General features: G+C 33.0%; 1 protein-coding gene across 3 annotated transcripts; it reads right to left on the bottom strand.

Annotated features, from left to right (window-relative positions):
- Positions 1–7,889: 7,889 nt before the first annotated feature.
- On the bottom strand, positions 7,890–117,482 carry LOC114327661 (CLIP domain-containing serine protease B10-like). Of its 3 annotated transcripts, XM_028276335.2 has the most exons (5): positions 117,150–117,482; positions 38,495–39,227; positions 18,219–18,406; positions 11,921–12,016; positions 7,890–8,286 (listed from the first exon to the last, which is right to left on the bottom strand). In XM_028276335.2, exons 1-5 carry the CDS (start codon positions 117,202–117,204, stop codon positions 7,982–7,984), a joined length of 1,377 nt encoding a protein of 458 aa, XP_028132136.2. In that variant the 5' UTR covers positions 117,205–117,482; the 3' UTR covers positions 7,890–7,981. The 3 variants fall into 3 exon arrangements, with proteins under 3 accessions (XP_028132136.2, XP_028132134.1, XP_028132135.1); XM_028276333.2 differs by lacking the exons at positions 7,890–8,286; positions 11,921–12,016; positions 18,219–18,406; positions 38,495–39,227 and adding exons at positions 75,656–80,381; positions 85,541–85,648 and having other exon boundaries at positions 117,150–117,291; XM_028276334.2 differs by lacking the exons at positions 7,890–8,286; positions 11,921–12,016; positions 18,219–18,406; positions 38,495–39,227; positions 117,150–117,482 and adding exons at positions 75,656–80,381; positions 85,541–85,648; positions 116,990–117,091.
- Positions 117,483–121,072: the final 3,590 nt, after the last annotated feature.

The raw sequence follows: 121,072 nt of genomic DNA, 5'->3' as shown, positions 1-121,072 counted from the left end.
GTAATCGAACATTAGAAAGATCAAGTTAATACTGTTTTATAAAAGGCAATCTATAATTTTAGGATTCAAATACCTACGTAATAATTATAGTATATCAAATAAACTTAAATTCATATGAATCCTAAAATTAATTGATTGGTTGACTTACCTGTTAAGGAGGGACAATCATAATTGTCCTATCTTACATTTCGAACATTTGTACTTATTGTACTTATGGTAGTGGTCTTTTCGGGCCGCTGATCACAGTTTAAAGAAGCAGAAGAAGAAAAAGAAGATTATTAAGCTTCTTGACAAGTGACGTCCGCGCATCACTGTTTTTTTTTTATTTTATTTTTATCGCACAAGACATGGGTGGGTTCAAAAGAATCAATGGGGGGGAGCGTACAAATGTTCGAAATGTAAGATAGGACAATTATGATTGTCCCTCCTTAACAGGTAAGTCAACCAATCAATTAATTGTCCTTCACATAACATTTCGAACATTTGTACTTATGGTAGGCTGTTGAAAGATTAAACAATATTGTGCGATAAATAAACAAAAGTACATTGCAATCCAAAAATGAATAGTACTTAGCAATTTTTTTTTTTAGAAACTTTACACAAAATATATACATATGTATACCTAACTAATATATGAGAGCAATTATTAATTAAGATTTATGTTTATATTTTAATTATATGAGATGTGTACTTTCAACCAGGTACAAATAAACATAATAAGAAAATTAATGTTCTTACTAATATTAGTAACCTACACATGTAATATAATTACAATTACATACAATTACATGGACTCACCAGACAATACGGTTTTGCAAAGAGTCCGTAATCTTTTGCTAGAGGTTTATTATAAAAAATATTGAATACTTGAGAATTTTCTGTCCATCTCGCCGTCTCTCTAATATCTTCTATAATCCAGTTCTAACTCCCGCTGAGGTAGATGCATGTCTGACACTATACACTTTAAAAATATTAGTGTCTATATTTTTAATTTAAAAAAAATGTTATATCTATCTACTCAACGCCTGGGTAGATGTTGCTTTATACGTCTCTTTTTTTTTTTGTTTTTAGTTATAAACAAATTGTCTTCCGATTGAGGACGAATGTTTTAGAAATCTCTAAACACTCTCAACTGTGTTTTTTGTTTTAAATAGGTTGATATTTGTTTATTTATTATTATTATTATTATTTTTTGGGGAAGTCTTTATCCTATGTTATATCAAAATGTCAATTTTATCTTGATCCATGAAAATATTCTGAATTTTTATTAGGTACAGGGTTTGCAACCTCTGAACTGAAGTGAGTGCAATCAACATTACAAGTTTGTAAGTAAGATCTTTCAGGGAAAGGCTTGTGAGACGAAATAATGTTTCTAAATAAAGTAATACTGGTAGAGGGTCCCAAGTTAATTAATATTTGGGCAATTAAGGTTTGAGGTTATATATACATTTGTAAAAAAATTTAAAAATGTTTTTATAATATTCTAGGATAACTTCTATCAACGCCAATGCAGCACTGTGAATGTTAATACGAGCTATAATTATAATCCGGTTCTACGATAGATTTGATAAAATTAAAATTTGATAATTCATAAGCAAAATGGTTATTATTTTATACTAAACCGTCACCATCTCTTAAAAACTGTATCATACAGATTTAGTGATTTGTTGTAATAGATGGGATGGAATCCTCAGGAATGCCTTTTCTTAAAAAGCTTGCCTGACAAGAATATGGAATCCCAAAGGATGTCCTGGATATAAAACCCCAAAAAAAAATTCTAGATTAAATTTTTATCAGGTCCATAATTATCTTTTTGGTTGTGTAAGGTATGGTGGTCAAAGGTTGTGTACCAAGGCTGAAAAACATAAAATTTAAATCCATGCCAATCTAGAGTTAAGGCATTGGCTTTCTCTGATCCGGGGTCAGGGTTCAAAATTACATACCTTGCACATTTTTTTTTTTTAGGATATGTGGCAAACTTATCGATTTCTGGAATAAGAAGCTGCTCAAAAATTATAGTAACACAATTATCACTTAAAGAATACCTACTCTGTTTCTATTTTTAAAGATCTTGATTCCGATTCAGGCAAAAGCATTTTTTTTTACTGTTACAGATGCAAAAATAGTTTTTAAATTCCTATTTTCACAGAATTATTAAACTTATCTGCAAATGTTGAGTACTGTACACTACCCATCTTGTTAATGCAAGACACAGCTGTTGCGTTATTTATTCCTAGCAAAATGTTACAATTCCTATATTCGTTGAAAACGGATTTCAAGCCACTATATGCTGCTAGTAACTGAAGTACATTTATATGTAGTTGTTGTTCATGACTCCAAAAAACCATGAGTTTTGTTATCAATGCAGCATACCCGCCATGCTAAAAGATATATGCATCGCAAAATATTTCAAGTACATAATTGGATTATTTTATATTTTGCTCACTAATTGGTATGTTATTTAACCACCAATTGTAATCATTTTTAAGTATTTAGGTATGGTCATTTTAGTGTTATAACTATTAGTTTAAGAAAGAGGCTACTTTTCTTTTGTATTTATTTATATATTGTTTTTTTTTTAGTATAATTTTCCATATTTAACTTCCATAAATGGACGAACTGTTACAAACTGACCGATTAAGGCTGCAAATGATCTTATTTTACATGTACTTTTATTTTTGATGTTCTGAATACTATTAGATTTTTTTTTGTCAGCAGGTGCAAAATATATCAGGTTCGAATCAAACGTAAAACCAAGAAAAGTTATATTTTGTGGGGGTGAAAGTATACTTTTCCTTTTTTTTTTATTTATAGTAAATCCCAAGCAGAAAAAACATAGAAAATGTTTAAACAATATTTTCTTTACATTTTAAATATGATTTTGAAATTGGTAAATGGTCCTCTAAAAAATTGACAAAAGTAAAGCCTCCTGTTATTAGATTATTTAGGGCTCGTTTTAAAGTTTTTGTAAATATAAAAGCCGAGATATTATTCAAACCAAACGGTAAACAGTTTAATTAATATAAAAAAGTTCTGTACTTAAATTTTATATATTTTTTAGAATTTTAATGAACAGGAATAGCAAAATAGACAACTTTTAAATCTATTTTTACCATAACCCTTGAAAATGAGCTTGAGGACTGACCTATTATAGTCTTCCAGCTTAAAATATGTGGCTGCTATAAAGCAATTCAATTGTTTTAAAATTCAAAACAAAATCTCTGATTTCCGTCTTTTTAGGCACAAAAAACTACGAAAAATAAATTGTCCTTTTGTATGTGAAGAAGGAGAAATAGTAATTTTTAATTACTTTTCAAGTAATTTTTTTTTTGTCATACGACCAGTTTGGGTCTATGAGAACTTTTGGTGCTCTCTCTTCAGAGGGCGTTGTTTTAAATAAAATATTAAAACCTTAGACCAAACTTAAAAATTTCTTATCTGAAGTAATCCCTTTCCATATTTTAATACAGTTAGCCATATTACCCTATTAATTTTTATTGACATTTATTATGACATCCTGGTTGTTCTCATTTGCTTTTGGTACTGCTGTCTGTTCGATTGTTTGCATCTCGATGCTAGTAGAGGGTGATTTGAGTACTGACTTTGTCCAATTCTTGGTCTGCTCAAGGTTGGATTGAAGTTTAAACGCTGCTGATTAAAGTTGCTAGATTCTGAAAGAACTCTTGATGGATGCTGAGTGGAAACAGCAGCTTGGCTTTGTGGTATAGTCTTTGGATAAACAGTGGTCTTTTGTGGCTTCGTAATGACTTCGAGATGACTTAATAAAGCTGATTTTGTATCTTTGTTTAATATTTTTGACAAAACCAAACAAAAAATTATTGTAAGTACACTTACTAACTTTGTAATATTAAGGTAGACGATAAAAATCAATGCAGAATGTGCAAAAAGTAGTTAAATATATTTTATTCTATTCTAAACTTCTGGGCTACTATAAGTAACTCTGCGAATTAGGAGTAGCTCAAAACAAAGATTTTATGGGCTACTAAAAAAAGTACCCTCTTCTAGTTTTATTGTTTGAGGACAAACCAAACAAACATTTAATGTAAGCAGTAAACTTACTACCCTCGTAATATGAAATCTAGGCAAAATGTGCACAAAGTAGTTGAATAAATACATTTTATTGTATTCTAAACTTCTGGGCTACATTAAAGTACCTCGGAGAAATAGAAGCAGATAAAATAATCATAAAGATTGTCTGGGCTGCTAAAAAGTACCCTCTGCTGTAATTTTATTGTTTGAAGACAAACCAAACAAAAAGCTTGGTGTAATTAAACTTGCTTGTAATCTTAAATCGAAGTAGAATTTACAAAAGTAGTGAAATAAATATAATTCTATTGTATTCCAAACTGCTGGGCTACTGTAAAAATACCTCTGACAAATAGAAGCAGATAAAATGATCATAAAGATTGTCTAGGCTACTAAAAAATACCTCTGCTCTAGTTTTATTGTTTGAACACAAAACCAAACAAATAATTTAGTGCAAGTAAACTTGCTTGTAACGTGAAATCGAAGTAAAATTTACAAAAGCAGTTAAACTAATATATTTTGTTCTATTCTAAACTTCTGGACTACTGTAGAGTACCTCTGAAAAATAGAGGCAGGTCAAATAATCATAAATATTTTTTGGGCTGCTTAAAAGTACCCCTCCTCTAATTTTATTGGTAAACCCTTTATTTTGTTCTATTTTAAACCTTTGGGCTATAATTTTATTTTTAAACCCCTAATAATGTAGTCTGTATTACTTTGGGCTACCTTAAGGTATCCTTATTGACACAAACACTATAAATTTTTGCATAATATCATGTCTGTCGGACATTTTGCTACAAAATAAACATTAATAGGAAAACCAGTGCAGTGTGGCAACATAGCGCCTGTTACATCTCTGTGTGTTTTGACAAATACTATTGACGTTTTGAGTATTTCGAATAGGGAAGAAGGCGAAATATAGTAACTATGACAACAGAGAAAATATATTGATAACAACAAAAAAAGGACCCCAAGTTTGAATTTGGTTAAAATTGTCATTTCGTAGATATTAAATATTTATAGTTCGATCTATTCACACATAATTTAATTTATCTAACATAAAATGATTCAAAAATATCTTATAAATAACTTGGTCTTTTGGGATAAAACCCAAAAATATCATATAAATACCTTAACTCTACCAGTTTCTGTTGCAAAGTTTCATATTTTCGCCTCTTTCGGGATACACAATTATTCTCTGATGACTTTTGTGGTATTTTAAACACTGTCTAATAATTTTTATAAAACTATTTGGAAAGCACTTGTGATCAGTACACGCACAGAAAAAAAAACAGTGATGCGCGGACGTCACTTGTCAAGAAGCTTAATAATCTTCTTTTTCTTCTTCCGCTTCTTTAAACTGTGATCAGCGGCCCGAAAAGACCACTACCATAAGTACAATAAGTACAAATGTTCGAAATGTTATGTGAAGGACAATTGTATATTGCCTTTCTAACACAGTTTTAATTTAATCTCTCTAATGTTCGATTACAAATTCTTTTTGATAAAATCGGCACCACCGCGCTAAAAACTCTCATAAGAAGTGCATTGCCTATATTCCTTATACTGTAAAGTCAAAGTGAGAAGGACTATAGTAACAGTCATTGCTGTTAATCTATTTTTAATATGTACGGCTAGTACTTTATACGCTATGTTGTTAAGTAGCGTTATGCCTCGATAGTTCTGACATTCTGCTTTACTTCCTTTTTTGTGTATAGGGCATAATATTGCATCTGCTCATTCAGCAAATATCACTTCTTCTTTTTATACATTTTAATCAAGTAGTTTCTGAATTGTCTGCTAGCTAGTACCCTCCATATTTAATCATTTCCACCATTATGTGATCACTTACTGAGCTCTTGCTCATCTTTAAATTCCCGAAAATATTTTGAATCTCGCTCATGATGGGTGGTTATTCTGCGAGTGGTTAATTTTGTGCGTTAGTTGGTGGCTCTATTAATTATTCGTTATCCTTTTCTCTTTCGTGTGTCCCATTCAAAAGACCGTCAAAATATTCTTTTTAGAGCTCTAATACTTACATTTCGCCTATAATTATTTCTCCATTTTTCTATTTTTATAATGCATAGTATTCGACTGGTAACCTCGTTTCCCATTTTTACCCTTTGTTACAGGTTCCTAGTGTCTTTATTTTTATAGTTTTCCTCTATATTTTTCAACTTTAGTTCGTAGTGCTTTCTATTTTTCCCTCTAAGTATTCTTTTAGTTCTATTCATCTGCTCCATATAATTTCTTATCGCGTATTCTGTATTTTGAGTTAACATCTTTAACCGCTGTTTGCCTCACTTTTCTAGTTCTTCTTCATATTATTTGTCGAACCATGTCTTTTTATTTCTCTTTGGCTTGACATTGGCCTTAGTATTGACACTGTCACTGTCTCGTTAATGGCATCTTTTATTGTCCGCCACATGCATTCTACGCTTCCGTCTTCTGCTGTGTTCCAGTTTTTCATTAATAATTTCTTGATGTAGTATTCGTTAATTTTCTATACGTAATCTTATTGGCTTGTTTTTATCATATTTTGTTTTTTTTTTGTTCCGGCGGATCGGTACCAATATTGTCTTACCCATATTCCTACCAGACAGTGGTCTGAATACATATCAGGTCCTCTGTATATGTCCTCAACTTTTTTATGCAGTTTCTTCATCTTTCTCAACTTTGGTTGAGATCAATTTGGTTGATGTATTCCCATCTGGCGATCTCCACGTTTCTTGGTAAATGTCCGTACCTATTTGCTCTTTATTATTAATTCTTCTTCTTAACGTGCCCTATCAAATCCTCTTGACGTTGGCGATTAACATGGCGAAACTGTCTCTGTCTCCAGCTGCTCCAAATCGTTGTCCTGCTTTCTTTATTCCTGTCCACTCCCTGATATTCTTCAACCTAGAGACCTGATTTCTACCAATTCCTCTGTGTCCTTCGATTTTACCCTTCATAATATGGTGAAGAATATTATATCGGTCTCCCCTTACTACGTGTCCAAAATAGGCCATCTTTCTATATTTTTGATGTCATCAAGCAGCTCTCGGGCAGCATTTCCTCTCTTAAGGACTGGCACATTTATCAGCGTAGGCGTCCATGGTATTTTCAGTGTACGTCTGTGCAGCCAGATTTCAAAGGCGTTCAAACGATTAATGGTGGATGTTTTTAATATCCATGCTTCGACACCATACAAGAGGACTGACCAAATGTAACATTTAATCATGCGCTTTCGAAGTTGAAGTTGCAAGTTATCATTGCAGAAGAATGACCTCATTTTTAAAAATGTCGTGAAGGCTATCTCGATTCTACATTATATCTCTTTATCTGGATCTAGGTATTCAGTAGTATGGCAACCAAGATATTTAAAACTAGGTACTCTTTGAATTATATGACCGTCAACATATTTATAACAGTGAATCTTGATGGGCCAAACGGCTAAATACCATGTATTTGGTTTTTGAACAGTTTATGTTTTGGCCAAACTCGCTTTCCACTGTGCCAGTGGCACTTAAAAGGCATTTTAATCCAATCCATTCATATCATTACTTAAAATAACTGTAACGTCTGCAGATATGATTGTACTTATCGGAATTCCATTAACTTTCACACCCAAATTCCAAATGATGCAGCGCTTCTATAAAAATATGCTATCTGAATATAAATTGAATAAAAGTGGGGACAGTGTACAACACTGTCTGACACCTCTTTGTATTTTACATATTTCTGTTAATTTTCCATTTATTCAAGCTGTCGCTGTTTGACGCCAGTATAATTTTTCTATAATTCGTACATCTTGACTATCAACTGCAATTATTATTAATGCTTAAATAAACTACGTGAAATTGTTATATAAAACCATAATTTAATAAATTATACTGTACAAGTGGGTTCCATAAAAAAGGAGATAAATATTTACATAATACAATTATTGCTCTTAATCCAGTTTACTCCTAATCCAGTCTAAATAAAATGGTAAATACGTATTAACAGATGGCGCGCTGCCACAATTAAACCTGCCAAATCCGTAAGAAATTATTCCAACTTGGTAGGTAACTAGTTCGAGGTTTTCCATTCGTTGCATTAACATTGGACCGCCAGAGTCACCCGAACATGTATCAACCCCATTACCAAGACCTACGCACATTTGCCCATCGTTTAAAGTTGTTACTCCTTTGTTGTTGCAGAGATTTTTATCCACCAATGGTAGAGTTGCTTTGAGTAACGTGGAACTATAATCACCTACAACAAATTAATATATTGTTATATTTCAAAATTAAGTTAAAAATACAATAATTTTTATATCAAAAACCACCGGACCATAAATTTTCAAGACCCTGTATATGGTAAATTTATAAATAAAATAATTTAACATTAACAGTGGCCTAACAAAATCCGTCGGGCCCCCCCGCAGAATTAATGCGACATGTATAGGAAAAACTTATATGTGTTATAGCCCAGTAAATGAACGTGAAATACGGCGATACCGTGTAATTTTCAATGTTGTCACCGAAGTAGTCCAGTCAATACTTTTCGAGTTATTTACGAGTGAAATCGTTCAACATTGTTAAACAGAAAATCACATTTTCAGGCGGTTTTTTTGCAAATAATTAAAAAGGTGAGTATTCGTAAGTAGCAAAAATGTAGCTTATACTCACGCAAATTTGTAAGTCATGAAAAATTGTTCTTATTCGTCAAATTCCAAATCGAATATTTCAACGTGAAATATCTAAAAAATGAAGTAATTTTCAGGGAAAACTCATTACAACTTTATTAAAGTGTTAGATTTTCGTATCACTAATACTCAAGGGCGCATCCAAGACCGATTTTCAGGGAGCGGGTCATGGACTTTTTTTATGATACATGATTCATAGCTTAGGTTACCTCACACTATATCTCGTTCAGCACAAAGCTAAAAACATTATTCTCGTAGCAAGCGGGATATGTGTTTGAAACTAAAAACATTTGAGCTGCAAATATTTAAATTTATATTATTTTAAATTCTCGAGGGGGGCTCTTTGGATCCGCCCTTGCTAATACTTTATTAAACAGTTATTTTGAAAAAAGAGCATTTTTCTAAAATAAAAAAACTTTTTTTATTATAAAACCATTTTTATTTCAAAAATAACAACTTCGAACCGATCCAACTTAGGGGGAGATTTTCACGTTTTTTTAGCAAAAAGGGGCCAACTTTATTTTGAGCGCAACTCGCTCTGTTTTGATACATACTAGAAGCTTGCTATAAAATGCTACAAAAAATAAAAATAAAGCTCTTTTTTAAACATTAACAAAAAGTTTCAATGAGTTTTCCCCGAAAAGTGCTTCGTTTGTTGGGTATTTCACGTTGAAATATTCGATTTGAAATTGAACGAATAAGAACAATTTTTCATGTGCTACAACTTTCCTTTTACTGTGTCGATAGACTTCATGAATAGGTACACCATTCTTTTTTTGTTTTTTATAAGCTACATTTTTACTAAAAATATTTCTTCGAATAATTTTTCGATAATAAATATTTAATTCGATAAAATACCTATTTTTTGAGTTCCTAAAACCGCCTGAATACGTGGTTTTTTGTTGAAAAATCAACATTTTCACAAGTCACTTGAAAAGTATTGACTTTGAAAAGAACTCTCTAGAACAAATGTTGGTTATAATTAGTCAATTTATCAATTTCCGGACTTATTTTAAACGTATAGTTTTCACCCCCGAGAAGGGGTGACATTCACCCCCAAAGTAAAAGCTACCAACGGCGCAACTTCAACTTTAAAGTGGAGGATAAGTAGAATCTAAATCCAATTTACCAATAAAATACGTAGTGACGCTGATAATTACACTCCAAATCGGTCATTTACTGGGCTATTAGTGTATTCGTGCACTGTTTATGACAACTTACATTTTTCATCTTTATTGGTATGGAATAAAATAGAAATAAAATAGATAGATACATTGTATCTATCTGATGGACAACTTCATTTTCAATACATACTGTATTGCTTAAAAAACGTTGCGTATATATGAGCAAAATAATATAACAATAACACATTTTTTCATATATTAGACGACAAGTTGGGGCCCCTGACATATTGGGGTCCCCCGCAAGCTTCATGCTGCGGGTGCCTATGTTACGCCCCTGAGCATTAAGAAGTGTTTTCGCAGAAGAGTGAAACTGTCGCAGAAGACAATGCCGTTTGTATTGTTTTCCTCCAAGGAAATGCGAATTTAAGCGAAAAACAATATTTATTTGTCAAAAAAATTTTTCTTTGTTTTTTCTTTTTCTTTGTTTTCTGTCAGTAGCAGAATGTGTTTTGAGTTAAATAAATTGCATACATTCTTCTTTTTGTTTCAATTAATTTAATTCAAAATATGTTTTTTGGACACCCTAGCATAATTAATTATGTCAGTGTTAATAGTGTTAATATTACTGAAAAGAGAATTGAATAACCTTTCAAATGAGGTAGCACACGACCCCTATTCCCTATTTAAAAATAAGGGGTGGGGGAAATGGAAGGACGGGGGTTGACAAATGACAAATGTATGTATCGTAAAAATGTGTCCCACTTAGATCAAAAATAGACCTGTTTCTTCATTTCCTTAAAATCTAATAAATACTGCCAAATATCGAGGTGGACAGTTTTCTTTAGCCCACTCTTATTATTAAAAAATATATGAACATGAAAGTCCGAGAGGACCTTCTTATTTTTGTGCCTATTTTTGTCGAATATTGGTAATCATTCTGGCCATAATTATTTTATTACCTGATGCTTTAAATAGATTAGTTATTGTTGTTGTGGAGAACCATTTCCTTAAGTTTTTTAACCATGATATTATTTTTCTCCAAATTCCTCGCTTTCCGACTAATTTGCCTTGAAGGATTATTTTTAGTAATCTGTATTTAGTGCAGTTTTTCATTATGTGCCCGAGATATTCTAACGTCTTGCTTTTAATCGTATAAGTACATAATTTCCATTTATTTCCTTATTCTTCCTAGTATGGTCTCATTAGTTATGTTGTCCGTCCATACCCTTAGGATTCGCCTGTACGGCTACACCTCGAAGGCTTCAAGTTTTTTCTCTATCGCTTCAGATGTGTCCAGGATTCAACTCCGTAATTTAATATTAAGAAGATGTAACATCGTAGGAGCCTTACTTTTTATCTCCAGATTAAGATTGTGGCTTTTTTTGGTCATGTTGTTGAATGAACTCATAGCCTTCTCTATTCTACATTTTACTTCTTGTGAGTGATCCCATTGATCGTTTACTATCTTTCCAATATATGTAAACTGCTTTACTCAGTCCACTGGTGTATTATTGATAAGCAGTTGGAAGTCTCTAATTTTATTTTTGCTGATGACCATACATTTAGTTTTTGATATGTTTACTTGTATTCTAAATCTTTCACCTACTTCATTTATTTTATTACTCTTCTCTTTTTACATTTACCTGAAATTTCTCTTACTTTCGTGTGCACGTTAAAATCATCGTATTTACTTTGTAGTATATAGATTTCTTGGCATTTCTTCTCCAGTTCTTTCTGTTTGACTTTCCTGATCTGTCTCTGTATGTCTCGTTGTAACGTTTTATATAATATAGAGTTGTCGTTCTTGTTTTTTCTTCTTTCTGCCAACAGCTGTAGAATCTCTGTCGTTATTCATATCTTATTTTTCGTTCCTCATAAAATTGTATTTATCGTCCATCGTTTTATTAAGAGATTCTATCTTCCCTTCTCTGCTTTCCGTTGTAATATCGGTTGCTTTGAATTTATTTTGAATTTTCTGAATTTTCTTGACAAGATAGGCAATAAGGAAAATATAATTATTTTTTTTAAGAAAAGGTTAACTTTAAACTTGTTTAAATTATTGTTTTAGTAAACTTACCGCCTGAAGCAACGAGTCCCCAACCAACTACTGTAACTAAGTCATTAATTTGGTAAAGGAAATCCTTCGATGGTAGACATATTGGTTTAATAAAGTCTGAAAATATAAGTAGAATTAGATAAAGAGATAAAGGCAGTTTTTGTTTTTATTTGATTCAGAGTTGGACCACCATCTCCATATAGCTATTTCAGCATCTATGCATCCTCAGTCAAGCTATGCAGTCACAACTCTGAACCAAATATCAACAATCCTGCCTATTTAAGGGAAAACATCGCGATGCAATGTTTCCACCTTTTGAGATGCAAAACAGCGACATCTCCCGTAATACGAGGAAGACGAAAAGCCCTAGATACAAAGTTTGCTACTTTTATACAATTAGAATAATTGAAAGAAAAATAAAAAACCAATATTTTAAATCCAAGACTTTTCGTTAAGAAACTGCTTTCTGACTGCGTCCTGTATTTCCGTCTTTTACAATATACATACAGTGGAACCTCGATTATCCGTCAGGGCACAGGACCAAGGGTATGACGGATAATCGAAAAGACGGTTAACAGAACATTAAAAAAATTCATAGTATTATGGTGACACACTGAATTATGGTGATATACAGATATCGACTAATTAATGCTTATAATTATTGTGCTGTGCGTTTTCATTTTCGGCTTGCGATTCAAAAAATAGAACTCTAAAAGCACGGTATCATTTATCCTTACCTATTTAAATTGCAATTTAATCCAGAGCCCTGGATAAGAACAAAAATTATTTACATAAAAAAATGCGGTGGTGGCATAACTGTACATGTATATTTCAACGAATTTCGTTTGGCATATCGCAATGCTCAAACAAAATGAATTGATGACTAAATTTTTACTTATGTATACAGTGGTACCTCGATATACGAGCGCCCCAATATAGGAGTGTTTTGAGATACAAGCCGCCGAGCGAGCGATGTTTTGCTTTGAGATGAGAGCAAAATTTGAGAAACGACGAACCGCTTTTTATTAAAATTCATGCCTCTTTTTGACTACCTACTTCTAACTTGAAGGAGGTGATAAAGGGTATAATGCCAGCTAAGGGCGTTACAATAATTTCCAAGCTCCGGACTTCTCTCCATGAAAAGATGGAGAAACTACTGATGGTATGGGTGACAGAGAAGCAGCTTCAAGGAGGAACCTTGACCCAAAGCATCATATGTGAGAAGGCACGAGCGATTTATGAAAGGGAGGAAGAAACAAACCTCTTTGGACAGTTTTTTTAAACGAGCTGCAGATGAAAATGAGCAAAGTGTGACGAAGAAAGCGAAGACCACTGACGAAAATTAAGCGCTTCCGTAAGCACCTCACTTTTTCTTTTGTTTTTACAGAATATGTATGTATTTTTTGTTACTTATAAATAAATGTTTCTTCTTGTAAAAACATTTTTCTTATTTAAAAACACTTAACAAAAACAACTAAGGTGGTTTTTTGGGAATGGAACGGATTAATGACATTTCGGGTAATTTCAATGGGGAAAATTGCTTTGACATACGAGCAATTTGACATACGAGCAAGGTTACGGAACGAATTACCCTCGTATGTCGAGGTACCACTGTACAATATAACTTATATATGGATCCTGACAGTTAACAGAGGTGACGGTTAATAGAGAGACGGATAATCGAGGTTCCACTGTATAAGCACAAGAGACGATGAATATAAGTAGAATTAATTTTTAAGGTGATGGATACGAACTTTCGGCTTCAATGCTATTTAAATTGAATTCATTTTTTTTTTCGAATCCTGAGAAAACTAACTAAAGTATTTTTGAAAACTTTAAACGCAGAATGAAAGACTACGTTATTACCAAGGACCGGATTAAATGCAATCTGCATTTTTTGCATATTTTTGCATTTTTTTGATATTATTAGAAAATGTTGCATTTTTTCAAACATTTTAAACATTTTGCATTTTTACTTGATAAATTCAGAAAAGTTGCATTAATTCGATATTTTAAATCTTAAAGGTTCACTTTCACTTCCAATTAAAAAACTGTCAGTCCTAAATTCAATAACTGTGTATAATCCATTTCTTAAAAAAAAATGTTTAAATTAGGTAATATTCTTATTCTAATATCTGTATTGAGTTCTAAGCCGACTAATCCCTAATATAACTTGGTCGGTAGGACAACAATTAGTTGACATAGGTTGTAAAAACCTGTTTGCTCTTTGTAGGGGGATAAGCAGGTACAGAAATTTAGATTTTAATATTTGTTTATAAAAGCTGGAGTTCATTTCGTGTTTTGATTCGCAGTGCGTTGTTGCGTATTATTTTTGACATATAGTTTAAATTGAGTAACGAATAATTTTTTCGCCAAATGCCGAAAGTGACAAGTATTAAACATTTGTGGATAAAAACTAACTATTGTGTTTAAATGTTATTATTCCAACATCATATAAGTATAAATTGAGGAATATTAATGTTGCATTTTAATATTGCATTTTTCATAAAGGCTCTTGCATATTTTTCACAAATCAATTGCATTAAAATGCGCATTTTTTACATTTTTTTGGTGCATTTTTTCCGGTCCTTGGTTATTACCGACAACTTCTATAATATTTATTTTAATAGGTTACAGGATTTAAAAACAGAGAAAATTTAGTGAGATTTTTAATTGCAAATGTCTCATTCAGAAAAACTTTTTATTCATTCTAAGGGACTTTCGGCCCTCGGTAATAAACTAATCTTTCATTGCGCGTTTAAATTTTTGACAAATGCTCATTAGTTTTCGCAGGATTTGAAAAAGATGATTTCATTTAAAATACATTGGAAATTTTGACAGGCGTCAAAATTTTGCATTTTGTTCTTTTCCCCTTAACTATACACGAGTACTTAAAAAATAGAACCCGTAATTCAAACAAAGCTTTTCATAACCTTATTTCAAGTATTAGGTAGCGATATTGTTTTCACCCAATTAAAAAAAATGTAAAAACGTTGAATTATCCACGTCCGTCTGTCCGTTTGTCAGTAAACACAACTCCGTCCGTCATTATGCTAGGTAGAATGACAGAAGAGGTGTCGAATGAAAGATAAATAGATAGACATTTATTGTTTTTAAAAACTACAGTTTCATAACAATGAGTTTAGTAAGTATACGTTATAATAATGAAGTGTCGAGTGTAATGTAAGGCGTCGAATGAAAGCTTATAACCCAACGATGAATCTAAAGGTGAGAAATTTGACATATTCCGGTTTTAGAAATGCTACCAGAAGTACCGTTTTAAAGTCACCAGAATAGTACAAGCGACACATTATTCGACGCGCTTGACAAATACATAAACAAATATACTTCCAGTTTCATGACTGTCTGTCCGTCTATCCGCGAATATAAATCCTGCGTTATTAATACAGACAGAATGACAGTTGAGATGATGAATGACAGTTTATTACCAAAGGATGGTAGCAAACATGAGAAATTTGACCTCGGGTTTCCGATTTAACAGTTACAACCAGAAGTACCGTTTTAAAGTCATCGAAATAGTATAAGCGATATACTAATCGACGTAGGAATAGGACAGTACCTAAGTGTTGATTCGCTCGGTAAAATATTTGCACCTAGGCTCTTACTACTGCCTACTGCCTTTAAATTTTTCTGTTCCACTTTTTTTAAGACTTTACCGGTTTACTTTACTAGTAAACCGACTATGTACGTATTATTTTCTCTTCTAATCTATGTACAATTTTTGAGTGATTCCGTCTGGCCTGAATGCCTTCTTTACTTTTCTTCTTTCATTGCTTTTATAGTTATCCGCTTACTAAACTGCTTTTCTGCCAATCTCTTCGTTTAATTACAATTATTTTTTTCCAAGCTTTTATCGTCTTTTTCGTAAACCAAAATTTTATTATTTTCGTCTCGGGCCAATTATCTTAATGAAAACCTTTGCTCTATAAATGGGTTATTTTTTATATATTTTTTTCATCCTCCCTGGTGAACGGCCGTAGCTCAGTGGCAAGAGATTGGCTTCATAAGCCAGAGCGGAGCAGGTAGTCCTGGTACAATTGGTTCATTTTTCTGTAGGTGTGTATGTACGAAAAGTTCATAGACCTCATACGATGCACCCTTGTACATAGGGGTTAATTAACACCTTTCTCAAAAACGCACCCCTTTAACCCTCGTAAGGCGGTGCTTAGATTCTTACGTAAACAACAGTGCGGGGTGCATGTGCACCCCATCAGTATTTCCATTTTTTTTATATGTAAACGTCGGGATAATTGATTTAAAACATAATTAGGACTTGTTTATTATCCTATAAAATATAATTTTACAAAAAACTACTCATTTCTTCTTTAAAAAAAATTATTATCGTTGCAAGACAAACACATGAAATTTTTCACAGAGTGAGCAACACAAAGTTTTTACACAATACAGTTAAGCTGGGACTTTCGGTCTTTTTTCTCTAACATAAGTAACACCGACCTGGTCGCTTAATTCGGTTAGCTCCAGGTGGAACATCAGAAACGTCCAATTCAGGATATGAAATTTTCATCAGATTTGTACCTTACAGTCATTCATTTTTCCAAAAAAGCACTTAAACGCTAAGAGTTTTAAACGGTGTAATGGGTGGAATGCGTTTAGAATTGAATTTAATGCGAATAAAAAAATGGACAAAAATCAAAAAAAATTATTAAAAAAGATAGGTGAGAAAAATGAGGTCTGGGGTGCATTTTCACCCCGCAGCGCCTTACTAGGGTTAAATGGTAACACTCCGCGGTTTTTCATATTTAGAGGTCCATTGACCATACGAAACAATAAAACACCTTGAACGTTATAGTTCCTTTCTAAAGTACAGTTAATACATAATATACCCTTGCAAACATCATTCACGACGTCGCACATTCCCGATTAAACAAATGTTAAAGATGTCCTCTGGTCAGTGACTGATCTACAGGGAGGGAAAATGAGGAATTTTTTACCCTAACAAGGTCCAAAATTAAAGAAAAAGGATTGATCAAACATAAACATATATTAGCTCACATGGAACCTAAACCACAGAAAAAAAAATTCAACCCAATAATCACGCTAGTTAGGAAAATTAAGGGAACTTAATGCCTATAAGTTATTATTTATGTTTCCCCTATTATTATAACTATATGTTTATTATTTATGTAAAAGCAAATTTTCCGTCCCAAGGCAAATTTCTAGATCCGTCACTGCCTCTTGCACGAAAAAAATCTTTAATTCCAGTCCTCAATTCGGAAATGGCCGACGGTGACCCCTTCAGCATTCCCCATATGTACGCATCTGGTGGCGTTAGTTCTGGTGAGTGGCAGCTCCAAAAATGATCGTACAGTATTCTAAGAGTCTCCTGGCAGTGTGACAGGTTTTCCTGTCCTGCTAAAACTATTGTTGATTTTAAGCTTTGACCATTTTCGTGACTTTTTCCGTATGGTCGAAAATAGTACTCCATTATAAAATTTTTTTCTGCAAAACTTAGAACCATCCTGAAGTATCTAACATTAACATGATATTGACAAACGTTATAACAACGTTCAGAAACCACTCAATACGATTCGGCACATGACACATACAAATTTGAGGCATACGAATTTCAGTACAGTTTATTTTGCCGCATACCGTACATAGTCAACAGCCTTAGCCTCTGTATTTGAAATTGTTTAGAATTTTAGTATTATTAATTTGTTGTTACACGTTTAAAAATTTATAGACCTGGATCCCGCGTACCAAAAAAGTTGATTAATAATAAGGAGAAAATTTGTTAATAGCTTAACGATGTCTAGTCGGACAAACTTTGATGTACAGGAACACTGGAACATGGGAAGTTTTAATTGTGGAACAGGTTAAAAATTTGGAACGTCATACTATGAAAACATCCCATGTATTTTGTCGGACAGAACTTCCATTTGATTTATTGCCCTCTCATTATACTCTCATGCAAAAATGAGAAGGCTATTTATCACCAACATAATTCCTGTCATTTGACATGTTCTACGTGTTGGACTTATTAAATTGCCCAGTTGGTGATAAATACCAGTCTGATTTTTGCATTAGAGTTTAATGAAAAGGTAACAACAAAGTTGGAAGTTCTGTCCGACAAAATACATGGGACGTTTTCGTAGTCTGATGTTCCAAATTTTTATCCTGTTCCACAATTATAACTTCCCCTGTTCCAGTGTTCCCATACATTAAAGTTTTGTCTGACTCTACACCGTTAAACTATTAACAAATTTTCAGATTGCCATTTATTCAATTCTTTTGGTACGGGGATCCAGGCCTATTATTGAATAAAATTATTATTTACCTGTAAATACAACGACTCTATCAAGTTCAATTAAAGCTATATCATTTACTGCAGTGCGATTGCTGAATTCTTCATGCAGAATAAATTTGGTTGGTGTGTACACCCTCGGTGGATCAGCACATATTCGATTAGATGTTAAACAATCTAAATTTGTTCTAGTGTTGTGTTCTCCTAAAATAATTCGGAGCCTAAAAATAAAAAGAACATAAAGAAATACATATACAGGTTGGGAAAGTATCTGACGTTGGTATGCCAAAGGCGGATAAAGGACCGATTTTCGGGAAGTGGGATACCGGGGATCTGCAGCAAAATTTCTAAAACTTAGGGTTAAAATGGTGAGTTTTAACGTACATACTTTTCACGCGCATTTAAGTGCCATAAAAGCATTCAAAACTTATCGTTATTAAAGTATTTTTATTTATCTAGCACCGAAAAATCAGCATTTTTTTAAATACTTGGGGGGGTGTCATGACTCCCATGGCCCCTCTCTGGATCTGCCCTTGTGGTATGCGCCATCAATGGGTACAACAGAGCGACGTATTTAATACGTATTTAACACAGTATAGAAGATATAGGAAGGTTGGGCCACCAAACCAATTCGTTTCATAAGTATGTCTATGTCAGAACAGCGTTGCCAAAGTAGAAAATTAACAAAATAAATTAACAAAGTAAAAAAAATAATAATAGTTGCCAGAAGCCAGGAAATATATATTTTATTTGTGGATCTTATAAAAGCATATGACACGATCCCTGTGAGAAAGCTGTGACAGTCTCCTGAACGATCTTCCTTAAATAACACGATCATCGCCGCAGTCAAACAATTATACAATAAAGCAACATCAAAAATCAAACTAAACAACACTTTATCAGAAGAATTTCCAGTAAAAATGGATTACGACAAGGATGCTGCTTCTCCGCAATACTATTTAAGATCTATTTAAACGAAACACTAAAAAACTGGAGACGATTTTGATTAGGAATGGGAATTCAACTTGACGATGATACAACGTTGTATACCTACTCATTTCGCGGATGACCAACTCGTAGTAGCCGCGGATAAAGAAGATTCAAAATTCACGACGAGACTGTTATTTCAAACATATGAAGAGTGGGGCCTTTCTGGAAATAGATACAAACCGCAATACTTATGCATCGGGATTGAACTAGAAGATCTAATAGTTAACGAACAAGAAACAATCAAGAACTGTGAGAAATATCTATATTTGGAAACAAAAATCAACAAGAGTAGGAGCACCGAAAAAGATATAGAGCAAAAGATCGTGAAAGGAAAAAGGGTGATTAGCGGAGTCAGGCAAATATGCAAGAGTGCATATGCATATGCGTTTGCATATTTTTGTATTTTCTTTTAAATTTTGCATATACTAGTATATTTAAAAATAAAGTGCATATAATAGATTTTTTCAAAGTAACTTTATTTGTTGATTTGTGGTTCAAATACCTTCGCACCTGATATTTACAAAATATGTAATATTATTCTTATCTTAATCCTTTAACAGTTTCTAAAGAGGTACCTGAAAATAGAAAGTAAAAATTCCCAGGAATTAGCCTATTGGGGCTTCTTATTGGCCTTTTTTTTAACTTAGGTAAGGAAAATGTCAATGTACCTTATATATTGAACTTAGCAGTTACTTTTGGAGTGTACAGAATGATAAAAAGTTTTATCCAGTGTAGTTAAAATGTATAAAGAAGCGAATGTGTCTGCATAGATGAAGACATATCCAGAATAAATCATTGATATGAGAAAGTATTTTGCTCAGCATGCAGTAAAATTGTAAGTAAATAAAATTATACATAACAAGTAAACCTAAGTACTTTAAATTATATTAAAATAACCAGAAAACCAAAAAATATACATTTTTGGTTGTTAACTTATTTTATTACACATTTAAATGCTTTAAATAACCCTGGCTTTAAAAATTACTTAGTTTTGTTTAGGAATTTTTTTGCAGATACCATGCGAAAAAAAATTCCAAATAGTTCAGTACTGAAAAACTATTTTACACACCGGCAAAAAAAGAAATTAGAATCGTGGGAGAAAAAGCAAGATTCGATATCTAGGTGCTTACGATCAACTAATCGGAAATCAAGGGAGCAAGAGATATTTAACCATGATTTGTGCGAAGCATTGTTAAGCTCAAATATACATTTGTCCAAATTATCGAATGAAAATTTGCGTATGTTTTTTGGAAAATACTGAAAATGGAATATTCCAAGTGAAAGAAGCTTAAGAAGGAATAAACGAGGTCGACTCAGTATATTCTGCGGTACTGAGTAAAATAAAATAGATATAGGAGATAATTATTTTTATGTATGTGTGGATGAAACAATAGATTCTTCTAGACGTTACATCGCACATTTATTAATCAGATCTCTTAAAAATGAGCAAGCTTGTAAATTTAATTGCTTCGAAGCAGTTGGATAAAACCAACGCATTAACAGTTGCAACGTTTTTGTAAGACAGTTTAGAAAATTTTTTTCTTCCCTTAACAATTGTTCCCAACGATAAATGTTTGATTTTTCTTTCAGGTGCCGGACCTTACATGGTTAAAATAGGAAACAATTTGAAAATTTTTTATCCACGTTTCCACGAAGAAATTAGAAATAAATTTTCTCTTGTTAATAATTTAATCTCAAATATGAAAAAAATATTTCTTGGCACCTATAAAAACAAGAACTCAGTTATATAAAAAATATTTGTATTTAAACGGATTATAATTGCACATTTTGTTTAAATAAATGCATCTATATGCATATTTGACACAACTAAATATGCATATACATTAGGGTGGAACGAAAAATTCGAAGTCATTATTTTTTATGGGGCTAGTGCGAAAAAGTTGTGTTTTGATGTATAATAAAACTGTATGAAATCTTTTTTGTATTGGACCCTATCTTCAGATTCCATATTAAATTTAAATTTTTGGGAATAACAAAAAAAACAAATTTAAAAATTTTTTTTTGTCAGTTCTTTGAATCTAAATAATTATTTTATGATACAATATACATTTTAAGATTGGTAGTCTGATTTTGTGTTAAGAACGGCATATTTCTAGACTGCAACCTTGAACGAATAAAGCCATCCCTTGATTCTGGTCCACAAACAGCAGCTGATACTTCAGTTACTAACTTAATAGTTCTTTCCACGGATTTTGTATGACAAGGGCAGTTTAAGATCTCTATGTTGTTGTAATTCCCAGAATCAATCATAGCCCTTACATCTTCATTGAAAATATGTTTTAGCAAAGGAGGAGCCGTAACTTTAAATCCAGAAACAGAAATTATAATCTGCAGCACTAAAATTTAATGTTGGTATTTTCAATCTCCGGATCTTTTTTCTTTCTGACTTTCTCTAGCTTTCGGCACTCTGCGTAGTCCTAGCTCCTGTATATGTTTTCGTTCATCTTTCATCATACCGAGTAATACATTTTCCGAATGGGCAAAATAAGCATTCCTTTGGATAACGGCATTGACAATTTTTCTTTGGTTAACGGGTAGAAATCGTGGATACAGTTTTATATAAAACCAATCTGGTGCATACACTTTTTGGATGAAACTTACTAACATAATTAATTGGGGGCTGGGACATTCAGTTCCAACATACAATCAAAGCAACCGATTATCAACTGTCAGCCACCTTGCGTGTGATATTTTCCCAGGTTTTTTAAGGCTCAAATCATTAGGACATTTTTCCGCAGCAACTGCTTGAATGATTTGGTACAAGTATTTCTGATCGGTACTAAGGTCTGGTGTTTCTAATAATATTGCTAGGTTGTTTTCTATTGCGACAAAATCGACAACAGCCTTCTCTTCACAGCGTTCCAGAAGTTTCCCTATTGGGCCTGAAAAACCAAGTGGTCCACTGGTGTGTCTATCTAACTGTTGAATTAAATGACGTAGAGGTAGCTCATTGCAATGAAAAAAGCATACTAGCCATTGAAGTGAAGTGCCGCAGTATTTGTGACGTAGATGGTTGGACTGTAACTGTTGACAAAAGGAGCAATGAATTCTTCTTCATGATCATCTGCATCAGAAGAATTTGAGTCAGACAAGCTGCTACTTATGGAAGGGTTAGAGGAATCTACGGTACATGCTTTAAGAACAATTTCGTCAGTATTATATTTTTGAGAACTTGCCTTTGCCTTCATGGTTCTTTCCACTTTCTTCCTTATTGCTGCAGATGCTGCAATATCCACTGGTCCAATTGCCATTTTTCGACAGGACCGTTTATCTTGAAGAAAAATTCGCTCATTTTGTGGTACTTTCTTGATTTTATCACAAGTACACACACACAGTTCCAGTCATGTTGCACTTGCAAGCCGCGATATTCAATAACTTTTTACACTCCTTTGGAAACTGGCAAATCTTTTCTATTTATGAATCAGATGCTTGCTGAGTTGTTGTGTACCTATCGCTTAAGATTTTGATACTCTGTATAAATATTTTTAATCATATCTTGAATGCACTTATGCGATGATGTTGGAATAGAAGCTTTTATTCATAGTTGTTCTACTTTCGTTGCAACGGCTTTTAAGACGTCGCGCGTCGGCGATAGATGGATCTTTATTATTATTTGTCAACTTAAGTTCATTACGAATAAAGAGAAAGCACTTTAGAAAGTCACACTTAGTTGGTAAAACACGATCATTGAAATTTGATCAGAGCCATATTTATTTTTTCGACAAAAATATTTTTTTTGTTTTTTCATTTTTCAAATACAATATGGAACCTCAAGATATTTTTTATTTCACAAGAATTTTTCTTTTCTTTTATATTTTTTTGACCTTTTTCGTTCCACCCTAATATACATGCTTATTTGACATAAATAAATGCATATGCGTGCATATTTGATAGAAATATTATGCATAATATGCGCATATATCTTAATTTTCAGCCTGCATATTTGCCTGACTTTGGTGATTAGATGCCTAAACCCGATGCTATGGTCAAAAGAACTATCTAATCAAAGAAAACATCTCATCTTTCACTCCATCTTTAAAAGTATAGTGCTCTATGGATGCGAAGCATGGCAAGTTAGTTAATCCCTGAAACGACGTCTATTTGCATTGGAAATGGACTTCTGGAGAAGATCGGCTAGAAAATCAAGGCTTGAAAGAGTACAAAATGACCAAAAAATACAATGGGAGTCAAGTCAACCATCATAGACGAAATTCAAAGACGACAACTGATCTGGTATGGTCATGTAGAAAGAATGGACGACGAGCGACTGCCAAAACAAATTGTAAAATGGACGCCAAGAGAAAGAAGAAAGAGAGAAAGGCCGAAACAATCCTGGCTACGCGGCATTCAGAAGGAAATGTCGGAAAGGAATCTTCATCCTGGCGAATGGAACGACTGATGAAGCTGGAAACTGGGAAGCGGAAGGCGAAGAACGATACAAATAACCGGGATAATAAAATAAAAAGAATAATAAATATATTTAATTTTTTATCAACGAATAGAATAAAAAACATATTATGTAAAAGAAAAAAGCTTAAGTAAAAAAATTAAGTCACCCATTAAGTCACCCATTTTAATGTGAAAACATTAAAAAGTATTCATATCTGTATGTCCCAGAGACTTTGTAAACAACGTGAGGTCCGTCACTAGACCAAATAGAAAGACAAATCGTGTGTCAACTGAAAGTCAGTAATATCCAATGATAGTATTAAATGTCAGTCAAGGTAAGTAGTTAATAGTAAAGATAATAAAGGTAAAAATTGACCTCGGACTTGTGGTTACCGAGTTGTAACGGGAAGTACTATTTTAAAGATGCCGACATAGTACCTACGAGTTTTATGACGGATGTTCTTAAACTAAAGATGATTTCATGTAATCGAACGAACTATCTTCCAATAAAGTCGTCACACGAACGCAACTTATAAACATTGGCAATATCATTTTTGGGTCATCTACTTTAAAATGGATCTATATGTCTGAATTGCCAAGAAGAATGAGTCGGATAAAATTAAATTATTAGACGAATGTTTTGTATCTTGATATCGATTTTCCGAAATGGAAGTCGAAACGACAAATAAATTTAATTTCAAATTTGAATTGTGCTTTATTTCCAAATAAAATAGTAAATTGATGAAGATGTCACAGGAAAAGAGCTTCATAACAATGTTGAAAAGATTAACAAACAAAGTTGAATTTTGAACTAATCAAGCAGGATTTAGGCCAGAATGCTTCTATAGAGACTACATCAATACCGTTATGGTAATAATAGAACAGCCGATTGAATGGAACACTCTACTATACACGGTTTTTGTCAACATTGGGCGTGCCTTTTACCCCTTTCTTGGCAAACCGATATAAAAACGTGAAAACTGTGTTTTCTTTCTATTAATGCCCTTCTAGAATTCTTTAAAAATTCATCAAAAAAAATATTTCCCCATTAATTTATTCCTAAGTACCAAGTTTGAATTTGTTACAAATTTGTTACATTGTCAAGAATACCATACCCCTTATTATCATTGATGGTCCATGCATTTTCTAAGGTTTGAACCGATTTCTCTGAAAAAAGTTGAAATTTCATTTATTTGAGTTCATGGGAGTGCTCTCGTGTCACAACACCCCCCTCCTCATATCAAATTTTAGGAAAATAATTTTTTTTTTAAATAAAAAAGTTTGTAATTTTATATAATTATGGTATTATGGTATTCTACATAAATAAAATTCTTTTAATTTAGGTAACTCCTTATTTGTGGTGATACTATGCGTAAAAACACTTTCCTTTGCCATTCAGACTAAGTCGTCTACCCCTTCACATTTTGTGCACTAAAAAGAAGAAGTGCCTGACTTACAAAAAATAAAAACAATTTTGTCTACCCTTCTTTTAAATAAAATTGCATAAAAATATCGCAGTGATAAAAAAAATCAAAAATTTACATTGAGAAAAAAATATAACCGTAACTTGGCAATATGTCAACTAAGTCTTATATAAATGTAAACATCGTAAAATCCAAAGGATGGATTTAATTCCTATGGATGTGGCTTTAGGGCAACATATGACTCCCATACGTGGTAAGTGGGTTACTAGGTAATAATTATTTATTATTAATAATTAATTATTGCCTAGTAACTGCATGCATTTTCATGCATGCATTTATTATGCATGCATGAAATTGAATGAATGCATTTATCATAAACATGAATGCATTTATCATGCATGCATTATTTATTATTAATAATTAATTATTACCTAGTAACCCATTTACCACGTGTAGGAGTCATGTGTTGCCCTAAAGCCACATCCATAGGAATTATATCAATCCTTTGGATTTTACGATGTTTACATTTATATTAGACTTTTAGTCTATTTTTAAAAGGTTTTAACCTTTGTATTTTTGGGTGGCTTACAATGTTCTTGTAACACTGATGATGCTCTTTTTAGAGCAAAACCGTTTTGTTCGATGTTTGTAGCCCTATAGGGCTTTTTAAACTAATATACCTTTTACCAGGACCAAAATTTTTTATTAAATTTTAATTGTAATTAATGGTATACAGCCAGCTACAGGAAATTCTTCCTTGTGGATAAGGTATTAAAAATAATAAAAAATTACTTTTACATTAAATTTTTTCTTTAATATATATATATATATATATATATATATATATTTATATATATATATATATATTGATGTGATCTTGATTATTGATATGAGATAATATTCTTATATGTCACTTAATTTAATCAATGTATTAATATTAATCTAATTAATTAACCAGATCACATATCAATATGTTTTCAATCTCAGGGCGAATTATAAATTAATTACTTACTTTCGTGGCTTCTAAATATTTCTTAATGGTTCCTAATCGGGATAGAAAAGAAAAGAGTAAAAAAAATACACATATGGGTTACAATTATAATCAAAATATTTTTTATTTTATTTAAAAGGCAATCAATGCTTAATATTTGCTATTTCTTATTATTCTTAAACATAACATTTACAAATGGGAATCTTATTTCCTTTTGGTTTTCAATTGAAAGTTTTTATTAACATTTAACTATTAGGAGTTATTAGGAACAACTCTATTTAAGTTTGATGAAGCTTTTCTGATATTATTGATTATGTTATTCAATTTTTTTATGTGGAATTTAATACGAAAACCCATACATTCATGTCCAAACAAATGAGACTGACCTTTTCCTGGTGAACTGAAAATGTCCTCACACAAGACCCTTTCCTGCTATCCTTGGCTGCGATCAAACCTCGTCCTGGCTTCCAGTGATGTTCTCCTTTGAAAAACTAGCTCGAATAGCTCTCGTTCCTGCTTTTGTCGTGATGCTGTGTTCTACCTTTTTCGAAACTGCTATCAGCTACCGGGACACTCTGGGCTCAAGGAGGTTCTTTTACTCTCGACCTGGCCTACTTCTCGTTCCACGATAAATACTCCACACTCACGGAACTACACCGGCTTTCTCACTCCTCGAACACTACCGTCTACTACTCGACTTCACTCCTCGACAGCTCAAAACATTCTGATCTCACTTTGTCATTCATTCACCTACTTTCTAAATATCCCTTCCAGATTCACAAATCAATCTTCCACCACCAACTCTCATTCACAGTATTCCCCAAAACCAATTTTTAATCTTTCTAAATATGCTTAATGGATTTCAAAAGAAAATATTTAATTCCCATTCTAACTTACTTTCTATTATTTACAAATTTTAATGACCTATTCTCTCTTTCAAATGAGTCTTATTCAGCATAGGCTAATGATCGAAACCTTCCGCGAAAAACGATAATGAACTATCATCTATTTCACTGAGTTTTATTTAGCATAGGCTAATGATCGACCTTCCGAGAAGAACGATAATGGTACGCGTCATTCACTTTGTTTATCTAAGCACATTGTTCCGAGTTTCGTACGCTTATTCTAATCACTTCTTAAAATTAAATATAACAATTTGTTGTATACAGGTTGTTCTAAATTTATATGCCCGTGGTTGAGAAAATTGAAAATATTTTATATTAAAGTGAATTTTGTTTATAATTATCAAATTTTAATTTTTATATCAAATAGAAATATAACAAATCCCCGCCTTGTATTCGATAAAATTTATCTGCATTTTTAAATAAATTTTCTCGTGGCAAAACCAACTCCCTGTATATTTCCTTACTTTAATCTATGTCTTATACCCTAACTTACTATCTACTTCATGTAATTCTGTCTTTTATTCGTGATATTTGTATACATCGTGAATATTATAAATTCCTCGGATCTTTTCCGAGTTCCTGTGCCTCAACTCATAACTATTTATTCCATTTTCATTATTCACGATGTACGGGCCTTCGAAAACAGGCATCAACTTTGCGCAAATGCCCCCAGGAAGATTTGATACTCGTAATGCCCTCACGAGTACTTTTTCACCCTTTTGGAAAGTCATTGGTCTTCTTTTTCTATTTTGTTCCTGTCTTTGGATATATTTTTCGTTGCTTCGCCGTAATCTTCTCTGTACGGTTTCAATCACCTGTTGATATTCTTTTGGCTCTTGGTCTTCCCATGGCCTTATCGGCAATACACCCTTCATGATGTATTCTGGGGTCTCTTTTGTTACTGTGCTCGGAATTGTATTTAGATACCTTTCTATTTCCGCCATTTTCCTGTCCCAGTGGCGATGTTGACCATCTGTTGCAATGCGAAGAAATTTCGTCACTTCCTGTATGAATCGTTCCGAAGGATTACTCTGTGGATGCCTGATGCTGACAAAATTTGTCTCTATTCCTCGTTCTCGAAGTTGTCCCTTGAAACGATCATTTCGGAAATACGTTGCATTGTCCAGTAGGATCTTTTTTGGTGTTCCTACTATGGCTATAAAATTGTCGATTTTTCTTAATATTTCCTCCCCCTTTGTGGTGCGGCAACTATATAATTTTACGTATTTTGAAAACACATCCACCATTACCAGAATATGTTTGTTCCTTTTAGTGGTCATAATTAGATCGCTTAACATATCTATTGCTACAATGTCTAGTTTGTTTCGGGCTTCAATATTTTTGGCAACATTTTCGTTTTTGAAATTCCGACTCTTATATTTTTGACATACATCGCACTTCTGGGTAATTTCCTTTGCAATGCGTTAATCCTGTCGGCTGATGTAATTTTCCCTAAAAACGAGCCAAACTTTTCTGCTACCGATATGCCCATTGTCCTCATGTAATTTCTTTATTATCTTTTCGGCCAATGTCTGTGTCACTAAATATAGTTCCTTTCCGTCTATTCTCTTAAAATATATGTCATTTTCTACTTCCGCTCTTCTTTTCTCTCTTTTCTCTAGGTCTTCTTGGTTTGTCCTTATCTCATTTAACGAATATATCCCTTCTTCTTGTATTAATCTATTTAGTCCCACCTGTAGAGTAATTGTTTCCTTTTTTCCCGTGTCCTCATCCCGTGTTAGAGCGTCGGCTATTATGTTGTCTTTTCCTTTTATATATCGGAACTCAAAATCATACTCCTGTAATAATAGAATACCTCTATGTATTCTATTATTTACTAATCTATTCTTCATGATATGTACTAAAGCTGCATGGTCTGTTTCGATTGTGAATTTTGCTCCCAATAAGTAAAACCTCAATTTGTTTACGCAATATAGTACACTGGCAAACTCCAATTCTGTAACACTATATTTTCTCTCATGTGTTTTAGTCACTCGCGATATAAAACATATCGGCACTTCTTGGTCGTTTTGTATTTGAGACAGAACTCCTGCAAATTTTTGTATGGACGCATCAGTTCGGAGTATAAAAGGTAAATTGTAAGTGGGGTGGTATATTTTCGTTCCTTTTGCGAATTCTCGTTTTAATGTTTCGAAAGCTTCCTCCTGTTCTTCTTTCCAATTCCATTTTATTCCTTTTTTAAGCAACTTTATCAGAGGGATTTCCTTTTGGCTCAAATCGGGAATCAGTTTTTTAAAATAATTAATCGTGCCAAGAAAACCTCTCAATGTTTTCAAATTCGTTGGTCTTGGGTATTCATCTATGAGCTTGACTCTGTCTTCGGATAATCTTACTGTTTTGGTGTCCAATTGAAAACCCAAATAAATGACTTCTTTTTGAAAAAATTGACATTTTTCAATGTTTAATTTCAATCCCGCTGTGTCCAATTCTTCCAGAATTATTTCTATGTGTTTCAGATGACTCTGAGTATCTTGTGAAAAAATTAATAAATCATCGATATAATGAACTATGAAATCTTCGTGGCGATTCAAAATGGTATGTAGAGCTCGGACGAGTGCAGCACAAGCACTCTGCAATCCAAACGGCACTACCTTAAACCGGTAGACAATACCATCAATAGAAAAAGCGGTGTAGTTTCTACACTTTTCAGCTAACGGTATCAACCAAAAACTGTGTTTTAAGTCAATTTTCGAAAATATGTGTGACCCGGTGATTCTTCCAAAAATGGCCTCGATGTTTATAGGTGATTCATATTGTGATACAGTGTGCTGGTTGATATTCCTGGCATCTAAACATAATCTCAATTCTCCACTGCTTTTCTTTACTATCACAATCGGGTTAACATACGGTGAATCACATCTTTCGATGATTTGATCTTCCAACATTTTATTTATTTCTTCTTTCACCTCTTGTCGATACTTGTATGGAATCGGGTAAGTCTTTGATCGAAAATTTCCCAAGTTTTTCACCTCAAATGAATGTTCGTATTTTTTAGCCACTCTGTTTTCCTCATTGATCAAATTTTCGTAGTTTCTTAACATCAACCGCAATTCTTTTTCTTTCCCTTCTCCACATATCAATTTTCTGTCTTTTTTCTCAGATTCTTCACACATGTTTACCGTGCATTCTGCATCCTCGTTTGCATATACCTCCTCTTCAAATACCACTGTTTCAATCATATTCTTTTCACTTTCATTTTTTAGCTTTATTTCTTCTTCTCCTGAGCCCGTCTCTTCTTTTGAGGAATCCCAGGTTTCCTTTGTTTCTGATACTCTCAAATTTTCTTCTTCTGGGCTCAACTCTTCTTTTGAGGAGCCACAGGTTTCATTTTCTTTTATCTTTTTCTGACCTTTTCTCCTTTTTCTTCTTTGTCCTTGCTTCGCTGCCAAATTCATTTCCACTGTTTGTTCTTTACCTGATTCGTCCGTATTTTGTTTCTCATGTTCCTTGTCCTGTTCTTTTTCTTTTTCTTCTGTTAGTTTCATCGTATTATTTTTAAAATCTATCACTACATGTTTTTCTGCCAATTCGTCCACTCCTACTATCATGTCATGTGACATGTTTGGCATTATTACACATTGTAGTGCATACATATTCTTGCCCAGTCGTACCATTACTCGTATGCCTTCATTTATAGTTGCCAATGTCCGTTTGTTTGCGCCCACTAAATTTACCCTAGGTATTTTATAAATTAAATTTGTTAAGTTAACTTCTTCTATTAGTTTTCTGTTGACCAATGTTATTTCAGATCCAGTGTCTATCATAATTTTAATTGGTTTCTCGTTGATAAATCCATCCACAAATTTTAAATTAACTCCATTTTTCTTTTCGTTGTTTCCTGCCAATTTAATAAACTCCTTGGGGTGACAAAAGATTCCTGTTTGATTTTTGGTTTTTAGTGAGCGCCGTCGTGAAAAGACGCCGGTTGCTCATCGTTGTTTATATTTTCGTCATAATGTCTCTCTCCGTCATATTCATCTGTCTGGGTATTATTTACTTCTCTTCTATTTTCTCTTGGTCTGTCGGATCTGTTTCGGTTTTCTCGATATCCCTGTTCATTTTGTCTACCATTATTTCTGTTTTCTTGATTTGAGCGTGTGGTGTTTCTATTCTGGTATTCTCGATTTCTGTCCTCATTCCATTGCCTATTTCTTTGTTCATAATTTCCTCTTCCGTTGTCTCTATTCTCGTTTTCCCTTCTGGGATTAAAATCTCGTCTTGTATAGTCCCTCCTATTTTGATTTCTATCTCTGTAATCTTGTGTTTCTCGGGGCCTGTAATCTTCTCGCGACCTTCTTGATTTTCTTTCTCTTAGACGTGATTCTCTTATTTGTAGGAATTGGCATAAACTATCTATGTCTTTGTAATTTTGCAATGTGATATGGTCTTCCAGCGTTTCCTCGAAATGTCTTGCAATCAGTTCGACTAATTGTTCCGATGAGTAATTATATTGTAAATGTTTTGCATTATTGTAAATTTGCAAAGCATATGTCCTTTCTGATACACCCATCCTATCATTGTATTTCCCATTTTGCAATTCCTTGTTAATTTCCAATTGTTGGACCTTTCCCCAGAAATAATTCAAAAATTTTTGTTCAAATTGTTGCCAATTGCCGAATTCTTCTTCTTTACTATCGAACCATAGGCTTGCTTCATATTTGAGATGGTTTCTGATAGTTTCTTTTGCTGTTTCGAAGTTTCCGATGTGCTGTATTTTCTTTTTCAGGCTATTTATGAACGGAACTGGGTGTAATCTTCTTACATCCCCGCCAAACCTTATCTTCACGTCATCTGTGCTATGTATAACCATTTCTCTTCTTTCTCCGACATTCTGTTGCGTCCTGTTTTCGGTGACTTGTTTTTCTATTTCTGTGATTCTTTTTTCCACTTCTTCTCTGTCTACTTGAATAGCATTTTCCAACTTGTTTTCCAAACTTTCCATTTCTTTTTTCTGGCAATTCGTTATCTCCTTTATTTTATTTTGAATTTTCATTTCTTGTTCTTTCATCTCGTTTTTCATTGTTGTCAAACATCCTTTTACTTCCTTTTCATACTTTCCTATGCGTTCCTCCATTTTCTTGTTGTTCTCTTCTATTGCTTGTTTCATTTTTTGTTGTGTTTCATCCATTTTTTGATCCAATTTTTGTTGTGTTTCATCCATTTTCTGTTGTGTTTCATCCATTTTTTGATCCAATTTTTGTTGTGTTTCATCCATTTTTTGTTGTGTTTTATCCATTTTCTTTGATGTTTCTTCCTGATTTTTATCCATTGTCCTTTTTGCTTCATCCATTGCTTGTTTTGTTTCTCTTTGATTGTCATCCAGTTTTTGTGACTGGAGTTGCATCAGTTGTAATAGTTTATCTATTCCTGATAATTCTTGCTGTTCTGATGCCATGATTGTCGTGTCTAAAATATCTTCTTGGTCTGAATGTTCTTTTTGTTTTTTGTTGTCCTTGCTTTGGCTTCTTGTCACAGACATTTGTTTTCAAGAAGTATTATCCCCGCCAAATATGAAATTTTACTAGTATGTTACCAAGACGACTTTTTTTTACCCAAATATTATAAATTGTCAATAAATATATCAAATGTAAATATCGTAAAAATAAAATATTAAATCAGTTATGTAAAATTTGTACCTAAAGAGATCTAAAATTTTATGTTATCAAATGTAAGTATCTCACTTTTTACCACAGGCATATAAATTTTCAAATACCGGATTTACTCTTTCTATCCTTCAAATTTGCCACTAGAAATACTTTACAATGCTTTCCACGTTGGACGACAGTTGATGTGATCTTGATTATTGATATGAGATAATATTCTTATATGTCACTTAATTTAATCAATGTATTAATATTAATCTAATTAATTAACCAGATCACATATCAATATGTTTTCAATCTCAGGGCGAATTATAAATTAATTACTTACTTTCGTGGCTTCTAAATATTTCTTAATGGTTCCTAATCGGGATAGAAAAGAAAAGAGTAAAAAAAATACACATATGGGTTACAATTATAATCAAAATATTTTTTATTTTATTTAAAAGGCAATCAATGCTTAATATTTGCTATTTCTTATTATTCTTAAACATAACATTTACAAATGGGAATCTTATTTCCTTTTGGTTTTCAATTGAAAGTTTTTATTAACATTTAACTATTAGGAGTTATTAGGAACAACTCTATTTAAGTTTGATGAAGCTTTTCTGATATTATTGATTATGTTATTCAATTTTTTTATGTGGAATTTAATACGAAAACCCATACATTCATGTCCAAACAAATGAGACTGACCTTTTCCTGGTGAACTGAAAATGTCCTCACACAAGACCCTTTCCTGCTATCCTTGGCTGCGATCAAACCTCGTCCTGGCTTCCAGTGATGTTCTCCTTTGAAAAACTAGCTCGAATAGCTCTCGTTCCTGCTTTTGTCGTGATGCTGTGTTCTACCTTTTTCGAAACTGCTATCAGCTACCGGGACACTCTGGGCTCAAGGAGGTTCTTTTACTCTCGACCTGGCCTACTTCTCGTTCCACGATAAATACTCCACACTCACGGAACTACACCGGCTTTCTCACTCCTCGAACACTACCGTCTACTACTCGACTTCACTTCTCGACAGCTCAAAACATTCTGATCTCACTTTGTCATTCATTCACCTACTTTCTAAATATCCCTTCCAGATTCACAAATCAATCTTCCAACACCAACTCTCATTCACAGTATTCCCCAAAACCAATTTTTAATCTTTCTAAATATGCTTAATGGATTTCAAAAGAAAATATGTAATTCCCATTCTAACTTACTTTCTATTATTTACAAATTTTAATGACCTATTCTCTCTTTCAAATGAGTCTTATTCAGCATAGGCTAATGATCGAAACCTTCCGCGAAAAACGATAATGAACTATCATCTATTTCACTGAGTTTTATTTAGCATAGGCTAATGATCGACCTTCCGAGAAGAACGATAATGGTACGCGTCATTCACTTTGTTTATCTAAGCACATTGTTCCGAGTTTCGTACGCTTATTCTAATCACTTCTTAAAATTAAATATAACAATTTGTTGTATACAGGTTGTTCTAAATTTATATGCCCGTGGTTGAGAAAATTGAAAATATTTTATATTAAAGTGAATTTTGTTTATAATTATCAAATTTTAATTTTTATATCAAATAGAAATATAACAATATATATAATCGGTTTATAACGTTCTACGACGTCTTCCGATTCCCAATCGCCATTGCTCTCGATCGTAGCACATGTCTTCGTTCAAGCCTCTTTCTCCGATTTCCCTATGGATTCCTTCTATCCAGCTTTTCCTAGGTCTTCCTCTCTTCCGCCGTCCTTTTGGTGCCCATCGTAGCACTTGCTTGGGTAATCTGTCTTCTTCCATACGTTGTACGTGGCCAAACCATCTTAGTTGCTTTGTTTTTATATCGTCCATTATTGTATGCTTTACATCCATTATCTCCAATATTCTTGTATTTCTGATTTTTTGTATTCTTGATATACCAGCAGATCTTCTCCAGAAGTCCATTTCAGTTGTTCTGAGCATATTTTCGGATTTTTCTTTAAGTGGCCAAACTTCGCTGCTGTATGTTATAATGCTCTTAACAATGCGGTTATAGATGTTACGTTTATTTTCTTTGGAGATACTTTGGTCCCATAGGATTTTGTTCAATAATGCGATAGCTTTCCTTCCTTGTGTGCACCTTTCTTGGATATTCTTGTCCAACGTTCCATCTTGTGTAATTGTAAGACCCAAGTATTTATATTCCTGACAGTGATTAATAGTTATTTCATTTTCCAACGCTAGATCCTGCTGTATACCTCCAACGCACATATATTCCGTTTTCTTGGTATTCACTTCTAAACCCCAGTTCCGGTACTCTTCTATGATTTTTCGGGTCATATATTCAATATCGTGATAATCCTGGGCCATAAGAATCTGATCATCCGCAAAACATAGAGTGTATAGCATGTTATCATCATTTAGCGGTATACCCATATTCTTACATTTCCTTTTCCAGGATTTCAAAACTTGCTCTAAATATATTTTAAATAGTGTCGGCGATAGACAGCAGCCCTGTTTAAGACCCTTATTCACTTCAAATCCTGACGAGATTTCCTTGCCTAGCTTAACTTTTGCTATATTATGTTGGTATAGATTTTTTACAGCTTTAATGAGGTTCAGACTGATGTTAGTTTTTTCGAGGGCTTCCCAAAGTTTACTTTGTGGTACAGTATCGTATGCTTTTTTTAAGTCTATGTACACTAAATGCAGTTCTTGATTGTAGGCTATTTGTTTGTCTATTAACTGTGTTACACAATATAGGTGGTCAGTGGTGGATCTGCCAGCGCGGATTTTCTTTAATAATGTCAATAAAATCGACAAAGTAAAATATTTTATTTTCATTTTAATAATGAGTTAAATCCTTTTCTATTTTTTATGGTCAATTAGAGAGTTAACGAGGGTAGGTAACTAAATTTATTAATTAAAGATTAATAGAACTTCATCTCACATCATCTAGAGACATAACAGTGATAATGGGTGATTTCAATGCAAAAATTGGCGAAGGAAAATGCTACCTTAATGCTGGCCCATATGGTCCTATGGAAACGACAGAGGGGATCGCCTAATAGAATTTTGCCAGGAGCATAATGTTATAGCCGCAAATACATTATTTAAATTACCTAAGCGACGCCTTTATACATGGAAATTGCCAGCTGACAAAGACAACAAAATCGTCAGAAATCAAATTGACTACATCCTAATAAAGCACATATATCGAAACCCAATTCAGGAAGTAAAGGAATATTCAGGAGCGGACGTATCTTCTGATCACAGTCTTTTTATTGCTAGGTTTCAACTTCAACTAAAAAATACGCAAAAAGCCGCAACAACAATAAACTTAACATACAGAAACTAAAGTTAGAAGAAACAAAAGAAAATCTGAAACACTAAATCAACACAAATGTAGACGGAAACCCAGGAAATAATAATTATTGCAACGTAGCAACGTTGCAATTATTGCAACGTAGAACAGCAGTGGCAATTCTTTAAAGCCTCTATATTAGAGCCAAGTAAGAAAGTACTTACAACAACCAAATGTAAGGAATAAGAATAGATGACGGAGGAAATTCTATAGTTGATGAATGAAAGAAGAAAAAACAATACCATCAATAAGACCCGCTATAAACATCTTCAAAACCAAATAAGAAGAAAAATTAGGAAGGCTAAAGAAACCTATTTCTCTGAAAAATATAAAGAAATAGAATAACTGCAAAACAGATATGACAACTTCAACCTAATTAAAAAAGTCAAAGAACTAGCCGGAATAGAAAATAGAGGAACCTCAAATATATTGCTCGACAAAAACGGAAATATTATAATGGAGACAGAATGAAAACTACGACGATGGAAAGAGTACATTGAGAAACTATTTCATGACCAGAGAAAAGCTAGTACATCCGTAGATAGCCAAACCGGAGATGTGGGCCCAGAGATAATCAAATCAGAGGTTAGTCAGACAATAGACTCTATGAAAACTAATAAATCTGCTGGACCAGATGAATTACCTAGCGAGCTGATAAAGTTGGTCAACGAGAAAAACCTGGACATAATAGTAAAACTGTTCAACGCTACCTATACTACGGGAATCAACCCTAGAGAAATGTTGACATCAGCATTTGTGTGTTTGCCAAAGAAAGTGAATTCCAAAGAATGCAGTGACTACCGAACCATAAGCTTAATTTCACATACCTTGAAAATTCTGCTGAAAATTATAGACGCCACAATACACTCTAAACTGGAGCTGAATATTAGTGACACTCAATATGGGTTCCGCAATGCCATGGGTACAAGAGAGGCATTATTCTCCTTCAACGTGCTGACACAGAGATGTTTGGATGTTAACCGTCCTTTTTACGTCTGTTTTATAGACTACAATAAAGCGTTTGATAAAGTAAAACATGATCGACTCATGGAAATTCTGAAAACTAAAAACCTAGATGAAAGAGATTTAAGACTTATAACACACCTCTATTACGATCAGCGAGCAATAGTAAGAATTGAAAAAGAAACATATGAAGAAATGGAAATAAAGAGAGGAATCCGGGAAGGCTGCATACTATCACCTCTATTATTAAATAATAACGCTTATTAAAATTATTTAACGCTTACTCTCAAGAGGTAAGGCGAGAAACTCTGGAAGATGAAACAGTCGGCATAAGAGTAAATGGAGTCTTAGTTAACAACATCAGATATGCAGATGACACAGTAATAATAGCCGATAGTTTACAAGACCTGCAAAAACTCATGAGTAAAATAGTAAGGTGTAGTAGGGAGTACGGACTCTCTCTCAATATCAAAAAGACGAAGCTTATGAAAATTAGTAAAAACAACCATAATACTACGAAATCTTGATAGTAGAGGGCCAGCAGATCGAAAAAGTAAAACAGTACACTTACTTAGGAACACTTATAACAGAAAATAATGACTAAACTGCAGAAATAAAAGTCAGAATCGAAAAAGCACGTTCTAATTTTATGAAAATGAAAAAGGTCCTATGTAGCAAATATTTAACATTACCTTTTAAAGTACGCCTAACAAAATGTTACGTATACAGTGTACTACACTATGGAGTGGAGTCATGGACGTTAAATGTAGAGACAATGAGACGACTTAACGCCTTTGAAATGTGGACCTATAGAAGTATTATGAGGGTTTCCTGGGTAGATAGAGTTACGAACAACGAAGTACTGAGAAGAATAGGTAAAGAGAAGGAAGTTGAACTTACAATTAAAGAAAGAAAACTACAGTATCTCGGACATGTGATGCGGGGCGAGAAGTATGGCATGTTGCTACTCATAATGCAAGGAAAAATAGATGGCAGAAGAAGCATCGGAAGAAGACGAATTTCATGGCTGAAAAACCTGCGACAATGGTTTGGATGCAGCTCAAAACAACTATTTAGAGCTACTGCCTCAAAAATTAAAATAGCTATGATGATTGCGAACCTCCGTAGCGGAGATGGCACCTGAAGAAAAAGAAGAATTTCATTTTTATTTATTTTATTTAAAAATATTTTCTTCGTCCTACTTTCTAGATGCAAAGTGGCAACCAATTCTTCATTATGTTCATACATTTTTAATCTCTAACTAGAAAACTAAAACTCTAACCAAAGAAAAAGGAAAAGAGGTCGCCCAGCGCAAACTTGGAGTAGCTCAATCATGAACGCGATAAGAGGTCAAGGAACGTCTTGAAATGAGGTAAAGACCTTAGAGCAAAATATAACTCGCATATGGCGCATTTTTACTGAAGCTTTATGCTTCTCTTAGCAGTTCAAGAACCTTGTATATCTATACGAGTATTATATCTGTTGGCCCAAAAGAACCGATATCAGGCACTGAAATACCGTTGTATGGTATACGTAAAAAATAATTTGTTGGTTAAATTATGTATTTTATGGCTCATATACGAGTATATAGCTTATACTATCAGGATAATAAAAACTAAATTTATAAACTATATAAAAGTAAATTGTATTTTGCATAACTTACAATCGTAGCTCCCTTGGTATGAGTGTGCCATTGTCTACACAGTGTCCAGCCGTTAGAACATATCTTGGCGAAATTAGAGTACCCCCACATCCATTAACAATTCGATTTCTGCCCCTGTACTGCAGCAACGCCATCCACGGGTACTCTCCTAATTCTGCAGGGGATCCTCCAACGATCTTTAGACTTCTTAAAGTTCCAGTGTTTCTTCCACATGCCATGGGTTTGTTATTTCGTGAGACTGGTCCGTGGTTATCAGGATAGTCTGAAGGCTGTAAAATATATACATCGTCGTTTGGTGTGACACCAGACCAAGAAGGCTGGGCAGGATAAGAACGTGGACGATATGGGTTATGGTTGTAAGATCCAGGAGGACTCCAATTATTGCTTGGTTTTCTTCCGAAAGATCGACTGACCCCACCCCATGACAGTCTCTCAGAGTTGCTGTATTTGGGATAAAAGCTATTTTGATAATTATTATATACATTATTGTCTTCAATAAATGCCCTCCTCTTTATTCTTCGACTATTTTTAAAATAGTTTTTATTGGTGGGCTCATTCAATGTTTGAAAATTAAAAGTATGGTATTCTTTTGATCTATCAATTCTCATACTAAACCAGCTGGGACAGCATACAACAATTTTATTTTGTTTATGACATCTGTGTTTAGTATAATCGTTGATGTTTGGAAACAACTGGACTAAATTTTTGCAGCCCGTTGTTGTCAGTTTTGATCCTAAAATAAATAGAAAGCTTTAGATTATTTAAAAATATTTTGAAAAAAAAAATTAGTAGAAAAATAGATTACATCATTTATTAATACTGTATATTAGGTACATATTATGTGCACTTTTGACTTTTGTAGACGTCAAATACAGTCATCTAAAAAACAGCTCCTGAAAATTACTATTTAAATAGCGAAATAATATATTTTGGGCTTGTAAAACTCGATCTATTACATCCTTAATAGTTTTTTATTGCCAGTGACCAAGAAAAACCTAGAAGTTAATTGTATTTGAATCTATTTTACCCCATTTGGGGTTTCCGTTTGGAGACGTCAATTAGAAGCGACAAAGTGTTCAATTATTAAAAACTTTAAAATTTAATATGGACTGTGCAGGGAGACCTCCAGATAAACCTCCAGATATTAACAGGATGGATCAAGATGATAATATAGAGAAAAGTGACATCAATATAAATAACACATGGGACGGTAAATCAAAAAATAAAGGAGAAACTGTAAGTAATAAATCTGATAATTCTACAGACAATATAAGAGAACATTTCCTATATCAGAGCAGTGACGTAGGACCTTTCCATGCATATATAGAAAATAATACTCCGAACTTTAAAGGTCAGCTTAATGCTATCAAAATTGGCGACATTATACTCTCTAATTTTTCGAATTTAGATAACAAAATTACTAGTATTGATTCAATAGGCAAGAATAGAATTAGAACTAATTTAAAGATTACCAATCAGCCAATTTTTTAATCAATCAAAAAGCTTGCTCATTGTTTACAAACAACAATTTAGATGTTTACGTTCCGAAGTTTATACTCCATAGACAGGGTATAATTAGGGACATAGATATAGAATTTTCAGAAGAATATATCAAAAATAAAATTAAACAATATGATATGCACTGTAAGTTCGAAGTAGTTTCGGTTAGAAGAATAAATAGAAAGGTAGAAAAACATATTGAAGATAAAACAATAATAGACAAAGTTCCAACAAAATCATGTATTGTTAATTTTAAAGCACAAACTCTTCCTAAATATATCACAATTAATAAAGTGATCAAAGACGTTGAACCCTATGTTCAAAAAGTTCTATTATGTTTCTCTTGTCTCCGTTTTGGACACCTTGGATTTAATTGTAAAGCACGTCCCAGGTGCAACAAATGTCATGATTTCCATAATACAAAAGATTGTACAGTAAATGAATATACTCCAACTTGTTTCAGCTGTCAAGGTAATCATTTGACTACACACCTAAGTTCATGTCCTGAATTTTCTAGACAGAAACAAATTAAGAATACGATGTCATCAATAAATCTAAATTTCTTTGATGCATGTAAACAAATTCCGAAAGTTTCATATGCCAATATTGCTGCCAGAAATAGCAGTTCTTAACCAATTCTAATCAGAATGAGCAATCTTATCAAGTAATTCAAAATCAATCAGCTTCATCATCAAAGAAATTCTCCTCACAAATGTTCTTCAGCAGTAATAACCCAGAAAAAATAAATTTTAAGCGACACCGGCCAAGTTCTCCCAATCCTTTGGAATCAGCTAGAAAAGAAATACTTTCTCAAGAAAATATTCCTAGACAAAAAGGTGGTATTTATAATACGTCTAAATATACAGAACATACAAATACAACAAACTTGCAAACACAAGGAGTACCATCACAATTAAATAATGTAATTTTAGAATTGGTTCTTAATATAATTAGTTCATTAAAACTCACTGAAAATTTAGACAAATCAAAAACAGAGATTACACAACATATTAATAAATACTTAAGTACGGCAGCGATATCACAAGAAGACTTACTATTTCAAACATCGTGTCAGACACAACTAAACCTTTAAACTTTTTACAATGGAACTGTCGCTCAGCAGTTTCTAATAAACCAAATTTAGAAGCCTTACTTATTCAAAAAAATGTATATGTGGCCATGTTATCAGAAACATGGTTTAAACCAGAAAAATTTTATAACTTCTCAGGATATAATTGTTTTAGATCTGATCACCCTGATGGGTACGGAGGCACAGCAATTTTAATTAAAAATAAAATAATTACAGAAGAGACAAATTTATTGGATAATTATAATTTTACTTATAATTGCATAGCTGTTAAACTTTCGTGTATCAAGAAACCTATACATATAATATCCGCATATAAAGAACCAGGTATTAGAGTAACGGTTGAAGAATGGGTCAATTTTTTTCAACACATTTCTTCTCCATTCATCATTGGTGGAGACTTCAACGCTCACAACATGGCATGGGGTTGCGAAAATAATGATACTCACGGTAAAGTTTTATTAGAGGCGATAGAACAGTGTAATCTATTATATTTAAATGATGGTTCTCCAACTCTTGCACTAACTTCCAGCCCATCAGCAATCGATATAACAATATGTACCCAGGACATTGTATCTAAATTAACTTGGTCTGTTATTCAAGATCCACATGGTTCTGATCATCTACCCTTGATCATCGCCTTGGAAAACTCGGAACAAGCAATACAACCTGGTGACAATACACACAAAAGATGAATTTGCATAAAGCAGATTGGAATTTGTATTCATCGAACTTTTATTCGGGAAAACAACCACAAACTTATGAAGAATTAGTTGCCGAAATAAACCGATGCGCAACCATTTTAATTCCAAAATCATACAACAATAACAAATATCCTACAAACAAGCTACCAAAACCATGGTGGGATAATAACTGCGAATCAGCTGCAAATAACCGCAAAACAGCATATAGACGTTATAAAGCAAATCCTAATCTTCACAATCTAATTGAATACAAAAAATTAGATGCCTTAGCAAAGAAAACTTTTAAAATTAGAAAAAAACAAACTTGGATAAATTACTACGAAAGCTTAAACTCCAACACTCCAATCAGCGACGTCTGGAAGAAAGTAAATCGCTACAAAAACCGAAAGCAGTCCAATCAACTTCCGATAAACACCGAAGCTGCATGGATAGAAGATTTCCATTTCAAGATTTCACCTCCTTGGGTTCCAAGTCAAATAAATGATAATAAGAAGCAAGTTTTCAATCCTAATAGCAAATAATTAATATTGAAAAATATCAAAAATTACTAAAAGATTTTTAAATTGAAAACTTACTGGTACATCCCCATGTATACGCCTCCAAGACTTCTACAATTTGCAAGTCATATGGATGCTGCAGTAAAGACGATAGGGAAGGAATTCTAAACCTTGCAATTCAAATCCCCCGTCTGCAGCCGGCTAGGAACTGAACGATGCACCATAGTTACTCTACTGAGTAATAAGAAAATAAAATAAAAATGTGTGTACCATTTTTATATATTCGGCTGCAATACGAAGGAAAAACAATCTTACTTTTTAATTAGAATAAGGAGTGCAGCCAGTCCCTTTAACTGCAGTTTTCTGCTCTTATTGGAGCGTCATCAGAAGGAACGTAGGCACTGTTCTCCTTAATCCAATCAAATCGCATCGAAATGTTTTCCCAAATATTGCAGCCAAAATGATGGTAATGGGTGGCTAGCGCTATCTGGCCGTAAAAATACGAAGCAAGTTTTCAATCCTAATAGCAAATAATTAATATTGAAAAATATCAAAAATTACTAAAAGATTTTTAAATTGAAAACTTACTGGTACATCCCCATGTATACGCCTCCAAGACTTCTACAATTTGCAAGTCATATGGATGCTGCAGTAAAGACGATAGGGAAGGAATTCTAAACCTTGCAATTCAAATCCCCCGTCTGCAGCCGGCTAGGCACTGAAAGATGCACCATAGTTACTCTACTGAGTAATAAGAAAATAAAATAAAAATGTGTGTACCATTTTTATATATTCGGCTGCAATACGAAGGAAAAACAATCTTACTTTTTAATTAGAATAAGGAGTGCAGCCAGTCCCTTTAACTGCAGTTTTCTGCTCTTATTGGAGCGTCATCAGAAGGAACGTAGGCACTGTTCTCCTTAATCCAATCAAATCGCATCGAAATGTTTTCCCAAATATTGCAGCCAAAATGATGGTAATGGGTGGCTAGCGCCATCTGGCCGTAAAAATACGAAGCAAGTCATTTTGGCTGCAATATTTGGGAAAACATTTCGATGCGATTTGATTGGATTAAGGAGAACAGTGCCTACGTTCCTTCTGATGACGCTCCAATAAGAGCAGAAAACTGCAGTTAAAGGGACTGGCTGCACTCCTTATTCTAATTAAAAAGTAAGATTGTTTTTCCTTCGTATTGCAGCCGAATATATAAAAATGGTACACACATTTTTATTTTATTTTCTTATTACTCAGTAGAGTAACTATGGTGCATCTTTCAGTTCCTAGCCGGCTGCAGACGGGGGATTTGAATTGCAAGGTTTAGAATTCCTTCCCTATCGTCTTTACTGCAGCATCCATATGACTTGCAAATTGTAGAAGTCTTGGAGGCGTATACATGGGGATGTACCAGTAAGTTTTCAATTTAAAAATCTTTTAGTAATTTTTGATATTTTTCAATATTAATTATTTGCTATTAGGATTGAAAACTTGCTTCGTATTTTTACGGCCAGATGGCGCTAGCCACCCATTACCATCATTTTGGCTGCAATATTTGGGAAAACATTTCGATGCGATTTGATTGGATTAAGGAGAACAGTGCCTACGTTCCTTCTGATGACGCTCCAATAAGAGCAGAAAACTGCAGTTAAAGGGACTGGCTGCACTCCTTATTCTAATTAAAAAGTAAGATTGTTTTTCCTTCGTATTGCAGCCGAATATATAAAAATGGTACACACATTTTTATTTTATTTTCTTATTACTCAGTAGAGTAACTATGGTGCATCTTTCAGTTCCTAGCCGGCTGCAGACGGGGGATTTGAATTGCAAGGTTTAGAATTCCTTCCCTATCGTCTTTACTGCAGCATCCATATGACTTGCAAATTGTAGAAGTCTTGGAGGCGTATACATGGGGATGTACCAGTAAGTTTTCAATTTAAAAATCTTTTAGTAATTTTTGATATTTTTCAATATTAATTATTTGCTATAAGGATTGAAAACTTGCTTCGTATTTTTACGGCCAGATGGCGCTAGCCACCCATTACCATCATTTTGGCTGCAATATTTGGGAAAACATTTCGATGCGATTTGATTGGATTAAGGAGAACAGTGCCTACGTTCCTTCTGATGACGCTCCAATAAGAGCAGAAAACTGCAGTTAAAGGGACTGGCTGCACTCCTTATTCTAATTAAAAAGTAAGATTGTTTTTCCTTCGTATTGCAGCCGAATATATAAAAATGGTACACACATTTTTATTTTATTTTCTTTTTACTCAGTAGAGTAACTATGGTGCATCTTTCAGTTCCTAGCCGGCTGCAGACGGGGGATTTGAATTGCAAGGTTTAGAATTCCTTCCCTATCGTCTTTACTGCAGCATCCATATGACTTGCAAATTGTAGAAGTCTTGGAGGCGTATACATGGGGATGTACCAGTAAGTTTTCAATTTAAAAATCTTTTAGTAATTTTTGATATTTTTCAATATTAATTATTTGCTATTAGGATTGAAAACTTGCTTCGTATTTTTACGGCCAGATGGCGCTAGCCACCCATTACCATCATTTTGGCTGCAATAGTTGGGAAAACATTTCGATGCGATTTGATTGGATTAAGGAGAACAGTGCCTACGTTCCTTCTGATGACGCTCCAATAAGAGCAGAAAACTGCAGTTAAAGGGACTGGCTGCACTCCTTATTCTAATTAAAAAGTAAGATTGTTTTTCCTTCGTATTGCAGCCGAATATATAAAAATGGTACACACATTTTTATTTCAAATAAATGAAGCTACAGTTACCGTACCCAGAGAAAACTTCAATCTAGAGAAACCATTTGAATTATGGGAATTAAATCATGGACTCAAGCAAAATAATAGTTCATCTCCAGGGATGGACTGTATATCATATTCTATGCTATATTTTCTACCTACAGAATACAAACTATCATTACTACAAATTTTTAACACTATATGGCAAAACAAAAATTTAATTCCCAAAGCATGGAAGGACTATATTGTATTAACTATAAAAAAAACAGGAAAGCCAGATAACAAAGTTGAATCTTACAGACCTATATCTTTAAGTTCCTGTATACTAAAAACTCTAGAGAGATTAATCAAAAATCGGCTTGAATACTGGCTTGAGTCCGAAGATATCCTTCCCAAATCTCAGTACGGCTTTCGAAAATCCAGATCTACACAAGATGCTCTCACTTCCCTAGTCTCTTCTTTACAGGTCAATTTTACAAATCAGGCGTCGACAGCTGCAGCATTTATAGATGTAACTTCAGCGTTTGATAACATCAATTTAGACATTCTTTATAAAAAATTAGTAGATCTTGGAATGCCAGTTAAAATTTCAAATTTCATTGTATCCTTGTACAAGAATAGATGGACTTACTTAAAAATAAACGAGAACCTTTTACCACCAAGGTTAACGAGTATAGGTATACCACAGGGTAGTATTTTAAGTCCACTTCTTTTTTCATTGTACAATATAGATTTAGAACACATAGTACCTCCATACTCTAATATTTTACAATTTGCAGATGACGTTGTGTTGTACACCTCCCATTCTTCTCTAGACATTTGTAGACGTCAACTTGAATTTACATTAGATTGTGTAAAAAATGATTACCATTCTCTAGGTTTATCCATATCAACGACAAAGACCGAAATTTGTTTTTTCTCCAAAAAACGCCAAATTCCTCAAGGCACCTTCAAATTAGGTAGAATAGAATTTCCGATAAAAAATTGTGTTAAATATCTTGGGACGTATTTGGATCGTAAATTGTTATGGAAGGATCAAATTTATTATATTATAAAGAAATCAGAAAATTCTATGAATATCCTTAGAGCTTTTTGTAGAACCGGTTGGGGAGCTGACCCGAATATTGCATTGCTATTCTATCGCTCAATGATTCGACCAATTTTCGACTATAGTTGTCATTTATATGGGTCTGCGTCAACAGGATATCTTAATAAAGTTGAAATCCAAAGGAATAATTGTTTGAGACTCTGTCTCGGTTACTTAAAATCTACTCCTATTACTATTATTGAGATTGAAGCTAAGGAACCACCACTTACTCTACGTAGACAGTTTTGTACAGATAAGTTTGTAGCTAGAGCTATTTCAAAATACGTCAGCTACTTAAGGACTATTCGTAACTTGAATATATTAGATTTAAGCCACAAATATTGGTGTACTAAAAAACCCCCATATACGTTGAAAGCTATAGGAAATTGACAATGTATGAGCACCAAATATACAAAAATAAAATACCTCCAATTTACACTAAACCTCTTGAAACTCTCTTTTCCAAGATAATACAAACAAATTACATGGATTCAAACCTTCCAGGCAGTATTATCAACAAAATAATTAAAGACAAGTGGCCTATGTTTCAATATATTTTTACTGACGGCTCCAAAATTCAAAATAGAACCGGAAGTGCAATATATCACTGGAATTCTGAATACAAAGAATCATGCCGATTGCCTAATGAAGCTTCAATATATACTGCCGAATTATCAGCTTTATTACTTGCGCTAAAATATATAGCCTCTGTTGGTATGGACAATTATATCATTTTCACCGATTGTAGAAGTATTGTGGACAAACTCACTTCTATCCAATCGACAAAAAGTCTAAACCACATTGAGATAGAAATTAAGAGTCTATATTATGATATTACTTCCTCGGGCAGTTCAATTATTATTTGTTGGGTTAAAGGACATTCTGGAATATTTGGAAATGAAGAAGTCGACAAATTAGCTAAATCTGCAGCTTTAACCAAACGAAACATAAACAACATACTTCTACCAGTAACCGATATAGATAATATCAGTATTGCAAACAAAATTGGCAACGTGTATATAACCAAAGTACAACGGGAATAAATTTTAGAAATTGCCAACCACTAATTCCCAATGAGAGATGGTTTAAACAAGAATCAAATAGGCTATTTATAAAAACAATAAACAGAATGAGGTCAAATCACGCACTAACCCCACCATACAAATACAGCATAGGTATCAGTGATAAACCATATTGCGCCTGTGGTGGAATGGGAGATCTACAGCACCTAATATGTGTGGACAGTACAGACAAAATATTAAAGTGATGTATGAAAAGTTAATTGATCTAAATTGTCCTTTACCTGTCAATTTAAACGAAATTCTTTTTCCAAAAAATAAGCAGACGTTAAAATGTCTTTACGAATATGTAACGTCCTGTAAATTTAAATTTTAAATAGGCTTAGATAATAAAATTAAAAATTGTAAAAATATCACACAAAATTTAAAAATGTATTCATTAATATATTATAACACCCTGTAAATTTGGATAATAAGTAGGCTTAGATATTAACTTAAAATTGTTATTGTAATACCATACAAAAAAAACAAATAGTCTGACTAATTGGCTACGTCAAAGCCTTTAATAAATAAAAAAAAAGGTACATATGTGTGTCAGGAACTCCTTTACAGAAGTTATAATAGGGGGAAAATATCAAATGCTGTCTGCGCAAATTCTGGACTTATGACAGATCCGTTGTCCAAATTGATGTTTATCCTGGCCTTAGAATATGTCATACGAACCAGACATGGCTGTTCGAGGAGTAAAAAGCCTACTTGCTTTTACCGACGACGTAGATGCAGTAGCACAATCAACATGAGTTGCTCGGACTTTGAAGAAGCTGCATTATGGGTCTAAAAATAAATCAAGACAAAACAAAATACATGGTCGTTTCAAAACAAGAACGACAGCGAATAAAGAAAAATAGTACTATAAACGATCATAAGTTCAAAGTATTTGAAGAATCTAAAGATCTAGGAGCAACAATCACCAAGGACAACTGACAAAATAGAACGAGAAGTTGAAACGCAACTAATGGCAGGAGACTGGTATTATTTATCATTCATACTTAGTGCGACCAACTAGCCCGAAAAATCCGGGACATGGCCCGAATTACGAAGTCGTGTCCCGGCGTCCCGGACCAGACTTCCGGGCCATCCGAATTTTCAATGTTTTGGCAAAATTCTATTTTGAAATTTTGAATATTCTTCTAAGAATTCATATCAAACTGAATTGGTAGCACGAAAAAAAGTCGACAATTTCGAGAGTGTAATATTAAGATCAATGCTCGGGGTGAGGCTTATACACTCACCGGCAGAGAAAACGTGCACCCCAAAAAATGGGTCATTTTTAATGTCTTGTATTTCCTAAACCTGATGTCCGATTTAAGTAATTTTTTTATATGTTATAGCCTTATTCTTTATCAATATCACTGTAATAATATTTTTGCTAGACAGGTACATTGCCATTGTGTACAGGGTGTACGAATCAAACTGTGTTTTTTTCTCAAATTTTGGAACACCCTGTGGAATTTTCTAGCTTTTATAAAATACTGAAATTATAACCAAACTATAGCCTCAGGTTTTCTTAACATTCTGTTTATTGATTCATTCGCTTATGTTTGATAATAAAAAAGTTAAGCACTTTAACATCTACCCCTGTTTTTCGTTAATAAAGGGTGTTTTTAAATAAGTACGGCAAACTTTAAGGGGTAATTTTCTATGATAAAATAATGACAGTTTGCGTTATAAACGTATGCCCGCAAATGCTTCGTTTCCGAGATAGGGGGTGTTGAAATTTTTCTTACAAACTGACGATTTATTTATTTCTCTAAAACGGTTTATGATATGCAAATTAAATTTGGTAGATTTTAAGAGGTAGTTATTGTGCATTTTTGGGCATACAACTAAGAATTTTATATTCAGCATTGGCGTGCATACGGGTATAAATATTTTAGATATATATATATTAACAATTTCAACACCCCCTATCTCAGAAACGAAATATTTGCGGGCATAAGTTTATAAAGCAAACTGTCATTATTTTATCATGCAGAATTACCCCTTAAAGCTTGCCGTACTTATTGAAAAACACCCTGTATTGACAAAAAACAGGGGTAGTTGTTAAAGTGCCTAACTTTTTTTATTATTCAACATAAGCGAATGAATAAAAAAGCAGAATGTTAAGAAAATCTGTGGCTATAGTTGGGTTTTAATTTTAGTATTTTATAAAAGCTAGAACATTCCACAGGGTGTTCCAAAATTTGAGAAAAAAACACAGTTTGATTCGTACACCCTGTATACAATGACAATGTACCTGTCTAGCAACAATATTATTACAGCGATATTGATAAAAAATAAGGCTATAACATATTAAAAAAATTACTTAAATCGAACATCAGGTTTAGGAAATACAAGACATTAAAAATGACCCATTTTTGGGGTGCCCGTTTTCTCTGCCGGTGCCGGATTAGAAACAAAACCAAAGTAAAAGACGCAGGAGACCATGCTGCCAAATTAAAATAGAACTTCGCAGGAAACAATGCCCGACTGAAGGATAAAAGATGGAATCATGAAATACAACAATGGAGACCGTGGTTAGGAAGAAGAAGCAAAATAAGGCCACAAATGAGATGGGCTGATGACAAAGAACTTTGGAGGACACAACTGGAAACACGTGGCGCAAAATAAACAACACTGGATTGAATTGGAGGAGGCCTATGTCCAAAGTTCGATTTCTGAAGACTGAAGAAGAAGAAGAATATTAATACCACATCCAAAACTCTGCATATCGTGGTATTTGGTATTATAGTTCTACAGAAACTCAAACTGTGAACTTTTTTTCGTTTCTGTATTTTAATTATCGTCATTATCATTACAACCAATTATTGTGGCTTAACCCCATTAAAAATATCATTGTCAACATAAAAATGTTTAATAAATAAAATGATGATATTCTGAAAGTTCTATATTAAAAAAATGTCCCGATTTCTATTGAAAAGTCCCGGATTTCAGGTATTTTTTTCAGCCGTGTCCCGAATTTGACTAAATAGGAGTTGGTCACACTATTCATCCTCCATCTAATCAAGTCAGTGCTTCTCTCAGCAGGTGCAAAAATCTAGATATGTAACCACCAGCATTCACGTATGGAAGCGAAACATGGACTCTAAGAAAAAGAGTAGTAAATAAATTTCTGATGTGGAAACATAAAATATTTCGAGTAATATATGCCCTTCTTTCTTCTTCTTTTGCCCTTTAATTCGTTCAATTCTGAACATAGGCTTCCCCCAGTTTCCTCAATTCGCTTCTGTTTAGTGCTTTCTGTTTTCAGTGCGTTCCTCCTATCTTTTTAATGTCGTCTCCCCATCTCATCTGGGGTCGTCCTCTTGCTCTCTTTCCTGTCCATGGTCTCTACTGTTGTATCGTGCTATTCCACCTATTGTCCGTTTGCCTAGCGTTATGACTTCTTGCCTGCGCCTTTGACTTTTGTTCTCTTTCTGACCCAGTTGTTTTGCTTTTTGCCTGTCAATTTTACTCCTAACATTGCTCTCTCCATGGCTCTTTGTGTCTTCATTATTTTATCCATATTTGCCTTGGTCAAGGTCCATGTTTGGCATGCGTATGTGAGAATTGGGAGTATGCACTGGTCAAACACTCTTGTTTTTAAGTATTGTTGTATTTTTTTATTCTTTAGGACCCATTTTAATTTTCTTTTCCAAATCCTGCCCAAGCTAATCTTACCCTTCTTTTTACTTCCGCTGTTTGGTTTCCTTATTTATTTTTATCATCTGTCCCAAATATATAGGGTGAGGCAGATAACTGGCCTATTAGAAATATCTCGAGAACTACAGGCAACAGAATCATGAAAATTGGAATAAAGGGGTTTTGAAAGATGATCTATTAAATGAAAATATTTTCATATCTTTGCAGCTTCCGGTTATACCGGAAGTTGCTTATAACTTAGTTTTTTTAAATGGGACACCCTGTATATTTTTACATTCTTGGATTCTCTTCGATGTCTTCTTTCTTAAAATATAAGGTTTTGTAATATTATACAGGGTATTTTAACAGATAATTACGTTTTTTTATTAATTTCCTAGCAACATTCACACCCTGTAGAATTGTAGTAGTTTGACATCTAAAACTCTACTTACGTTCAAATGATTTTTAATATACTATACTATTGTTAAGAATCATTAGTATAGCTAAATTTTTAATTTTAGTGTACAGGGTTGGTCGAAACTCGGAATGAGTATTTTCTGAGTTTTCTTAAATGGAACACCCTGTATTTTTGTATTGTAGTGAAATGATATTTTATAGTACTTTTTTATATCTTAAACATTCCCTATACCTAACTGCTTTAATTTGTGAGTTATTGGTGATTCAAACTAAACATTAATTGCAACAAAAAATACGTAAAATTTTATTAGGTTGGCCGTGAAAATACTCAATCCCAAATAATTTTTCAGAAATAAATACATATTAATCCAGACTGGTCCTTAAAATTACCAATAATGGTTTAGCTATCGAAATACCTACTTAGTTAAGATTGTTGGTGCGATTAACAATTAAGCACAAATTAAAGCAGTTAGGTATATACTAGGGAATGCTTAAGAAATAAAAAAGTACCATAAAATATCATTTCATTACAATACTGAAATACTGGGTGTTCCATTTAAGAAAACTCAGAAAATACTCATTCCGGGTTTCGACCAACCCTGTATACTAAAATTAAAAATTTAGCTATACTAATGATTCTTGACAATAGTAGAGTATCTTAAAAATCATTTGAACGTAAGTAGAGTTTTAGATGTCAAACTACTACAATTCGACAGGGTGTGAATGTTCCTACGAAATTAATAAAAAAACGTAATTATCTTTTAAAATACCCTATATAATATTACAAAACCTTATATTTTAAGAAAGAAGACATCGAAGAGAATCCAAAAATGTAAAAATATACAGGATGTCCCATTAAAAAAAACGAAGTTATAAGCAACTTCCGGTATAACTGGAAGTTGCAAAGAGATGAAAATATTTTCATTTAATACATCATCCCTCAAAACCCCCTTATTCCAATTTTCATGATTCTGTTGCCTTTAGTTCTCGAGATATTTCTAATAGGCCAGTTATCTGCCTCACCCTGTATATAATCATTAACCGCTTCTATTGTGGTGTAGTTTAGTATTACGTTTCTATTGTCTTGTGTGTTTGTCATTGTTTTTGTTTTGGCAAAATTCATTTTTAGACCTATTTGTTCGGATTCATTTGCTAGTTCGGTTAGCATGGTTTGTAGTTCTTCAAAACTTGATGCTATGACTACTACATCGTCTGCATATCTTAGGTGGTTTAGTTTCTCTCCGTTTATGTTTATTCCCATGTTTGTCCATTCCATTGTTTTGAAAACATCTTCCAGTGCTAATGTAAATAGTTTAGGAGAAATAACCTCCCTGTCTCACTCCTCTGTTAATTGGTATGGGTTTTGTGGTTTCTTCCAATTGTACTGTCATTGTTGCTTTCTTATACAGGGTGTAACAAAAATACAGGTCACAAATTAAATCACATATTCTGGGACCCAAAATAGTTCGATTGAACCTAATTTACCTTAGTACAAATATGCACACAAAAAAAGTTAAAGCCTTTTGAAGTTACACGATAAAAATCGATTTTTTCCGATATATCGAAAACTATTAGAGATTTTTTAATGAAAATGGGCAAGTCGCATTCTTATGGCAGGAACATTTTAAGAATAAATTAGAAATAAATTTGTGCACCCCATAAAAATTTTATGGGGGTTTTGTTCCCTTAAACCCCCCAAACTTTATTGTACGTTCCAATTAAATTATTATTGTGGTACCCTTAGTTAAACACAATGTTTTAAAACTTTTTTGCTTCTTTATATTTTTTCGATAAACCAGTTTTAATCGAGATGCGGCTTCTTTTTTAATATGTTTACATAACAATTTTGTGGGGGTTCTGTGCTTTTAAACCCCCCAAATGTTTGTGTACGTTCCAATTAAACTATTATTGGGGTACCATTAGTTAAACAGGATGTGTTTTAAACTTTTTTGGCTCTTAGTATTTTTCCGATGAGGCACCTTTTATCGAGATGTGGCTTCTTTTCTAATATGGTTCAAAATATACCTCAAACTGTAATTTATAAAAAAAAAATCATATTATTACGAGATTTCTACATTCGTACTAAACCATATACAAATATGTGGTGGATTTGACAAATATTCAAAATATCTTGATAAAAACTAACTTTTCCAAAAAGTACTGAGGGGCAAAAAAGTTTTAAAAATATTGTGTTTAACTAAGGGTACCACAATAATAATTTAATTGGAACGTACAAAAAAGTTTGGGGGGTTTAAGGAGACAAAACCCCCATAAAATTTTTATGGTGTTCACAAATGTAACTATAATTTATTTTTAATAAGTTCCTGCCATAAGAATGCCAGTCCATTTTCATTAAAAAATCTCTAATAGTTTTCGATATATCGGAAAAAATCGATTTTTATCGTGTAACTTCAAAGGGCTGTAACTTTTTTTATGTGCATATTTGTACTAAGGTAAGTTAGGTTCAATCGAACTATTTTTGGTCCCAGAATATGTGATTTAATTTATGACCTGTATTTTTGTTACACCCTGTATATATTATGTATTAGCATTCTGTATCTGGAATCTATTCTACAGTTGTTTATAGCTTTTTCTATTGCCCACATTTCCACGCTGTCAAATGCTTTTTCGTAGTCAACGAACGCTAAGTGCAGATCTATATGGTATTCGTTAGCTTTTTCTATTAGTGTCCTAATTGTTAGAAGATGGTCAGTGGTGCTATATCCCTTTCGGAATCCTGCCTGCTCTACTGGTTGATACGAGTCAAATTTGTGTGTTAGTCTGTTGTTGACAATCCTCGTGAATAGTTTATACGTTTGCGACAGCAGTGAGATGGGTCTGTAATTTTTTATGTCCTTTCTGTCGCCTTTCTTAAAGAGCAGGATTGTTCGACTTTCGTTCCATTCGTCGGGTATTTCTCCTTTATGTAGACACTGATTAAAAAGATTTCTTAATGTTTGTAAGATTTCTTCTTTCCATAATTGATGGATTCGACCGTTACTTGATGGAAGTTCATTTTATCTCACAATAAAACACTGAAAACTTTTGTTTTCTATACTTCCACAAAATTTATTATTTACAACTATGTGACTATAGCTGTTTCGGCAGAGTGCCTTTCTCAAGTGATATAATTTACAATGTGTTTGCCTTTTTAAGTCTCTAACTGAAGAGGTTGAGGAGTGGGAAGCTGTTTGTCTTGAGTTTGTCATTCAGAATTATATCTGTATTTTTCAGTTTATTAATTTCCATAGATTCTAAAAAAGATAGCTTAAGGCCTTTATTTTGGATATGCAGAATTTGAAACTCTTCACTGAAAGCATGATTATGATCTAGAAGGTGAAGTGCGTATGTAGAAGTGTCTGTTTTTCTATTGTTCAAAGCCGTTTTGTGTTCTGCTATCCGTTTGTCAAAAGTTCTGCCAGTTTGACCGATGTACGTTTTCGGACAGTCACCACAAGTTAGTTTGTACACACCACCCTGTAGTTGCTTTCTGTTTCGGCTTTTATTGTTCTTAATATATTTGCTTAAGTTGTTGTTAGCTCTGAAAGCTGGTATTATTCCTTTCTTTTTTTTGTATCTGGCTATTTTTGTTGTTATCTTTCCAGTATATGTGAGAGAGCAGAAGGTACTGGGTTCTTTCTGTGGTGGTGGATACACTAATTTCAGGGCTTTCTTATGGAGTTTTTGATTTGAAAAAAAATCGAATAATGACGATTTTCAAGGTTCAAGAACATAAGTAAAAAATGTAATTTTTTTAAATTCTAAAGCTCCTAAATGCAAGCCAAACTCTTCTTCTAATAGCTTGCCATACGATTTTTTGCCTCCTTTTATTGTATAACATTGCTTTTTAATTTTTAATGACGTGCATATGAGAGGACGGGCGATCGGGCTGCATTAACATCTAAAAAACAATGTTTTAAAATGAAACAATCTCAAATTACTTATCGGCTACTGACAAAATTTAAAAATGTATTCATTAATATATTATAACACCCTGTAAATTTGGATAATAAGTAGGCTTAGATATTAACTTAAAATTGTTATTGTAATACCATACAAAAAAAACAAATAGTCTGACTAATTGGCTACGTCAAAGCCTTTAATAAATAAAAAAAAAGGTACATATGTGTGTCAGGAACTCCTTTACAGAAGTTATAATAGGGGGAAAATATCAAATGCTGTCTGCGCAAATTCTGGACTTATGACAGATCCGTTGTCCAAATTGATGTTTATCCTGGCCTTAGAATATGTCATACGAACCAGACATGGCTGTTCGAGGAGTAAAAAGCCTACTTGCTTTTACCGACGACGTAGATGCAGTAGCACAATCAACATGAGTTGCTCGGACTTTGAAGAAGCTGCATTATGGGTCTAAAAATAAATCAAGACAAAACAAAATACATGGTCGTTTCAAAACAAGAACGACAGCGAATAAAGAAAAATAGTACTATAAACGATCATAAGTTCAAAGTATTTGAAGAATCTAAAGATCTAGGAGCAACAATCACCAAGGACAACTGACAAAATAGAACGAGAAGTTGAAACGCAACTAATGGCAGGAGACTGGTATTATTTATCATTCATACTTAGTGCGACCAACTAGCCCGAAAAATCCGGGACATGGCCCGAATTACGAAGTCGTGTCCCGGCGTCCCGGACCAGACTTCCGGGCCATCCGAATTTTCAATGTTTTGGCAAAATTCTATTTTGAAATTTTGAATATTCTTCTAAGAATTCATATCAAACTGAATTGGTAGCACGAAAAAAAGTCGACAATTTCGAGAGTGTAATATTAAGATCAATGCTCGGGGTGAGGCTTATACACTCACCGGCAGAGAAAACGTGCACCCCAAAAAATGGGTCATTTTTAATGTCTTGTATTTCCTAAACCTGATGTCCGATTTAAGTAATTTTTTTATATGTTATAGCCTTATTCTTTATCAATATCACTGTAATAATATTTTTGCTAGACAGGTACATTGCCATTGTGTACAGGGTGTACGAATCAAACTGTGTTTTTTTCTCAAATTTTGGAACACCCTGTGGAATTTTCTAGCTTTTATAAAATACTGAAATTATAACCAAACTATAGCCTCAGGTTTTCTTAACATTCTGTTTATTGATTCATTCGCTTATGTTTGATAATAAAAAAGTTAAGCACTTTAACATCTACCCCTGTTTTTCGTTAATAAAGGGTGTTTTTAAATAAGTACGGCAAACTTTAAGGGGTAATTTTCTATGATAAAATAATGACAGTTTGCGTTATAAACGTATGCCCGCAAATGCTTCGTTTCCGAGATAGGGGGTGTTGAAATTTTTCTTACAAACTGACGATTTATTTATTTCTCTAAAACGGTTTATGATATGCAAATTAAATTTGGTAGATTTTAAGAGGTAGTTATTGTGCATTTTTGGGCATACAACTAAGAATTTTATATTCAGCATTGGCGTGCATACGGGTATAAATATTTTAGATATATATATATTAACAATTTCAACACCCCCTATCTCAGAAACGAAATATTTGCGGGCATAAGTTTATAAAGCAAACTGTCATTATTTTATCATGCAGAATTACCCCTTAAAGCTTGCCGTACTTATTGAAAAACACCCTGTATTGACAAAAAACAGGGGTAGTTGTTAAAGTGCCTAACTTTTTTTATTATTCAACATAAGCGAATGAATAAAAAAGCAGAATGTTAAGAAAATCTGTGGCTATAGTTGGGTTTTAATTTTAGTATTTTATAAAAGCTAGAACATTCCACAGGGTGTTCCAAAATTTGAGAAAAAAACACAGTTTGATTCGTACACCCTGTATACAATGACAATGTACCTGTCTAGCAACAATATTATTACAGCGATATTGATAAAAAATAAGGCTATAACATATTAAAAAAATTACTTAAATCGAACATCAGGTTTAGGAAATACAAGACATTAAAAATGACCCATTTTTGGGGTGCCCGTTTTCTCTGCCGGTGCCGGATTAGAAACAAAACCAAAGTAAAAGACGCAGGAGACCATGCTGCCAAATTAAAATAGAACTTCGCAGGAAACAATGCCCGACTGAAGGATAAAAGATGGAATCATGAAATACAACAATGGAGACCGTGGTTAGGAAGAAGAAGCAAAATAAGGCCACAAATGAGATGGGCTGATGACAAAGAACTTTGGAGGACACAACTGGAAACACGTGGCGCAAAATAAACAACACTGGATTGAATTGGAGGAGGCCTATGTCCAAAGTTCGATTTCTGAAGACTGAAGAAGAAGAAGAATATTAATACCACATCCAAAACTCTGCATATCCTGGTATTTGGTATTATAGTTCTACAGAAACTCAAACTGTGAACTTTTTTTCGTTTCTGTATTTTAATTATCGTCATTATCATTACAACCAATTATTGTGGCTTAACCCCATTAAAAATATCATTGTCAACATAAAAATGTTTAATAAATAAAATGATGATATTCTGAAAGTTCTATATTAAAAAAATGTCCCGATTTCTATTGAAAAGTCCCGGATTTCAGGTATTTTTTTCAGCCGTGTCCCGAATTTGACTAAATAGGAGTTGGTCACACTATTCATCCTCCATCTAATCAAGTCAGTGCTTCTCTCAGCAGGTGCAAAAATCTAGATATGTAACCACCAGCATTCACGTATGGAAGCGAAACATGGACTCTAAGAAAAAGAGTAGTAAATAAATTTCTGATGTGGAAACAAAATATTTCGAGTAATATATGCCCTTCTTTCTTCTTCTTTTGCCCTTTAATTCGTTCAATTCTGAACATAGGCTTCCCCCAGTTTCCTCAATTCGCTTCTGTTTAGTGCTTTCTGTTTTCAGTGCGTTCCTCCTATCTTTTTAATGTCGTCTCCCCATCTCATCTGGGGTCGTCCTCTTGCTCTCTTTCCTGTCCATGGTCTCTACTGTTGTATCGTGCTATTCCACCTATTGTCCGTTTGCCTAGCGTTATGACTTCTTGCCTGCGCCTTTGACTTTTGTTCTCTTTCTGACCCAGTTGTTTTGCTTTTTGCCTGTCAATTTTACTCCTAACATTGCTCTCTCCATGGCTCTTTGTGTCTTCATTATTTTATCCATATTTGCCTTGGTCAAGGTCCATGTTTGGCATGCGTATGTGAGAATTGGGAGTATGCACTGGTCAAACACTCTTGTTTTTAAGTATTGTTGTATTTTTTTATTCTTTAGGACCCATTTTAATTTTCTTTTCCAAATCCTGCCCAAGCTAATCTTACCCTTCTTTTTACTTCCGCTGTTTGGTTTCCTTATTTATTTTTATCATCTGTCCCAAATATATAGGGTGAGGCAGATAACTGGCCTATTAGAAATATCTCGAGAACTACAGGCAACAGAATCATGAAAATTGGAATAAAGGGGTTTTGAAAGATGATCTATTAAATGAAAATATTTTCATATCTTTGCAGCTTCCGGTTATACCGGAAGTTGCTTATAACTTAGTTTTTTTAAATGGGACACCCTGTATATTTTTACATTCTTGGATTCTCTTCGATGTCTTCTTTCTTAAAATATAAGGTTTTGTAATATTATACAGGGTATTTTAACAGATAATTACGTTTTTTTATTAATTTCCTAGCAACATTCACACCCTGTAGAATTGTAGTAGTTTGACATCTAAAACTCTACTTACGTTCAAATGATTTTTAATATACTATACTATTGTTAAGAATCATTAGTATAGCTAAATTTTTAATTTTAGTGTACAGGGTTGGTCGAAACTCGGAATGAGTATTTTCTGAGTTTTCTTAAATGGAACACCCTGTATTTTTGTATTGTAGTGAAATGATATTTTATAGTACTTTTTTATATCTTAAACATTCCCTATACCTAACTGCTTTAATTTGTGAGTTATTGGTGATTCAAACTAAACATTAATTGCAACAAAAAATACGTAAAATTTTATTAGGTTGGCCGTGAAAATACTCAATCCCAAATAATTTTTCAGAAATAAATACATATTAATCCAGACTGGTCCTTAAAATTACCAATAATGGTTTAGCTATCGAAATACCTACTTAGTTAAGATTGTTGGTGCGATTAACAATTAAGCACAAATTAAAGCAGTTAGGTATATACTAGGGAATGCTTAAGAAATAAAAAAGTACCATAAAATATCATTTCATTACAATACTGAAATACTGGGTGTTCCATTTAAGAAAACTCAGAAAATACTCATTCCGGGTTTCGACCAACCCTGTATACTAAAATTAAAAATTTAGCTATACTAATGATTCTTGACAATAGTAGAGTATCTTAAAAATCATTTGAACGTAAGTAGAGTTTTAGATGTCAAACTACTACAATTCGACAGGGTGTGAATGTTCCTACGAAATTAATAAAAAAACGTAATTATCTTTTAAAATACCCTATATAATATTACAAAACCTTATATTTTAAGAAAGAAGACATCGAAGAGAATCCAAAAATGTAAAAATATACAGGATGTCCCATTAAAAAAAACGAAGTTATAAGCAACTTCCGGTATAACTGGAAGTTGCAAAGAGATGAAAATATTTTCATTTAATACATCATCCCTCAAAACCCCCTTATTCCAATTTTCATGATTCTGTTGCCTTTAGTTCTCGAGATATTTCTAATAGGCCAGTTATCTGCCTCACCCTGTATATAATCATTAACCGCTTCTATTGTGGTGTAGTTTAGTATTACGTTTCTATTGTCTTGTGTGTTTGTCATTGTTTTTGTTTTGGCAAAATTCATTTTTAGACCTATTTGTTCGGATTCATTTGCTAGTTCGGTTAGCATGGTTTGTAGTTCTTCAAAACTTGATGCTATGACTACTACATCGTCTGCATATCTTAGGTGGTTTAGTTTCTCTCCGTTTATGTTTATTCCCATGTTTGTCCATTCCATTGTTTTGAAAACATCTTCCAGTGCTAATGTAAATAGTTTAGGAGAAATAACCTCCCTGTCTCACTCCTCTGTTAATTGGTATGGGTTTTGTGGTTTCTTCCAATTGTACTGTCATTGTTGCTTTCTTATACAGGGTGTAACAAAAATACAGGTCACAAATTAAATCACATATTCTGGGACCCAAAATAGTTCGATTGAACCTAATTTACCTTAGTACAAATATGCACACAAAAAAAGATAAAGCCTTTTGAAGTTACACGATAAAAATCGATTTTTTCCGATATATCGAAAACTATTAGAGATTTTTTAATGAAAATGGGCAAGTCGCATTCTTATGGCAGGAACATTTTAAGAATAAATTAGAAATAAATTTGTGCACCCCATAAAAATTTTATGGGGGTTTTGTTCCCTTAAACCCCCCAAACTTTATTGTACGTTCCAATTAAATTATTATTGTGGTACCCTTAGTTAAACACAATGTTTTAAAACTTTTTTGCTTCTTTATATTTTTTCGATAAACCAGTTTTAATCGAGATGCGGCTTCTTTTTTAATATGTTTACATAACAATTTTGTGGGGGTTCTGTGCTTTTAAACCCCCCAAATGTTTGTGTACGTTCCAATTAAACTATTATTGGGGTACCATTAGTTAAACAGGATGTGTTTTAAACTTTTTTGGCTCTTAGTATTTTTCCGATGAGGCACCTTTTATCGAGATGTGGCTTCTTTTCTAATATGGTTCAAAATATACCTCAAACTGTAATTTATAAAAAAAAAATCATATTATTACGAGATTTCTACATTCGTACTAAACCATATACAAATATGTGGTGGATTTGACAAATATTCAAAATATCTTGATAAAAACTAACTTTTCCAAAAAGTACTGAGGGGCAAAAAAGTTTTAAAAATATTGTGTTTAACTAAGGGTACCACAATAATAATTTAATTGGAACGTACAAAAAAGTTTGGGGGGTTTAAGGAGACAAAACCCCCATAAAATTTTTATGGTGTTCACAAATGTAACTATAATTTATTTTTAATAAGTTCCTGCCATAAGAATGCCAGTCCATTTTCATTAAAAAATCTCTAATAGTTTTCGATATATCGGAAAAAATCGATTTTTATCGTGTAACTTCAAAGGGCTGTAACTTTTTTTATGTGCATATTTGTACTAAGGTAAGTTAGGTTCAATCGAACTATTTTTGGTCCCAGAATATGTGATTTAATTTATGACCTGTATTTTTGTTACACCCTGTATATATTATGTATTAGCATTCTGTATCTGGAATCTATTCTACAGTTGTTTATAGCTTTTTCTATTGCCCACATTTCCACGCTGTCAAATGCTTTTTCGTAGTCAACGAACGCTAAGTGCAGATCTATATGGTATTCGTTAGCTTTTTCTATTAGTGTCCTAATTGTTAGAAGATGGTCAGTGGTGCTATATCCCTTTCGGAATCCTGCCTGCTCTACTGGTTGATACGAGTCAAATTTGTGTGTTAGTCTGTTGTTGACAATCCTCGTGAATAGTTTATACGTTTGCGACAGCAGTGAGATGGGTCTGTAATTTTTTATGTCCTTTCTGTCGCCTTTCTTAAAGAGCAGGATTGTTCGACTTTCGTTCCATTCGTCGGGTATTTCTCCTTTATGTAGACACTGATTAAAAAGATTTCTTAATGTTTGTAAGATTTCTTCTTTCCATAATTGATGGATTCGACCGTTACTTGATGGAAGTTCATTTTATCTCACAATAAAACACTGAAAACTTTTGTTTTCTATACTTCCACAAAATTTATTATTTACAACTATGTGACTATAGCTGTTTCGGCAGAGTGCCTTTCTCAAGTGATATAATTTACAATGTGTTTGCCTTTTTAAGTCTCTAACTGAAGAGGTTGAGGAGTGGGAAGCTGTTTGTCTTGAGTTTGTCATTCAGAATTATATCTGTATTTTTCAGTTTATTAATTTCCATAGATTCTAAAAAAGATAGCTTAAGGCCTTTATTTTGGATATGCAGAATTTGAAACTCTTCACTGAAAGCATGATTATGATCTAGAAGGTGAAGTGCGTATGTAGAAGTGTCTGTTTTTCTATTGTTCAAAGCCGTTTTGTGTTCTGCTATCCGTTTGTCAAAAGTTCTGCCAGTTTGACCGATGTACGTTTTCGGACAGTCACCACAAGTTAGTTTGTACACACCACCCTGTAGTTGCTTTCTGTTTCGGCTTTTATTGTTCTTAATATATTTGCTTAAGTTGTTGTTAGCTCTGAAAGCTGGTATTATTCCTTTCTTTTTTTTGTATCTGGCTATTTTTGTTGTTATCTTTCCAGTATATGTGAGAGAGCAGAAGGTACTGGGTTCTTTCTGTGGTGGTGGATACACTAATTTCAGGGCTTTCTTATGGAGTTTTTGATTTGAAAAAAAATCGAATAATGACGATTTTCAAGGTTCAAGAACATAAGTAAAAAATGTAATTTTTTTAAATTCTAAAGCTCCTAAATGCAAGCCAAACTCTTCTTCTAATAGCTTGCCATACGATTTTTTGCCTCCTTTTATTGTATAACATTGCTTTTTAATTTTTAATGACGTGCATATGAGAGGACGGGCGATCGGGCTGCATTAACATCTAAAAAACAATGTTTTAAAATGAAACAATCTCAAATTACTTATCGGCTACTGACAAAATATAAGCCTAGAGCTTGAGTTTGGGTACTTTGCAGTTTCAAAAATAAAATTGTTAATTTTTGTGTTCTTGGACCTTGAATATCGTCATTATTCGATTTTTTTCAGTTTTAAATTGCTTACAACTCGGAAACTATTAATTTTGGGGAAAAATTACAAAAGATCTTTTTTGTTCCCAATGATCCAAACAACTTAAAATAGTGTTTACCCGGGCCAAAAAATTTTTATTTGATTTTTATAATTTGTTTAAATTTTTTTTTAATAAATGTAGCAAAATTTCGAACATATGGCATTCAGGTATATGAATATAACATGAAAAATAATCTATATTTTTTAAGGACTTCAACAAAACATATACAGGGTGGTTCATTTGAAATAAGAAAGTTCATTATATTTCCAGAAAAACGGAAAATATGACAACAATTTAATTAGCACTATAATATCGGCCACATCAGAAAACCCCTACCTACCAAAATCTATAAAAATCGTGGAAGCCGTTTTCGAGATAATTGAGTGTTTCCATACATAAAACTCACTCTGTATCGTCGCCTCAAAGCAACAGTAGGATATTATGTATGACATAATCCTACTGTTGCACGAGTGCACCGATCAACCAGTTAAGTGATATTGGACCGATGCGATGTGTAATATGTATATGTTACGGTTAACGTCCGAAATCAGGTTAATCTCAATATTACCCAGTTAATATCGAGATCCACCGGTCTAGTTGGTTAATGTCCGAAGATAAACGATCTTCAGCCTTCAATCGGACATTAACCGGTTAATATCGATATTAACACATGTGTCTTGTTAAAGTCCATATTGTTTTGTTGCGTAATCAAGTGGCATTCGTACAAGAAGTATATTTATTTCAAAGTGAAAATTTAAGTATTCAATATGTCCAATGAATTTAAAGACCGGTTTTACAAGAATCTTGATAAAATTGTTTCCAGAAAAAGGGATGACAACAGTGCTTATTTATCTCGTGAAAAATGTGATTTAATTTGTAATCAAGTGAAAGAAGCAAAACAACAAACAACAAGCTAAGAAAACAGCGTTGTCATATCGACCTTTGGCCAAATACGATGTAGTGAACGAGGGAAATTATTTCAAACTATATTGTTCTTTTGCAAGAAGGTAAGGATAAATTTTTATGTTACGTCAAATAAGAGGAACTATTTGATATTCTTTATGAAGCACATTTAAGTATTGGCCATGGAGGAAGAACAAGAATGTTAAATTTTTTAAATGATAAATAAAAAATATAACACAAGAAGTAGTAACACTTTTTTTTTAATTTTGCATACCCTGTCAGCGAAAACTCAGTTCAAAAAGAAAAGGCTTTGTTGTAAAACCTATGATATTTTCTGAAATGAATAGTCGGTGTCAAGTTGATTTGATCGACATACAATCCGAAGCTGATGGACCATTTCGTTTCATCTTTGTATATCAGGACCACCTTACAAAATTCATGCAATTAAGATCTTTAACTTCAAATAAGGCAGATGAAGTACCTACACATTTGGTAGAAATTTTCTGCATTTTTGGAGCACCTTCAATACTCCAATCTGATAATGGCCGTGAGTTCGTTAACACAATAATGTATTACAAAATCGGGACAGAAAAGGGCACATTACCACAGTTATTTACAATAAATCAGTTCAGTATATGTCCGGCTCCCCTTACTGCTACCGAAAAAGTTTTAGTTGTTGAAAAATCTCTTTGTGAGATTGCAGCGACTTCATGTCTATGTGGTGGTCATGGATACAAAAGATGCTCGTGCAAAACCAAATGTGGTTCAAAGAAGTGCTACTGTAAGGCAGCTAATATTTTATGCAACTTAGTGTCACGGAAGTTTGTCATGTTTAAATAAATAGCAGGTATTTTTTTATACAATTGGCAACGTTGTATTATTTTCTAACACATTATTCAACATTAACCAAGCAGAATAGTTAAACTCGACTCGACATTAACCTGTTAATGTCGATATATCTGAATTTCGTACGACATTAACATTACATTTCGGTTAAAGTCAAGATTAACCGGTTAATGTCGAGATTAACCATTTTCGAAGTTTAACCGTAACATATATACGCATATACGGTGCACTCGTGCAACAGTAGGATATGGGTTTCGGGGATTCTCTACATTTTATAGACAAAGTAGATCAAATCAAGGTTTTTTATAGGTTATATAAATATAATAACTTTTGATCGACTCGACAAACAAATAAAAAACATTACTAATGCGATGGCTCTAGATATGTTTAGGAAAAATAAATGTACTGTGAAGGTATGTTAAGGTACTGTTAAGGTATGGTAATTAAATGAAATGACGTAAATTCGATTATTTGAATTGGAGGCCCGTTTTCTTTATCACTTACTAGTATGTAAAGTATGTTATTTATAAAAAGAAAATATTGGTCAGCTATTCTTATCTTAACGAACCACATTATTAGCCAAATTTTTAACAAGGTTAGTAGATGTTGCAAAATTGTGGTCACGAAAGTAAACCGCGTCAAATGATTAACAGCTACCTACTTATCTAAATACGAACAGTAAAACATTTTTGTTTTCTTCTTTTGTAAATTTTATATTTTTCCCCTCCATTGAGACTTGAGACACACAGCATTTCAAAATCAGGGCTACAATAAAATTATGTTAATTATTAAGGAAAACAGATAAATAGGTGGGAGGCAACCTAAATATGTATTTCTGACAAGTTGGTCGTCATAAGTACGATGCAGCCAAGGTAGAAATGGAGCAAATTAAATGTCACATCTTTCTTATAGTGATCTTTTTCCAAGTTAACTTGCTTCTTTTCTAACTTGGCTGAACCGTACTAATGACGACTAACTACTTAGAAAAATGGATTTATGGTTGCCTTCCAACTTTTTGCCTGTTTCCCTTTGCATCATGTTTACATTCACTTTGCAAGCGCTCGCATAATTGACATCCTTTTTTATGTTTAAAAGATTTTGGTGTTCCCTTCCTCAGGAAGCTGCAGATTAGATTTACGTATCATAATTACAGAATAATTGCCCTTATTACTCATGCAAGCAAAATCCTCCTCATATAATCAATAAACGGCTAAATACCTTTTTTTTTTGGAAGGTGGGAATCTTCTTAAGACCGTCTGGGAAAGTGTCCCAGGTGTGTCGGATTCGGCCCGCCCTATCTATATCACGAGCCGCCTACCGACTAAACCGACCTCCTCTTTCTCCAGCCGGCGGGTCTGGAACCGATCTTAGCGAGCATATCTGACCCGCCGTCGACCTTACTCATAGCTCCCCTCTGGCAATATTAGCTCTTAGCGTGCATTTCACGGATTGGTTGGCCGCCCGGCCGTCCCCCCGCCCACGCCCCGCACCAGACAGGCCGGTAAAGCGACCGTCTAGCTCAACCCGTGCGCTGGTAGGTGGACAAGGGTGCCCCCAACCCAGGATGGAACTAACCACATAATGTCAGTTGGCAGTTACGAGCAACTCCAGTCATTCATACTTTCATCTATGCACGCTTTCTCATTTACCCATTCATCCTTTCTTACATCATTTAACTCCAAATATTCCTTACTTTCATCTATACACACTTACTTGTCCACCCAATCATTCTGACATTTAGATGGGGCAGTCTTTATAGGTCGGATGTAGAAGGTTCTTCCCCACTGACTGTCCCACAATGATATAAAACATGCTATAACATACAAGGAAAGAACTAGAGTAAAAGGAGATGAAAATAACTTGGCTAAATAACTTTAAGCATATTGTCTAACAAAACATTTCAACAGAGGCGGCTCTAGCCCATGTAGCGCCCGTGTGCAGTCGATGCTTTGGCGCCCTTTGGTAGACGCGTAGTCAAAATAAATTGTCGAATAGGTACCTACCTAGTACTAGTACTTAGGGTATTAGGTACGCTTATAATGTAAACAAAAATCCAGATGCAAATAGTGCAATATTAAATGATGTCGGGAGCCAATACGTTTTCACGGTGTCAGAACAACCTGCCAAATCTAATCATACCCAACACATAAAATGTTGAACTCCGTATTTTCAGTATTACTAAAAAAACCAACAACAAATTGTTAATATGGATAATTTTTGAGAAGCTCTGACTCAGCTGAAAGTCGCAATAATTGTGATAGTAATAAAAGAAAATCTTTCTTTTAAATAATTTTAATCAAAATAAAAGCCACTTTACTTTATATTTAAGGATCAGCTCAAGGTTCAGTTAAGTATTGGGTGCGTTCGGACGACCACAGCGGCTGGACAGCGGCTGTGTAAGCGGTATGGTTCAGACGACACCGCTGGAAGTCAGCCGCTGCGAAATTTACTAAACTTTCCCTATCAGCGTTGGATACAACCACTCAGCCGATTTGTGCTGACAGTCAGCCGCTGTGGTCGTCCGAATGCACCCATTCTTACACGCATCTTAAATCATGCTATTCGCACTAAACACGACGCTCACATTCCGTCCTGCTCTTTCGACCGCGGTGATTTTCCAGGAGAATAGTTTGATCGTGACTTCACCTGAGTGGAGCGAAGCGGCAGGGTAGTATGAATTAGTAACGGTCAGTCAAAATCACATAATATGGTACAATTTTAAATATGTAACCTAAGGCCGTCCGCACATGGGGCGACGCTCGAACTACTCGACTCGATTCCAGTCACGTAGGTCTCTCCCCGACAGTAAAGTTCCTTCGTTGTGGCATTGAGCTCCGTACACGACTCGTCCATTGCGATCGGTAGCGCACTAAAAAGTTCGAGTGAGACGCCCGTTTTCAGTCATATAGGTAGTTTATTTTATTTGTTTCCTTCTTCTCCTTGTTGTTTTTTGCGCTGAATGAAATTTTACTTTTATTTAAAGATCGGTGCATGTTATGTTCGTTGATTGTAGTACTACTAACTTTGTGGAAATACAGTGGAACTTGGTTATAGCTTCATTGAAGGGTCCAGTAAAAAAATGACGCTATATTAGAGTGATGTTATAAAAGAGGTAGAAAAAAATGAAATTTTAACCAGGCAAAATTTTATTACAGCATTATTTGCACTGTTTTATTACAGCAGAAAATTTGACTCTTTATGATGGCACTGACAAATAATAAGAAATCATAAACTGCCAAGCTCACATAACTATACACAAAGTGATAATGGGCCTTTCTCACATTCTTGGAAGGAGCAATGTCGCAAAGCTGGAAACGCATTGCACTTTTTTCTTCATAAAATGGAAAAACAACAACCTACTGTAAAATTTTATGACGCTATAGACGACGGTTACTTTATTTTTACCGCTAAAACCGGGTTTTTAATAATGTTATCGAATAGTTTTTGGCCGGACCTATTAAAAATTGACGTTACAACCGAGGTGACTTAACTACCGAGGCCTTAATATCCAAGTTCCACTGTATATTGTTTGTAATATAAAATTCTGAAAACACTAAAATTCTGTTTCTAGGTGTTTAATATAAAATTCGTTGGGGAAGTAGAAAAATGTCCTCAGTATAATGCTCATTGTATTCAAATTATACTAAAAATGTAACAATACCGTACTTTTCATAGATCGAAATAGTCGTTTAATTTAATTCACTAGAAAATTTAAATAGACCTTACCATTTACCGATTCTTCAAAGAAAAAAGGACCTATAACGTAATTGCCTATGATTCCATCCCAAAAATTTAAGGACGACCATCTCGTTTGACTATGTGTCTGAGCACAGTATGGATTGGTTGTGGAATAATAATGAAAACTGTGTTTGTTTATACTACCATTTTTGTGGAATGTTGCCTCGTCTCAAAAAAAAAAGAAGAAACTCAAAAAGATCTCTCTGTATAACTATTTGTTTTTGTGACCATCGACAAAATTGTACTCTTCTTTCGAAATCATCCCCAACAAGTTCCTAATGTAATTGTATATGATATGGGTGCATGTTGTTTTTCTTGAGTATGTTTTGGATAGATCCATAACTTATATCTTGCTCTCTTGTAATATGGTGAATACTTGTATGAGGATTTTCTGCAACAGGCAGTAAAATATTTAATTCATTTTCATCCGTAATAATGATTTTTGTTTTTTTCTTTGCTTCATAACCAGAACCAGTACGATTAAACCTGTCTAATAAGTTGTCAAATGCTCTCTTATTTGGTTGTTGGCGCTATGGACACCGTTCCTTATAAATTCTTATGTCAACTAATGAGATTTTGAAACACTCTCCTAAAATCCATATCATATCTGTCATTTCTTCACGACTAAAATTCATTGTTAGGTAACAATTATAACAATATGGCAGACAATTGTAATCAATAACAAAAATAAAAACGTACAGAAAATTAAAATCTTACATCTGACAGTTCTTGTGTCAATTACTTCAAAGCCACCTTAAACAAGAACTTGCAGCAATTTATAGTTCCCATTTCTTCGCGGAAAATAAATATCATTTTGTTAGTAAATATAAGATTGTCGTTATTGTGTAGAATTTACCATAAACTTGGAGAAAAAATGAAATGCACTATAATTTTAATCATCATTAACAAACTCATTGGAGGTTTCTAATATTAAGGGTAAATAATTTACTGTAATCAACGTATCTATGAGTTATCAACAATAAAACTAAAATATCTCGAAAACTAATAACTTTAGGTATAGGGCATATTTAAAATATATGCAAGTATAATGAAAGAACGTTTCGATGGTGATATAAAATACAGGGTGTTCCATTTAAAAATATGAAGAAAATCTTTTATTTGAATATTGACTTACCCTGTATACAATTTGTGTAGTGATAAAAAAATTGTACTTTGTTGCAAAACTACTTTAATATTGACAGTCAACAGCGGTAAAAAAATAATTTTATATTACACTGTTAGAATCATACAGGGCGATCAAATCAGTATGATTTTTTGATAAAAGTGCTCATAACTTTGAAACACTCAGTATAACCCTAGACAAGTGTTATATCTTTAGAATCAGAAAAATGTAGAGAAATCAGATTTTGAATAAAATACAGGGTGTTCCATTTAAAAAAACAACTTTGGTTTGGCACCGTGTTATGGAGGACCCTGTATATTTCTAAGTAATTTTAAAATGTGTACACTGAAGCTGTCTATAACTTTTATTAACAACTTTTTTTCATATATTTTATAATAACAGATATATTGGACTTTGTCACAGAAGTTGATCACCCTGTATTCTATTCTATTCTATTCTATTCTCGACACACACAAGAGAACGAAGCATAAGTGCAATTGATTCATATCTTAAAAACAATTTAAAAAAATATTTAAAGAACTCTATTGCATTCAGCTTCGCCCTTGATCAATCGACAAAAAATATTATGTACAGATGTTCTGCAGTTATTGGCAGTGTTCATACGTTTTGTTTCTGACTTCGTTGTTAAAGAAGAATTAGTAGATCTAGTGGCCCTTCAAGAGTCAACCCGTAGTGTTGATATTAAAAATGCATTAGATTCCATAATGAAACGTTTTATGTGCTTCTAAAGAAACTTGCAAGCATTGCAACTGATGGATCTCTGGCAATGCTGGGTGAAAAAGTCGGTCTTGTTGGGCTTTTAAGAGATGATTTTTAAATTCCACAATTAATACCGATTCACTGAATCATCATCATCATTCTCTTTGCCTTATCCCTATGAGGAGTCGGCTTCCCTAATTGCATTTCTCCACACAATTTTATCCTGGGTCATATCAATATTAATCCCCTTTACCAACATGTCCTGCCTAATCGTCTCCCCCACGTCTTCTTTGGTCTTCCTCTCCTGCTCCTTCCAGGAATCTGCACTTCAGCTACTTTTCGTATTGGATGATTAACGTCTCGACGTTGAACATGACCAAACCATTTCAACCTATGCTCTCTCATTTTGACATCAATTGGTGCCACACCTAGACTTCCCCTAATATACTCATTTTTAATTTTATCCTTTCTTGTCACTCCACTTATCCATCTAAGCATTCTCATCTCCGCCACATGCATTCGTTGTTCCTCTTTATTTTACACTGCCCAACATTCAGTTCCGTACATCATAGCCGGTCTTATGGATGTTTTATAGAATTTTCCTTTCAGCTTCATTGGAACTTTTCTTTCACACAACACACCACCCGTTTCCTTCCACTTCATCCATCCAGCCCTAATTCTACTGCATGCATCTCCATCTATTTCTCCATTACTCTGTAATACCGGTCCCAGGTACTTAAAACTATTGCTTTATACAATCAGTTCACCATCCAAAGATACCATTTTATTTGTAGTAACTCCATCTTTAAATGAACATTCCAAATACTCTGTCTTTGTCCTACTAAGTTTTAAACCATTTTCCTCCAGAGCTCGTGTACACTGTTCCAGTTTTTGTTCTAAGTCTCTTTCACTATTTCCTACTAACACGACATCATCAGCATACATTAAGCACCATGGAATGTCAGTGGCGACGCTTGACTTTTTCTAAAGTGTTACCAAAACCAGATGCAAAAAATCTTTAATTTTTACCTTTAAACATTTTAAAAAATGAACATCTGGCTAAATGTATTAGGTCTGGATCCCGCGTATGAAAAAAAGTTGATTAAGAGCAAGCTGAAAACTTGTTAATAGATTAAAGGTGTCTAGTCGAACAAATTTTGATACATGGGAACACTGGAACAGGGGAAGTTTTAATTGTGGAACAGGTTAAAAATTTGAAACGGGCAGACCACGAAAACGGCACATGTATTTTGTCCGACAAAACAGATTTAAACTCTCCGAACAGAGGTTAAACTGTCATGCAAAAATCAGACTGCTCTTTATCACCAAATGGGCGTTTTAATGAGTGGAACATGTAGAATATGTCAAACGACAGGAATTATGACAGGTGATAAATAGCAGTCTGATTTTTGCATGAGAGTTTAATCTCCGTTCGGAGAGTTAAGTCTGTTCTGTCGGACCAAATAAATGTGCCGTTTTCGTGGTCTGACCGTTCCAAATTTTTAACCTGTTCCACAATTAAAGCTGCCCCTGTTACAGTGTTCCCATATATCAATGTTTATCCGACTAGATACCATTAAGCTATTAACAAATTTCATCTCACAATAAAACACTGAAAAACGTTTGTTTTTCTATACTTCCACAAAATTTATTACAACTATGTTATTACTACAGCTGTTTCGGCAAAGTGCCTAGTAGTAACATAGTTGTAATAAATTTTGTGGAAGTATAGAAAAACAAACGTTTTTCAGTGTTTTAGTGTGAGATAAAATGAACTTCCATCAAGTAACGGTCGAATCCATCAATTAACAAATTTTCAGCTTGCTATTAATCAACTTTTTTTCCATAAGCGGGATCCAGACTTATATACAGCTTCAATAATATCATTTTATATATCACTTGAAACTATCGAAAAAACAGTTAATGTTCCTAGATGTTATCAAAATGTTCGATCTTTTTTGTCAATTAAAGTTAACATTTCCCTGTAATAGCCTCGATTGTCAGAATCGTCACCCTCAAAATGACCACGAAACGCTAATTCTTGTTTGACCAAAAAACATACGGTATCTATTATAACTGTGCTAAGGATATACCTATCTATTTTTTTAACAATCTCATTATGTTTAGCAATATTTGCTTTAAAAGCTTGGTTAAGAGAACTCTCGATTCTTGTTTTGCCAAACTGAATCAAATTAAGTATGTAACGGAGAAATTTCATGTCTCCTCTTTAAAACTCTAAAACTATTTGAATCGTGAACCTGGTCCACCCATTTTTCTGTAGAAACCAGAAGACATGGCCAACAATACAGTCTATTTTTCTTGCAACCACATAACCAAGAATTTTCACTGTACCAACTAAATTTAAAATTCTACTTTTTGTGATTCCTTTTTTAAATTGTTTAAAATACGTCTTTCATTTTCAATAATCTCATTTTTTTCTTCAAAATTATACAAGGAGAAATACTTTTCAAGTAGTTGATTGATTACGCAGGGACACTCATCCATGGTTAACTGCACACACACTTTTTATAGGTACTGTAACCAAATTTAAATCTGGTAACAGGGCTACTGATATACACAGCTCGCTTACGCCGCGCGCCGTCGCTCCTTCAAAATTTTCAGGCACTAGCCGGTCCCGAGCAGCAGCGAGGATATAGCCATTGCATTGTAACCACAAATGAGACTGGTAACAGAGTATAACAAAGTGCAACTGAGTCAAATAAACTCGCCAATATTTTCGTGTGTCTACAAGTAGTTGGCTATTTACTGAATTAGGTAGGTACTATTAACACAGAATATAATAATATATTTCTATTGGCAAAAATATTGGTAAAATGGAATTATTCATCGTCATAAAATATTAATTTGCAAGATTTTTAACTGTTACCAATTGTAACAGTGGTTACATTGACGCTTCGCCAGTGTGGAATGTTACCCTGTAGTTTCGCTGTTATCTGGTCCAAAACTAATGAGAATAAATACGAACTAAGCACCAAGCCTTGGTGCAGTCCTACTTTCACATGAAATTTATCAGTCTCTCCCACACCTGTCTTAACACTAGTCGTTACTCCCTCATACATATCCCTCACAATCTTCACATATGCACCAGGGACTCCTTTCTTATTGAGTTCCCACCACAGAATCTCTCGAGGAACTGTATCATATGCTTTCTCAAGATCAATGAATACCATATGAGCGTTTGTTTCTTTACTCCTGTATTTTTCCATCAACTGCCTTATAATGAAAATTGCGTTTCCATCAACTGCCTTATAATGAAAATTGCATCAAGTTGTTGATCTGCCCTGCATAAAGCCACACTGATTCTCAGATATGTCGTTCTCTTCACGTATGTGTCTATCAATTACTCTTTCACATATTTTTAAGGTGTGGCTAAGCAGTTTTATAGCCCTGTAGTTTGTACACTGCTGTATATATCCCTTGTTTTTGTAGACAGGTACTAGTATACTGCTTCTCCATTCGTCTGGCATTTGTCCAACTTCCATAATTCTATTAAATAAACCTGCTAGCCACCTTGTTTCTGTCTCTCCCAATGCTTTCCATACTTCCCCAGGAATATCATTTGGTCCTACCGCTTTTCCTTTCTTTATTTTTTGAAGCGCTTGAGCCACTTCCTCGTTTGTAATTTTGGCGACTATTGCTGCTACTGTCTCCGTTTGCTCCACAGGCTGTCTGTCAAATTCTTCATTTAATAAGCTGTCAAAGTACAAAATACCGATTCACTGAATAATTCACCGAAAACACCTTGATACAAAAAATTTAAGATATCATTAATACCATTGGGAAGTTTTTCATCCTTCCATTGATTCCTCAAGGAAATTTTTGAATTGATTTTTGCATTGGTCCGATGCATTGGTGAATGTAATTTATAATGTGTAATACTGTGTTCATAATATTAGGATATAATCCTATTGTCGATTTTTGCATTAGTGCGAATGTAATTTATAATGTGTAACACTGTGTTCATAACATTAGGATATTATCCTAATGTTATCCATCACCATATACTAATTCCATTACATCGCCAACTTTTCTCAGTCAAGATATCCACCATTCATCCATTCCTCTTTACATATTCATCTTCATTTACACTTCGATTCCAAAACACATTTTCGATAAGTTATACCTATGACTTATTACACTCATTTAAACCTCATTCACAGTCTAATTTTCTGTAACAGACCAACTCACCAATATCAACTTACGTCCCTTCTTTCATCACTACTTCTTTTTCCTTTCTTACACACTAATAACCTTATATCCTTCCTGTCCCATCATTGCAAGTTTTTAATCTCCAGATACTTTGATGTCGGGTCTCTGGATTTCTCGGTCTCCTCATTACTACTTTTCTTATTTACATTCACATCTAGTAATACATATTTTTTCAGCCAAAGTAAATATATATATCATCTTTTACTTATTTTGTTGGATCCTTATATTAATAAATTACACCAAATATTAAGCTCATAACATTAGCTTAACTAATATCTTAAAAAAGTATAACTGTATTTACAAGTTATAATTTTCAATACTATGTAATGATAATTGCCTACCCTAAAGAAAGTATTAATTCATTTGTGTTTGATTCTATAATTTTTAACTTTTATGCATCATTATTGTTCAGGGTAGATTAATTTTAAACCCAACAAATTTTTTCACTACTATTATTATTTTAAATATTAACATAAAATTTAAATTCTTTTGGCTGAAGTAACTACACAAATTATTACACTCTGTTAAGGTACGGTGTCAATCTAGTGCTGACATACTTCAGAGGGCCATTTGGGTCAGTTGTCACCTAAACTCTGCCATGTACTTCCTACCATGTAGGTTCTACCTACAATTTCCCAACCAATATGGTTGATGTCATGTGGTGCCAGGGGTTTATCTGGAAATATTTTTAACATCCTATAAAATCGGATAATATAATGTAACCCCAATTGTTTAATATCAATTAAAGGGTTTTTACCCGTTCATTTTGGTGGCTTAAAGCATGTAAACCTGTAAGTATAACAAGTATCTATTCACTTTTTTACCTTTGTCAAAATTTAACCTCACGTTTATTTTACTTATAGAGTTATACTTATTTTAGATGATAACACTGATGATGGAATATTGATTCCGAAAACGTTTTATTGTGATACAGCCATTTTTAGGTATTTTAAATATACTTTTACAAGATAAGGTTTTTATTTTTTTATTTCTTTTCGTTGGTTAGATAAGAGTGTTGTTCCACATCACGCTATTGAGTGCCTCCGTGGCTTGTTTTCCCCGAGCCTAAATTAAAACTAATTAATTATTATTAAAAGAAGGAATAACAAGGTTAACAAAAATGAGTAATAATGCAGATTTTAAACTTTATTATAATATTGATTAGCATACAAGTTTAAAAATATTTTCATCTTAAACTTTAATTTATTTTTCATTTTGATCCTCACAGCTTTGTTTTTACATTTTTCTATCCTCTATAGCATACACCTGTATTTAATTGGTTCGATCCGAGTCGTGCTGGAGTGGCTTTAAATACAAAAGGAGTTCCAGAATTGCTTTGGATAAAAGCATTTTGATAGCAGTTGGCAAATATTTGGGAGAAGACATTAACTGAAAAATTTAGATATTGTCCGCCAATAATACCATAAGGTAATAGTACTGCGATGTCTACTTGAAAACCATTTTGTGTTGTTATAGTGTTCGTTTGAATATTAACTTCGGAGAACCCAGTTGCTGGTGGATAAATCACGAACACACGACCATTATTACAGTTACACTTTCCACTGCTGTCAACCTGTTGTAAAATGAAATTTGACCACGTTTGGGCTCCTGGATAACTGGCTGTTGAACAAAGACAAATTCCCGGTTTCATAATAGCATTGTCCGTCTGAACTTCAGGCCTAGAATATGGGCAAGAACAACAACCGTATTCGATATTAAAATATGGATCTGTAATTGGATAAAAATTATAGTATATCCAAGATTTTACTAAATTCGACATTTTCGTAGGACAAACACAGAAATAGGAAACGCCAGGATACTGTATTGGAGCCGGTATTGGAAAACCAGGATTATTTTCGTTTGGTGGTTTCTCATTATTATTGATATATGGACAAAAGCAGAAAGTAGACCCCGATTGCTCATGTTTTTTCTTTGATTTTATGTCGATAAGGAAACAGGACCATTCAATTTGTCCTGTTAGCGAAAAATAGGGAGCCATACAGATACATTTATTTTTTCCGATAGGTTTTGGTGGATAATGTTTTTCATCCTCAGGTTCGGGAGGATCTTGAACAGGTGGTTGACAAAAACAATATCCAGATTTTCCATTTTTTCCATATGGGTTAGAAGATGGGTTGGATATTTCATATAACCAATTTATCTCATTATTATTATTTAATTGTACAGATAAGCAAAGACAGTAGTTAGGCCCAATTTGTTCACCCGGTGGTTTTTGTGGTTTTTTTGATGGTCTCGTTGGAGGTTTTGTTGGTTTAGTTGGTTTTGTCCGCTTAGTTGTTGGTCTTTTCGTTTGAGTAGGCCATGTTTGCGGTTTTGTCTCTATAGACCACGGCGGTGGTGGCTGGGTAGGCCGAGTTGTTGTTGGCCAAGTCCATTTTGGTGTTGGCCAAGTCCATGTTGGTGTTGTCAAATTCCAAGTCCACTTTGGTAATGTCGGCCATGTTATTGTTGGGAAGGTATACCGTGTTGGTAGTGTGAACCCTCCTGGTGGTGGTGTAAAAGTGTTCTCTCCAGGTATTGGTACGACAGTTATATTTATATACTGATCAGGAAACTTTGGTAGTAGATATCCAGTAACCTCATTATTGGCTACTGAACAAGAGCAGCCACCATTAATATTGTTTCTCTTGAACTCAATGTAAAACTTATTTTTGAATCTACCATAAAAATCTACTAATGGGCAGAGACATATATCGTAAGGTATTTTAATTGTCTCTTCATTAGGCGGTTCTTGCACAGGACATGAACAGAAGTTGTTGTTGGGTTCCGTACTTGTAATAGGAAATAGAATATAATAAAGACCTATGGTTTCATGCAGTGCACTGGATGGGCAAAGACAGATTCCAGGGTAGAATATTTTGTCCATATCGTAGATTGGAGGATATACTATTACTCCAGTAATTGAACCTTGAGCATTAATTTCAAATGTCGGACTGTGTGGACATAAGCAAAATGTTGATTCAGTAGTGGTGAAAACGATGTTAGAGTCTTGATTTAAAATTTGATAATTCCAAATATTTTGATTATCTCGCTCAAAACACAAACAGAATCCAGGTCTAATGTATTCGGGTGGAGTAGATATGATTATGTTTTGTGATATTTGGTAAGATGGACAGAAACAAAATTCTTGTCCGTTATAATTCTCGATTAGGAATTTACTTTGTTTACTAAAGAACCAGTTTTCAATCTTAGCGTTTATTATATCTGTAATAGAAAACAAGCAAATACACGTTCCAGGTTCTATCAGGTGTTTTTCTTGAGAGGGTATCCAATGTGGTATGACCTTAGTAATATCACCTTCGTTATTTTTGGGAAATGGTAATATAGTAATAGTATGGCTGGTGTCAGGTATCATGGAACAGGGACAATTTGCTGCTTGTTCATTGTTTATTAAATAAAAAATGGCTTTTCTGTTATTATCTGTGCATAAGCAAATATAACTTTGGCGTTTAGGTTTTATTGGAGCTACGGGAACTTCTATTTTAGGACAGAAGCACCTGTTGTCACCAATTGTTTGATCAAAAAGTATTGGCCATAGGGAGTAGTGAATTCCTTGATTGTTTGCGACTATAGGACACAAGCACACTCCAGGCTGACGAACATATCTTTGGTCGGTAGTTATGATTATTTGCGTTTCATACAGTGTTATACCAGAAATCATTTGCTCTGAAAAAATATATGGGTTACAAGCAGGTGGGCACATACAAAAATCAAAGCCTTTATTATTTCCAGCTGCGTGAACAAGAACGTATAGCCAGATATTTAAACTCTTTTCTTTTTTAAAACATAAACAGGTACCAGGATTAATAACTTCATTAATGTTTATTGGTACTGGTATAGTACCAGATGCGTCTCCAGGAGGACAAAAACAAAATCCTTTTTTATTTTCAATATTGGGCGAAAGTACATGTTTTAAATTAATGAACCATTTTACTGAGTTGAATGATAGAACAGGAGACAAACAAACGCAAATTCCTGGTTCTAGATGATTAAGTTGTTTCTGATCTGTTTCTTCTTCAACCTCTATCGGTTTTAGGTCATTTTCATTAGGAATTATTGGATAATACTGCCCATCTACGCAATATTCGCTTAGTTCAACATTTTCTATCAGTTGCAAAAGGGGCCACACTTCATTTATATTTATGCTTGGTGTATTTTCTGTGCATAAAATAATGTGAGATGGACGAATATTAGGGGGTACGAATATGTCTGCATTAGAATATGGACAAGAACAAACTGTATCTCCATGAAGGGGTCGCAAAAAGTAGTTAAAAATTTTAGCATTATGAGGAAATTTAGAATTTGGATTTGGGCAAAGGCAATAGCCGGTCTGCTCTACGTTATAACCAGAAACAATAATTTGATATGGTGGATATATTATAAATCCTGGATATGGATATAAATCTTGCTGAATAGCGACTTCTCCTCCTGTATTCAGACAAAATCCTAATTTTGCTTCTTTGGGTAATTTTCCAGTATCACGATTTAAGAGGAAATAATACCACACTGGTGGTGAACCCCTTTTTTCTTTGCAATATAAACATATATTAAATTCAGAGCTTATAATTCCTGATTGTGTTTCGATCTGAACCACCTGTTCGTCTATGTCTCCATCTAAATTTGGAGTTGTATTCCCTTGATAAGGGCAGAAGCAAAAACCTGGTTGTTGATTATTAAGATATTGGGCTAAGGAATGTGATAATAAAAAGTACGCCCAACTTTGCTGACCTGCTGGTATAGTACCTAATATGGGAGATAAACAAATACATTGACCAGGAGGTATCATATTGATTGAAAATCCTTTGTTTTCTATTATCTGACTGATAGTTATCGTTATCAAGTAAACACTGCTTTTAATGGAAATTGGAAAATTAAATTTGATATATGGTTGACTGAAAATATCTGGATATTTGTTACTAATCGATATATTAAACCTATTAGCTATTCCATTAATTAGATAATAGTAATAATTGCCGTTTATCCAGGAAAAATAAGTGTATGATTCTTTGGGCCAAGCAAAATACGGATATTTTTCACACATCTGTATGACATTTCCGTAGTTATTGTATACCCAATCAATGTAGGTAGTTAAACTACTTTGCATAGAATCAAACCAACTAGCATTATAAAATTTGCCTGGTTCATACTGCCAATAAGGGTATTGGTTGGGCCAAGAAATAGATGGAAAGCTGTTATTGAAGGTTATTTGTATGTCATTCCAGAAAGAAGAAGTATTAAAAGTAATAAGGTCATTGAGTGTCCAAAAGCTAGCATTTACTAAAGGATAATAGATATTATTTCCCGGAAACGGGACAGTAAAGTTGTAACCACCAATTATAGTAGGTTGTGAAATCGTATAGTTATAGTATTGCCCAGGATAAATGTATTGCTCCCCGGGATAAATTATTTGTCCATTAATTGATCCACCATTAATAATTGGTCCAAATGATCCCCCATTAATAATTTGGCCGATTGCTCCACCGTTTAAAATTTGTCCGTTCAGTGATCCACCGTCAAAAATTTGTCCGCCGTTAATAATTTGCCCGCCATCAAAAATTTGCCCGCCATCAAAAATTTGCCCGCCGTTAATAATTTGTCCGCCGTTAATAATTTGTCCGCCGTCAATAATTTGTCCACCGTTAATAATTATGGTGTTAGCACCACCCCCTATCATTGAGTTGCATGAGTCGCATTCTAAGCTTTCGAAAGAAATCAGATTTTGTCGTTTTCGTATAGGAGTATCGGTAGTATCATCGGCTGGGTCTTCTGATCCTTTCTTTAGATGTCGATCCGAAGAGGATTCTTCTTTCGCAGGAGTTTTTGACTTTGGCCGCCATGCTGTTATTTAATAAAATAATTATAATTAGCTATCTATGTTTTTTTATTAAAGATACAATCCCCAATTTTAGTTACTTAGAAACACAATAAAATTAATAAAGGAAAAATGTGCAGAGAAAAGAGAAAAGTGGAAATATTAAGTGAAGATAATACAGGGTGTTTCATTGGGAAATTACCATACCAAAACTGTAGAAATAGGACATTTTGGCGGTCTCAAAAATACCATACTTAATGGGTTTTACTTCATTAATAACAATGATACTGGGTGTTTTATCTATTTTGCCATTCTCTTATTTGGTTCATAACTTTTTGACCACACTGTATATTTATTTTATATTAGGCACGCAAATATTCTTTAAGATGTACAATCAATTGATTTATTTACAATTGTAAAAAATTCAGGTCCCTGTTATAAAGTATTGGAAAAATATTCCGACCCAAAAGAACACCCTGTACATTAATTTTTTTTAAATGGATTTTGCATTTAAAAAGAGCATGAAAAACTAAATTTGGTGGTATACTTTGAATTATCGGGAAAATGATTTTTCTGGTAAAATTTTGAATTTGAATTCTGAAATTATGTGAATTGCTCTAAGCTCTAAGTAAAAAAAAATTGAAGTACCACTTACAACTTGTTAACCACAGTGTATATTCTTGGTGTCCAATTAATTAATTTATTTACAATTATAAAAAATCCAGGTCCGGATTAAAAAATATTGTAAAAATATTCCGACCCAAAAAAACATCCTGTACATTAAAATATTTTAAAATGGATTTTGCACTTGAGAAGACGATGAAAAACTAAATTTAGTGGTATACTTTGAATCTTTGGCAAAATGATTTTTTTAGTAAAATTTTGCATCTGAATTCTGTGATTAGGGAATATGCGAGAGCTCTAAGTAGAAAAAAATTAAAATGCAACTTAATTTTAATTAACACCATTATTTAATCTAAATTGAAAAAATGCTAACATTTCAGTGTTTTTTTTATTATTTGTAACTTCGACACCGTAAGGTACAAGAGGACGGCTTAAGTAAGTTGTAACAAATAGTATATAGCGAATATTCATCTTTAAATAATGAATAAATAATAAAGAGTCAATAAAAAATACATTACTTTAATCAACAAAATATCTAAAAATTAAAACAAATCAGCGAAAATTTGCATGGTAATAACTATTCAAAACGAAAGTACTTATACAAAATTACCATAATCAAAAATAATTGTTATCTAATTAAATAATGGTATTAATTAAAATTAAATCATATTTTAATTTTTTTTTACTTCGAGCTTAGCAATTCATAAAAAATATAATTTCAGAATTCAAACCTAAAATTTTACCAGAAAAATCATTTTGCCGAAAATTCAAAGCACTCCACTAAATTTAGTTTTTCATCCTCCTTGCAAATTCAAAATCCATTTTAAAAAATTGAATGTACAGGGTGTTTTTTTGGGTCGGAATAATTTCCAATATTTTTTAATCCGGTCCTGGATTTTTTATAATTATAAATAAATTAATTGATTGGACGCTTTAAATAATATTCGCGTGTTAAATATAAAATAAATATACAGTGTCGTTAACAAGTTATAAGTCGTATTTAAATTTTTTGTACTTCAAGCTCTCGCAATTTACTTCAGAATTCAAATTCAAAATTTTACCAGAAAGATCATTTTTCCGAAAATTTAAAGTATACCACTAAATTTAGTTTTTTATCCTCTTTTCAAATGCAAAATCCATTTAAAAAAGTGTAATGTACAGGGTGTTGTTTTTGGGTTGGAATATTTTTCCAATATTTTTTAAATGCGGATCTGGACTTTTTACAATTGTAAATAAATCAGTTGATTGTACACCTTAAAAAATATTTGCGTGCCAAATATAAAATCAACATACAGTGTGGTAAAAAAGTTATGAACCAAATAAGAAAATGGCAAAATAGATAAAACACCCAGTATCTTTGTTTTTAATGAAGTAAGACCCATTAAGTATGATATTTTTGAGGCTGCCTAAGTGTCTTTTTTCTATAATTAACGTATGTTACTTTCCCAATGAAACACCCTGTATCAACATTTAATTATCTAAATGTAGGTTTTACTTTTAATAAAATTAAAAATAATATCTATAATAAAGTGAGATGCAACTATTAAAATCTCCCTCGCATTCTTTGCTCTGGCAATTCGTTGGTTTGTAAATTTTAGAAGCCACGAAGGTGTTGCCAGAAGATTGATCCCGATAGTTTTATTTTTGATATTATTTTTAATTTTAATAAATGTAAAACTTACATTTGTTTTTAGCAGATGTCGCTACGACATCCCCACCATCAGAATTGTTTCGTTGTAGATCGAGGCTGGCCGCCCGAAGTTTGATTGTTCAGAGAGAATCAAATATGCGCTCTCTGAGGAAATCCTAAGAGCCACTTTTTAGTGGCACATGAGTCAACAGTGGCGTATCAAGCTTTCCACTTATGGACGGAATAAATAAATTGAAAAGTACCCCCCTAACTCCCAAAATTCAATTTTCTTCACCTTTTTAAAGTTATATGTGACTAAATAATAAGTTATAGCGTAATTTTAACCCTCCACTCCCTACCCCCTTTCCCCCCAATAAAAAACTTCATTTTTCGTTTTTTTTTAGGGGGGATGAAATCAACTTTAAAATTTTAAGACATTCATATTATGCATAGTTGAGGCTTTTACAAAACATATATATTTTTATAGATCCGTAGGTTGAGTGTACATAACCTCAAAAAAATAAAAAAAAAACATTTAATCTTTTTTTTTGGAGGTTGCTAGGGGCTTAATCTTTTCTCTATTTTGTATACTTTATCAAACACTAGGTTTTTAATTTTTTTCAGATTTTTCTGTTTCCAAAATCCAAAAAAAATGTTTTTTAGGGGATTTTGGGGATTTTCTTTAGTTTATAGGCTTCAAAATAAATCAAGTCAATGTTTTTTATAGGTTATATGTGAATTAAAGTAACTGAGTCCTTTAGAATAACTAAAAATGGTAGAAACACATTCAACCCCCCAAAAACCCCATAAAAAACAGTTTTTTTGGAATTTTGAAGGTGGCGAACCATACAGAAAAATCTCAAAAAAAATTAAAAACATAGCTTTTCATAAAATACATAATATAGAAAAAAATTAGACCTCCAGTGACCTTGAAAAAAAATTATACGCATTTCAAAAAAAAAATATTTTTGATGTTATGTATACTTAACCTACGGATCTATAAAAATAGATATGTTTTGTAAAAGCCTCAACTATGCCTATGAATTTTTTGACTTTTTAAAATTGATTGCATCACACCCAAAAAAAAACGAAAAGTTAAGTTTTTGATGGTGGGGAAAGGAAGAAGGGGTGGTGGGTTTAAATTACACTGAGTCTTATTGTTTAATCACATCGAACTTAAAAAAATAAAAAAAAATAATTGTGGGAGTGAGGGAGGTTACTTTTTAATTTATTTATCCCGTCCATAATATGTGGAAAGTTTGATGGGCCACTGTCGACGCATATGCCACTAAAAAGTGACGGCACAGTGTTCATAATAAAATGTGTTTTATTTTAGGTTCTACTGTTTAAGTTATAGGGTCTTATCGTGCCTAAAATGATTAGCAAGTTTCATCTATAGCGGCTCTTAGTCTAGAAGGAAACCGGTCAGAGTGCTTTTAGCGCTCTCTGAACTAACCAAAATTAAGACGCTCTTGTTTTTGTTTTACAACGAAATAATTATTTATCTGAAGTAAAGAAACACAGACGTACTCACTCATTTAATTTACTTCGACGACCGGTTTCGATTTCTACAATATACAGTATACAATATACAATCAGACATTGTTCTAACTCTGGCTTTCTTTAATTGTAGCATTTAATCACTTGTAACGCTGACCTGAAGATGGTCTGTATATTGAACAGATCGAAACCGGTCGTCGAAGTAAATTAAATGATTGTGAGTACGTCTGTATTTTTTTACTTCATTTAAAATGAACTCACATATGGAACCCATTCAACATTTTAATTATTTATCTACTTAAATGAAAAGTATGTACAGTGATTATGTAAAGGTTGAAGTAATTTTTTCGCGAATGGGCGATTTTGGAAATAAATCCCGAAACACGACGGTTTTTATTTTTAAATTATCTTTTTTTTTGGCATATATATCATACTAGTTACGTCACCTGGGCGTGATGATAAAAGCGATGATTTTTTTTTAATGAGAATAGGGGTCGTCTGCTAGCTAATAAGAAAGGTTATTCAATTATCTTTATTAATATAAACATTAGTATAGTAAGTTATTCATACAGGCTGGTCAAAAAAATAATTTTTAATTAAATTAATTGACACAAAAAGAAGAATATATGCAAGTTTTTCAATTCGTAACACATTTTACTGCTGCCAAAAAACCGGAACAAATGTTTATATAATATAGAAAAAAAATCAAATAAAAAAATAAATATTCAACCTGCCATCCACCTTCCCCTTGGCAGTTTCAACATTTAATTTAAGCAAAAAGCAATGCTTATTAATTTGTCACATATTTTTTTTGCTGATGGTAGTAAAATGTATTGTGAATTAGACAAATTACATCAATTCTTCTTTTTGTGTCAATCAACTTAATTAAATTTATTTTGATACAGTGCTTAAATAATTATCTTAAAGTTGATATTAATGAATAGAGAATTGAATTACCTTTCAACAAACGACCCTAGTCTCATTTTAAGAAAATCATCAATTACGTAATCACACCCAGATGGATGACGTCACTAGTAGAATATATGCCTTAAACTCATAATTTAAAAATAAAAGACGACCTGTTTTGGGTATTTACAAAATCGCCCATTCACGATAAAATGAATTTACTCCAACCTTCACGTGCTCACACTATACGAATTGTTGTAAATTATTGATTGTCGCTGATGACCAAGTATTTAATATATTTTTAACACCAAAGGATAATATTATATAACAGAAGAATAAGAAAAAAGAGTATAACTAAAAACAATGAAGTAGGGAAGGAGCACAGAATAGAAAATTAAAAACAAAATAGCATGAGAAATTTCAAATGCATGTGCTTGTGATAAAAACTATGTTTAAAAGTGCAATACATTGATTTTTAAATGTGCAAAAACATAAACTCTATAAAGGTACATTTTCAATATTTACTTGTAGATTGTTTATTTTCTTTACTTCTTCTAACTCTATTTAGACTGCTTTGTTCACAGTTGCCTTCTAACCCACATTCTGTCTCGGTTGCACAAGTCGTTGTTAAACCTAAAAGGGTTCATACATTTGAAAAACGCGGTGTGCAAGTACTTGGAGGGGATACGAGAAATGATCGTGCGCGAATAGCGGAGAAATCTTTAACTATCTTAAATAATTCATATTGTCAATTGAAATTGTCAAATTGACGTATATTTCATACCTACTGTTATTGATGAAGAAAAATAATATGTTGCTCACAATATTGATTTGATATGCCATTATTATATAAAAGTATATTTAATTAATTGTATTTTGCTTGCACTACTGCATTTTAATAACTAATTTAATTTACTACATACAATTGTTTACCTTTTAATAACATAACCTAAATCTTACATTTTCTTCTTATAATTTTTTTAGGCTACGGTCTTGACAATTATTCAGCAACCAGGAACAATATGATTGGCCAATATAATTAAAAGTGCTAAAAATGTTGCTGAGCTATGAAACCAAGTGTCGCTTTTCCGAACTTGCACGATCCCAATATAGCTTTTCATCGATTGTCTTTTGTTTCCAGCTTCTGTCATGTGTCACATAATATTAATATATCTACGTCATACGTCTTTTGTTTGTGTCAAGGTATATACCAATAACGTATGGCGTAGATATATTAATATTATGTGACACATGACAGAAGCTCGAAACAAATGATTGTGAATAAAAATCCCTATACTCCAGACTACTTAGGTTGAGATTATCTAATCTTATAAAAGCCTAGAACGACAAGTCGTGCAGTTTGTCCGTAACGATTTGCGATGTTAAGCCACAATGACTCTCGGATAAATTTATTATTTATTTTTATTATTTATATTTTAAACTAATTAAGAATTTAATATTTAGTTTGATTTTAACGTTCTGGAAGTAAACAACGTATGCTTTGTTGATACATTAGCAGGTGACGTTATAAGCAATAGTATATTGTACAACAAGTGAGAAAAAAGTCATATTTCTCACGAGCGCAGAAGTTTGTTGGGTCCGCAAATCAAGCGAGGGAGAAATATGTCATTGTCTCATGTGTTGTACACTGCAATTTTTCTATGGATGCGGTTTTATCAAAAGTTCTAACTTTAAAATTAAATATTTTTATTTGCTTTTAGGTATACTATATGCATAAATCGAAATAAAATACATAATGTATATTATACATGTAGGTATTTAATATTTTTAAAATCTATATACGTTATTTATTTAAAATTATAATTAACAGTTATTTTTAAACAGTTTTGAAAGGTAACTCCTGGTAAGTTTTCTTCAACACATTTTGTTTGACAAGATTAATAATTGGACGGCCTTAGTGCAAAAGGTAACAAGTCATTTTTCGGATTTTTTTATCATGTGATATTCATTGTTTTACCAATGTCTAGCTCCGTGCAAAAAGAAACAAGTCCACTACCACTAAAAGGCTACATTTTTTACGTGTAGAATGTAACAAGTTAAATATGAAAAATTTAATTTGTGCAAAAGGAAATAAGTGGACTTTTTACATTCAGGGCAGAATTTGAATTTATCACTGCCTGGTTGACTTGTTTACAATCAGTAAAAGTACATAAAATCATTTTATAATAAATTTAGTATTTTTGTGCCTTAAAGTTGCTGAAAAAAAGAAATAGTGCCTGAGTAAGGCTGTGTCAATGGTAACAAGTAAGGAAAATATTGTGCTTTTTGTAACAAGTCGAAAAATTTAATCAAATAAAAGTCCAACTATAAAATTTTTTAAAGTTCAATAAAAACCATTATTTTGTATAGTTTTTTAAAAAAATTTAAAAATTTATTCGAAAGAAACCCAGAACCGTTTTCTTTCCTTTCCTCAATACCAGTAAATTTGACTTGTTACCTTTTGCACTGAGGCCGTCCAATTGTGTTTGTATAATTGATGGATTCGACCGTTACTTGATGGAAGTTCATTTTATCTAACAATAAAACACTGAAAACGTTTGTTTTCTATACTTCCACAAAATTTATTACAACTATGTGACTACAGCTGTTTCGGCAGGGTGCCTTTCTCAAGTGATTTAGATTACTATGGGTTCGCCTTTTTAAATTCTTTAACTGAAGAGGTTGAGGAGTGGGGAGCTCTTTGTCTCGAGTTGTTCATTCAGAATTATATCTGTATTTTTCAATTCATTAATTTCCATATATTTTAATAAAGATAGCTTAAGGCCTTTATTTTGAATATGCAGAATTTGACTTTTCATTAAAAGAATGATTATGATCGAAGGTGAAGTGCGTATGTAGAAGTGTCTGTTTTTCTATTGTTGAAAGCCCTTTTGTATTCTACTATCCGTTTGTCAAAGCTTCTGCCAATTTGACCGATGTACATCGTAAGATCATACATTAATTCACTTCATAGTAATATTGAGTTTACAATAGAAACAGAACATAATAAGTCCATAAACATAGATATAACAATTACCAGACTACACAACAAACATGAGTTCTCCGTACATCATAAACCTACCCGTACTGACACAACTATACACAATTCATCATCCCATCCTACACAACACAAATAAGCAGCCTACCGTAGCGTGACATATAGACTGGCAGTAATTCCCATGTCAAAAAATAACTTCCAGATAGAACTACACATCACTAAACAAATAGCAGTAAACAATGGCTATAACCAACAAACAATTAACAAAATTTTAAACCAACAACTCCATAAGAAAGCCCTGAAATTAGTCTATCCACCACCACAGAAAGAACCCAGTACCTTCTGCTCTATCACATATAACCGGCAAGATAACAACAAAAATAGCCAAATACATAACAAAAGGAATAACACTAGCTTCCAGAACTAACAACAACTTAAGCAAATATATTAAGAACAATAAGAGCCGAAAGAGAAAACAACTACAGAGTGGTGTTTACAAAATAACTTGTGGTGACTCTCCGAAAACTTACATGCATCGGTCAAACCGGCAGAACCTTTGACAAACGGATGGCAGAACACAAAAGGACTTTCAACAATAGAGAAACAGACACTTCTACATACGCACTTCACCTTCTAGATCATAATCATTCTTTTAATGAACAGTTTAAAATTCTGCATATTCAGAATAAAGGCCTTAAGGTTTCTTTATTAGAGTCTATGGAGAGTAATAAATTAAAAAATACAGATATAATTCTGAATTACCAACTCGAGACAAACAGCTCCCCACTCCTCAACCTCTTCAGTTAAAGACTTTAAAAAGGCAAACCCATAGTAACTTAAATCACTTGAGAAAGGCACCCTGCCGAAACAGCTGTAGTCACATAGTTGTAATAAATTTTGTGGAAGTATAGAAACCAAGCGTTTTCAGTGTTTTATTGTTAGATAATTGTATTTGTATTGTGCATGTTACCATGAAAATGGCGATCATATTAGAAAACCATAGGAGAACCCGTGGTAAAAAATATTTCTCACTGCAATGGCCGACTTCTCTCACTGGGTGAGAAATGTTCGTTTTGAATATACAGTGCGGTGGAATAAGTGTTGCCCCCCCTGTTAACTTGTTTATTTTAAGAATATAAGCAAAACTCCCGGACAGGTCGATTTTTAAACTAACTATAGTATATTATAGCATCAATGTTTCGAGCTTTACGCGGTCCCTCTTCAGGTGACAGCCATAACTTTGATTTTTTTAAATGGGAAAGTACATCATGTGACACCTCATTTAAAAGCTCTTAAAATACTGATTTCAAAAATGTATAATACTTTAATTCAGTTTGAGAGCGTAGGCGCAAAATTTCGGTTGAATTATTTCTAAATGCAATAATTTTTTTCGAATCCTGAAAAAACTAATAAATATTTTTGAAAAATTTAAACGCAGAATGAAATATTACAGTATTCTCTATGGTCCAAAATCCCTGAGAACTCCCATAATGTTTATTTTAATAAGTCACAGTGGTGAAAAATGAGAAAATTTAGTGTGATTTTTAATTTCAAATATATCATTCAAAAGAAACTTTTTGTTTTTTCTAAGGGACTGTCAGCCATCGGTAATAATCTAATCTTTCTTTCTGCGTTAAAATCTTTCAAAAATATTTATTAGTTTTCTCAGAATTCGAAAAAAATTAATGGGTTTAAAAAGAGTTCGACCGAAATTTTGCGCCTACGATCTTAAAAAGGATTAAAGTATTATACATTTTTGAAATCAGTATTTCAAAAGCGATTAAATGAGGTGTCACATGATGTAGTTTACCATTTAAAAAAATCAAAGTTATGCCTGTCACCTGAAGAGGTATCGCGTAGTTCGAAACATTGATGCTATAATATACTATGGTTAGTTTAAAAATCGACCTTTCCGAGCGTTTTGCTTATATTCTTAAAATAAACAAGTTAACAGGGGGGGGGGGCAACACTTATTCCACCGCACTGTATGTAAGTAGTGAGGGAAGTTGCGCATTGTATAATATCCATAGGAAAAATATATTTTTTCTATTTTTGCTCCTTTATATTAAATAAATATTTTTATTTAAACCGTATTTTCCATGTAGATGATCTAGATTTAACTGATAAAGTTAAATATTATACAAATCTAAGAATATTCGGGGTTACACTGTATACTTTTTAGTACGAATAAATCTGTATGCCAGAGGTAAAGGGCACTATATCCATTTTTGTCAATATTGGAATCATTCTTCAGTTATAATGAACTTTTAATTCTCCACACTGAGGTATAAAGCACTATGTCCTACGTTATAAAATAACAAAGATAAGCACTTTATACAAAGTAGCATGTCACATTTTGTTTAGAGGCAGACGGCACCACGTGGACATAACACCTTATACCCCTGTCTACATCCCTGTATCCCTGTCGTTAAATGTAAACAAATATTAAGTTTTACACTTTACCCTGTAATGTTTGTCATGAAGGAGAAACAAATTAAAGTTTAACATTGTATAATGCATTTTTAGTAAACATCTAGTACCATGACCCAAAAGATCTTGAAGAAGTAAACAGCACTATGTCCACTATATTGTGTTTTTATTTATTTTTTATTAAAAATAAATCAAGTTTGGTATCACAATATGTATTTTAAATAATAAAATTTTGCAACTTAATAATCTAAAGAATAAATTAGACAAGGGAGTACGGTCCTGACAGTAACAATATACATCACGTTGTAAACCGCTGCGAAATTTATCAGTTTTTAAATGATAAAAACACAATTTAAAATTATTTTGTTAGTTCCTCCACATTGTTATAGTGGAAACACCATGTAAACCTCGCAAACCTGACGTGAGTACCAAAAACCACATCATATTATATTTATATTAATAATAATATAACCTAAAAAATATCCAAGAAATATAAATAGGACCACTTTTGGGCCAAGATCCACACCGGTTTTTGAACCGGCGACAGGGCCGGCCTTGCAACGTCTCCAAAATTAATCAAACATGACTTCGAATAACACCATGAACACTACCCAAACTTCATCTCACATCTCATATTCTACTGTTGTTAACACGTTTAAACAACCAACAAAAAACGAAGCCATAGTTCTTTCTAGTATTGAAGGAACCAAAGTTCAAGAGTACATCATAGCCGTCGGTTCAATAGTTGGTCCACGTAACGTATCTTTCGCTTCCAGAATAGCCAACAATATAATATGTATATATCTTTCCTCTAAAAATATGGTTGATTCATTGCTGCACTCCCACAAATACGTCAATATAAAAGAAACTCGAGTAGAAATAAGAAGACTTATCACTCCAGCTCAAAGACTGAGAATATCAAACGCTGGTCCTTCTGTTCCAACCACGTTAATTGAACAAGAACTACGTAAAATGGGTATAAACACCGTCTCTAAAATGACTTTTCTTAGCGAATATAGCCATGTCTTGAGTTTTAGAAGGCAAACATTTATCACACCTTAAGAAAATATGTCCATTCCCGATTCTTTCATGATCTCTCATGATAATACCACTTACAGACTATACCTTTCTATAGAAGGCTTCAACTGTTCAAAATGCAAGACTATTGGTCACCAGGAAACAGAATGTCCTGACAACGCCAATACAATCACTTCTAATGCTACCACTTCTAATGCAACCAATCTTGACTCAACCAATTCTAATCCACCCACTTCTAATACAACAAATCCTGACCCAACAAATTCTAATCCAACCTCTTCTAAAGTTCTTCAAGAAACCTCCCAAAACACACAATATATAACAAATCTACCTTATAACCAAACAGAACAAAAACTTTCTGACAAAGCCTTAATATCAACCTCTAACGATCACCCAGCATCTTCCCAAAACATATTAGATCAGATCTCAGACGTATAGGTCTCTAATAACCAATTAGGATCTACCATAGAAACTGACGATATGTCAAGACCTACAAATAATACAAATGAAACAAACACTCTAAAAATCCCAACATCATCAACTTCCAACAAGATCAGCAACCTTACTCCATTAGAAATAACACAACCTAAAATTATTCCAAACGTCACAAAACATCTAAAAAGGCTCATCTCATCGTCTCCAGAAATCAACGAAAATACCACACAGTCCGATTCTCATATCTTCACTTCTCCAGTAACAAGAAAATCAAAGAAAAAAACAAAAACGTCTAAAAGAAATTCTCGAGATGAACTTTTACTTTCCCTAGAGACAATTAAAGATAAAATCGCAAACAGATCACCACCATTTGTCCTTAACTTCGACGAAATATGTGACTTTCTCGAAAACACATTAAACGCAAAACATCCCGAAATAACCTCAAAAAACTATTCGAACGAAACAGCCGAATTAATTCAGATCCTTAATTTTGTTCACGCCTATACCCACAATTCAAAATTAAAAAATAATATAACTCGATTAAGAAAGAAACTAAGCCCCAATAATTTTTCTTCCACAGAAGAGACCGATGAAACACATTCTCAGGCAGAACTCGAAAATGCCTAACCCCTATATATTACAGTGGAATATCAATGGGTTCTATACCCATTTAGAACGATTAAAACTTCTAATAAATGAAAGATGCCGTAAGATCTTATGTCTTCAAGAAACTCATTTTAAGTAATCCAATATTAATCTTCAAAACTACCAATGTTTTCCAAAAAACAGAATAGCACAACAGGCAAGTGGCGGAGTAGCGATCTTAGAGAAATAAAGGTACTTTACCCTTGACCGAAATTCATATTTTTTGACATACCTCGTATAATATTCAGAAAATTTGGTATCTGATGATTGAATCTTAGGTTTTGGGGCATGCAGAACTTTTTATAAAGAATAACTTTTTTTCGTAAAATTAATAATAAAAAAGTTTCCCATATGTTTCCAACTCAAGTAGACACGCTGTATATTTATAGTTTTATAGGTCTAACCAAGTTTACAGGTTTGCTTCAATTTTTTTGCGCAGACAAATTCCTAAAAAGTCACAAAAGACTTTAATTTTGAAATTATATTGAAATTTTTAAGAACTATTTATAGAAATATAATTTTACGTTTAGTATAAAAATTACGTCGACAAAATGATGACAAAACAGTTTTTGATTTTGTCAATATTCATTAAATTAAACTGACCACTTATATTTTCCCCCATTTTAACTGCGTATAACTTCCAAACGGCTCAAGATAGAAATATGCTGTTTTCGCTAAAATGTTTTATTTTAGTAAAAGTTTTGTTTGAATTGAACTCTTTATATCGCTTTCAATTACGAAAAAAATGGCGGATTTTTTAAAAAAACGTTGTTGACTTTTTTTTAATGGAACACCCATTATGTTTTTTTTTTAAATGGATAGAACGGTTATTCAACTATCCAGCGATATAAAGTTTTTTAAAATCGGTTGTCAAATAGCTGAGTAATTAATTTTGAAAATCAGAGATGCAACGTGGAAATCACATAACTAAATAACAACATTGATTAAAATAACTAGCCAATTGGTATTCTGTTATGTGATTTTCATATTGCATCTCATTTTAAATAGTTATTTTCCTAACTAGTGCGGAAAGTGATACTTTCACGCACGAGACTGCCGTTGACCCGAAGTTCGGGCAAGCAGTCGAGTGCGGGGAAGACACTTTCCGCATGAGTTAGGAACAATATTTTTTCTAGGGCCGTACGTTTGGAAAAAAGGCACAAAAAATAGAGTTATATCAATTTTTATTTAGAAGTGAAAATACACAAATTAATTATTTGACAAGGTTGTCAAAACCAAACTTTCATTATAATGGGTTACCACGACGACGATATTGGTTTCCATGACGACGATTCAAAATCATTGTTTTTTCTACTGATCTTACTTTTAAGTATTATGTCAAAATAATTTTATTTCATCGCATTATCAGTAGTAATTGCACAAGAGCTCTGAAATTATTGAATTTTTCCCGAGTGACATTTTGACAGTTTTAATTTCACGAGCCGAAGGCGAGTGAAATTATGTCAAAGTGTCACGAGAGCAAAAATTCTATATTAATTTCAGAGGTCGAGTGCAATTTGTTGCGATTATTTCATGAATAAAACTGTTCAAAACCAAAATTTTATTGTAATTTATTTATGTAAGTACCATTAAACACACAGTTTTTATAAATATTTGACGATTGAAAGTCATCACTTTTATAATTTTTAAAACATTAATTGTCATTAATGTCACTGAATGTATTTTTTGGTAGCAACGAAGGGCATCTGACGTAATGTACTTAACGACGGGAGATTATCAAAAATTATCGATTTAATTCAGATTTCTGTAGCTTTCTATTGGTCAGAATCTCCTATGAATGAAATAATCGGGCTAGTTTAATTAAAACAAGAACACAATGAGATAAATTTGAAATAAATTAGCAAATAATATCTAAATATTAGTTTATTGCATGTATAATAATATATTATAATGCCATATTACAAGGTATTTTACTTTGCCGCATGCCGTGCGGGAAAATGTACTTTAACGCACGCCGTGTGGGAAAGTGCAACTTTTGGAAACGAAATGCGTGCGTGAAACTGGCTCTTTTAGCACGGCCGTAGAAAAAATTAATTACTCAGTCATTTGACAACCGATTTTAAAAAAATTTATATCGCTGGATAGGTGAATGACCTATTTATGGTGAATGACCGTTCTTTCAATTTACAAAAAAATATACTGGGTATTTCATTAAAAAAAATCAGCAACGTTTTTTTTTTTCAAAAATCTACCATTTTATTTTAAAAGCGATATAAAAAATTCAATCCATTCAAACAAAACTATGACTAAAATAAAATATTTTAGCGAAAACCGCATATTTCTATCTTGAGCCTCTTAGGAAGTTATAGGAAGTTAAAATTTGGGAAAATATATGTGGACACCCGGTATATATACCGTTTTAATTATTTCAAAATATTTTATTATATTTGTACTTTTGTTCTGTTTTAAATAAAATGTAGCAATAAAAATGATATTCCAAGTAGTGATATTTAAAAAAAAAATACAATTAAAAATGTTGTATTTAGGCAACGTTGGGACTAACGGGTTAAAGTTGCGTACTGGTTGCTTAAAATTTTAAACGATAATGTACGACTAAAATTATCAATCACAGTAATTTTATCATAGCATACATATCCTCCTTTGATTAATGTTAATCAAAAGAGAAACCACAGATTAAATTCCATTTATTAGTCTGATCTATATTTAACTCTATCATTTTTCTAAGAAGGTATTACGGATTTGAAACAAAATAGAAATTACTTATTGTTTTATCTTAGATAAATTATTAGGTTATGCTTCCTGCATTACCTATTAACAAGTATATTTTTTATCGGGAATGAAATGGTTTTGATGTTTTATAATACGGATATAAAATTATTATTTTTACACATAATTTATGTACACGATTGTATAGAGTGATTAGTTTATAGTCAATACTACAACATAAATCACTGACAATGCAATTTTTTTGAAAACTTTTATCTAGAGTTTTAATATTTTTTTTGAAAATTAAAATTATTTATATCGCTAACTATACCCTTTTTACCTCAAAAAATGCTTACGTCAGTCAATATTTCTTCTTGTAGAGTGAGAAGATATGTATCATTACTTGTCAGAGATCTTTTTCTTTGTTTTTGTTTACGTTACAAATAATACCTAGGTAATAATAACACCCTGGTTGATACGAATGGCAAAATAATATATGGCATCAAAGGCAAACTTAACAGATGGAGAGAATATGTTCAACAATTGTTTGAGGAGGACAGGACACAACAAGATAGCATGAACGATTGCGAGGAACATGATATAAGTCCAAATATAAATAAGACTGAAATAGTACATGCAATAAGTCTGGCAACATCCAATAAAACTGCGGGGCCTGACGCAATTCCAACTGAAATTATTAAATTAATATCTGAAGATCAGATCAATCTATTAGTAGATTTATATAATACTATATAATATTATAAGGGTATTATTCCGAGAGATTGTCTCAAATCAACATGTATTACATATATTTTATTAACAAATTAAATAAAAATACCCCAATATCAAAAATTTGGAGTTTTATAAAAAAAATATCGAACAAAAACTCAACTTTTAAAAAACATTCTCTATCTGAAGAACTAATAAACCAAATTTTTGATATTGTAGCACCTAGTTTTGTGCCAAATATGCTTGAAGGTCCGAACGAGAAAATTGGCAGCCACTACATGGATGCACCTTTTGATATAACAGAACTTGAAGCTTCAATTAAGACCTCTAGATGTACTGCTCCGGGTAATGATTATGTTACATATGACATTATTAAAAATCTTCCCCAACTTGCTAAAAATTTTATACTAAATATATACAATATACAATGATTGGTGGGTGAATTCAAACTATGTTGAGCATCTCAAACAAATTACCATTTGTTTAATTTTAAAACCTACTAAAGATAGAAATATGCCTTCCTCTTATCGCCCTATATCTTTAATGTCATGTATAACTAAAACGTTCGAAAGAATGATAAAAACAAGACTGGAGTGGTACATCGAGTATAACAATATCTTACCTAATACTCAATACGGTTTTAGAAGGGGATATGGTACTTTGGATGCAGTAACTCATTTAGTAAATGACATCCAGATTGCCTTTTCTGGCAACAAGTATCTAGCTTGTTTATTCCTAGATATAAAAGGGGCTTACGACTCTGTAAATATAAATATACTTAAACAGAAAATGGTTAAGATTGGTCTTAGCGAAACGACTGCTCTAAATATATTGCAACTATATTTTTCTAGACATGTCTATATTAGAGACCATAGAAATGTGTTACATGGGCCAAGGGTTGTTTATCATGGGTTGCCACAGGGATCCGTACTTAGTCCTTTACTCTTTAATATATATTCTACCAATATTCATTCACTATTTCATAATTCCGTAAATTGCATACAATATGCAAATGGTATCTGTATATACACCATCCAAAATAGTTATGAAGCATGCACTGAGGCTCTTGATAATATTATGCATAAGGTAAGTACATGGACAGAAGAAACTGGTATGACCCTTTCAACAGAAAAATGCTCTATTATGTTTTTTACCAGGCATAGACTACGTGCACCAGAGAGATTAACTCTGTGTGGGCGTACCTTGTCGGTAGTTAAAGAGTTTAAGTATTTAGGTATCATTGTTGACACCAAGTTACTATGGTCGAGTCACATACGTCACTTAATAAACAAATGTGAGAAAGGCTATAATTTGCTTAGGTGTGTAACAAATCGAAGTTGGGGCGCAGCTACTGGTATAGTTTTTTTGTTTTATAGAGCCTATGTGCGGTCTATCATTGACTATGGATGTTGTTTATACGGATCTGCTTGTAACACCAATCTAAACAAAATAAACGGAATTCAATATAAATGTCTTAGAACTTGCATAGGTGGAATGATATCATCACCGGTGAAAGCAATACTGGCAGAATGTAATGAATTGCCTTTGGATTTGCGTCGGCAGCTATTATCACAAAAATATCTTTTAAAACTAAAATCCTTAGAGTCAAACATGATCAACAAATTAAGTGATATTGCAAAAGAAGATTTAACAAACCGCTTTTGGAAAATAAAGAATTCTCCTCCACTGGCAGAAGCTTTCGTTGAGACCAATGCTGATCACATTTTTTTTGGTAAAAATGAAACATTGTTTATGTATACCATACCCTATAGATCACTAATAAAACCACACAGAGTCATAATACCCAATTATACAGAATACCATCATATAAATCACACCCTTCTAAAATCCATATTAGGTGGATTAGTCAATAAGCCATTTATATATACAGATGGATCAAAAACAAAACACGGAGTTGGTTGTGGAGTTTTTATCCAAAATACAAAACAATCATTTATGTTTAAATTACCATCAATATGTAGCATATATACTGCTGAACTTATAGCAATTTGGAAGGGCATTACTTGGTTAACATCAAATAATTTACGAGATGGAGTAATACTAACTGATTCTAAGTTTGCATTGGAGTCAATAAAAAGCATAAAATTTGAAAGAATGAAATGTCCTATATTATGCAATTTAAAAAATTTGATAGCAGATTTAAATATAACATTTGTATGGGTCAAAGGTCATACAGGTATACTAGGTAATGAAAAAGCTGATAGTTTGGCTAAGGAAGCAGTATTTAACGGAGTTCTTTGTAACATTTATACATTACCAGACGTCTTTCATTTGATAAAAAATAAAATAAGATTAAAATGGGAACGACAGTGGGAAAATACTGTAGAAAACTCACAAAATACCTACTTTAAAATACATCCTACCCTACCATCCCCACCTCTATATATTTTCAACTACCCTACTTCAAAATTCTTTTCGGCAAGTGTTTTTCGACTTAAAACAAATCATGGGCGATTTCCATCGCACCTTGCTAAGCTGGGCATTATACAATCCTCGACCTGTAGTTGTGATCAGAACTCTTACGGAAATCTAAATCATATATTTTTCTTCCATTGAATAAAAAAATACTTCCATGAAAAAGTAAAAAAATAAAGATACCTTGGAACAATTATTAATGAAAATAACAGGTATAAATAAGAAATAAAAATGAGAATTGGACAAGCTAGAGCAACATTTAACCAGATGAGAAGAGTATTGTGCAGTAGATACCTTAGTTTGCAACTCAAAATACGAATACTACGTTCATATGTGTTTTCGGTGCTGCTGTATGAGTTGGAGGCCTGGACCTTAAAGAGAGAAATAAGCGATCGACTTGAAGCTTCGAGATGTGGACCTACCGAAGAATATTAAAAATAAGTTGGGTAGATAGAATAACAAATGTTGAGGTCCTCAGAAATATGAAAAAGGATAAGGAAATTATGAATACCATTAAGATAAGAAAGTTACAATATCTCGGCCACGTCATGAGAGCGGATAAATATGTGTTGCTACAAACTATAATGCAGGGAAAAAAACAAGGAAAACGAAGTATTGGAAGAAGACGCATCTCCTGGCTCAACAATCTGAGAAAGTGGTATAATTGCAGTTCCGTCAACTTGTTCACAGCTGTAATCTCAAAAATGAAAATAGCTGTGATGATTACCAACCTGCTTAGAAGAGACGGTACCTAAAGAAGAAGAATATTTAAATACAGTTTAAAAAATGTCTAGATATTCTCGCCGGCGCACACTGGTTCCAAATGCTGAAAACGTGGTCATGAGACAAAGAAAATGTCCCTATCTAGGGATTTTCATGTTTACATTTGTTTCCTCATACTATCATAGAGTCGTAATACGCACGTATAAGGATCAGACTGGATATATTGTGGCTCATAGCTCAGGAACAAGTGAGCCATGTACGAGAGTATTTTGGCCGGCAGAGAAACTGAAAAGAACGCTTGTATTGAAAACGTTGTAAAACGTTTAATAGTTTATCAATTTTATCGGTGTAAAGCAGATTCTTCTTTTTCAAGTATGTAGTAATGTAAGATGTAAGTTAACTTAAGATTTAGTAACAATAAATATCTTAAATTTGTTAATGCCTAAATAGTGAAAATATACTTGAAATACTTAAACTTTAATAAAGATACATTCAAAAAGTACAAAATTCTGCATAATTCTGCGACTAATTTTTATTAATCTTAAAGTATATAGTAAGAAGATATAGAATCACTTTGATTTAGCTGCCTATAACTGCCTATGCATTGCTGGCAGTTGTTTGAATATAAAAGTGGGAAATGAGGCATATTACATGAATCTGGCGATTGTTGATTATGTTTGGGCGGTTGTACATAAGTAATAGTTTCTGGATACTCTACTTCATAAATAAAATATATTGGTAATCATCAATTTTAAAATACCCTTATAATATAAAATTTTAAATAAATATGCGTTTAAAATAAAATTGTCGAATTTATTTCGGCCATATTGGATCCACCATTTTGTGTTTAAAAAAAGTAATGTTAGATTTGCGTTTTGATTGATATTTTCGATTTCTTTCCGCCATGTTGAATCCGCCATTTTGTTTTTCAGAAAAAATAATGTCAGATTCGTAATCAGCGATGCCAAAAACCCTTAAAAACGAAAATAATTCCGAAGTGCATGAACAATAAACGCTTTTAAAGGTTCATGACCACGTTTTCGGCGTTTGGAACCACTGTGCGGCGCTAGAACTCGATCCATGGCCTACCTGCGTGGAAGTCAAACATCCTACCGCCTGAGCAATTCGGGCACCATTAACAACAATATTATTAGAGTGTATAATCAATAATAGTTATTTATGTAATAAAGTCAGTAAAGTGACTCTTTATCGAACGAGCATAGGGAGCGAAGCGAGCGAGGCGAGTAATAGACCAGTTCGATAAAGAGTCTTTACTGACGTGGTGCATACAAAATTTTATCGCCAATCTTAAAAAATTAATTCTTACATAACACTTACTTAATTGCGTCCTTCTACTGAAAAAAAAATGTGTGTACTTTGTACGTACGTATGAAGTTATACCTCTATTAATATTTTAACGAAATAAATATATTTTAAACGTAAAACTTAATAAAAAATTATCATCTTGGTAAAAGGTATATTAGTTTAAAAAGCCCTAAAGGGCTACAAACATATAAACAAAACGTTTTCGCTCTGTAACAAGAGCATCATCAGTGTTACCTGAAATAAGTATAACCATATTAATTAAAGCAAATGTTAAAGTTAAAATGATGACCAAGCTAAAAGGACAGTTTGGTTATACTTACAAGAACATGGTGAGCCAACCAAAAAATATAAAGGTCAAAGCCTTTCATAAAACAGACAAAAGTCTTATATAAATGAACACATCGAAAAATCCAAAGGATGGATAAAATTCCTAAGGATACGGCCCTAGGGCAACATATGACTCCCACACTGGGTAAGTGGGTCAAAAGGTAACTAGATCATTATGTTATAAGAGGAGGCATGTTTTGTGGTTTGGGTTAAAATTAGATAATTAATATTTGTGAACCAACTCAAATCATGGTTGATAAAAAAGGCTGCATGAAGATGAGACAAGTGAATATGGGTTATGACATCGAATGCTGAGGAATGATGTAAATGCAAAAAAAAAAACTTGTTTATAGTTAATAGGATATAGATGGATTCATCAACACCAATTTAAATGACTGAAAAGTTTGTTTTAAAGCTTAGTCCAAATTTCTTTATTCTGTCCTTTTATGTAAAACAATAGGGCAAAGAAAAATTAATAAAATTGGATAAAAGTATCTAAGCTATGTCTAAAGTGAGGTCAGATGAAGTTAAGTGTTGAGTAAAATTATTGAGTAAATGGGGAATTTTTTTTTAAATGTGTTTATTTAATTAAATTAAAAGGTAAAACAGAATAAAATAACGGTGGATAGATAAATGAAGTTGTGGATAATTTTTTTTTTTATATCACAATTATGACAATTAATGATAATAATTATTGAGAGGCTGGGAACTCAAGAGACCCAACAACCAAACAAACCTGATGATGTGAGTAGAAGGTGGGCTGATAGAATAACTTGATGTGAGAAATTTGACTGAATTATTGTATGTATTGTTGGATGAATGAGTTGAGAAAATGAAATGGTTATGATTGGACAATAAACGAAGACCAGGTTAACAAAGATGATGTGAAGAGAATGGTAGAGATATTGACTAGATATATTTTTGCAAAAGTTGTGACAAATAGATGTTGTTAATATCGTTAAAATTAGTTATTTGGGAGAAAAATTTTATTGAAGGAAGGATTAGATGATTATCGAAAATTGAGTGGAATGTCTGAAAGTGTAAGTGTAGATAAGAAAGAAATAAATAAAGAAATGGGAACAGTATTAATGTAGATGGGAATAATTAGAGGAAGCAAAGATAATATGAGAAACAGATTTATAATGTAATTTATGAAAAGAGTTGATGATGTAAGGGTTGAAAGTCACGATTGAAAGACACATGGCGATTAAATTACTATTTCAAGTTCCTCGTATAGGTCCAATCTCAAAAAGTTCTTCTCGGGGATTTTATGTAATAGAGATACGATGTCCGAGATATTAAGAATATGGTTATTTTGTTTAAGATGTTGAGAGAAGGTTGATGTATTTTCTCTTTTAGTATGTTAAAGGGAACGGGAGGCGAGTGACCTACAAGTTCTCCCTATATATGTAGCATTACAATCAGAACATTGTAATTTATAGACATTACTACGATTCATGTAGTTAATAGGGTCTTTGGAGTTCGAGAGACACTGTCCTAAATTACCTGTTACTTTGAATGAAATTTATATGTTATCAATTGGTCTTTTAATAATATCTCTAATATTTCCAGACAAACGTTTATGATGATATGGTAAAGAAGTGTAAATGGGATTGGTGGTCAAATCCCTGGGGAACGCAGCCTCTCTCAAGACTCTTAGTTGTCTTTTATGGATAAGCTTGTCTATGATGTTAGGTTCGTAACCATTATTGAAAGCTATTTGTTTAAAAATTTTCAATTCTTTATTGTAATTGGATTGTGATAGAGGGGTAGTTTCCAAACGATGCGATGCATGAAACTGTTAAATGCTGAATATTTGTGTGAAAAAGGGTGATTAGATGAGAGCGGTATAACATGATCCGTCTGTGTTGGTTTCCTATAGATACTGAAATCGAAATGGTCATTTAATCTGGTGATAGTGAGGTCCAGAAAATTAATAGATTGGAATAATTCTAGTTCCATAGTGAACTTATTATTAGGGTGGATTTGGTTGTTTTTAGAAAGAAGTGAATCAGCTGAATTAGAATTCCCGGCTATGAATAACAAACAGTCATCCACATAACGAAACCAGTGTAGAATCTCCGGTGCAAACAGTTTAATTGTATTTTTTTTTAAATATTAAACTCATTTTAATACTTAAAATAATATTAACAATTAAAATAACATTAATAGTTACGTAATTGTTTATTTGTTGTAGCCTCTATTGCTTTTCCCTTGATAAATCGTAGAAATTCTAAATAAATATATTTACTAACAAATTATCAGTAAATATCTATCACCGTCCTATACAATAATCGAATTAACAAAAACACCACTTCACATTTATTTGCATTAATACCTAACTTAAAAGATTTAAGATTTTTTTTTTAATTTTAGACGACATAAAAATTTCGTATGACAGTAATGACAGAATGCTTTTGCATGATGGCCGATTTCGATGTTTAATCAATAGTTGTCAATATTGAACACCTAATTACCAAATCTGTTAAGTTTTGATTTATTTTGTACTAGCTGACCCGGCGAACTTCGTACCGCCTTAGAAATAAATCAATATGTGTCAAAGTTCAATAAATAAAAATTAACAGAAAATCAAAAAATACTTAAAAAATATATGTATGTATTACCTAATATCAAAGTATCTATTTGATTCATTCTGATAAGTAATATTTTTTTGCGGTGCGTAAATATTAAACAATGGCAGTTTTTCAAAGCACGATTAATTTTCCTTGCCAGAAACATGGACACTTAAAGTTTTCCGCAAACTCCCAAAAAACTTGCGATTATAAACGTCACTGCTACGCTTGATACATACGTCAACAAATATGTTGCTGTTTACTGAGTAAGAAGTGACACCGATAGACGCCTTGCGGAGATACCTGGTCTAGTAATGATTGGTCAGTTATCGAACACGGTTTTCTTCTGACATCATAACCATGAATAAACATTGGCTGTCTGGCTATGTCCTTCCATTTAGACCTCCTTTATGTCCTTCTTATCCATTGTATTACATTGATAGTTTTCAGGTCGTCTTTTAAGTCAAACAACCATCTCGTTCTGGACCTTCCTTTTTTTGTCAGTGTGTCAGCATCTATTGTAATATTTTTGTTAGTGTTTTTGTATCTTCTTGTCTCTAGACATATCACACCTATGGCAGTCTTTAACTTTTCACAAATCTTACAATATCGCACACTTTATTTAATTTAAATTCGTAATTTAAATTTAATTTCGTCCCGATCCCGACTTTCGCCCAGCGATAACGACAAATTGGCTAAGGTCATCACAATATGATGAAATGCATATTTTGCGAGTCTATAAGGTACATACATGCAGACATACATACATACATACATACATACATACATACATACATACAAACATTCATTTTTATTTATATAGAAGAGGTAGTATTTAGATAGCAATTAAAAAATAACGGTAGGTGATAGAAAAGTGAAAATTTAGGGTTGAATGTATATTTTGGTTCTATATCATATGAAATTAAAAAATAACAGTGTGTCCAAATAAATAAAAAATAATTATGGGGGGGGCAAGTCCCCCTTTCTACTTAGGTTGGTGGTACCAATTCAGAAACCATCCCGGGATCATCTACAAAAACTTTGATTAAGATCATCATGATGAAATGCATAGTTTGCGAGGCTATAAGGTACATAATATATACATACATACAAACATTCATTTTTATTATTTATATAGAAGAGGTAATATTTAGATGGCTATTAAAAAATAACAGCTGGTGATAGAAAAGTAAAAAAATTAGGGTTGAATGTATATTTTGGTCCTACATCATATGAAATTAAAAAAGAACAGTTTGTTCAAAAAAATGAAAAATAATTATGGGGGGGGGGCAAGCCCCCTTTTTACTAATATTGGTGGTACCAACTCAGAAACCATCCCGGGATCATGTACAACAACTTTGACTAAGGTCATCATATCATGAAATGCATAGTTTGCGAGTCTATAAGGTACATACATACATACATACATACATACATACATACATACATACATACATACATACATACATACATACATACATACATACATACATACATACATACATACATACATACATACATACATACATACATACATACATACATACATACATACATGCATACATACATACATACATACATACATACATACATACATACATACATATATACATACATACATACATACATACATACATACATACATACATACATACATACATACATACATACATACATACATACATACATACATACATACATACATACATACATACATACATACATACATACATACATACATACATACATACATACATACATACATACATACATACATACATACATACATACATACATACATACATACATACATACATACATACATACATACATATACATACATACATACAAATATTCATTTTTATTTATATAGATGAATATAATTGCAAAATACTACAAAATTTTACTTTCACTTTCACAATTTTATTATTAATAAAATTTTTGTACAATATTGTTAATAATTAGAGTAAATAAATTTTAAGTTTCAAAAAAGCTGTAAGTTTTTTATAATTGCTAATATCTATGTCTTTATTTGTGGTCAAAGTTGCCTTTAACATTGAATAATAGGACCACATAGTCGATGGAGAATATTCTTTTGGCAATTCAGAGAAATATGCTAGTAAAACACTTTCACTATAAGTAATGTGTAATACAATTTTTTTCACGCCATGCTTTAAATATGTCATATTGCCTATTGTATTTTTTGATGGATTTTGCTGGGAGATTTTTTGCGTATTTCAGGTGGCGTTCATGTAATTTCTTCCATTTCCAAAGCAGCACTACTGTACTATAATTTGATATTCGTTTTAACACTTTTATTACAATAAATACAATTTTCAATTTAAATTTTTTAAATATGACAGTGATGACAGGTGACTTCTGCATGCCGCTTGCGATTATTAATCGATAGATAATTATCAATATTGAATAATTACTAAATCGGTAAAATTTTGATTAATTTTATATGAATATAATTGCAAAATACTAGAGAATTTCACTTTTTGGCATAGATTTAATTAATAATAACGTAAATTTTGTACAATATTTTCAATAATTAAAGTAAATAAATTTGAAGTTCATTCAAATAACTAATCGAATGCTGCCATCGACCACTTACATTCAATCTCGGTTAATTTGATTAATCGCGGCAGGTAAAGTAAAATTCTTCTTTCAGTACAATAAAGTGTTACTTTACTGCCGCAAATGGCGTCAAATTAGTAAAATAATGAATGACTTTAGTGACGGTTGGCGATAAAATATATTATTTTATATGTTAAGGCTAAATCATTTATAAGGCTTTCATTTTCATGACAAATGCATTTACTGTATTTGTAGTATGTAATACCTAAGAATAAAATATCGATGGCCTAGAAGCAATACCTCGTAAGTGCCAAAAACTCAAAACCACGCTTTTGGCGCCGCAGTACTGATATATACCTATTCTATCAATCACCAAAAGTAAAAAGGCGCAAAGCAATGTATATCGTACTTTTCATCATGTGCCAATACCTCGCCTAAACATTTTTGCGTGGAATACCTCGTATGTGTTTATTTTGCTATGGTTGATAATGTCGATTATAACGTAAAAGTTTGTTTTGCAAGTTTATATTATCAAATATACCAGTCTGGTGATTGGTAGAAAAGGTGTATATCAGTATTGCGGCACCAAAAGCGTAATTTTTTGGTACTTACGAAATATTGCTTCTGGGCCATCGATAAAAATTTTTTTGCTAAAAACCACAAATTTTCAAAGATGCACTTACGACGTATTGTTTCTACGCCATCGATATTATAAAATATACGAATAAAAAGTCTTTTTATTTCTATAACAACTACATTTTAGTATTTTTTTTTCTTTTCTAGTGTTAGTTAGGTTAGTAATATAAATAAATAGTATCCAATAAAGTACCTGTGAAGCCATGTCAAAATTTAGAAAAAAAAAATCCAAAGCATTTATCTCGTTTTAAACAATCTCGTGCTAACCTACAATTTTCTCCTATTGTCCTATTTATAACACGTATCTGTCACTTTTAACCTTAAGAACGTACCGGCAAAGTTTCACGCCAATGTGTTTTAAATGCATTTATTTTTTCATCTTAGGAAAAGTAATGAGCATTGTTGAAAATTTTAAACGCAGAATGAAAGATTGCATTATTTCCGAGGACACAATATCCCTGAAAACTTCCATAATGTTTAATGTTAGAAGTTACAAGGATAAAAAAAGAGAAAACTTAGTGTGAGTTTTAATTTGAAATATCTCACTCAAAAGAAACTTTTTGGTTAAACTAAGGGTCTTTCGGTTCTCGGTAATAATGTAATCTTTCATTCTGCGTTTAAATTTTTCAAAAATACTTATAGGTCTGGATCCCGCATAAGAAAAAAAAGTTGACTAATAGCAAGCTGAAAATTTGTTAATAGTTTAACGGTGTCTAGTCGGACAAACTTTGATATATGGGAACACTGGAACAGGGGAAGTTTTAATGGTGGAACAGGTTAAAAATTTGGAACGTCAGACTACAAAAACGTCAGATGTATTTTGTCGCACAGAACTACCAATTTATTTGTTGCCCTTTCATTAAACTTTCATGCAAAAATCAGACTGGTGCGTATCAAAAACTGGGCATTTTAATGAGTGGAACACGAAGAACATGTCCAATGACAGAAATCATGTTGGTTAGTAATAGCTGTCTGATTTTTGCATGAGAGTTTAATGAAAGGGCAACAAATCAATTGGAAGTTCTGTCGGACAAAATACATCTCACGGTTTCGTAGTCTGACATTCCAAGTTTTTAACCTGTTCCACAATTAAAACTTCCCCTGTTCCAGTGTTCCAATATATCAAAGTTTGTTCGACTAGACACCCTTAAGCTATTAACAAATTTTCAGCTTGCTATTAATCAACTTTTTTTTGGTACACGGGATCCAGACCTATTATTAGTTTTCTCAGCATTAGAAAATAATTAAGGCATTTAAATATTACACCCTTAAAATATTAAATGATCTATTTTATTCATTATACGCTATGATAATATTGCTGTTAATTAATATATATTTCAGCTAGTAATGAAAACACATTGACATCATTATTTTGAATAAAGAATTATAAATATTATTTTTGTACAGTAAACATGTGAACAAGAACAAAGAGAAATATCTCTGATAAGTAATGATGCCTAGTTTCTTACTGTACAATAAACATTTTCACACAGAGGTGCAGGTCTTAACCCAATTGACTTTTGCTTCAGAGGTTTTATTAAAGGGAACGTAAATTTCCTAGCAATTATGAACGATCAACAACTAAGGTATAATAATTATTATGGAAGCTGCAAATCGATTTTTATAACGGAACTTTTTTTTGGGGTGCAGTTTTTTTTTAATATCTTCCTGCTATAAGAACGCTAAATGTTCATTTTCGATATACAGAGAGGATCTAAATTATGGAATAAATTCATTTTCTCTAAAATGGACGACTTTGGAGAAAAATGCTGAAACAAGTCGATTTTTATTTTTAAATTAAAATTGTTTGGCATATGTTTCATACTCGTGACGTCATCCATCTGAGCGTGATGACGTAATCAATAATTTTTTTAAATGGGAATAGGGGTCGTGTGGCACCTTATTTTAAAGGTTGTTCAATTCTCTATTCATTAATACAAACGATAATATCATTATTTATACAGAGTGACCAAAAAAATAATTTTTGGATTAAATTAATTGACGCAAAAAGAAGAATGTATGTAATTTATTTAACTCAAAATACATTGTACGGCTGTCAGTAAATAGAAAAAAATGTTTATTTCACGAATAAACATTTCTTTTCGGTTAAATCAAATCACAAACAGCCTCCCACCTACCTCTTGGCAGTTTGAACATTTAATTTAAGCGAAAAGCAATGTTTATTTGCCAAATAAACATTTTTTTCTCTTTTCTGACCGCGATAGAATGTATTTTAAGTTAAATAAATTGCATACATTCTTCTTTTTTCGTCTATTAATTTAATTCAAAAATTATTATTTTGGCTACCCTGTATAAATATTGATATTAATGTTTATATTCCTTTATAGAGAATTAAATACCCTTTCAAATGAGGTGCCACACGATCCCTATTCCCATTAAAAAAATCATCGATTACTTCATCACGCGCAGATGGATGACGTCACTAGTATGAATTATATGCCAAAAAATTTAAATTTGAAAATAAAAATCGAACTGTTTTGAGATTTTTCTCTAAAGTCGTCCATTTTAGAGAAAATGAAATTATTCCATAATTTAGATCCTCTCTGTATATTGAAAAACATCGATTTTCATTTTGTAACTTCAAAGGGCTGTAACTTATTTTTATATGGACATTTGTACTAAGGTAAGTTAGGTTCAATCGAACTATTTTTGGTCCCAGAATATGTGATTTAATTTATAACCTACCTTTTTGTTACACCCTGTATTATTTCGGTTATACTATTATTGTTCTACACTATCTATATTTTCAATGGGTTTACACTTTTTTTAATATAATTGATATTAGAGTATATAAATGAAATATTACTTTCAATAACAAAGAAAAGTAAAAAATTTAATTAAAATGTGTGAATGTAGATATTACTAAAAATTATTACAACAATAAAAGAACGTTTTTGAGTATTGCTTTTGTTTTAACGCCAACTATAAAACTATTTTTATACAATCTTATACAAATCAAGTCCTACATATTATATATTATAGTATAAGAGCTGTGAGACATTTTTGAGTAGGTATTTTAGACAACCTGAAAATTTTTCAGGTGACCCTTCTATGGTAGCCTAATACAAAAATGCCGGTCTGGATGGAGGGTAGCGGTTATTTTCCCCACAAATCCCCCCAAAATTAAAAAAGGGTAAAAATTTTTATTACAAAAAATATCATTGATATGACTTGAAAGTAAATTTAAATAATAAAATATAAAGAAAATAAACAGGCCAGACGATTTGAGGGCGATTTTAACTCTAAAAGATATTTATATAGGCGCCCCAGGATTATTTTCAGGGGGTGCATCTGAACTTCAGAAGAATTCATTTGAATCTGTACATACTATTAATGAGTATAAAATATACAACTATACATGCATGTATATGCACATTCCTTCTGGACAGGGAGGTGCAATTGTTATTTTGACAGGGTATTTTTTAATTTTAAAAATAAATATTCTAAAAAAGACAGTTTTTTTTTCATGAAATTTTCCAATTGCCATTTGATCAAACAAATTACGCTTGCATATAAATGAAAAGCGCTATAAGTAAGCAGCAGTGTGAGAAAGAGCGTATACCGATAGCTGTTTGCGTCCTCTGTTGTAGCTGAGCGAGTCCGTTCGCTCGAGAAAATCACGTGAATTGGCGATATCCATGTTGTTTTGCCTCGAAGCGTTATTATATTAGTAGTAATTTTTATATAGGGTGTCCCAAAAGTAGCGGAACGGTCGAATATTTCGCGAAATAAACATCGGATCGAAAAACTGAAAAATACGTATTCAATAATTTTCAAAAATCTATTTAATGACACCAAAGACCAACCCCCACTACACCCCCTGGAGGTGGGGTGGGAGGTAACTTTAAAATCTCAAATGGAAACCCCTAGTTTTTCTTGCAGATTTGGAGTCGTTACGTAAAAGTAAGCAACTTTTATTCAAGACATTTTTTCGAACTGTGGATAGATGGCGCTATAATTGGGAAAAACGATTTGTCCTGATACCATAGGTAAATTACAGAACCGGTCTAATATCTCGAGAAATACACTTCCAAATGAGAAACCAAAAAACAGGTTTTTAATATTTTTCGAAAACCTATCGATAAACACCAAACATGACCCTCCAACCCACCTCCTGGAGGTGGGGTGGGGGTAACTTTAAAATCTTAAATATCAACCCCCACTTTTTATTGCAGATTTGAATTCGTCATGAAAAATTAAGCAACATTTATTCGAAACATTTTTTAAAAATGCTGATAGATGGCGCTAATAAATCGTATTTTTCCAATTAAAGCGCCATCTATCAACAATTCGAATAAATGTTGCTTAATTTTTCATGACGAATCCGAATCTGTACTAAAAAGTGGGGGTTGCTATTTAAGATTTTAAAGTTACCCCCCACCCCACCTCCAGGGAGTGGGTTGGAGGGTCATATTTGGTGTTATTCGATAGGTTTTCGAAAAATATTAAAAACCTTTTTTTTGGTTTCTCATTTGGAAGTGTACTTCTCGAGATATTAGACCGTTTCTATAATTTACCTATGGTATCAGGATAAATCGTTTTTACCAATTATAGCGCCATCTATCGACAGTTCGAAAAAATGTCTTGAATAAAAGTTGCTTACTTTTACGTAGCGAATCCAAATCTGCAAGAAAAACTAGGGGTTTCCATTTGAGATTTTAAAGTTACCCCCCCACCACACCTCCAGGGGGTGTAGTGGGGGTTGGTGTTTGGTGTTATTGGATAGATTTTTGAAAATTATTGAAAACGTGTTTTTCAGTTTTTCGATACGATGTTTAGTTCGCGAAATATTCGCCCGTTCCACTACTTTTGGGACACCTTGTATATATATTATAGTTTTTTAAGTAATTTTTCTTAATTAAAGGAAAATAATACGTACTATACAATAGATTTTGCACATATGATAAAAAAAAACATTTATTATTATAAATATATAGGTAGAAAAGTATAAAACTATAAAGTAAATTAATTCTGTGTCCGAATCTTGTATTTCTTCTTCAAACTCCTCATCTGAGCTTACTATTGATTCCTCTTCTACACGATCTGTAAATAGTTGTAATATGTATTTAGAATTAGTTAAAAATTAATCAGTGATTAATTAATTGAGTTTCTGCGTATTTTCTGTCCTTTTACACGGAGTCGAAGCCTGGACAATCACGGGCGCATCTGAAGAAAGACTTGCCATTGTTGAGATGTGGTGTTATCGACTAATGTAAAATATAGCATGGACACAACACTTAACAAACACGGAAACATTACGAAAGATGAAAAAGGCAAAAGAAATACTCAACACTCTGAAGGAAAGAAAAATGAGTTAAAATAAATATACATTCTCTTCTTCTTCGTCAGACTCCCCTCGAGAATCAGATTCTTCTACCTGATCTGTAAATAGTTGTAATATGTATTCAGAATTAATGAAAAATTAATTAGTGATTAATTGATTGAGTTGCTACGTATTCTTACTTATATAACCAATTCTTAATACTTTTCCTTATATACCCAATCACATTAGGTTTTTTATTTCTTAGTACATATATGACCAAAGTAGCTCATGTTTCTTTCCTTCATAGTGTTGAGTACTTCTTTTGCCTTTGTTATCTTTAATGTTTCCGTGTTTGTTACGTGTGTCCTTGATATATTTAACATTATTCGATAACTCCACATCTCAAAACAACAGGTTTCGACTCCGTATAAAAGGACGGAGATTACGTAGCAGCTCAACTAATTAATCACTAATTAATTTTTAATTAATTCTAAATACATATTTCAACTATTTACAGATCATGTAGAAGATGAATCTGAGTCTCGAGGGGAGTCTGACGAAGAAGAAGAGAATGAGTATTTAAGCTCAGATGAGGAGTTTGAAGAAGAAGTACTATACAAGATTCGGACACATAATTAATTTAGTTTATAGTTTTATACTTTTCTACCCATAATATTTGAAATAATAAATTTGTTTATCATATTTGCAAAATCTATTGTATTATTTTTCTTTAATTAAGAAAAAGTTACTTAAAAAGCTATAGTATACAATAATTACTCTAACGTTTCGAGGAACAACAACATGGATATCGCCAGGTCACGTGATTTTTCTCGAGCGAACGGACTCGCTCAGCTACAACAGAGGACGCAAACAGCTATCGGTATAAGCTCTTTCTCACACTGTTGCTTACCTATAGCATTTTTAATTTATATGCACGCGTAATTTGTTCGATTACCTGGCAATTGGAAAATTTCACCAAAAAAACCTGTCTTTTTTAGAATATTTATTTTTAAAATTAAAAAATACCACGTCAAAATAACAATTGCACCTCCCTGTCCGGAAGGAATGTACATAGCTATGCATGTATAGTTGTATATTTTATATCGGTTAAGAGTATGTACAGATTCAGATGAAATCTTTTGAAGTTCAGATGCATCCCCTGAATAATCCTGGGGCGCCCATGCAAGTATCTTGCAGAGTTAAAATCGCCATCAAATCGCCTGGCCTGTATATTTTCTTTATAATTGAATATTGATATTTTTTGTAATAAAAATTTTTACCCTTTTGTTAACTTTGGGGGGATTTTTGGGGAACATAACCGCTACCCTCCAGCCAGACCGGCATTTTTGTATTAGGCTATCATGGAAGAGTCACCAGAAAAAATTTCAGGTTGCCTAAAATACCTACTCAAAAATGTCTCACAGCTCTTGGACCATTATAATAATTTGACTAAAAAATGCAAGGATCTGTTATATGGTCCATGTATGAAAAATAATTTCTGATTTGGTTTCTTTGCGTATTGCAATTCAAAAATGTCCCCTTTATAATTCAGAAGCCCAGAAGGCACTCGAACGAACTTTTTGTGCAGAACTGGTTTAAACAATTTTTTTCAAAATATTGAAAATATCACCTTTTTGTCCCTTTTTGCCTTCTCTTGTTATTTTTTGAAAACTCATAAATGCAAACTATTATCTTTGAGGTGGTCAAGTGCCTAAATTTAAATTTAAACATTTGGTTTTAAGATTCTGAGGAATAATCGGATTTTGTCTTTTAATTGTTAATTAATTATGGTGTCCACACAACTGGTAAGCCGACGGGCGCCGCTGTGAATTGCACTGTATAGTGTGATGTGTAATATATTATGTGTACTATATAGTGCAACGCGAGGTGGCGTGCGTAGAAGTAAAATAGACGGGCATAATTAAAAATTAATAACGATGGTGTATATTGCAGTAAGCCCTGATTACTCCTCACAATTTTGAATGTTTAGAGTTCAAAGGCACTTGGCAACCTCAAATATAACAATTTACATATGAGCTTTCATGCATCAAAAATGCGTATTTTCGCTTTTTTCAGATTTTAAATCACTTCTAACTTGAAAATTATCAACTATTCAGAAAAATGCCAGAGGCATTTATTATTAAAAATTATTAAAAAATTCTAAAAAAATATTTCCCAGACGAAAAAATGTAGTAATTTTTAATTTGTTTAAAAACAAAGTAGAATGAACTAAACACTTCAGTTGTATGTAGGTATATGAATTGAGTAAAAAATTCCTTAAAAGTTATCCACAAGGTAGTGGAAATGCACAAAACGTTTTCGGTCAAAACTGACCATTATCAGTGTGAACGCCCAGTGGTACTGGTACTTTAAGTATTTGAAACTAGCCACTTCAATATGTGTAAAAACCTCTAATTACATTACTGATACATTTAACATTAAAAAATAGTCGACATTAAGTCGATATATTAAGATTTATGGTACAACATAATGTCGACTACCTTTTAATGTTAAATGTATCAGTAATGTAATTTAGAGGTTTTTACACCTATTAAAGCGGATAGCTTCAAATACTTATACACTGGACGTTCACACTGATGATGGTCAGTTTTGACCGAAAACGTTTTGTGCATGTAATTTTCGACTACCTTGTTGATAAATTTTAGGGAATTCTTTAATAAATTCGTATACCTACATACAACAGAATTGTTTACTTAATTCTACGTTGTCTTATCGAAGTTATACAGCCAATTACAGAGTTTACCCTTTTTAAAGTTTTGTTTAAAAAATTGTTAAAGCAATTTCTGTCCAAAAATTTTGTCCAGAATCCTTCAGATTTGTATAAATGGGACATTTTTGAACAGGAATCTGCAAAGAAATCGAGTGAGAAATTTTTTCATACAGGAACGGCTTCACAACATAAACTATTACGAATAAGGTACTGCGGCAAGTACAAATTTAGAACCAACAATACCCGCAAATAGAAGATAGTAATTATCTCGGTTGTTATGACATAAAAATATATTATGTATTTGATAATATCTACTAGAGGTTAAAAAGCTGGAAATAAATTTAAAAACTTTTAGCGCTAACACAGACGTAGCGGCGTACGTCGACTGAACCTTTACTTTACTTTTATGCAGTGACACACACCAGGCGCTCTTAAATTTTCGTTCAATCGACGTTCCCGCGACCCGGGCTAGAACCCATGTATCGCCAATCGGTTTTACGACATCGGACATCATATGCGTGTATAGTGGTATAACACGACGTTTGAGCTGTTTTCTAGCGAATATTTTCTCCATAGAAATGTGGGCAATCCTTAATGACTTAAACAACAATATAATTAATGATAGATATGCACAAATCAGGAAGTAAAAACAGAAGAAAATACAGAAAAGATAAAACTATAAAGAGGCAAATAAAGGAGTGGCAATAGATGGCTAAAATCTTAATCTTCTGAGGTTTACCGATGATATACGTTGATTCGTTAATAGTAAAAACAGAGAAGCATTTAAGGAAATGTTATTAGACGTAAATACAAAATCGAAAGAAATGTATTGAAAAATACATCTAAAAAAAAAAATGAAATATGCAACAAACAAAACGAAACGAAAATGAAATATTACAAATTTAGGAAAAACATCGAACTATCAAAGCTTAACTTAAAGGCTGGATTAAATGGAACATGTTCATTACCATGAACAGCATATAGAAGATTACCAACAGTATTAAAATCGAACTTACCAAATACTTTAAAGGCAAAAACTTTGGATCGATAAATATTGCCCGTTCTGTCTGACATATGAAAATAAAACATGGGCATTTAATAGCAACATAGTCCACAAATTTCAAGTGATTCAGAGCGCTATGGAACGAATAATGCTCAATATTAAGCTTAGCGATCGTAAATCCAGTAAATACATAAGAGCACAATCAAAAGTAACATATATAGTAATATATTATGTCTGTAATCCACAATATTGCCGTGTTAAAATGGAACTGGACAGGATACATAAGAAGAATGGAAGACAAACGTTGGATGAAGAGAATTGTTGAATGACGACCAAGAGCAAACAGGAAAATTAGAGGCAGGCAGAAAGGATATAAGAAAGAAAGAACATATTAATATTAATGAACACCCTAAGAGAAGCTTTTATCCATCGCGTCGATGGATGGAATATATGTTAATGATATTTTTATTAAATTAAATGATCTTTAGATTCAGAATATTTAGAAGATTCAGAAATGTAAAGAGAAGTTCGAACAAGATCTCGCAAACGAGTTAAGGACTCTACAACTGCACTCCATAGAGGCCAAATGGAGTAATATCAAAACAGCAGTACTGACAGCAACAGAGTCCACCCTGGTAAACAAGAAAAAGGAGAGAAGAGAAGCATAGTTTGATGACGAGTGCAGAAAAAAAATAGAGGAAAGAAATGAAGCACACAAAATGTACATAACAAGAAGAACACGGGAAAGACGAAAATTATTTGAATTTGCAAGACAGAAAGCATACAAGATGTGTAGAAATAAAAAGAGAGCCTATGAAAATAGACAAAAAGAAAAAATGGAAGAAAATTTCAAAAACAACGAAATTAGAGGGGCTTACGAATACCTAAAAAATATATAAAGTGGGAATAAACCTCAGACAAGTCTAGGCAAATATGAAAGTGGACAAATAATCAGTGACCAATAGTAAGTCACACAAACCTGGAAACATAACTTTCAGTCCTTACTTGGAACACAAGTAGATATGGATGATAAAATGGGTACGAACCACGTAGTCGTAGTAGAGAATGAAGTAGAAGCTCAAACCATAAAGGAAGAAAAACAATAAAGCCCCGGGAGTTGACTAAATACCATCAGAACTGTATAAGGTAGGTGGCGACCACCTAGCAAGTCACATCCACGCGCTCATCAAAGACATATTATGGCAAGAAGTAAAAATACCCGACGACTGGAAGAAAATAATAGTATGCAATAAACTAATAATAATTGAATAGAAAAACGAATCAAACATTATGATATGTTAATTAAATTTTTATATTCCAGTAATTAATATACAAGATTAAAACCAAAAAGAGGAAATAAAAATATTCCAAAATATTTTTGATATTTTTTACCTAGTGCTAAAATAACTGCCACCAATATACACTGTTTCATAGTCGGAAACGAAATCAAAAATTAATTTAAATTTGCCTAACATTTATCGAAAATAAAGCCATAAAATCCATTTTATATCATAACTAATTAAATATTGAGTTATAAAATTTATCGACTTACCACCAGCTATTGAAAGTAAGATGTATAAACAAACGCCCACGTGGATTCGCTCCATAATTTTATCCGCACTAGTATTTCCTGAAACACTTTACTCAACGCTACTTTTCTTTCCGACTAGATCGAACCTTTTGAACGGTGTTAAAACCAGACAAGAATTTTATTCATAATTTTCGGGTAGTTGCTTGACGTCACTAAAAGAATTATCAAAGTAAACAGAATTTCGCGGTGAACATTTCAGTAAAATGTTGTAAAGGTTGTTTTAAACGAAGCGTAGCGTAAATCATCTGCTAGGTATGAATAATATTGATATCAAAAGTCTAATTTTTATCTATTGGTGATTACCCACTTCCACGATCTGCAATGTTTTGTTTCCGAATAGAGAACTTCTCAATTTTTCGTTACCGGTGTAAATAATATCATCTACCAGGTGAGATCTTTATATTTCGAATTATATACGTAAATCATTCAGCTGGACATAGGGAACATACATTGTATATATTTAGATACATAAATACATGCATTGTATTATATTGAGATCATTGTGGCAACTGAGTTCTCTCGATGATAATATGGTTGTTAGCATTAAGGGAAATTAACTTCAAAATTGACAACTCATTTCGACTGATACAAATAAACGTCAAAATATGACAATGTAGTAGCTAAATATTTTTGGCCTAAGGGAATGGGAAAACTGTTTAGTTTTGAAATTAGTGTTTAACCTTTTCGCTGCGGAGCCGCTGAGAGGATTTGCATCCCGTCGCTGCGGCGCTAATAGACGTCTCCCGCAGTGAAGCAAATATTTTTTGGCTTTTAGGTTACAGTTGACTTAATTGTCGGAATTCTATCATTTGTTTTACTTTATTATTTTATTTCAACTGTTTATTGCCAATTCTAGAACTATTATAATATATATAATAAATAATGTAGTAAAACAAATGATACGGTTCATTTGTTCTTAGGGTTCTTCCAATTCCGCCATCTAATAATATTTACCCCTATTTGATGGCGGCGGCATGATGTAATACTTATTACCAGTATTTTTGATTTTAAACAAAACGTAATAATTAGCAACAATATTCACTCTACGGTACCAACGCATTCGCAATACTAAACACCTTCTCAGTTACCCCTCCTACTCATCCCGCTCGAGGCACTTTAGGTGGGCGGTTCACGCCCATTCATTCAGAAAACATCTGATGACATTATATTTTATATTTTGTTTACGATATATTTTGTTTATACGCAAATAATCTCTAACCTCAGCGAAGCGGGTAGCCCTGTTGCATATATGCGTTTCCCGCACATCTCGTGCACTACTGAAATTACGCAAATATGCGGTTCCCGCAGCCAAAGGGTTAAATAAAAAATATTTTAAAAATTAGCTAAAGTAAACTTTGTTTTTGATTTATTTATGGACAGCCTGGCTTCAAAACCAACTCATTCTATTCGTTCTAACAGCTCTATCGCACCAAAAACTTGTACTCGAACAGAAGCTTCAACTAACACAGGTTAGCGCAGTTGCCACAATTCTCTCAATGTATATTCCCTATGTCCAGCTGAACGATTTACGTACTATATAATAATAGTCTCTTGTTTTATGGTGCACGAGTGCACGTTTCCCGTTGCACGAGTGGATAGAACAAGTCTGCTGCGAGTGGCATGCGCAGTGTCTGCCGCAGCCTTGTGGGCCATCACTGGATGTATTCCGCTGTGTTGGTAGTAGAAAGAAAAGAACTATATGAGAGAAGAAACCTTGAGCTCATTATGGCCGAGAGAAGACAGGAAAGAGAAAGGTTAATTGAAAGATGGCAGAAGAGTTGAACAACACGGAGAATGTGGCAAAGCGAAAAAAGATGCTGCTCCCTAACTTGAAAGATTCAGCCAAGTGCAGCAGATGGATAATATAAAGGAACAGAATGGAAAGAGAGACAGGTGTGAATTTTGTGACAGTGCGAGAGCGAGAAATGATTGAGAGAATGACTGAAAATAAATCTGGTTGCTGGATGACATAGGAGGGTCTGGTTTAGCTGGTAGGCATTCGGCGTAGCCTCGGCGACGAGAGAGCGTTTTTAAAGTACCTCGAGAACTATCGCTGGGCTACGAAGAATGAATCCTGCACGAAGGTCAGTCAGGCGGCGTTCTGGACTGAGATGTTTTTTGAAGATTCCAGACCCCCCTCTTTAAAGATGAAAAAAAAGTCTCCCGTTTTATACCGCTGACGCGGCTTTTGGATTATAGCAGGGTATGCTGCTATATCTAGGGCCTACGGTATACAAGGAAGGTAAAAGGGTCAGTACTACGCTTCAACCGCCTATTATTGCCCCTGTTTTTTTCCCAAGGTACTCATTTGATTTAGTCTGAGTCGACCTGGGGCCTCTAGACATTTTTTAAAATGTCTAGCTGTTCTCGTAGGCGCGCTGGGAGTTAAACCCCGGCCTACCTGCATGGAAATCAGACATCCTATCGCCTGAGCGACTCCAGCATCGAATTATATTAATGGAATATATTAAGAAAGTATTTTTCATAGCTGCTTATTTAAGCTTTTCATGGAAAAAAAGACATCAGATAGACTGGTAAAATATAACGGATGAGGCAAGAAATGAACATGATTAAATCAATCCATCGCCGCAAACCTTCTCCCCACGGTCTGGATTCATGGTCCGTGATAGTTTGTGTAGGTCCGTCTGTGTAGTGTTTGATTTAACCATTTAAGTCGATTCTTTTTTAAACTTTAATCCAAACAGTATTATCCTTTAATTGATTCATTATACGGTTCCATGTGTACAGTAAGGGAAAAAACCCTTACTGTATAATATAATATGTATCGAAAAAAATTTATATAATTTTAAGTAATTTAGGTTGTTATAAAAGATATTGTTTCTACATACACAAACAAAACGAAGGTTGATTGATGAAGTTTGTTTGTGTAACCTCGCAAAGACTCACGTATAGCTTACTTCCAAAGTCCGAGTTGGAAGAAGAGATCAATAGCCCACAGAGGGATTAATGAGCATTATAGTATTATTGTCATTATTCATAGTAAGATTAAGATCGTTACTATGCTAGTGAGCCGTCCTGCGAGAAGGGTGTCCTGAAGGAATACCCCGCGAAACAACATCTGAGTAATCTTATGTTGATGGATGTTGTAAATCATAAATAAAGTTATAAGTTAGAGTCAGTGTTTCAACTAGACATACCAACCCTGCAACGTATCATGGCAATCTACCAACTTAACATGGCGATCCTGCCAGGATCGTATATATCGTTCCTGTTATTATGCTCTGGCGCTATAGAATTCCATTAAGTTGGTTCATTTTGATACAGATTTAAAAAAAAAATCCTTCGTATATTTCATATTTTTAGCAAAAAACTCGTAAAAACAACTACAACAAAATTTAGTAGCACCATAGACAACTACTCGTGTCAGAGAATGAACAACTTGTGACTTGTCGCATGGATCGCGTCATACCGCTCCTTTGATCTTACTGACTCTCGACGGATAGCACGCACTAGCACAGACGTGATCGTGGAAAGCCAGCGTTAGACGAAATTTTAGACATAAACATAGCAATGATATAAACCCAGTACAAGTCAAACAAAGTATTTTCTTATTGTGACATAAATAAAAATCAGGTTACTACGATGTTATAATATTTCCTATAATGCTGTACGGAGTTAAGTCGTGCACTCTCAGAGTCGCCCCGTGCAAGAAAATTAAGGCTTTCGACATGTGACTTTAACGTCGAATCCTGAATGTATCTTATACCGATTACTTTACTAACCAGGGTGTTTTGCTGAGAAAACAAAAGACAAACAGCTGTTAAACCCGACAAAAACAGTCAAAATCGAATATCAAAATCATATCATGAGGAACAGCAAGATATATGGACTGCTGAAACTAATCTTAGAGGTAACAGTAGAAG

Source organism: Diabrotica virgifera, chromosome 7 (assembly GCF_917563875.1).
Source record: "Diabrotica virgifera virgifera chromosome 7, PGI_DIABVI_V3a".
Lineage (NCBI taxonomy): Eukaryota > Metazoa > Arthropoda > Insecta > Coleoptera > Chrysomelidae > Diabrotica > Diabrotica virgifera.
Note: the sequence above shows the minus strand (reverse complement) of the source record. Positions and strands in the feature narration are given on the sequence as shown.

Coding starts and splice junctions, on each gene's coding strand:
- LOC114327661 (XM_028276333.2), bottom strand. CDS start 117,204: ATGGAGCGAATCCACGTGGGCGTTTGTTTATACATCTTACTTTCAATA. Junction 85,649..117,149: donor CTTACTTTCAATAGCTGGTG/GTAAGTCGATAA, acceptor GAACCCTTTTAG/GTTTAACAACGACTTGTGCA. Junction 80,382..85,540: donor AGAAAATAAACAATCTACAA/GTAAATATTGAA, acceptor ATTAAATAACAG/CATGGCGGCCAAAGTCAAAA.